The sequence below is a fragment of the Solanum stenotomum genome, chromosome 1 (assembly GCF_019186545.1).
Source record: "Solanum stenotomum isolate F172 chromosome 1, ASM1918654v1, whole genome shotgun sequence".
NCBI classification, from domain to species: Eukaryota; Viridiplantae; Streptophyta; class Magnoliopsida; order Solanales; family Solanaceae; genus Solanum; species Solanum stenotomum.
The window spans coordinates 97,756,420-97,881,904 of NC_064282.1; the positions used below are offsets into that span (position 1 = coordinate 97,756,420).

General features: G+C 32.3%; 10 protein-coding genes and 1 long non-coding RNA gene across 19 annotated transcripts; 6 read left to right on the forward strand and 5 right to left on the reverse strand.

The window, feature by feature from the left end:
* Window positions 1–11,822: 11,822 nt before the first annotated feature.
* LOC125860162 (G-type lectin S-receptor-like serine/threonine-protein kinase LECRK2) lies at window positions 11,823–14,243 on the reverse strand. Its single transcript, XM_049540066.1, has one exon. It carries the CDS (start codon window positions 14,241–14,243, stop codon window positions 11,826–11,828), a length of 2,418 nt encoding a protein of 805 aa, XP_049396023.1. The 3' UTR covers window positions 11,823–11,825.
* A 1,573-nt stretch (window positions 14,244–15,816) lies between these two features.
* LOC125872749 (G-type lectin S-receptor-like serine/threonine-protein kinase LECRK3) lies at window positions 15,817–39,321 on the reverse strand. 7 transcript variants are annotated; one of them, XM_049553554.1, is made up of 3 exons: window positions 38,711–39,321; window positions 36,809–37,678; window positions 15,817–16,982 (listed from the first exon to the last, which is right to left on the reverse strand). In XM_049553554.1, exons 1-3 carry the CDS (start codon window positions 39,249–39,251, stop codon window positions 15,955–15,957), a joined length of 2,439 nt encoding a protein of 812 aa, XP_049409511.1. In that variant the 5' UTR covers window positions 39,252–39,321; the 3' UTR covers window positions 15,817–15,954. The 7 variants fall into 7 exon arrangements, with proteins under 7 accessions (XP_049409511.1, XP_049409495.1, XP_049409519.1 ...); XM_049553538.1 differs by having other exon boundaries at window positions 15,817–16,284; window positions 36,111–37,678; window positions 38,711–39,319; XM_049553562.1 differs by having other exon boundaries at window positions 15,817–17,627; window positions 37,454–37,678; window positions 38,711–39,318.
* LOC125872887 (uncharacterized) lies at window positions 16,492–36,630 on the forward strand. The gene is made up of 2 exons (XR_007447174.1): window positions 16,492–16,619; window positions 36,446–36,630. It is a non-coding gene; the product is annotated as an uncharacterized LOC125872887 (long non-coding RNA).
* Window positions 39,322–40,692: 1,371 nt separating the features above from the next.
* On the reverse strand, window positions 40,693–45,885 carry LOC125872848 (sorbitol dehydrogenase). The gene is made up of 6 exons (XM_049553649.1): window positions 45,519–45,885; window positions 43,953–44,020; window positions 43,041–43,277; window positions 42,373–42,663; window positions 41,816–42,003; window positions 40,693–40,920 (listed from the first exon to the last, which is right to left on the reverse strand). The coding sequence occupies exons 1-6, from the start codon at window positions 45,607–45,609 to the stop codon at window positions 40,728–40,730; spliced, it is 1,068 nt and encodes a 355-aa protein (XP_049409606.1). The 5' UTR covers window positions 45,610–45,885; the 3' UTR covers window positions 40,693–40,727.
* Window positions 45,886–48,198: 2,313 nt separating this feature from the next.
* On the forward strand, window positions 48,199–51,984 carry LOC125872792 (pentatricopeptide repeat-containing protein At5g48730, chloroplastic). Its single transcript, XM_049553588.1, has 4 exons — window positions 48,199–48,594; window positions 49,698–50,104; window positions 50,406–51,311; window positions 51,613–51,984. The coding sequence occupies exons 1-3, from the start codon at window positions 48,226–48,228 to the stop codon at window positions 51,094–51,096; spliced, it is 1,467 nt and encodes a 488-aa protein (XP_049409545.1). The 5' UTR covers window positions 48,199–48,225; the 3' UTR covers window positions 51,097–51,311; window positions 51,613–51,984.
* A 2,339-nt stretch (window positions 51,985–54,323) lies between these two features.
* LOC125872802 (uncharacterized) lies at window positions 54,324–60,568 on the forward strand. The gene is made up of 8 exons (XM_049553596.1): window positions 54,324–54,644; window positions 56,182–56,291; window positions 56,373–56,429; window positions 56,510–56,809; window positions 57,030–57,277; window positions 58,392–58,698; window positions 58,797–59,070; window positions 60,062–60,568. Exons 1-8 carry the CDS (start codon window positions 54,471–54,473, stop codon window positions 60,314–60,316), a joined length of 1,725 nt encoding a protein of 574 aa, XP_049409553.1. The 5' UTR covers window positions 54,324–54,470; the 3' UTR covers window positions 60,317–60,568.
* Window positions 60,569–67,129: 6,561 nt separating this feature from the next.
* LOC125872867 (uncharacterized) lies at window positions 67,130–71,327 on the reverse strand. The gene is made up of 2 exons (XM_049553666.1): window positions 70,894–71,327; window positions 67,130–67,905 (listed from the first exon to the last, which is right to left on the reverse strand). Exons 1-2 carry the CDS (start codon window positions 71,285–71,287, stop codon window positions 67,583–67,585), a joined length of 717 nt encoding a protein of 238 aa, XP_049409623.1. The 5' UTR covers window positions 71,288–71,327; the 3' UTR covers window positions 67,130–67,582.
* Window positions 71,328–81,706: 10,379 nt separating this feature from the next.
* LOC125872838 (non-structural maintenance of chromosomes element 4 homolog A-like) lies at window positions 81,707–85,200 on the forward strand. The gene is made up of 7 exons (XM_049553640.1): window positions 81,707–81,833; window positions 82,063–82,143; window positions 82,821–83,070; window positions 83,151–83,238; window positions 84,028–84,241; window positions 84,414–84,505; window positions 84,716–85,200. Exons 1-7 carry the CDS (start codon window positions 81,737–81,739, stop codon window positions 85,001–85,003), a joined length of 1,110 nt encoding a protein of 369 aa, XP_049409597.1. The 5' UTR covers window positions 81,707–81,736; the 3' UTR covers window positions 85,004–85,200.
* A 1,144-nt stretch (window positions 85,201–86,344) lies between these two features.
* On the reverse strand, window positions 86,345–91,811 carry LOC125872811 (enoyl-[acyl-carrier-protein] reductase [NADH], chloroplastic-like). Of its 2 annotated transcripts, none has more exons than XM_049553615.1 (13): window positions 91,685–91,811; window positions 90,318–90,626; window positions 89,627–89,736; window positions 89,482–89,537; window positions 89,314–89,398; window positions 89,182–89,229; window positions 88,185–88,259; window positions 87,999–88,110; window positions 87,843–87,894; window positions 87,686–87,737; window positions 87,492–87,549; window positions 86,773–86,871; window positions 86,345–86,661 (listed from the first exon to the last, which is right to left on the reverse strand). In XM_049553615.1, exons 2-13 carry the CDS (start codon window positions 90,592–90,594, stop codon window positions 86,507–86,509), a joined length of 1,179 nt encoding a protein of 392 aa, XP_049409572.1. In that variant the 5' UTR covers window positions 90,595–90,626; window positions 91,685–91,811; the 3' UTR covers window positions 86,345–86,506. The 2 variants fall into 2 exon arrangements, with proteins under 2 accessions (XP_049409572.1, XP_049409566.1); XM_049553609.1 differs by having other exon boundaries at window positions 90,318–90,596; window positions 91,685–91,790.
* Window positions 91,812–98,702: 6,891 nt separating this feature from the next.
* On the forward strand, window positions 98,703–102,734 carry LOC125860173 (protein NRT1/ PTR FAMILY 7.1; the record flags this gene model as incomplete). The annotated part of the gene is made up of 5 exons (XM_049540074.1): window positions 98,703–98,832; window positions 99,185–99,402; window positions 100,152–100,711; window positions 101,413–101,700; window positions 102,025–102,734. Coding segments are annotated over 5 exons (1,761 nt in total), but the record flags the coding sequence as incomplete, so codon positions are not given.
* Window positions 102,735–114,118: 11,384 nt separating this feature from the next.
* Window positions 114,119–119,124, forward strand: LOC125872824 (delta(12)-acyl-lipid-desaturase-like). 2 transcript variants are annotated; one of them, XM_049553625.1, is made up of 2 exons: window positions 114,119–114,244; window positions 117,671–119,124. In XM_049553625.1, the coding sequence occupies exon 2, from the start codon at window positions 117,701–117,703 to the stop codon at window positions 118,850–118,852; it is 1,152 nt and encodes a 383-aa protein (XP_049409582.1). In that variant the 5' UTR covers window positions 114,119–114,244; window positions 117,671–117,700; the 3' UTR covers window positions 118,853–119,124. The 2 variants fall into 2 exon arrangements, with proteins under 2 accessions (XP_049409582.1, XP_049409587.1); XM_049553630.1 differs by lacking the exon at window positions 114,119–114,244 and adding an exon at window positions 117,512–117,548.
* The last annotated feature ends 6,361 nt before the right edge of the window (window positions 119,125–125,485 follow it).

Below are 125,485 nucleotides of genomic sequence, written 5' to 3' on the forward strand. Positions count from 1 at the left end.
CTTGACTTTGTTGGTAAGTTGGACCCTTGTACTTATGACTTTACCAAATGAACCCTTAAACTCATTCAAACACAATACTTTAAACCCCTTTCTCATCTAATGTGTGTGTGCGTGTAATACACTCTTTTTACACATGAAATACCACATCATTTTTTAATTACACGTCATTATTATTATTATTTTTGCAACGACACATCAGAAATCAAATTTTAAAAAGATATAATATTAAGAAATAAAAAGTGCAATATTCTCTCTCTTTCCCCTTCCTACTTCATCTTCTTCATTTCCATCCACTCTTATGCCTCACTCCAGAAATAAAAAAATCATCATTTTCATCTTTTTTCACATTTCACACTCAAAAAATTTCTTAATCATAAAATATGATAGATTGTAATTAACTCTTGCACATGCTTTAGGTTCTATTTATTTTGATTTGATAAAAAAAAAATCAAGAAAACTTCAAGTTGGAAAAAATATATTTATGAATAAATTCAAGCAATAGATCTTAAATTTATGAAAATGGTGAATGATATGTTTCTTGCAAAAGTTTTTTTAATTTTATGTTTGATGATTATGGTGATGGGTGTATCTCAAAGAAAAAGAATAGGAAAGGGGTAAGGCGGGGGTGGGGGGTGTCTGGGGCTGAAGAAGAAGAGAAAAAAGGTGGGGTTGGGGCTGAAGAAGAAGATAAAAAGGATGGGGTGGGGCTGAAGAAGAAGAGAGAAGGGGTACGGTGGGGTGGGCTAAAGAAGAAATTAAAGATTTTGAGATTTTTATTATTATTATTATTATTATTATTATTATTATTTTGTCTTATAATTTTAATAATTTTTAAATAAAAATATTGCATTCATTTGCTTTAAAACGTGTGTGGTCTCACATTTGTCCAACTCATCCATTTTAATGCCACATAAGTTCGATCAATGGTCAAAGGGGTTTAGAAATAGAGTTTCATCAAGTTTAAGGGTTCATTTGGCAAAGTGATGAGTAAAAGGATTCAATTGATAAACTGAGCCAAGTACAGGAGTCTCCAAGGTCATTCCGCCTTTTTAACTATGAATTCATACATTTTGCCAACCAATTAATTGATTATTAAACGTTGAATTTGAGAAGGAATAGTCATTTTTGTAGTCATTTATTTAATTGTTTGAAAGTGATAACAAATTGTCGTTTATTTATATAAAAAATATATTTTTAGAAATGTGATATAGACTATAATAAGAGGTGGATAAAGAATTTAATTTTTTAAACATTTTTTATGATGACCTCAAATTAAATATTTGGTAAATTTATTTTCTTCATTTCAAAATAAATGTTGTATTATTAGATAATTTTTTAAAATTAAGCACTATAAAAAAATCTTAATTAATATAAGGGAATAACTAAAAATAATTACTAATTATTTTCTTAAATTTTCAAAGTAATAACTATTTTAGGATAAATTAATTTTGCTAAAACGACATTTTATATAACATAGAGGGAATAATATGCATGAGATATGCACTAAAATTATTAAATTTACGTAAATTCATAATCAACCGTACCCTCTAAATATTTTGTGGCTTCTATGGACTTGTTTTGCGCAAGCTATTTATGACAACTTTATTATTATTATTATTATTATTATTATTATTATTATTATTATTATTATTATAGCTTCATTATTATTTTTTTCGCCTCATTTTATGTGTCATCCCTTTCTATAAATAGCTGGACCATTATACTTGTCATTTTATAAAACTTATACATAAATTACCATATTTTGTCTATTATACCCTTGATAGAATAGTTAATTAATCTTATCTAAAGTTACATCATTTCTTAATGCAAGTGCAAAGTAAAAATGTGACATATAAAATGGGACGAAGGGAGTATTATTATAGCTTCATTACTCTAAAGGGGCGCTAGTGCTTAACTAATAAGATCTCAAAGGAGCTTGAAAAAACGTAAGAGACTGCTAGTCTAGGTTTGCTTCACTTCTTCAAGCTCCGCCCCTTTTTTCAAAAATCAACAAACAACATTAATGAAATCTAAAAAAGTTGTTTAATCTCATTCTTTAGAATTGTCTTTCTTGTATTGTGTAAACGAACTTCAATTCTGAATTGTGTACTATACTCAACAAGAAGCGTCACAACCACACTCAATATAGATCAGTATTAGTTTGTGATCGTTATTATCATTATAGCTTCATTATTATTATTATTATTGAGAATTATTATTACTATTACTTTGAGTCATGTTTCAACTATATGACGATATTTTCTTTCAACAATACTATTTTGTTTATGCCCATAATTTAAAAGATTTTTTAGCACTAATGCCCATACATCAGAATAAATCACAATAAATAGTATTGTCAATAGTAAATTATGAAACACTTAAATAAGTTCTTGGTTAATTAGTCTTAAGTATAAAATGTCACTATTGTTTTGTAACATGTAATGAGCAGTAGGTAAAATGGAATCACCAATGATGGGACAAATAGCTTAGGTTTATATTAACGGAATTCGTATATCGATCGAGAAATTAAATTATTTAGCAACTTTTTCTGTTGTTTCTCTTTGTCCACTATTTTTTTTTTCAAATTAATCTTATGCGAAAAACCTTAACCTCAACGATTTAAAATAAAATTCACGAGGAAAGAAAATATAAGTCATAATTTTATTCAACAGAGGATAAAATGAAGCATATTATTGCTACTAATGACTTGAATATGCTAAATTTTATTCTAAAAAGAAAAAAATTAAAATTATTACTCATTAAATCCAATGTTTGTACTCGAACGACTTCATTGAACGAAATTTGTTTAATTTTTCAGAAATTGAAATTTATAAAATGGTAGATCAATTTTATTATTCTATTCATTTTATTTTACGTAAAGAAATTTGAGTAAATTAAATAAAATCCGCGCTGATTAGCATATTCAAGTGCGGATTCAACTCATCAACAACAATTATATGCTTAATTTTATCCTCCATTGAATAAAATTAGGACTTATATCTTCTTTCCTCATTAAATTTACTTTGAATCGTTGACGTTATTGTTCTTTTCAAAAGAATAGTTTGAAGAAAAAAGGTCGGGGATAGAGAAACAACTTTAAAATGGGTTAAAGATTTAATTTTACGAAGATATCGGTTAATATATAAACCTAAGCTATTTGTATTTTAAAAATGGACAAAGACCAAACATGATAAGTTTTTGAATACCTAAAGGACTAAAATCGGTAAGTTTATAGTTAATGGACTAAAATCAATAATTGTATAGTTAAGGGACCAAAACTGATAAGTTTTTTAATAGTTAAAAGACTAAATTCATTAAGTATATAGTTAAGAGACCATTTTAAGGGACTATTTATGTCATTTTCTCTACAACTCTTGAGAAAATATTAATTAAAAAAGTAATTTGATTAAATTATCTTTATTTATTATCTGGTCTCAATTTGATGCTGCATTCTTTTTCATCATATTAATTGTCTTCATGTTTTAATGAGTAAAGAAGAAAGTGAACAGCAATAATCAATTATATTTTAATTTTAAAAAGTTATAATTATTTTGAACCACTTATTTTTTTTAAGCACTGTTGACACCCAATTTTGACCCTCCTTTCTTCTGATTTATTGTTTTCGAGCTTTAATTTGATAACGTATAAAACTATCCTTTTCACAACTACTTTTACTACTACAACTATTTATCTTCTAAATTATATGTTTTATTATCGAAATTACTATTATCTTTTATTATAGCTTCTTTTTATTAATCGATTGTTTTCACCTTATTTCAAGTTTTGCATTTTATTAAATCAATTATAAGTTCTTGTTTAGTATTCATATCTTATATTAGTATAAAGTCATAATATATTTTTATTTCATAAACTAGTAATTGTCATCTTATAATATTGGTTATTAATTTAGAAGCCCAAAAACTTTAAAAGAAGAAAAGAAAAGACCCAAACAAAATTCAGCCCAAGCTAGAATGTAACCCAACTTTGGCCCAAGAAGAAGCCCATTCTTACACTCCTCCTTCCACGTAAGCGCCACACGAACATCCACGTAAGCGCCACATAAGGCGCCAACGTTCCAAAACACATGCTTGCCATACGCCCTCACATGCCTCTCATTGATCAGCACACTCTTGCCACTTGTCTCCTCCTCATTGGTCAGTCAATTCAAAATTAAAGTCCTAGAATCTCAAATATCCTAAACTACCTATTCTACCCTCCTTTAATCCACCTAAAGTGACCTAAATACCCTTGGATTTCCCAAAAAACAATCTATTATTTTTCCTTTGGTGTCATCAGACGCTTCCCTCTCTTTCTTTAGCAAGGGAACTCTCTTTTGGCTTCATCTCCATTTTTGACAAAGCTTGAGCTCCACTCCTCAAAATTTCAGATTTGGCTTGGCCATTTTCCAGCAAGTTTCCTTCTTCCCATGGCGTGTGGCAGAAGATCGCCTACTTTTACGTTCAAAAATGCGTCAGATCCTTACGCTTCAGTCAAGACTCACTATTTTGGTCATAAGAAATAAATCGCTTCTGAAAAATTTTCTGCCATGGTATGATGTTCGAAGTTCTAAGGAGTTTTGTGACTCGATTTTGAAATAAATCTTCCCGCCTAAAGAACCCTCGGAACCTTAGCTTTTACTCTATAAATGCGAGCCTTAAGCATCCGTTTTGAGGGGGGCTTTTTTGGAGATAATTTTTAGTCAAATATTGTATAACCAAACTGCTGCAAAACATCTCTGTTACTCTGGGAAATATCCAGCTTCTTATTGTTTCGTTGTCTCCGGAGTCTTGCGCATGATCGAGTGTGAAGTAGTTCGAGTTCTAGTGTAGATCTTTGATCAAGGACTCTAGTTTGCTGCTCTGAAACAGGTGAAAAACTGACCCAAATCTATTTATTTTTATCATTAGAAACCATGCTTTTAGGACCTTCGTTTTGTTCATGTTGTTAGCTTCCTCCTATGTCGTGAGCTTTGGATTGTAACAATCTATAATTTTTATTTCCTGTCCTTTTAACTCAAATGTGTTATATATCTTTGCTCATGCTGCTAATGTGATATGTTTCATTTAAATAGAAATCATGGTTTAGAAAACTCTATGACTTATCATTTTTAACTATATACATGTGTAGCTATGATTTGGAAATACATCTTGAGTATTTATGTTAAGGAAAATTGTCTAAAATTTTACAGTAGAACAATTTGTTTAAGACTTTTGTATAGTTTGTCTTATTGAGTATTCTATTGACTCATTTGAGAACTTTGTATTCTTACTTCTCCTCTAATATTGTTTTATTTAAAAGTGCACTGCCGAAGTATTTTATTCGATATTGTATTTTATGTTCGGTTTGGTGTGAAGTTGTTACTTATTTAGAAGTTTAAATGAAAAGATAAAAGACTTTATTCCCAAACAATATCACTTTATCCTAACAAATTGAAGCATGAATTATATTTATGTATGTCTGTGTAAAATGAGGCATGAACTTTGATCTAGCATGACCTTATGTATATTTTTTATAGTAATCTGTTCTTTTTTCCTTTCTTTCTTTTTATGTTCGTTTAAGTTAAATATCCTTTTTCTAATGTTGCTTTTTCTTATTTCGCATGGTTCGCCGGAGTTTGCAAGGAGTCTTAACAAGACTCCATCCCGCTATAAAACGGCACTTGCATTTCGCCCTTCAAGCACGTCCCTTGTCATCCTCTTACTCCTATATATCCGAATAGGGAATGAGGGAAAGAGGAAGATTTGTCCATTATCGATTTCTTCTACTCTCTCCCATCCGAAAAAAATGAAGCGAGAGTGGATGAGATATTTCTGTATCTTGTTTCGATCTTTATTACTTTATTTTGTTTGCCATAATTATGTTATGAAGTTTGCTATACTTATCTGTTTTTATTATATTCTTATTTTAATTTCTTTTGATTTCATCGATAAAGAATCAGGCCTAGAACACTTGAACCTTAGAAAGGGGAGTTTGTGATGTGTAGTTTCCTCTCTTGAGTAGATATGCATATGTGGTTGCTAACCAATCGTTTTGTCTTTGTTTCTTTATTTTTATCTATTCTATAAAGAGTAAAGTCAAAAAGTGGATTTGTTTAGCAAAAAAAAAATAAATATAATTTTCAGAAAGTTCAAAGTGCAGATTTTTATGTGCAAAGAAAGACAGATTTTCCAAATGGCAAAAATGCAGATTTTAGTGAAAATATACAGCTTTCAAAAAGTCTAAAAAAACAGTTTCGAAGGCCAAAAATGTACATATTTTGAACCCTTAAAAAATGCAGATTTTCGAGAATTAAAATATAGTTTTATTAGTTTTATGTGCAGATTTTTTTTTTCTGTCCTCAAATGCACCCCCTTTTATCATTTTTGTGGTTTAAATCTATTTGAAAAATGTAGCATCTTTTGAGACTTAAACATAGTCTTTTGTGAACTTTAGAGTGCAGATTTTCATGGTAAAAATACAACTTTTCAAGAACTTGAGAGTGTATTCCCACCCCCTTAATAACCTTTTTTTCTTTCTCAAGTAAAATAACGTGTTTATTTATTTTAACCTAAACATGCTTTCTTTATTTTCTATTAGTCTTTTATTTTTATATGCAACATTCTTGTGCATTCTCATACCACATTTTAATCATAATACTTCATCTCATAAGCATATACTAACTTTTTATATATATACAACGCACATATGCATTTGTCACACATTATAATTCTAAAATGCTTTTCTTATCATTTTTCCCAAAAAGTAATTTTTTTTTTTTTTTTACACCCTTAGAAATCACTTAAAATCGAAATAGATAATCTTTTGTTATAAACCTAAGTTTGGCCGGTTAATAGTTTTAAAACTAATCTTAAAGGATGCCTTATCCCTTCCCTTTAGGATAAACTAGAACTCTTACCTAGAATCTTTTCAAGTTAGTAGACCTTAATTGAAGTCAATTTTAGTATTACTTAGTTAAATATTTAGGTGTCCTAATTCACCGTAATAATTAGGTGGCGACTTCTTAAGCTAGTTAATAAATTGGAAATCACCAATATATTGTACACGTTTTGACCTCGAGTTAAAATGGGGTATAACAAGCACGATAATATTTCGAGCATCAATTATTGAGCAAAAAAAAATCTTTGCATAGATTTAGATCCACATGTTGTGTTTAGGTAGATACAGTTACAGATCATAAAGATATTTTTTTCTTGTAATATTTTACATGTGACATATTTTAATTTGAATTTATGAAAAAGAATTTTTTGGCTATGTTCATAAAGGCCAAGAATAAATTTGGTGGATTTCTAGAGGGTGATTTTTGGAATTGGACTAGTTATAAAAATGACATAGTTAGTATTAAACGTTTATATCATTCTATGGTTGATAGTTGGATCAAAAGTTTATTTCTTAACTGAGTCAATCAAACAAGTTTCATGCATGTTCAATTAGTATTTCGATATGGAAGATTTAAGCCCCTCGAGGGCCTTATCATATACCTATGATATTGGGGTTACCCAACAAATATGTGGTGGAGTCTGGTCTACCAAAGCTCTAACCAATCGAGTTAACTCTTTTTTTTTATATAACAATTATGGATTTAAGATTTAAATTTTTTTATTATAAAATATAATTTAATTATTTTAATGTTGTAAATAAAAAATAAATGGTCCAGTATTTCTATATATCCAGGCATGATGAAAGTGAAACCGACACAAAAAGCAAAGCCTAAGATTTTGGGGCACCAACTATATGTAGATGTAACTAGACTTTGTAGACTCTAATCAAATCATTTTTGGTTTCAATTTTAAAAAAATAAAAATAAATCCATATATTGACAAATTATTAAGCTGTCAATTTTAAAAGGTACTAGAAGTGGATGGCACATGCCAGCAGCATGGCCCAACATAGCAAGTTCGACAAATATATAAAGATTGTATAGTAAGTACATTGCAAGTGTGACACATACATAGATATCAAAATTATATATTAGTTGCTGGAGCCAAGTTTTATAAGATAGGTATGTATATTTTATTTACATAAGCGAAAGGAAAATAGTGATATATGAGTAGTAACGGAGAGAATATTTTAGGATTATAATAAGCATTGATGTTTTTGCAACCTTATAGTTAATTCTCTCGAGAGTAAGGGTCAAACCTCTCATTGAAGAAATCATAATTTTTTTTAAAATTTTTTTTGTATGATTATTTTTTCAATTTTTTTAAAAACATTATTATGTTTAAAAATAGTTTGAACTTTAAAGATTTTAATTTATCAAAATCTTGTACATTAGAACCTATAATTATGGACCCCAAATATGTTGATATAGAGTTTTTTATTCCAAAGTAAAATTCCCTAATATTTCAAAGAGTAAAAAAAAAGTATATCAATATTTAGTTAAATTACTTCACAAAAATCAAATAAAGGAAGTAAATTTGTGGTTAAATTATACCACATAATTTAAAAGAAAGAATGTGTTTTTTTGCCCTTTCTTTCCATAACGTCATTTTTTTAATAATAAAAGCAATTCAATATTTTTCAAAAAGAAAAAAATTCTTATTGATCTTGCAAAAGTATTGAAAGTTCATTAAAAAAAAACTTACTTGCAAAGAAAAACATGCTATGATTTCTTATTTTTTTACGTTGATAAATTGTGTGTAGAATATAAACGCTAATAATTAAATATTGGTGAATTGTATTTACACCTCACAAAGGTGAAATATTATTTGAATACTTACGTCGAGTTAATAAATATATTCTTGATTTAAATTATTTATTAGGAGTTTATTTTAAATTTTTTTTTATTAAATTATACTTTAAAAATATAAATATGACTATTAATAATCTTATATAGTTATTTAATGATATATATATAATATTAAAATATAAATTATTTTGAATATAAAAGCTAAATAATAAAATTTTATTAAATTATGTAACTGTATTAAATTTAAACAATTTAATATGTAGAGAATAAAAATGGAAATATATAGAAACTCAATAAAGTAATCATTGTGTACGTGTCAATGATAAAATTAAATGGACCCCACTATACTCAATGATAGAAGGCATAATCTGTAATTTAGTAGAAAAGTATAGGCTTTTTTCTAAGGAAGTTAAGAAGGCCCAAATAATTAGTTCAAACAACTCCGAGTTTAATGTTTAATCTTATAATATCGATTTCAATAATTTTCAGTTGTTAAATTCAATTCAAGTATACAAAAATCAATAAACTGATCATCACTCTATCGTTTTTCAAGAATCAAGTTAATCAACAAAATCGAACAATATATAGTATTCTCTAATTTTCCATCCTCTTCTTGTTTCTAATTTTTTTTAATTAATCATTCGATATTTAAAATTTATTGTTTCAATTAATTTAAGTTTACGTCTGATAAAATTAAAAAAGTAAAGTGCATTCTATAAAAAAAGGTTCAAAATTTGTACACTAAAAATAGTTCGAGGTGTCCTTTAATTATAGCGTGGTGGTATCATTTTTATCTTCGTTTTTTTACATGTTGCAAAAATTGGCATGTATGATATACCCTTATAATAAAAGTCGATATATTACAAGTTATGGCTCGAGTCAACATAGAAAGCATGATATAAATCAGAAATGATTTGTGTTAACTAAATAAGACATAAAATAGAGTTAACTCAGATGTTAATTTTTTTTTCTTTTGTAGCTTTGAATCAAGAGATGTCACTAGTGAAACCCAATAAATAAAGAGAGAAAGCTATTACGAGTGAAATAAAATAAATAAAGAAAAGGTACATAAAAAAAATGAGGTATCGTTATCATATGACAATATAGTATAAAATTATATCGATTTGTTATGACTTGTATGACACCGTTTTGATTATTATTATTATTATTATTATTATTATTATTATTATTATTATTATTATTTTGCTTTTATAGCTTTAGAATTTTAAAAGAGGGGTATCATGAATAAAATAAAATAATAAAAAAGAGTTAGAAAGAAAATAGGTATTTTAAACTTAAAAGGGTCATTTTCCCACATATATCAAGAAACTAGACACAATGTTTAAATAGTAGCACAAAATATCCTTTTTACAAATAACCATTCCGCGCTTATACATTAGGCCCATTTAAAAAATAATTCTAATATTTATCTTCTACAAAATCTGGCCATAATTTATGAATAAGCAGTGTATATATAGTAGACATTGATTATATATGGAATTCTATATACATTGTTATAACTAAGTTCTTATGATTTAGGCATAATACATAAATATGAATCTTAATTTGGCTTCAGCTGATAACTATGGCCTTTAACTTTGGATGTACACAAGTAGACACTTAAACTTGTATAAGATTGAACAAGTAAACACACATGTCATATGTGGCATAATACACGTAGGACGCAAAATTTTCATGTAGGACGAATGTGTCTATTTGTTCAATTTTATACAAGTTTAAGTGTCTACTTGTCACCTAAAGTTAAAGGTCATAGTTGCCAGCTGGAGTCAAGTTTAAGTGTTTATGTTTCTTAACTTTTTGGGTGTGCATAAGTAGACATTTAAACTTGTATAAAATCGAATAAGTAGACACATGTGTTCTACATGGTATAACACGTGTAGGACGCCATATAAGATGTTGCATAAGATGTGAAATTGACACATAGGATGTCAAGTAGGACGCATGTGTCTACTTGTTCAATTCTATACAAGTTTAAGTGTCTACTTGTGCACACCCAAAATTGGAGGGTATAGATGTCAAATGAAGTCAAGTTAAATGACACATTTATGTATTCTGCCTATATTTTAAGTAGTTAACTTATTTAACACGTTTTTCCAAACTTTGAACTGAAAGTATATAATAGAAATATTTTAGGTCAATGCTTTATCATGTGTTTAAATTCTCAATCGGAATAGAATTATAATCTAAATATCTAAATGAAATTTACTATTAAGTTAATTAAACCATAATACTTTACCCCATATATTCGATCATAGCATCTTTTCTTTTTCTTAATAAGTATATATATATATATATATATATGGCATCTCTTTTTATTTCAAGAATAAAATATAATTAAATTCATTTCAAAAATAGAATATAATTAAAAAATGTGACATATTTTATTTTATTTTTTGCAATTGATTAGTCTCGAAACTCATAGATGAGAGCAATGGCAGTAGGAGGCTTGTCGATATGTATTTCAACTATCTCATCGAATTTATTTCCAAATGAATTTGTTACATCGACTTGTGGGAGAGATTATGCGTAATAGAATAATAATAAATATCGCGATTGAACTTTTATTTTTACAAGTATTACAAAACCACAATATCACTATGAACAAAAACATGAATTAGCAACTTATAACTTTTGTCGCTAAATAGTAAAAAAAAAATTATCGCTAATTTTATTTAACGACGAATTACTGTCCAAACATCATGCATGATTTTTGAGCTAGTTTTGTACATGTCATAGATAAATTTGATTTCAATAAGTGTAATCATCAAATGATCAATAAAATTTTTAAATGATTTTTTTATATAGTAAAATATACATGTATACAACAAATGATCAACAAAGTATACTAATTATTATCCCTAGAGCAATACAAACAAGAAGAAAAAAAAAGAGCTAATTAATTTGTTGTTCTAAAAGCTATAGTTCTTGATGGAATTTTTCCAAGAGAGACTTGAAACAACAGTAAAGTTGGTAGTTTTTGTATGACCTATATAGGCCACGGATTCTCGAGTCATTGATGCTTGCATCAACATAACACCCCCTTAGGGTGCGGCATTTCCTCCGCGCCAGACTAGCGTGAATGCCGGATGCTTTGTGCACTGGACTGATGAATCTTCTATTATACCGCGTCTACAAGAGAATGTTCACTCCTATAAGGATTTGGGCATGGAGGATTAGGAACTTCAACAATTTCTTCAAGCATTAAGACAACTTTTTTCATTGTAGGTCTCAATGAAGGATCTTCTTGAATACACCAAATAGCAACCATTATAAATTTTTCTAATTTTTTTCTATCACTCATTGCATCTAAATCATTTTCAATAAGCTCATAAATTGTGCCTTCTTGGTAACAATCATAAGCCCAATAAGTCAAAATTGCCTTGTCTTCACCAACTTCATAGTCCACATTTCTCCTACAACAAATGATTTCAAGGAGTAAAACACCAAAGCTATACACATCTACTTTCAATGTGATTGGCATGTTTCGAAACCATTCAGGAGCAACGTATCCTTTTGTCCCTCTTATCGCTGTTTGAGTCTCGGATTGATCCATCCTCAACAACTTTGCTAGTCCAAAATCCGATATCCTTGGCTCAAATTGATCATCAAGAAGTATGTTCTGAGGTTTGATGTCACAATGAATGATTTGTGTGATACACTCATCGTGCAAATACAATAGCCCTCTTGCTATCCCAAGTGCCACTTGAGTCCTTTGGTTCCATGTCAATTTTAGATCACCAAAAAGGAAACTTGCTAATGAACCATTGTTCAAGAACTCATAGACAAGCAATCTATGAGGACCTTCATCACAAAATCCGATTAAACGGACTAAATTCTTGTGATGAGTTTGTCCTATCACATTAACTTCAGTCTTGAATTCCTTATCCCCGTCTTGTACTATCCGATCCAATTTCTTGACAGCCACCGCGATAGGATTACCAATATCAACTACACCTTTGTAGACAATCCCAAATGCCCCTCGTCCACGTTCTTCCTTGAACCCCTCCGTGGCTTTTGATAGATCTTTGTAAGAAAAGTACCTCAATGTTTGATCCATATAACTTCCATTTCGATCAAACGTTTGTCTTTTGTTACGATAAACTAGTAAAAACCCGAGTGAAAGTACTCCAAGAAGTAAACAGTTAACAAAAACAGAACTTCCTAAGAACACAGATACAACAAGTATGATAGTTTCTTGATTCTTGTTTTTTGGCTTTAAAGAATTAGTATTTTCTCGAAAATTACCTTTCTTTCGTTTGATAAATGCTTTCGAATTCACTCTGTTATCTACTCTGCCATTTGAAAGTGGTAGTTTTTTCTTCCAACAACTATTCTCACGAATAATCGAAACAGCACACATACAATCATTCAAACAAGCATTCTTACATTCCTCTTCATCTAAAGGCTGAAGAAGTTCATAATCACTCGTAGGCCAATCGATGTTTGTTATAGTTTCCATCTCAACCTGACTTCCCGCATCTTCTTGATTGTCACCACAATCCTTCACATAGTCCGGTATGCAACCTCTGTAGTCATCCTCTGGATCAACTAGTGAAAACGCTCGCGGGCATTGACAATCTGGTCTTTTATCTATACATAGTCTACAAATTCTGTTATATCCACAAACACCACTACCTTTCTCTGAAGGCAAACTATAACATATATTATCAGGAACTGACCAAACAGTAGACCATACATCATTTTTCGAGTCTTTTAGACGTTGATACAGAGCAAATACGCCATCAAAATTGAGCGTAGCACGATGATAAAACCGTGCTGATGATCCAATTTCACCTTGTGAAAGAACAAACTCTTGGCTGTTATTCACTAACAGGAAAATATGCCCTGATTCATTGAACTTTAACTTATAATTCAATGCATTCAACTGATCGATGCTTCGAATCAAGAAAAAATTCTCATTTATATACTCACTTGGTAAGTTCATACTAGCAATTCCAATATTCCCATTTTGAAACATCCTTAACAAGAATCTCCCCTTCGAAAAATTTGACTTAGATCGACGAGATGAAATCTTGAATCCTTCTCTAAATTCTTGAGTTGGCATGATTGTGTCTTTACTTTGATTGAAACTTTGCCATAAACTATCAGAATCTTTGTTTGCAAGCACGAAATTACCGGTATCTTTCATAGTACCATAAGCAACTATACCAATCAAAGGATCAGTAATCGATGCCTCGTCTTGCTGTGGACTAGTAAGGACTAGTCCGCGATCAGCAAGAAGCTCGATTCTTGATCCTTTAGGACATGGATTGTCACCATTTGCATACCATATTATTGTTTTTTCGGGTATTTTGTTGTACCATATTGATACTAGGAATTGATTTTCATTCCCTAGTTGTTGGAATCCAAATGCAAAATCTCCGTTTGGAGAAATCCAATGAGATGTTTGATCATCACCAGCAATGAGTGATGATCCAATTTTCACATCATTTTTGGTTTGGGGCAATGAAAATTTTGGACTAAAAATCAACAAGTTTAGTAAGAAATGAATAGGTAATAAACTCACTTTGGCCATTTTGTTGTGTTTTGAGATTGCACAAGTAACTACTTTAAATAGAGTTCGTTTGGATTAGCTGATCGTAAATAGTTCATAAGCTTTAAGTGTTGTCAAATAGACACATTCGTTATACATGACATCCCACATGGCAATTTTATATCCTGCATGTATTATGTCACATGGGACACATATGTCTACTTGTTCAACTTTATACAAGTTTAAGTGTATACTTGTGCATATCTAAAGTTGGAGGGTGTAGATGTCAAGTTAAAGGGGATATTTATGTATTATGCCTAATTTTTTTATGAAACGTGTAACTGTTTAATATCAGTTTCAACACTTCTATCCCGCACACCTTAAAGTGTTTTGATGGTTTAATCAGCTAATTCAAACAAACTCTAAATGTGTAGATATGATAAAAATAATGTTTATAAGCTTATTGACCGGGGTATAAGCTTAGTCAAACACATTTTATAGTCTTCTAATGGAATTTTGGTTTGTTATTGAAGTCACAAGTGGAATTCAATAATTGGAAGTCAATACTTTTACACTATTATTAAATGATTAGTAGTTTTGAATTTTAATTAAGAACCAAAATCTTGAATGACAACCTAGGAATTTCCAATCTAGAAGGAACTTAATTAACAGAAAAATATCATGGCCATCCACTTGTTTTATTAAGACAATTGTTTAGTAAACGATTTTCTTTTTATTTCTCTAGCAACTTGTGAACTTTTAGATCATGGTTTAAAGATTATGAGCAAATTGATAATTTTACGTGAGATAAACGTTAATCGATAATATAATATTTTATTTATAAAATTAGAAAATATATGAACAAAAACTAAACTCGAGAAATTCGACTTTTATTGACATTTCGAAAGAGTTTGGCAATTGCCTTGAAAAGACATATTATTCAAACTTTTTAGTCAAAAAATTCAGATAGTAGGAAAGACTAGTCAACAGATTTTTTACTGTGGATAGAAACATATAAATTAAAATAATTTGGATTTCCAAGCTACTTCTAGAACCATCAAATAAAGTTAATTAATTTCACATTTTTTTAAAAGAAAAAACTAGCTAATAAGCAATAGCCATCTATGGCTTTATGTATCTAAATTTTATTGGTTTAACTATTTGGTTTCTTAGACATGTTGATCCGACTAATTTGGATTTGCACTACATATAGGACATACTTGAAGGAGAAGCGCTCTATATTAAGAGTTTCTGCCCGAACTCGAGATCTCTAGTAAAGATTGAAGTTGTCTTACTGNCCCCCCCCCCCCCCCCCCCCCAAAAAAAAATAAAAATAAATAAAACTTGTTGGCCCACTAGGGTTGAGACAACTAACCAATGAGAGATTTCTCGGTTACAACAACAACAACAAAAATATACCCCGTGTACCCCACAAGTGGGGTTCGGAAAAAGTGATGTGTATGCAGGCTTAACCCTACCTTGTGATGGTAGAGAGATTGTTCCCAGGAGATTTCTCCGTTATTTAAAACAAATGCCCCCAAAACCATTTGTTAATGTCTCAATTACAATTTCTTCACTAGTAAATGCATATGGAAATGTGAAGAGCCGCACTTGGTGACGTTTTTGAAGAGTCTGAGCAATACAGATCATTAGTACTATCAAAGAGAATTCAACATAAAAGAAAGTAATACAACTAGACCACTCGAAAGTACTATACATAGGAGGAAATCGCGCGTAAATGAGGCTTATGATGTTAAATAGTTATGCTAAAATTACATGAACATGGTGGCATTGCCACTTCAACAGATCCTTCAAGCATTTGACAGACCTTCCTCATAGTAGGCCTCATTAACGGATCCTCCTGAACGCACCAAATACCAACCATCACGAACCTCTCGAGTTGCTTCTTGTCATTCAATGCCTCGATATCACTTCTCACCAAAGCTTCCAAGTTTCCTTCTTGAAAACAATCAACAACCCAATCCACAAGAATCGCCTCCGGTCCAAAGCTTTCCTCATTCTCCAAACATTTCCGGCATGTGATGATCTCTAGTAGCAGTATACCAAAGCTGTAAACGTCCACCTTAACCGTGACAGGACTATGTCTGAACCACTCCGGAGCAACATAACCTCTTGTTCCTCTAATATTAGTATCTGTTCGACTCTGGTTGATCATCAACAGTTTAGACAATCCAAAATCTGATATTCGAGCAACATGATAGTCATCAAGGAGAATGTTTTGAGGCTTTATATCACAATGGATAATCTGTGTACTACATTCTTCGTGGAGGTATGCAAGTCCCCTTGCAATCCCCATCGCGATACTTGTCCTCTGACTCCAAGTAGGTTTCAGATCACCAAAAATGAAACTTGCAAGAGTGCCATTACTCATATACTCGTAAACCAACAAACGATGAGGTCCCTCGTTACAGTATCCAATCAGGCGAACCAAATTCTTGTGATGAGTCTGACTAATCACATTTACTTCTGTCATGAAATCTTTCTCTGCCTCATGAGCAACTCTATCCAGCTTCTTTATAGCGACTACGTTTCTTGAACCGATAGACATTACCCCTTTATAAACAATCCCAAATGCACCCCTGCCTAGCTCTTCCTTGAACTCTTTCGTGGCTACTACAAGATCTTTATACGTAAAACTATGACAGAGAGAGTCCGTCACGTGACTTGTAGGGCGAAATGTGTTCATTTTCTTTTTATAAATGTGGAAGAATCCCCAACAGAATACACCAATCAGCAGAACATTCACCAAAATAGAGCTACCTAAGAGCGAGGACGCCAAAATTGCCCAAATCCGCCAACTCTGCTTTTGATGAGATTCCGGAATTGGAAAGCCAGGACTTGGAGGACTTAGAGGCCTTAGAACACCATCTTTTCTCAATTTGATAAAAGCTTTCGCATTCAAACTGGTATCTATTCTCCCGTTCGACAAGGGCAGTTTCTTTTTCCAGCAACTATTGCTTCTATAAATGGCAACAGCACAAAAACAATCATTCAAACAAGCATTTTGGCAGTCCTGTTCAGTTGAAGGGCTAATTTTCTGAAAGTCAGATAGCGGCCAATCAGTATCACGAATCGTGATTAAACTGTATAAATCATCAGGTGAACCCCTCCCAACTTCATCACAACTTATCGAAAAATTTGGTTTGCAGTCACCATAAGCATCGTTTGGATCAACCAACGAATATCCTTTCGGACAGTTACAAACTGGTCTATTGTTTGTACCAAGACTGCATACATTGTTGTAACCACAAGAACCAGGTCCGTTGCCTCCTGTAATTTCGGTGCATATATTATCCGGTTGAGACCACAGAATATTCCAGCCACTGCTATTCAAAATCCTTGAATGATAATAATGACTAAGAACTCCATCAAAGTTAAGTGTCACACGATGATAATTGTCCGAAGCTGAAGGATTGGATCGCGGAGTAAGAACTTGTGTTTCATTGTTTCGCTTCAATACATACAGCACGCCATTCTCTCCAAACACCAACTTATCCCCAGAATTGATTGCATTTGTTTGATCAGAAGTTTGAGTGTTATAATACTCATCATCATAATCCTTATTGGAAGGCACACTTTGTGTAACAAGCACCAAATTTCCATTATCAAGCATCCGAAGATAAAATCTACCTGTTGAGACATAATATAATTAAATCATACTCTCAGCCGTAACAGTTGCAATCTATGTGTTAAGACATAACAATAACAACTACGCTTCAATTCCAAACAATTTGGAGTCAGCTGTATGAATCCTCACTAACCATGTTTCTCCATATATATAGGCATAACACATAAACATATCATTTAACTTGGCTTCAACTGACATCTATGCTCTTTAACTTTGATTGTGCACAAGTAGACACATAAAACTTATATAAAACTAAACAAACAGACACATTCGTCCTATCTGACATCCTACATGACAATTGTGTGTCCTACGTAACATCCTAGAAAGCTTAGGACCTAAAGAAAAATGCACTACCATGACTAGAACTAGTCAAGTATTGATGAAACCTCATAATCTACTACTCTTATTTCTTACTCAACCATTAACTTCTTCTTCTTTTAAAAAAAGGATTCCAACGACAAAACGGCTTCCACAACTCCAAAAAAGAAAAAGAGTTTACATATATCATGTTAGAGACATATAACATAATCAAACAATCAAATGAGTTGGTTACACAATTCAACGCATACCTTGAGTGAAACATAAACTAATCAAACAATCAAATGAGTTGGTCACACAACTCAACGCGTACGTACCTTGAGTGAACTTAGTTTGTTTCTCCATATATAGGCATAACACATAAGCATGTCATTTAACTCGACTTCAATGGACATCTATAGCCTCTAACTTTGACTGTGCACAAGTCGGCACTAAAACTCGTATCAAATTAAACAAACAGATACATTCGTCCTACATGACAATTGTGTGTCCTATGCGGCGTCCTAGAAAGCATAGGACCTAAAAAAAAAATGCACTACCATGACTAGAACTAATCAATTATTGATGAATCCTCATTATCTACATTTAAAAAAATGATTCCAACAACAAAGCGGCTTCCACAATCTCAAAAAAAGAAAGAAAGAGAATGCATATATATCATGTTAAAAACATAACATAATAAAACAATCAGATGAGTTGGTCACACAGTTGAACGCGTACGTACCTTGAGTGAACTTATTTTGTGACTTTTGAGAAACAAGGAAGCTTCCTCTTTCCAATGTTTGATTTGGCAACAATGTATTAGTTGGATTTCTGAAACTTTCCCACAATGGATCATTAGAATTTCTTCCCATTACAACAAAATTTCCATTATCATTCATCAATCCATAATCAATATTACCAAAAGCCAAATCACTTATCCAAAGGGTATCCCCTTGTGGATCACTAAGTATTAAACCTCTTTGAGAATCAAGATTCAATCTTGATCCTTGTGGCACTAAATCACTTATATTATTAGCATACCAAACTATAGTTTTTTCTTGAATTTTTGCATACCATATACAAAGCAAGAACTCATTTTTATTTTCTTCTATTTTTTTGAAACCAAATGCAAAATCACCAGATGGTGAAAGCCATGGAGTACTTTCATTTGTTGCACTAATAGAACTACTAGTAGCTATTCTACCATTATTTTGAGCTAAGTTGTGTGATGGAAAGAAAAAAAGAAGAAATATTACAAGAAAAAAAGAAATATAATTAGACATTGCAAGAGAAAATATGATTTGTTTGAACAAATCAAGAACATAAAATTAATTTGTGTTTTGTTAATATGTGGTGTGAATTTTATGATGAACTATATGAAGACTTCAGAGTCAACTTCTATTAAATAACAAAAATAGTCCCTTATATTTAGCTGTAGGTTTAAAGTAGACCCTTAGCTATATTTTTTATTAGTTTAGTCCTTTAAGTTTGACAAAAATGAGCATTTTTAGTCTTTGTTGAATATTTAAAGAGATTCTTTTCGTTAGGTTTTGATGGGAAGAGGAAAAAAAAGGAAAGTTTCATGGCTGCTCTACTCCTCTGTGATGCGGTTTCAGAAAAGACTTTTTGTATAGTCCTTCTTTCATGTCAAGCGTTCCACACTGTCAAGGAAGCATCGATTTTTAATCTGATCATTATGACTTGATCGTTCGGAAGTTAGTGTGACAATTAGCTAGAGTCAGCAAATGAAGAATGTAAATGAATAGTGTGTAGGCGTTTACCATGTTCCATTATAAAGTAAGAAAAAAAATTATTCAAATGGACATGCTAAGTCCTTTTTTTCTCCTTTTATCAGAACGTAACAGGAAAAATTTCTATAAATATTCTATGAAGACTAAAAGTGCTCATTTTTACCAAATTTAAAGGACCAAACTAGTACAAGGGACCATTTATGATATTTTCTCCCCCTTAATACACTCCAACTAATAATGGACACAAACATCAATCTTAAATGTTAAAAGTAGATGTTGACTTCGATTTTGAAATTTCTATTTTCACTCCGAAAACAAAAATAAATTTAATACATATGCCATTTAATTTGGTCTCATTTCACATTTATGTCATTTAACTTTTGGTGTGCACAAACAGACACTTAAACTTGTATAAAGTTGAACAAGTGGATACATGAGCCTTATGTGGCATAATACACTTAGGACACCATGTAAGACGTCTATTTGTTAAACTTTATACGAGTTTAAGTGTCTACTTGTGCACCCCTAAAGTTGAAAGACATAAATGTTTTTCCATATTCATAATGAAACATGGACAAATGCCTAATTGTGTTTGATCATGAAATAAATAAGAGTTGTTTTTTAAATTTTTATGAGTAATTTGGAGTGAAAATAACTTTTTGTCATTTTTGGAATTTTCAAAAAAAAAAAAAGTGAAAACAATTTTCTGTTGTTTTTGAAATTCTGGAAAAAAAAAATTATAAAGTGAAAGAAGAATTTTTCATAAGTTTATGCCCAAATATATTCGAAGTTGAACTCCAAAAAAAAAAGATAAAAGAATTCCATGACTAAAAGCTAATTTGTAAGGAGTGCTTCCCCTCCTCAATGAAGCCCTACGAGGCACAACTAATAAATAATCGAACTCTAATACAAATATCAAATATAGAATGAAAAATATAAAAAACAGCTAATTTGTAGCGTGGATTTTAGATTAACTATGAAAGACTTCTCAATCAACTTTTACTCTCTTTTTCCAGTTAAGTTGAGGTTTGTGTCCTTTATTAGTTGAAGTGTATTAAGTGGGAGAAAATAACAAAAATGGTCCCTTATATTTAGGATAGGTTAAAAAAGTAGGGAAGCAGTCAAGATCATACGCTAAGGTCCCTAAGCAATCACTTAGTGAAAAAAAAAGTGATCGAGCGATGACAACTAGGAAGTGGGCTTGGAAGCAGTCATCCTTTGAAAAAAAGCGTAATATCTCACTGGTCCAGATCCATTTCACCAAAAATGTATTAGGCTCAAGTGATTTACCGAAGCAACGAGACCTTTAGTTATATTTATCTGAACAGATTGATCCTTTTGAGTTTGACAAATGTTTAAAGAAATTCTTTATGTTATATATATTTATATTCTATTTGGGGAAAATGCATAAGTACCCCCCAACCTATGCCCGAAATCCCACACACACACTTACACTATACTAAGGTCCTATTACCCCCACCCTCACCCGAACTTATTTTATAAATAATTTTCTACCCTTTTTCGGTCTACGTGACACTATCAACCAGATAGTTTGAAAAATTTGTCAACACTATGAGTCATTATGACTTGATCGTTCGGAAGTTAGTGTGTCAATTAGCTAGAGTCAACAAATGAAGAATGTAAATGAATGGTGTGTAGGCGTTTCACCATGTTCCATTATAAAGTAAGAAAAAAAATTATTCAAATGAACATGCTAAGTCCTTTTTTTCTCCTTTTATCAAAACGTAACAGGGAAAATGTCTATAAATATTCTATGAAGACTAAAAGTGCTCATTTTTACCAAATTTAAAGGACCAAACTAGTACAAGGGACCATTTATGATATTTTCTCCCCCTTAATACACTCCAACTAATAATGGACACAAACATCAAACTTAAATGTTAAAAGTAGATGTTGACTTTGATTTTGAAATTTCTATTTTCACTTCGAAAACAAAAATAAATTTAATACATATGCCATTTAATTTGGTCTCATTTCACATTTATGTCATTTAACTTTTGGTGTGCACAAACATACACTTAAACTTGTATAAAGTTGAACAAGTGGATACATGAGCCTTATGTGGCATAATACACTTAGGACACCATGTAAGACGTGTGTGTCTATTTGTTAAACTTTATACGAGTTTAAGTGTCTACTTGTGCACCCCTAAAGTTGAAGGATATAAATGTGAAATAGAACCAAGTTAAAGGACATATCTATATATTATTCTGTTTTTCCATATCCATAATGAAACATGGACAAATGCCTAATTGTGTTAGATCATGAAATAAATAAGAGTTGTTTTTTAAATTTTTATGAGTAATTTGAACTTTTGGAGTGAAAATAACTTTTTGTCATTTTTGGAATTTTCAAAAAGAAAAAGTGAAAACAATTTTCTGTTGTTTTTGAAATTCTGGAAAAAAAATAATAAAGTGAAAGAAGAATTTTTCATAAGTTTATGCCCAAATATATTCGAAGTTGAACTCCAAAAAAAAAGATAAAAGAATTCCATGACCAAAAGCTAATTTGTAGGGAGTGGTTCCCCTCCTGAATGAAGCCCTACGAGGCACAAATAATAAATAATCTAACTCTAATACAAATATCAAATATAGAATGAGAAATATAAAAAACAGCTAATTTGTAGCGTGGATTTTAGATTAACTATGAAAAACTTCTCAGTCAACTTTTACTCTCTTTTTTTTTCCAGTTAAGTTGAGGTTTATGTCCTTTATTAGTTAAAGTGTATTAAGTGGGAGAAAATAACAAAAATGGTCCCTTATATTTAGGATAGGTTAAAAAAGTAGGGAAGCAGTCAAGATCGTACACTAAGGTCCCTAAGCAATCACTTAGTGGAAAAAAAAGTGATCGAGCGATGACAACTAGGAAGTGGGCTTGGAAGCAGTCATCCTTTGAAAAAAAGCGTAATATCTCACTGGTCTAGATCCATTTCACCAAAAATGTATTAGGCTCAAGTGATTTACCGAAGCAACGAGACCTTTAGTTATATTTATCTGAACAGATTGATCCTTTTGAGTTTGACAAATGTTTAAAGAAATTCTTTATGTTATATATATTTATATTCTATTTGGGGAAAATGCATAAGTACCCCCAACCTATGCCCGAAATCCCACACACACACTTACACTATACTAAGGTCCTATTACCCCCCACCCCCACCCGAACTTATTTTATAAATAATTTTCTACCCTTTTTCGGCCTACGTGACACTATCAACCAGATAGTTTGAAAAATTTGTCAACACTATGAGTCATTATGACTTGATCGTTCGGAAGTTAGTGTCAATTAGCCAGAGTCAACAAATGAAGAATGTAAATGAATGGTGTGTAGGCGTTTCACCATGTTCCATTATAAAGTAAGAAAAAAAATTATTCAAATGGACATGCTAAGTCCTTTTTTTCTCCTTTTATCAGAACGTAACAGGAAAAATGTCTATAAATATTCTATGAAGACTAAAAGTACTCATTTTTACCAAATTTAAAGGACCAAACTAGTACAAGGGACCATTTATGATATTTTCTCCCCCTTAATACACTCCAACTAATAATGGACACAAACATCAAACTTAAATGGAAAAAGTAGATGTTGACTGTCACGCCCCGAGCATACACCCTGGGTAGGACCGGCACCCGGAGACCATTTTTGGCCCCAAACGAACCCTTGGTCTGGCTTTCTTAACTCAGCGGAAACCTAACCCAACAGAAAAGCTCAATGCAAACGCAAGGTTACAAAACAACTTAACTTATAACATCTGGCCACAAAGGCAACTTAAATCTCAAAATAGGATATTTACATATATACATAGAAGAGAGACTCAAAACTAACTGACTGACTGTCTATGAAGCCTCTAAAGTACTGAGATGGATGTTGGGACAGACCCCACAACATCCTAATAAAACAAAACTTAAGAATGCAAAACAACCGAGTCCTCCGGAAAGCAAGGAGGCTCACCACTGACTCTGAACTGCTCAGCTGGATCAACGACGTGCTGGATGTTGATCCTGGGTACCTGAATCTACATCGTCATAAGATGCAGGCCAACTGGCATCAGTACATGGAATGTATGAGTATGCGAGTTGGAAAACTAAGCAACAAAAGCTAGAAGGAAATCTGGAAGAAACTGAATAGCTTACCTGGCTCAACTCAACTCAATCTGACTGACTTCTTTCAATATAAGGCAATTTAAAACAAGTGCGATATAAAGAAAAACTGCTTTAAATATGCTATAACTCTGTGTGTATACAAAGATACAATAAGCCTGAGATGTATATAGAAATACAAATGAACTGATGTATAAAAAAAACAATAATTTCTGTGTATGAAAATACAATAACTGCTGTGGGAGTTTCTCTAACCGACAACCATCACATAAGAGCTATAATGATGATACAGCGATCGACCTCACGCTGCCAGAGCATCTTATACCCAGCCAAAGGTATAAGACCTGAACTGCCTAATGGATCCACTTGTCTATCTGGAAAAGGATTCATCTAAAAAGTATGATCATTTTCTACCCATGGTGGCTAACATGGTTCTATGGGGGCTATGGGTTCTTTGAATGCTCCCCCAATTCGGTGCTAGATACTACTTCCAAAAACGTACTGGCTCTTATGTTTTTAAAACATATTTCTTCTTGCTGATCTAAGATAATTACTCAAAAACTAGCCCGAAGGCTCTTTGGAAATCTCAGTTTCCAACCTTGCTTAAATGTAAAAACATTTCTTTAAAACTTCTTTGGGAATACATAGTTCCATAATAACTTTGAGAAATGAACTCAACTTTATGTTCTTGACTTAACTTGAAACTCTATACTCTTTATTTGAATTGAAACTTGAGCCTTAGAATGAAGTTAAAACGTTCAATAAAGACTCTTGAACAACTTTAAAGACTTGATTGGACTTACTTCTTAACTTGCTTAACTTGACTCTAACTTCACTTGACTTTGATCCAAACTCGCCTCGAATTGAATTATGGATTCAAGGTATATGATCACATGTTTATGGATGAGTTCAGGATGTCTAAGTGTACCTTAAAGTGTTGGAAACAACTAGGAAACATATGTACAATACCTAGGAACATGCATGAGAAAGTGTGAAAAGAATGGGGGAACATGGCGTCCTTGGCGCTCTGCCAGGCGCGAAGCGCCAGCCCTTGAAGCTCAGAGGGGACCTGCTGGTGCTCTGCTAGGCGCGGCGCCCCAAGGGAGAAATCTCAGAAGCTCTTTTGGGGCGCGCTGGCAAGCACGACGCGCCACCCCTTTCCCCAGAAAACTCAACCTTTCTCCCTCTTTTCCCAACTCTAAACTACCCTAACTTCAATGGACTCAACCCCAAACACTAAGGGCCATAAAATCCCTCAAAATACAAGAGATTCAACTCAAACACACAACCAAATCATGTTCCACAACCAACAAGAACTTCAACAACATGATCAATAACATCAGCAACACAACCCAACAACTTCAACAACATATCCAAGCTTTTCTCAATAATGAAAATGAGTTTGGTGTGTGAGGGAAAGGATCACCCAACACTAAGAACTCACATACCTAGTAGGGATCAACCCCGACGATATCCATGACAGAAACTTGCTTGATCTCCTCTTGCTCCTCTTCCTCCTCTTCTTCTCCTCTTCTTCTCTTCTTCTTCTCTTCTTCACTCTCAAGCCCTAGCTTTCACTCTTTTAAAATGGGACCAAATGATCCAAAAAACCAGCCTAACACACAACAATATAACCCCAAAAGAAATGGCTAGGGAAAAGACCAAAATGCCCTTAAAATTTTCTGGACGGATTCCCTGCCAACTGCCCAACTTTCAAAGGGCATAACTCGCTCATACTAACTCGGAATCAAGTAAACTCGGCGGCGTTGGAAAGATCATTCCAAGGTCTTTCCAAACATAACTGGAACTACTCCTAAATCATCCTGATCTAGGAGTTATGACTGCTCAAAGTTGGCCAAAATTCACTGATTTCCCACAACCAAATTTCCAGATTTTAAATTTTTCCAAAAAAAAGAAAGACTATTTCCAATTTCAAGCTTTTTCATAGTTATTTCAAATTGCCGGATGTTACATTGACTTTGATTTTGAAATTTCTATTTTCACTTCGAAAACAAAAATAATTTTAATACATAAATATGTTATTTAATTTGATCTCATTTCATATTTATGTTGTTTAACTTTTGGTGTGCACAAACAAACACTTAAACTTGTATAAAATTGAACAAATAGATACATGAGTCTTATATGACATAATACACTTAGGACACCATGTAGGACACAAATTACCATGTATGATGTCATGCAAGATGTGTGTGTCTATTTGTTCAACTTTATACGAGTTTAAGTGTCTACTTGTGCACCCCTAAAGTTGAAGGGCATAAATGTGAAATGAAACCTAGTTAAAGAACATACTTATATATTATTCTGTTTTTCCATATTCATAATGAAACATGGACAAATGCCTAATCGTGTTTGATCATGAAATAAATAAGAGTTGTTTTTTAAATTTTTATGAGTAATTTGGAATGAAAATAATTTTTTGTCATTTTTGGAATTTTCAAAAAGAAAAAGTGAAAACAATTTTCTGTTGTTTATGAAATTCTGGAAAAAAAAATTATAAAGTGAAAGAAGAATTTTTCTCAAGTTTATGCCCAAATATATTCGAAGTTGAACTCCACAAAAAGAAAGATAAAAGAATTCCATGACCAAAACCTAATTTGTAGGGAGTGCTTCGCCTCCTGAATGAAGCCCTACGAGGCACAAATAATAAATAATTGAACTCTAATACAAATATCAAATACAAAATGAGAAATATAAAAAACAGCAAATTTGTAGCGTGGATTTTAGATTAACTATGGAAAAGGAAGTGATCGAGCTATGACAACTAGGAGGTATGCTTGGAAGCAGTCATCCTTTGAAGAAAGCTAGCGTAATAGCTCACTAGTCTAGAGCTCCATGGCATCGAAAATGTATCAGGCTCAAGTGATTTACCGAAGCAACGAGACCTTTAGTTATATTTATATGAATAGATTGATCCTTTTGAGTTTGACAAATGTTTAAAGAAATTCTTTATGTTATATTTATAGTCTATTTGCACGATAAAGGTGTGATTAGATGATTGAAATTTGTTTAACCTGAAAAAAAATATGAAATCTGAAAAATGGAGAATTTTGTCGGGAGCATTTTACCTCTAAGTAGATTGTTAATCTAGATTAGTCGAGCAAATGAGATATGAGAATGGAGAATTTCCTATCTAAACTATCACCCAGTGGCTAGCGAAACACACCCACACAATAACTAAATCAAATGTTTATATACAAACGCTTCTAGGCGTGTGAGGCCATAAAATTTTCGTTCACACACATATATATGATCATAAACTCTCCCTTTCCTAGTCAGAAATATCGACATCATGGTTGAGACAAAATCACGATTAAAAAGATGAAGAAGATGTTGAATGTTGTGGTGAGAAATAAATTAATTTATACGATGGTAATTTCAACCTTTAATCTTAACTTTTAAACTAATATTAATTTATTTCTATTATGTTGCGGTAATTTATACAACGATAATTTCAACCTTTAATCTTAACTATTAAACTAATTTTAATTTATTTAGTTTTGTCACAGTGAAATTATTTTTGAACATCACAAAAAAAATTAAATAAAAAAAGAGAGTTTAGTACACACTCCATTAGAAATTAATCAAGATGTGTCTAACTAACTATGGAATGATAATTCACGTAGAAAACTCACTCTTAATTCAGGTGGGAAACTCATACTCTCAAGTCTCAATAGTTCAACTATGAAACTCACAAGATTATGATAATTTAAGGGAAAATGCATAGGTACCCCTCTAGCCTATACCCAAAATCCCAGAGACACACCTAACCTTTACTAAGGTCCTATTACCCCCCCCCCCCCCGAACTTAATTTATCTATAATATTCAGCCCCTTTTCGGCCTACGTGGCACTATCCTTGAAAATTTTGTGAAGATGCGCTAGGCCCACAAGATAGTGCCACGTAGGCCAAAAAGGGGTAGAATATTACATATAAAATAAGTCTGGGGGGTAATAGGACCTTAGTAAAGGTTAGGTGTGTCTCTGGGATTTCGGGCAAAGGCTGGGGGGTGTACTTATATTTTTGATCCTTTCCTAAAAAAAATCACTACTAAAAATTAACTATTTTTCCATTTGAAAATGTTCAGCTATTCTCACGAATATTTTGATTGAAACGATAAAAAGAAAAAATATTCAATAACTATTTTCAATATTTCAATAAAACCTGCTTCCACTATGTGTTTTCCCTGTAAGCTGATTCAGTGAAAATGACGCATGAAAAGCATATTTTATATGCAACATTTCCCATTAAAATTCGTGGTAGAAAAAGAAATTGCACATGTTCTCAAATGCTCATTACGTAAATAAGTTAACCATCTACTTTATTTCACCATTTTCAACTAATACATAGTAGTTTTCTGTAACATCCGACAATTTGAAATAGCTATGAAGAGGCTTAGAATTGGAATTAGTCATTTTTGGGAGGAATTTAAAAATCTGGAAATTTGGTTGTGTGGGAAAAAAATGAGTTTTTGGCCAACTTTGAACAGTCATAACTCCTAGCTCAAGATGAGATAGGAGTAGTTCCAGTTATGATTGCGAAGCTTGTGGAATGATCTTTCCAAAGCCACCAAGTTTGCTTGATTTCGAGTTCGTATGAGCAAGTTGTTCCCTTTGAAAGTTGGGCAGTTGGCAGGGAATCCGTCCGGAAATTTTAAGAATTTTGGTCTTTTCCCTAGCTATTTCTTTTGGTTATATATTAGTGTTAGGCTGATTTTTGGATCATTTTTGTCCCATTTTAAAAGACTGAGAGTGAGGGTTTTGAGTGAAGAAGAGAAGAAGAGGAGGAGAAGAGGAGAAAGAGAAGATTAAGCAAAGATTCCGTCTAGATCGTTGTGCATATCGTTGGGGGTGATCCCTATTAAGGTATGTGAGTTCTTACTGATGGGTTGATCCTTTACCCCACACACCAAACTCGTTTTATTTTTGAGAAAAGATTGGTCATGTTATTGAAGTTGTTGGGTTGTGTTGTGGTGTTGTTGGTTTGTGTTGTTGAAGTTGTTGGTTGTGTTGTTGGAAGTTCTTGTTGGTTTAGTACATGATTTGATTGAGTTTTTGAGTTGAATCTCTTGTTTGTTGAGGGATTTTATGATCCTTGGTGTTGGAGTTGAAACCTTTGAAGTTAGGGTGGTTTAGAGATGGAGAAAAACAAGAGAGGAAAGTCGAATTTCGGGGAAAAAGGGGCTGGGGCGTCGGGCCAGCCAGCGCGCCCCAGCAGGGGCTCTGAAGTTTCCCCTATGGGGCACCGCGCCTAGCAGTGCGCCCCAGCAGATCCTCTGAGCTCCAAGGGCTGGCGCCCCACGCCTTGCAGAGCGCCAAGGACGCCAAGTTTTTCCCATTCCTTCCCCACTTTCTCATGCATGTTCCTAGGTATTATACCTATGTTTCATAGTTGTTTCCGACACTCCAAAGTACGTCTAAACATCAAGAATCCCTCCATAACATGTGATCAAACACCTTGAATTCATAATTTCAATTCAAGTGAAGTTAGTACAGATTAAACATGACTTTAATAGCATCACCACCACGAGCACTTGTTTCAAAAGTTTCTTCAACTTCTTTTTGAGAGAATCCAAACCTGTGTGTGATCAAAGGTTTCACATCAATCTTTCCACTTCTTAAGAACTCAAGACACAATGGCCATGTATTCTTGTAGCGAAATATCGACCTCCCTGAATACATTTTGCCCAGAAAATTAGTGTGAGAGTAACAAAAGTTTAATCGGGAAAACAATCAACAACAACAACATATTCGGTATACTCCCATAAGTGGAGTCTGGAGAGGGTAGGGTGTACGCTGGGCTTGCCACTACCTTTGTAGAGTAGAAGGGTTGTTTCCGATATATCCCCAACTCCGTCTCAAAAAACGATCAATAAGAGCAATACCAACTAGAAATTATGGAGAATTCCTAGTGCTTTCTGTTATTATTATTTTTGCTATTCTGTATAATTTCGGTCTACGACGAACTAAAATAGAGACATGATCAATGAGGATTCAGATAGTCGACTCGTTTCGTATCTAACTTTCCACTTCTCAAGAACTCGAGATATACAAGGCCATGCATTCTAGGTAAAGATATAAGCCAGTGACATCGGCCTCCGCCTCCCTGAGCACAATTTGCCCGAAAATTAATATAATGGCAAAAAGGATACAGAAACATGCGAACCGTAAGCTTATTGTCAGTGAAGAGTAACAAAAGATTTAGTCAGGAAAAGATCTTTATAAGCCTTTGTTACTCAGACTCTCAAAATAGTCGCATTCGTGCCGGATCCTTAAAAATGCACTATTATTATGGAGGATCTGATACACACTTGATGACATTTTTGAAGAGTTCGAGTATCATAAAGTTAGGTATAAGCAATGACAGTAAGTTGGGAATAGATTTTAATCATGCAAGTAAGTTTACTTTGGATCCTATGTTTTCTAGTAGTCTATTAGTCTTGTTTGAGATTTATATGCCAGCCAAAAACATAAAGGACTTCTAGTACTACTTATTTTTTATTTTGTATAACATTGGTATACGACGAACTTAAACAAAGCTACTTGTCATTTTATAAAATTTATACATAAATTACCATATTTTGTCTATTATACCCTTGATAGAATAGTTAATTAATCTTGGAGTCAATTCCCTAAATGGTCACCCAAGTTTATTGAATTGCCTTAAAATATCATTTATGTTTCATTTAGGACCAAAATATCACTTAACTATCACTATTTTCCTCCAAATATACTTACCACTTCAAAAAACCCTTCTCTCTAAGTTGGCATGCCATGTCATTGAAGCCTTTTTAAAAAAAAATAATAGACTTATTAACTAATCAAACTCAATTAACTAAAATAACGATCTTGTTGTTTTTTAATTTTATATATATAAATTTATTGAGAAGAAATTTCCATACTTAAAAATCTTTTATCATAATTAACTTTTTATTTTTTTATGCTATGAAGAATAGTTTTTTTAAAAAAACTTATTATAATGTCATCAATTTTGAATACTTATAAACACATATATTCAAAAAATATTGACATATAAATCACTGATCATAATTAAATTAAAAACAAAAGTTAAATAATAAATTTCTCCTTTTTACCAACTATTTTGTCAACCTTACAACTTTATTTGAATACTTTTATAAAAAAAATTACTTAAAATTTTCAAATAATTTACTTAGAGATTTCAAAAATTCTCAGGTAACAATTGCACACAAAAAAAATTCATTGAATTTTGTTTGGTAGAAAAATATGAAGGAATTAGATATTTTAAACGTATTTTTTTTATAATCTTCATAAATTCTCACGTAATTTATATATTTGTTTTGTAGAGGCATAAGTTTAATGAATTAAATAGGTCTATTATTCTTTTTTTTAAAATGATGATTTAATGACATGACATATCAACTAGAATAGAAGGAGACTTTTGAGGTATTAGTATATTTTTTTGGGGGGGAAATAAATTAGTAATAATATTAGTCACTTCCTATTTTTTTAAAAAAAAAAAATATTGTAAGCATGAATTTCAAAGTACACAATTAATTATATTGTAATAGTTAATTGACATTTAATATTATTGATTCATTATACAATTTATGATTAATTGATGTAAGTTAACATTCATGAGTGATTTGTCTATCAATTTATTTATTTTTTGAATATATGTGTTTATAAGTATTTAAAATTGATGACAGTATAGTATATTTTAAAACCCTATTTTTTCATAGCATAAAAAAATAAAAAAGTTTAATTATGATAAAAGATTCTTTAGTATGAAGTTTTCTTCTTAATAAACAAATATATATATAAATATATATTAAAAATAATAAGATTATTATTTTAGTTAAATGAGTTTGATGAATTGAATAAGTCTATTATTTTAAAAAAGACTTTAATAACATGGCATACCAACTAGGAGAGAGTAAAGTTTTTAAAGTTTTAAGTATATTTGGAGGAAAATAGTGATAGTTGGGTGATATTTTGGTCCTAAGTGAAACATAAATGATATTTCAAGACAATTCCCCAAACTTGGGTGACCATTTAGGGAATTGACTCATTAATCTTGTCTAAAGTTACATCATTTTTTAATGCAAGTGCAAAGTAAAAATGTGACATATAAAATGGGACGAAGGGAGTATTATTATAGCTTCATTACTCTAAAGGGGCGCTAGTGCTTAACTAATAAGATCTCAAAGGAGCTTGAAAAAACGTAAGAGACTGCTATTCTAGGTTTGCTTCGCTTCTTCAAGCTCCGCCCCTTTTTTCAAAAATCAACAAACAATATTAATGAAATCTAAAAAAGTTGTTTAATCTCATTCTTTAGAATTGTCTTTCTTATATTGTGTAAACGAATTTCAATTCTGAATTGTGTACTATACTCAACAGGAAGCGTCACAACCACCCTCAATATCGATCAGTATTAGTTTGTGATCGTTAGTATCATTATATATTCTTATTGAGAGTTATTATTACTATTACTATTACTTTGAGTCATGTTTCAACTATATGACGTTATTTTCTTTCAACAATACTATTTTGTTTATGCCCATAATTTTAAAGATTTTTTAGCACTAATGCCCATACATCAGAATAAATCACAATAAATAGTATTGTCAATAGTAAATTATGAAACACTTAAATAAGTTCTTGGTTAATTAGTCTTAGGTATAAAATGTCACTATTGTTTTGTAACATGTAATGAGAAGTAGGTAAAATGGAATCACCAATGATGGGACAAATAGCTTAGGTTTATATTAACGGAATTCATATCTCGATCGAGAAATTAAATTATTTAGCAACTTTTTCTGTTGTTTCTCTTTGTCCACTATTTTTTTTTCAAATTATTCTTATGCAAAAAACCTTAACCTCAACGATTTAAAATAAAATTTACGAGGAAAGAAAATATAAGTCATAATTTTATTCAACAGAGGATAAAACGAAGAATATTATTGCTACTAATGACTTGAATATGCTAAATTTTATTCTAAAAAGAAAAAAATTAAAATTATTACTCATTAAATCCAATGTTTGTACTCGAACGACTTCATTGAACGAAATTTGTTTAATTTTTCAGAAATTGAAATTTATAAAATGGTAGATCAATTTTATTATTTTATTCATTTTATTTTAGGTAAAGAAATTTGAATAAATTAAATAAAATCCGCACTGATTAGCATATTCAAGTGCGGATTCAAGTCATCAACAACAATTATATGCTTAACTTTATCCTCCATTGAATATAATTAGGACTTATATCTTCTTTTCTCATTAATTTTACTTTGAATCGTTGACGTTATTGTTCTTTTCAAAAGAATAGTTTGAAGAAAAAAGGCCGGGGATAGAGAAACAACTTTAAAATGGGTTAAAGATTTAATTTTACGAAGATATCGGTTAATATATAAACCTAAGCTATTTGTATTTAAAAAATGGACAAAGACCAAACCTGATAAGTTTTTGAATACTTAAATGACTAAAATCGGTAAGTTTATAGTTAATGGGCTAAAACCGGTAATTGTATAGTTAAGGGACCAAAACTGATAAGTTTTTTAATAGTTAAAAGACTAAATTCATTAAGTATATAGTTAAGAGACCATTTTAGACCTACTCCTATAATTAAGGGACTATTTATGTCATTTTCTCTACAACTCTTGAGAAAATATTAACTAAAAAAGTAATTTGATTAAATTATCTTTATTTATTATCTGGTCTCAATTTGATGCTACATTCTTTTTCACCATATTAATTGTCTTCGTGTTTTATTGAGTAAATAAGAAAGTGAAAAGCAATAATCAATTATATTTTAATTTTAAAAAGTTATAATTATTTTGAACCACTTATATTTTTTAAGCACGATAATATTTCGAGCATCAATTATTGAGCCAAAAAAATCTTTGCATAGATTTAGATCCACATGTTGTGTTTAGGTAGATATAGTTACAGATCATAAAGATATTTTTTTTTCTTGTAATATTTTGCATGTGACATATTTTAATTTGAATTTATGAAAAAAAATTTTTGGCTATGTTCTTAAAGGCCAAGAATAAATTTGGTGGATTTCTAGAGGATGATTTTTGGAATTGGGACCAGTTAGAAAAATGACATAGTTAGTATTAAACGTTTATTTCATTCTATGGTTGGTAGCATCGAAAATTCTATGATATTAATGTATTATGCCTAATCTTTTTATGAAACACGTAACTATTTAATATCAGTTTCAACACTTCTATCTCGCACATCTAGGAGTATTTGTCAACATATGATGTTTTAATCAGCTAATTCAAACAGACTTTAAATGTGTAGATGAGCTACAAAGAATGTTTATAAGCTTATTTGACCGATTTATAACATTTTATAGTCTTTTAATAGAAGAAATTTTGGTTTGTTATTGAAGTCACAAGTGGAATTCAATAATTGGAGAGTCAATACTTTTACACTTATTATATGATTGATGGTTTTGAATTTAAGACCCAAAATCTTGAATGACAACCTAGGAATTTTCAATCTACAAGGAGCTTAATCAATAGAAAAATATCATGGCCATCCACTTGTTTTATTAAGACAATTGTTTAGTAAACGATTCTCTTTTTATTTCTCTGGCAACTTCTGAACTTTTAGGTCATGATTTAAAGATTTTTTATGAGTAAATTGTTAATTTTATGTGAGATAAACGTTAGACGATAATATAATATTTTATCTACAATATTAAAAATATATATAAGCAAAAATTAAACTCGAGAAATTTGACTTTTATTGACATTTCAACTGAGTTTGGCAATAGCCTTGAAAAGACATATTATTCGAACTTTGTAGTAAAAAAATTCAGATAATGGGAAAGAATAGTCTGCAGATTTTTTTTACTGTGGATATAGAAACATATAAATTAAAATAATTTGGATTTCCAAGTTACATCTAGAACCATCAAATAAAGTTAATTAATGTCACATTTTTTAAAAAAAGAAAAAAAAAATTGACTTGGTCCATTGAAACTAGTTAATAAGCAATAGCCATCTATGGCTTTTATGTATCTATTTTTATTGGTCTAACTATCTGACTGAGATACATACATTGGTCTAAGTAATTTGGATTTGTACCACATAGGATGTATTTGAAGGAGAAACATTCTATATTAAGAGTTTTTCCCCTGAACTCGAGATCTCTAGTAAAAGATGGAGAGGTCTTACTAAAATGCCTAAAAATTATTGCCTCCAGACTTTGGTTCAACAAGAGATATGTGGTTCAAACTATGTCACCGACATGACAAATGGTATTTAAGTGGGAGCAGGATAGAGAAACGGACCATATTCCCCCTCCCCTCCCGCAAAAAAAATAATAATTCAAACTTGTGGGCCCACTGGGGTTGAGGCAATTAACCAATGGGAGATTTCTCGGTTACAACAACAACAACAAAAATATACCCCACGTACCCCACTGGGGTTCGGAAAAAGTGATGTGTATGCAGGCTTATTCCAACCTTGTGATGGTAGAGAGACTGTTCCCAGGAGATTTCTTTGTTATTTAAAACAAAATGCCCCAAAAACTGTTTGTTAATGTCTCAATTACAATTTCATCACTAGTAAATGCAGATGGAAATGTGAAGAGCTGCACCTGGTGATATTTTTGAAGAGTCAGCAATACAGATCATTAGTACTATTAAAGAGAACTCAACAATAAAGAAAGTAATACAACTAGACCACTCAAAAGTACTATACAGAGGAGGAAATCGCGCGTAAATGAGGCTTATGATGTTAAATAGTTGTGCTAAAATTACATGAACATGGTGGAATTGTCACTTCAACAGATCCTTCAAGCATTTGACAGACCTTCCTCATAGTAGGCCTCGTTAACGGATCCTCCTGAACGCACCAAATACCAACCATCACGAACCTCTCGAGCTGCTTCTTGTCATTCAAGGCCTCGATATCACTTCTCACCAAAGCTTCCAAGTTTCCTTGTTGAAAACAATCAACAACCCAATCCACAAGAATTGCCTCCAGTCCATAGCTTTCCTCATTCTCCAAACATTTCCGGCATGTGATGATCCCTAGTAGCAGTATACCAAAGCTGTAAACGTCCACCTTAACCGTGACTGGACTATGTCTGAACCACTCCGGAGCAACATAACCTCTTGTTCCTCTAATATTAGTATCCGTTCGACTCTGGTTGATCATCAACAGTTTAGACACTCCAAAATCTGATATTCGAGCAACGTGATAGTCATCAAGGAGAATGTTCTGAGGCTTTATGTCACAATGGATAATCTGTGTACTGCACTCTTCGTGGAGGTATGCAAGTCCCCTTGCAATCCCCATCGCGATACTTGTCCTCTGACTCCAAGTAGGTTTCAGATCACCAAAAATGAAACTTGCAAGAGTGCCATTACTCATATACTCGTAGACCAACAAACGATGAGGTCCCTCATTACAATATCCAATCAGGCGGACCAAGTTCTTGTGATGAGTCTGACTAATCACATTTACTTCAGTCATGAAATCTTTCTCTGCCTCATGAGCAACTCTATCCAGCTTCTTTATTGCGACTACGTTTCTTGAACCGATAGACATTACCCCTTTGTAAACAATCCCAAATGCACCCCTGCCTAGCTCTTCGTTGAACTCTTTCGTGGCTACTACAAGATCTGTATACGTAAAACTATGACAGACAGTGTCCGTCACGTGACTTGTAGGGCGAAATACGTTCACTTTCTTTTTATAAATGTGGAAGAATCCCCAACATAATACACCAATGAGAAGAACATTTACCATAATGGAGCTACCTAAGAGCGAGGACGTCAAAATTGCCAAAATCCGCCAACTCTGCTTTTGATGAGATTCCGGAATTGGAAAGCCAGGACTTGGACGACTTAGAGGCCTTCGAACACCATCTTTCCTTATTTTCATAAAAGCTTTTGAATTCAGATTGGTGTCGTTTCTCCCATTCGATAACGGAAACTTCTTTTTCCAGCAACTATTGCTTCTATAAATGGCAACAGCACAAAAACAATCATTCAAACAAGCATTTTGGCAGTCTTGTTCAGTAGAAGGGCTAATTTTCTGAAAATCTGATTTCGGCCAATCAGTATTACGAATCGTGATAAAACTGTATAAATCATCAGGTGAACCCCTCCCAACTTCATCACAACTTATAGAAAAATCTGGTTTGCAGTCACCATAAGCATCGTTCAGATCAACCAACGAATATCCTTTAGGACAGTTACAAACTGGTCTGTTGTTTGTATCAAGACTGCATACATTGTTGTAACCACAAGAACCAGGTCCGTTGTCTCCATCAATTTTGATGCATATATTATCCGGTTGAGACCACAGAATATTCCAGCCACTGCTATTCAAAATCCTTGAATGATAATAATGACTAAGAACTCCATCAAAGTTAAGTGTCACACGATGATAATTGTCCGAACCTGAATGATTGGATCGCGGAGTAAGAATTTGTGTTTCATTGTTTCGCTTCAATACATACAGCATGCCATTCTCTTCGAACACCAACTTATCCCCAGAATTGATTGCATTTGTTGGATCAAAAGTTTGAGTGTTATAGTACTCATCATCATAATCCATATTCGAAGGCACACTTTGTGTAACAAGCACCAAATTTCCATTATCAAGCATCCGAAGATAAAATCTACCTGTCGAGACATAATATAATTAAATCATAATCTCAGCTCTAACAGTTGACATCTATGTGTCAAGACATAACAATAACAACTACGCTTCAATTCCAAACAATTCGGAGTCAGCTGTATGAATCTTAACTAACCATGTTTCTCCATATATAGGCTTAACACATAAACTTGTCATTTAACTCAACTTCAACTGACATCTATTCCCTCTAACTTTGAGTGTGCACAAGTCAACACTTAAACTCGTATAAAATTGAACAAATAGACACATTTGTCCTACCTGGTGTCCTACATGGCAATTGTGTGTCCTACATGACATCCTAGAAAGCATAGGACCTAAAGAAAAATGCACTTCCATGACTAGAGCTAGTCAATTATTGATAAATCCTCATAATCTACTATTATTTCTTCCTCAACCATTAACTTCTTCTTCTTCTTTAAAAAAAGGATTCCAACAACAAAACGGCTTCCACAACTCCAAAAAAAGAAAAAAGAATTCATATATCATGTTAGAGACATAACATGATCAAACAATCATATGAGTTGGTTACGCAATTCAACGCATACCTTGAGTGAAACATAACCTAATCAAACAATCAAATGAGTTGGTCACACAACTCAACGCGTACGTACCTTGATTGAACTTAGTTTGTTTCTCCATATATAGGCATAACACATAAACATGTCATTTAACTCGACTTCAACGGACATCTATAGCCTCTAACTTTGACTGTGCACAAGTCGACACTAAAACTCGTATCAAATTAAACAAATAGACACACCCATCATACGTGGCGTCCTAAATGGCAATTGTGTGTCCGTCCTAGAAATCTAGGACCTAAAGAAAAAATGCACTACCATGACTAGAACTAGTCAATTATTCATGAATCCTCATAATCTACTTCAAAAAAATGATTCCAACAACAAAACGGCTTCCACAACTCAAAAAAAAAAGAAGAGAATACATATATCATGTTAGAAACATAACATAATCAAACAATCAGATGAGTTGGTCACACAATTCAAACGCGTACATACCTTGAGTGAAATTAGCTTGTGACTTTTGAGAAACAAGGAAGCTTCCTCTTTCCAATGTTTGATTTGGCAACAAAGTATTAGTTGGATTTCTAAAACTTTCCCATAATGGATTACTAGAATCACTTCCCATTACAACAAAATTCCCATTATCATTCATCAATCCATAATCAATATTACCAATGAAAACCAAATCACTTCTCCAAAGAAAATTCCCTTGAGGATCACTAAGTATTAAACCACTTTGAGAATCAAGATTCAATCTTGATCCTTGTGGCACTAAATCACTTATATTAGCATGCCAAACTATAGTTTTTTCTTGAATTTTTGCATACCATATACAAAGCAAGAACTCATTTTTATTTTCTTGAATTTTTTTGAAACCAAATGCAAAATCACCAGATGGTGAAAGCCATGGGGTACTTTCATTTGTTGCACTAATAGAACTCCTAGTAGCTATTCTACCATTATTTTGAGCTAAATTTTGTGATGGAAAGGAAAAAAGAAGAAATATTACAAGAAAATAATAAAAAGAATTAGACATTGCAAGAGAAAATATGATTTGTTTGAACAAATCAAGAACATAAAATTAATTTGTGTTTTGTTAATTTGTGGTGTGAGTTTTAGGATGAACTATATATGAAGAATTCAGAGTCAACTTCTATTAAATAAAAAAAATGGTCCCTTATATTTAGGTGTTGGTTTAAAGTAGACCCTTAATTAGCTATATTTTTTATTAGTTTAGTCCTTTAAGTTTGACAAAAATGAGCATTCTTAGTTAAAGAGATTCTTTTTTTAGGTTCCGATGGAGGAGAAAAAAAAGAGGAAAGTCAAATCTAGTAAGGAAGTGTCGCGGCTGCTCTACTCCTCTGTGATGCGGTCTCAGAAAAAAAAAACTTTTTGAATAGCTCTCCTTTCATGTCAAGCGTTTCACACGGCCAAAAAAGCATCAATTTTTAATATGAACATTATGACTCGATCATTCGGAAGTTAGTGTGTCAATTAGCTAGAGTCAACAAATCAATAATGTAAAATTGAATGGTATGTAGGCGTTTTGACCATGCTCCTTTGTAAAGTGGAAAAAAATTATTTTTGTTTTCAAAGTGAGAAAGGAGATTAACTAAAAGTGTTTATTTTTATTAAATTTAAATTACTTATTAACTTAAGTCGAAAACGTAGATGTTGACTTTGATTTTGAAATTACTATTTTTACTTTGAAAACAAAAATAATTTTAATACATAAATATGTCCTTTAATTTGATCTCATTTCACATTTATGCCCTTCAACTTTTAATGTGCACAAGCATACACTTAAACTTGTATAAGGTTAAATAAGTAGACACATGAGTCTTATGTGGTATAATACACTTAGGATACCATGTAGGACACAAATTACCATGTATGATGTCACGTAAGACGTGTGTGCCTATTTGTTCAACTTTATACGAGTTTAAGTGTGTACTTGTGTATCCTAAAGTTGAAGGGCATAAATGTGAAACAAAACCAAGTTAAAAGACATATTTATATATTATGTTTTTTTCTATTTTCCTAATGAAACATGGACAAATGCCTAATTGTGTTTGGTCATGAAATAAATTAGAGTTGTTTTTAAATTTTTATGAGTAATTTGGATTGAAAACAACTTTTTGTCATTTTGAATTTTCAAAAAAAAAAATGAAACAATTTTCTGTTGCTTTAGAAATACTGGGAAAAAAAATATAAAAGTGAAAGAAGAAATTTTCGTAAGTTTATGCCCAAATATATTAGAAGTTGAACCCCAAAAAAAGAAAAAAAATGTTTAAACACTAATAACTTGATATTTCCATGGTAGAAAAAAAAACACACATGTTCTCAAATGTTCATTACGTAAATAAGTTGACCATCTACTTTATTTGACCATTCTCAACATTTTCCACTAATACATACTAGTAGTTTTCAAAAGCATAAAACATCTTTTTATGATGTACATTTTTTAGACATTTGGTAAAAACTTATTTTCTCAAATTTAAAAAGTTTATTTTTACAGATTAAACATGACTTTAATAGCATCACCACCACGAGCACTTGTTTCAAAAGCTTCTTCAACTTCTTTTTGAGAGAATCCAAACCTGTGTGTGATCAAAGGTTTCACATCAATCTTTCCACTTCTTAAGAACTCAAGACACAATGGCCATGTATTCTTGTAGCGAAATATGCCGATGACGTCGACTTCCCTGAACACATTTCGCCCGGAAAATTAGTGAGAGTAACAAAAGTTTAATCGGGAAAACAAACAACAACAACAACAACAACGTACTCAGTATACTCCCATAAGTGGGGTCTGGAGAGGGTAGGGTGTACGCTGGGCTTACCACTACCTTTGTAGAGTAGAAGGGTTGTTTCCGATAGAGCCCCGACTCCGTCTCGGAATACGATCAATATGAGCAATACCAACTAGAAATATAGAGAATTTCTAGTGCTTTCTTTTATTATTATTTTTGCTATTCTGTATAATTTCGGTCTACGACGAACTAAAATAGAGAGACATGATCAATGAGGATTCAGATAGTCGACTCTAACTTAGAAGGTTTCGTATCTAACTTTCCACTTCTCAAGAACTCGAGATATACAAGGCCATGCATTCTAAGTAAATGGCAAAAAGGATACAGAAACATGTGAACCGTAAGCTTATTGTTAGTGAAGAGTACCAAAGATTTAGTCGAGAAAAGATCTATATAAGCCTTTGTTACTCGGACTCTCAACAAAATAGTCACATTCGTGCCGGATCCGTAAAAATGTACTATTTTGGAGGATCTGATACACACTTGGTGACATTTTTGGTGACATTTTTGAAGAGTCCGAGTATCATAGGTATAAGCAATACCAATTAGTTGGGAATATATTTTATAATCATGCTAGTATGTTAACTTTAGATCCTATGATTTTTAGTAGTCTATTAGTCTTGTTTGAGATTTATATGCCAGTAAAAAAACATAAAAGGACTTCTAGTACTACTTATTTTTTATTTCGTATACTATTTGGTATACGACGAACTCAAACAAAGCGAGATGATCTGTGAGGATTCATATAGCCAAATCTAACTCAAGTAAGATTGATGCATAGTTGTACCTTGCAGCAGCTGGAGTGAGAGGAACGGTCATCTCATGATGTCCCATTCCCACCAAGCAAACTTTGCCACCTGGACGAGTTGCACCAAGGGCGGTCGACATAGTTTTGTTAAAGCCAGCACAGTCAAAACTCACATCGATTCCACCTCCCATCGCTTTCTGAATGTTTTCTATATCTGTAGCTACATCCTGTTCAAAAGTATCAGTCAGGGAAATGGAAAGAAACCGGCAACATCTTCAACTTTGATGTTTTTATATTCACGGGCGAATTTCACGTAATGGTCACTGAACTTTACTCACTATAATATTAAAGTCACGATACTATCTTGTCACAGAACTTTACCGCTATAATGGTTAAGTCACTAATTATATTAGTGTTATAGTCGGTAAAGTTCGGTTGATTAAGTTATTTTAATGAGACAAAATAGTTTTGTGACTTTATTGTTACAACGGACAAAGTTAGTGATCATACATGAAAGCAACTCGTGTATTCAGTCTCAAGAGTGCACATGAAGCATGGGAGATTAACAGCGATAACTTTGAAATTTGGATCCGCACCTGAAGATTGATTGAAACCTTGACGATGTCATCTGCTCCTAACTTCTTTGCAACAGAAAGACGATAGTCATCTACGTCCACAATTACAATTCTTGGGGCACCAAAAGCACGAGCAGCGAGCAGTGTGACAAGCCCGATTGGTCCAGCTCCCAGCACTAAAATGTTTGTCTCGGGACCAACATTTGCACGCCGACAAGCATGAACACCAACACTAAGTGGCTCACACATTGCTCCCTCCTCTAAACTTATATTATCCGGGAGCTTGAAACATAGATCTGCAGGATGGACTACCTGTTGGTGATCGAAAAGAAACCAGTGTTTTAGCTTTTAGCAAGGTCAAAAATTATTATCACTCGATAATCCCTGCATGCTGCACAATGCCTTTGTACGTAATTTTGTGTGACCTTGTACAATAAGCCTATGGAAAATTCGAGTACACTAACGAGTATATTCGGAGGGACAAACCAGCTCAATATCAATTCTATCATTTATGTAATCGACAAAAGTCCAAAAGGTACAAGATTTTAAAACTACTGACATATATTCCATCTTAATTAACCAGCGAAGGATGCATGTCGCATGACATATGCCACGAGTGACTACATGAAATCAATGTAGACAAAATGTCAAATCGTGAGAAAATTGATAGAAGTGGGTAAGCTTTTTACCTGATTTGCGAGAGAACCATGAACAGGGGGAGTAGCGAAGAACTTCATCTCGGGGCAGAGATTATATCGCCCTTCTTTGCAAAGATCACATCTCCAGCAACTAATTCCTGGCTCTAGCGCTACACGATCTCCAGGAACCAATGTCTTGACTTCACCGCCAACTTCCTCTATGATCCCAGCACATTCATGCCCAATCACCATTGGCTCTTTAACCACAAAATCCGCACACCTCATGGTCTGAAGTTCAAAATAGACTCTAGTTCATTATGTACTCCAAATTACACCAAAAACTCAATAAATGAACACACATCAAATTTCAGACACAAATTTGTGGTTGCTTTGCTCTCAAAACATCTGTAGTTTCTCTCTAACCAAACCACCCAGAGTATGAACATTGGCATTGTCCTCAACAACGCTTCAAGGCTCCAAGATACATTTTTGTTTGACTAGAATCAATGTACGATGTAGCCCAAGAAAATGTAACAGAACTTCACCATGTTACAATACACTTCATTTTGCTTTGCAAACAGCTAAGTTACTGGGACTACTCATAAATGTGGTTGGATTCATATCGTATCCCCCAAAAAAAACAACACGAGTGCGACAACATTTTTGGAGAGTCCGAGCAACATAGCAAACATGTATATGATGATATAGGTATGGACATTTCACATTAACCTTTCAAAGCCCAATAAAAACATTCTAAAAAAGATTGATGGTGATCATACCAATACCAGAAGCAAATTACACGTTTTGCTAGGTATACACCACAATCATATGCCATCATTGTAGAGTCAATGGAAACATAACCATAATATAGACCACACCACACCCACCAACCCTAAATCCCAACAAGAATTATTGACCATGAAGACAAGCTATCAAAATAGAGAATCAGTAGAAAGCTTTTACCTTGAGGTAATGAACATCACTTCCACAAATACCGACAGCCTTCATCCTAACTCTAACATCATGGGGTCCTATGAAGTAACAAATGTTAGTCCCTGTGTTCTTATCCAGAATAATTAAAACCAGAATCCATATGTAAACAGTAATGCTTAAACAGAAACAAAACCAGTAACATTTAAACCAAAGTTTATTCTGATCCCGCAGAATTCACTAGGTGTCTTTAAAGAATTTAATCCCCTCACATTACCCGAGGTATAGATTAATTCCTCACAGGATAGAATGGAATACCTTTGCCGGAATAGCAGTACCTCAAACTCTAGCAACGTTCGGACACAAAGACCAAAGCAAATCAGACGACAATGTTTTAATTTAAAAACAATGCAGAGGAAAGAGAAGAAGATACACTGGTTTACTCCCATTTAGATATCAGGGAATCCCACTGATTGATAAGCTAGTGGCAACAATATCATCATCAGGCAGAATTCAACTTGTAATATTGTCAAAATGCAGGCAGAATTCGGCACGTAAAATAAGTAATCTTTGTGTTCAAGCTTACTGGGCTCAATTCAGCACGTAAAACATGTCAAAATGCACGCAGAATTCAGCACGTAAAACATGTTGAGCACTTCAGTATCGTCATCAAGATTGTAAGACATACCTTTTGTTTTCAAGAGACTCTACTAAAGTGGCCCAGTGGTTTGAGCTTGGGACTTCCATGTTGGAGGTCTCAAGTTCGAAACCCCTTGCCAGCGAAAGCAAGGGGTTTGCCTTCTGGGTCGAGCTCGTCGCACCGGGCTTGCCTAGTGCGGGTTACCTCTCCTATGTGGTTTGCGAGCTATTGCATAGGAGCGGGGGTTTTACCCTGTGCGCACCCAAAGGGTAGCGGCTGCGGGTTTCCCTTGTCATCAAAAAAAAAAAAAGAGTCGAAGGTACATAATTGATATTTTACTTTATCATAAAGTTTATTCAATTTCTTTGTTCGTATATTTGTCATTCATGCTTATAATTATTAGCCTTGGACTAAATATATATATTTGCATTTTTTTTCTCCCTTTGTGCCTTTTTCATTAAAGCTCACACTTTATTTGCGCTTTGCACTTAAAGCCCCCAACAAACCTTGTTTTTCTATGCTTTTTGCTTTTGATAACACTACTATAAAAGCATACTATAGGAGCTATATTTGGTCAAATTATCAAACAAGACAGCTATACTAAAGACATTGAAACTCAATATTCGACTAGGAACCAGTTATTACTATATATTAACTTGAGATCGTTATAGAAACTTACAAACTTCATCTCATCAAAATGGGGTTTGACCCATTAAATAATACGGGTCATAACTCAACTCGCCCAACCTGACCAAAACATCTAATCAAAGTGAACTAAAAGTCAACCCCAAACTCCCAAAGTCAAATCTTTCAAACAAAATTCATAATTACAACAACAAACATACTCAATATAATTACACACAATGGAGTCTAAAAAGGATAGAGTATACATAGACCTTGCGACAAAATAACGATTACAATAAATATAAGTTCAAGAAAGAGTAGATTAAAAAAAATACCCAAAGCAGGGAGATTGAAAGGCTGAATCTTGAGGGTGTTAACACCAAGAAGCCAAGCAGCCATGTTTTCATCACTTCCCCCTTTACCCATTAGAACAAAAAGGGGTTTTCAAGATTTGATTTTTTTTCTCTTCTATCTAAACAACAACACAAAAAGGGGCAAATCAAGATTTGATTTTGCTCTTCTATCTAAAGACGGTTTTCAAAAATTGATTTTTTTTTTGTTGATTTCAATTTTTGGGTGAATTTGTGTAGTTTTTTTGTGAATATTATTGAATGTGGATAAGAAGAAAATACTCAGATTGTAAAAATCAATATTGTGGGCATTACTAAAATGGTTTCTTGTTTAGATAAAGATTGGCTTTTTGTCTTGAGTTAGTGCCATTTTTTTTTCAATAGATGCCACTCAAGTTCTATTTGAAAGTAACCGACATGGATAGTGATGTAGTAATGAGACTATTTTACTTTGAGTGAGAAGGTTTGAATTTGAGTTTTGTTATAGAGAAAATTTTGTTAGGAACGTCACAATGAACATTATAGTGTGTGATTTAGATTTAACGGAAAAGGATCAAAATTGCCTCTAAACTATGCGAAATAGACCACTTATACCCTCCATTACATTTTGGGATCAAAAATATCCCCGCAGTTATCCCAAGAGACCACAAATACCCTCAAGAGTTAACATCTCAATTTTTTAGTGACGTGGCAAGCCACATGGGACTAATCCCTCCACCTAAGCATTACCAACTAAGATTCACTACAAAAGAACTTGACTTTTGGTGGCGACAAAGTCGCCACAAAACCCCAAAATATTGCCATTAAAGGTTATAAGTGATTTTTAGTGGCGACTAAGGCTCCAACAATCATTCGCTAGTAAAACCTATTTTTTCAACAAAAAAATAATTAATTTTCGATTGCGACCTAATTTTCTAAAATAAATAACTTGCAATATCCATATTAAAAACATCTAATATTATTACGAAAAATAATCAAAATTACTTCTCGATTCAAATCTCCTACTATATATATATAATACATCATTGTACATTTTATACATTTACATATGACATAAAAATTAAACATATAGTGTCTTCAAACTCCTATTTAATCGATATCATATTTGGTTTTTTAAAAACAATGAAGAAAAAAACACAAAATTAGAATTTAATGTTAAAAACTTTTAGTGACGATTTTCTGGGCTTTTGTGGCGACTGTTGTTGCCGCTAAAGGTCTAGTTCTTAAGTAGTGAATCCTAGTTGACAACGCTTAGGTGGAAAGATTAGTCCCACGTGGCTTGCCACGTCAACAAAAATTTGAGGTGTTAACTCTTGAGGGTATTTGTGGTCTCTTAGGATAACAGCAGGGGCATTTTTTATCCCAAAATGTAACGAAGAGTATAAATAGTCTATTTCATATAGTTTTGGGGCAATTTTGATCCTTTTCCGTAGATTTAATTACTTTTTTAATGTGAATTTGAAATACTGAGTGAAAAAACAAAAAAAATGACTTTAAGTATGAAAAAACTATAGGCTTGATACATGACATGACATGACATGTCCAACAAATTTTATTTAGACATTTATTGTAATTGAGTGACTCAATATATAATAAAAAATTTATATTCTATAGTTTTTGTTCGAATTTTGAAAAAAAAAGTGTAGTTTAAGTGTGTCAGATAAATTAACCACATTAACTATATCATCTTTTTTAATTATACATCATCTTCAATTGAAATTAGATCCTGAGTTACTAAAGGCTTATTAAGACTAACTCGTACAGTTAAAAAATATGGGTTATTTTAAATAATTGATTTATCTACATGATGAATATTTGAAAATACACGCTAAAAGAAAATTCAAAATTTGAACTAAAGATGCTTAATATATATATTTGGGAAAAGACACAAGTGCCCCCTACGCTATGATCGAAATTTCAAAGACACACATTAACTAAACTAATGTCATGTTACCCCTGAACTCATTTGTTTTTTAATTTTATACACCTTTTGGCTAACGTGACGCATTCTGTGACTCCACACAGTTGAGGTGCGTGGAGATGTTTGAAAGCCACATAAACTAAAAAGGTGTATAAAATTGCAAAAAAAAAAAATGGATTTAGGGGTAATAGGACCTTAGTTTAGTTAAGGTGTGTCTGTGAGATTTCGGTCATAGTGTAGGGGATGCTTGTGCCTTATACCTATATATTTTACTATGTCTTCTGTTGAAATATGTTATAGTAATTTGAATGTCCAAATAAAATTTATTTGTAAATTTAAGAAACTGTCAATGTATACCTCATCATTATGAGGATTTGAGGGAAGTCTGTAATTGTTTTTGTCAGTTTTTTAACAGTAGTTAACAGAAAGAATGTTTATGCAAGTTTTGAAATAATTAAAAAATGTTTTTCGTTCACAATTATACTATAATGATGTACCTAAGTTTAAGTTATATTTGAGGGATGAATTTAGCCTAAAATTCGGCAATTAATATTAAGGAATGATACGATTGCGGAACAAATTCACATAAATCCGTAAAAACTCTAACTCATTCTAACCGCGTAAACAAAATAAAAGTCTCATTTTCAACTCGTCCCATCTCATCTCATCCCATCCAAATTTGACCCGACCCGACCCGACCCACGTAATTATAATATCTTTTTAGTGACTAATGATATGAAGAAAAAAAAAACCGGCCTCATATTTTCAGCCATGGCTTCCTTCTTCGGACCCTCTAATCCAATTCCTCCATCATCATTCGGACCCCCAAGAACCGACCCGTTAACCCGCCGGAATGACCCGTTAACCCACCGGAAAGTTAGCGTACCCGGATCCAAACCGGATTCTTCTTCAATGGAGGTTGAGAAGCTGAAGGTGAAGGAAGCAAAGGAAAGGAAAGAGGAAACGAACAAAAAGATAGCTTCACAGAAAGCTGTATCGATTATTCTTCGAAGAGAAGCTGCAAAAGCAGTGATTGAGTATAAGAAGAAGAAAGGGAATTCGAAGAAATTATTGCCTCGTACTGTTCTTGAAGCTCTTCATGAACGTATTACTGCTTTGCGTTGGGAATCTGCTCTTAAGGTGCGTGTTTTTCATTGTTAATTTTGGAACCCCAAATGGGAATTTTGAGTTTTTTCACTCTTTTTGGTTGTTAATTTTGGAACCCAAATGGGGATTTTGAGTTTGTTTCACTCTTTTTGGTTCTTAATTTTGGAACTTGGAATGAGGTAGGTACTATTGTAACTGCATATTGTACATCACATTTGAAGCACATGTTCAGTTTTTGTGCTCTTTGTTTCTTAATTTTGGAATCCAAGTTGGAATTTTTCTGGGAATTGATAGTCATAGTGCATTTTTTTGTCTGCACCATTGTAACTGCATATTGTACGCCATATTGAGCTTTCATATTTTTGTTACTAACTTTTTTTTTGTGGGGAAGGGGAAATGGGGGAAGGGAATCGAACTCTCATGAAAGTTAAGGTAGCTAACCAACTACGCCACGTATTGTTTGGATGGTTATTACCTATTGTTTCATAATGTATTGTGTTGAGTACAATGTTTGGATAGATTGTATTGTTTTCCGTCATTACGTAATGTCACACTTCAACAATTTAAATGATAAATCTACGAGAAAAGTAAAGTACGAGGTAGAACTAGGTCGAAAATGTACGATAAAGGATGAAATAAGATAATTAAATAATAAGAAAAGATAAAATGAGAAGAATATATTAAGGTAACGGCGCAATCACACCAAATCAGTTGTTACATAAAATGGAACTTTCCGTTGTTACCTAACTATGGATTTTAAACGATACGATACAACACAATTTAAGTAACAATCAAAACAAACATAGTATTTGAACTAATAATACAATACAATACAATAGGTAACAACGATTCAAACAAGGTGTAACAAATTCCCCTTTGTTTCATAACTTTGGAATCCAAGTTGGAGTTGGTGTGGTTTTTTTATCTGAACTGAGAAAGGTACAATAATAACTGCATATTGCACAACAAATTTGAAGCACAGACTATATTTTTGTGCTCGTTGTTTCTTTACTTTGGAATTCAAGATGGAGTTTTGATAGTTCAGAAACATTTGCTTATGGTTGCCAGTGTTGCTAAATTCTGTAGAGACGCGCAAGAACCTATCCATTATTATCGTGAATTTTTTTTTCCATCAGGTCTTTGAACTCCTCCAGGAGCAGTTGTGGTACAGGCCCAATCCGGGCATTTATATCAAATTAATTGTCATGCTTGGAAAATGTAAGGAACCTGAGAAAGCTCAATCTTTATTCGAGATGATGGTGGAGGAAGGCTGTGTCGTGAATCAAGAAGCTTACACTGCTCTTTTGTCCGCCTATAGCCGTAGTGGTCGCTTTCACGAAGCTTTTTCTATCCTGGAAGAGATGAAGAACATTCCGAACTGCCTCCCCGATGTCTTCACATATAGCATCCTGATAAAATCCTGCCTGCAGGTTTATGACTTCGACAAAGTGCAAATCCTGCTTTCCGACATGGAATGCATGGGGATCAAGGCCAATACAGTAACATATAATACTCTTATTGATTCCTATGGCAAAGCGAAAAGGTTTGATTGCTATTCGTTGTTATGGTTCTATTCATTGGAAGTTCTAATTATAACACAACTAGAAATGAGTTTCTATCAACTTACGAAATCCGAAATGAGAGATGAAACAACTGAAACACATTATGTAGATTATCAGATCGAAAACCTTAAGCTGCACAATCATATCTAACTTGGGTTTTGTCATTTGTGACATCTTTGCTGTGAAAATGTTTTTGTATACTTGATTATCATTTTCTCGAGGCAGGTGCCTGGCATTAGTTTCTATGATAGCGAAATTGATTCTTTTCTTTGATTGCCAAAGGTTCAAAGAGATGGAATCCACACTTGTTGAAATGCTGCGGCGAAGAGACTGTAAGCCAGATGTGTGGACCATGAACTCAACATTGAGAGCATTTGGTGGCAGCGGGCAAATAGAAATGATGGAAAAATGCTATGAGAAGTTTCAGAGTGCTGGAATTGAACCTAGTATCAAGACATTCAACATACTCTTAGATTCATACGGGAAAACAGAAAATTACGAGAAAATGGGTGCTGTGATGGAGTTTATGCAGAAATATCATTTTTCATGGACCATAGTTACTTACAATATCGTAATAGATGCATTTGGAAGGGCTGGAGATTTAAAGCAAATGGAATTTCTTTTTAGGCTGATGCAGTCTGAGAGGATAAAACCAAACTGTGTTACTCTTTGTTCTCTTGTAAGAGCTTATGGGAAAGCTGGTAAAGCTGAAAAACTTGGAGCTGTTTTGCGGTTTATTGAGAATTCTGACGTGGCACTTGACACCGTGTTTTTTAACTGCCTAGTGGATGCATATGGGATGATGGGATGCTTCACAGAGTTGAAAGGGGTGCTCGAGATGATGGAACAAAGTGGATGTAAGCCAGATAAGATAACATACAGAAGTATGATTAAAGCATATTCAATAAATGGAATGACTAACAAAGCATCAGAACTCCGAAACCTACTTGCCTCGTTGGAGAAGGCACGATAGCTTCATAGTTCAAAGACTAGCAATAGCAATGAGCCAAAATGTGATTCTGTGCATCACGAGTTCTTTGGTCAGATAACTTCTGAGCCACTGTTGTAAGTGGCTTCAGAAATGGTTGAAAGACATTGTTCTTGGTGGCCTTAACATTGAACTGAATGCTGTCAGCAAAGGAAAAGGATTGTCGTTTATCAGCTAACATCACCAATGAAAACGATCAGGTAAATTGTTAACGTGCCTTGATATGCAAACAGTTTTGCTGTACATCATCTAACGAGAACTTTCCTTATCAACTTATTATCTCTAAATGCATACCGATGAATTTCCACAAGCTCTTTTTAACAAGATATTTGCAAAATATCCTTGGTATTTCACTATATTGAGATAATAGTTCATTGTGCACCTGCTGATTTATTTGTCTTCGTTTTCATGTAAACTACTCGTTTTCTTCTTCTCCGAGATAGAGTTTAACGTTTGACTGTGTTTTGATATCTCTGAAACGGAATTTCTTGCTCTTGTTAGTTGGAACTGGACCGCAGTGGAGACGAGCAGTCAATGATTTCACAAGCTCTGGCTTCACAGAATCTTGAAGCTCAATTGAAGTAGCAGGTCTTGGACAGCAATCAAAGGATTATCTTTCTCAAATGTGTTTTTAGGAACTGTTTGTTAAGGTCCTCTGTAGATATGTAGATATGTTGTTCAGACTCTCCAAAAATGTTGTCACACCCGTGTCGGACTACTTTTAAAGGATCCAACACACATCAGATGACATTTCTTTGAAGAGTCCAAACAACATAGCTCTAAAGTTGTATATTGTTCAACATCATATGGATCAATATATTCAGACAAATAAAACATTGCAGTTACTAAGATTCCATTCTTGATTTTAGGGAAGCGCAAAAACACTAAGTGATTTCTTCTCGTTAGTCTATCACAGTCCTTTCTTTCATTCGAATTTGAGATCAGCAATATGAGCATGTTGATGACATTCTTGAAAAATTCGAACAACATAGCTCTAAAGTTGTATATTGCTCAACATCATATGGATCAATATATTCAGACAAATAAAACATTGCAGTTACTAAGATTCCATTCTTGATTTTAGGGAAGCACGAAAACACCAAGTGATTTCTTCTCGTTAGTCTATTACAGTCATTTTTTCATTCAAATTCGAGATCAACAATATGAGCATGTTGATGACATTCTTGAAAAGTCCGAAGAACATAGCTCTAAAGTTGTATATTGCTCAACATCATATGGATCAAAATATTCAGACAAATAAAGTTCTATATTGCTCAACATCATATGTATCAATATATTCAGACAAATAAAACATTGGAGTTATTAAGATTCCATTCTTGACTTTAGGGAAGCGCGAAAAGACCAAGAGATTTCTTCTTGTTAGTATAATCACAGTCCTTTCTTTCATTCGAATTTGAGATCAACAATATGAGCAAGTTCACATAAGAGTAGTAATATCTAGATCATTTTACAACATATCAAAATTCTAATCTTATTAGAGGAGCCTCATAAACTCTACTTTGTTTATTTACCAACATTGAATAATAGGACAACTATGCTAGATGGTAAATACTTTGAGTATTTCAAATATCTATCATTCATTGATTTGACATAAAGATAAGATATCAATACATATTTATCCATACTAGATAATGATTTGGAGATTGACAATAAATTGCTCTTGCATGTATTGTGTTAATTTTCTTTGTATAGTTATAATTTTACCAAGAAGTCAAACAAGACAATGAAATGAGAGAAAAAGAAAGAAAGATACTAAGCAACAAATTGAACACATAATCCCAAAATTAGTTTTTCAAATTCCAAAAGTTAGTATTTTTATTGCCAAGAAATTAGGCAGGACAATGACAAACAATGAAAAGTCAAAAGTCTCAAACACAAAAAGAAAATTATATAAAAATAAATAAATGCTATGACCCTAAAAAAACTAGTAAATTTCAAGAAAACATAAAAGAGAATTGCAATTTTGGCTCCTCACACATAGATAAATCTCTAATTTTGGTCCTCAACTTATAGATTGAACACAATGACACAATACCTTTGCTTCTTGTAGTAGTTGTTTTTTGTGATTCAAGCTTCAATATCGAATTAGTTGGGATCGGCTATAAAAAATTTCATTGGTCATATTTTTCTAATCAAATCAATGTAATGATAAAAATGTTAATGTGTTCAAAAGAGACAAAGGAAGTCCTTAATTGGACAACCTAATAATGCAGAGGTAACAATATAATTGATTTAGATTTTATGATGATTATGATGACATAGGTGGTTTGTGATGAAGATTGTGATGGTGGAGTTGGTTGACATTAATAGTTGACGATATTGATGGTGGTGACTGAAAAATGTGTGGTGGATTATAAGGTGTTGGTGGTAGTTAGCAGTGGTGAAGATGATTTGTAGTAAAGATTAACCATAGTAGTGATAGTGGTTGATGGTGATGACGGAGGTGGCAACAACGACGATGACAATATATTTAATCATAATAATAGAGGTGTGTGATTGGTAGTGATGGTAATTGTCAATGATGACTGTGATAACAAAGGTGGTTGATTGTTGGTGAGGTTGATGTTGGTAGTTATAATGATAGATGTGGTTTATAACAATGGAGTTGGTTGATGTTAGCAGTTGACAGTGTTGATGGTGATCAAAGAATGTCTGATTAACGATGCTATTTGTGGTAGTTGACAATGGTGTTAATTGTGATTGTGGAGATAGTTGCTAGTAGGAGTTGACCGTAATAGCGCTAATGATTGATAATGATGGTGGTGATGATCGCGACAATGAATATAATTATAATGATGGAGGAGGTAAATATGATAGCGACTGACAATAGTTGTTGCCATCTATGGTAATTGTGATGACATAAATGATTGGTATGGTGGCGGATAGTTGACGATGGTGGTCATGGTTGACAACGACTGTGATTACAAATGTGGTTAGTAGTGATAGTTTGCAGTTATGCACAAAGTGTCAACGAAAAGTCGAAAATTATTCAAAAAATTTAAACTCTATTCAGAACAAATAAATACTTCAATTTAAAACTTAAATAGGGACAAAGTGTATTTTTAACATAGTTGAGAGACCAAAGTTTCAATTTTCTCAAAATAATAAAACATACTTTAGTACTATTTCATTTCAGTCCCCATTAAATTTAAAACATACAAACAAGTATGCAAATACTTTCCAGAATATCAGTTTCACTCTCTCATACTTCTTCTTCATCTACCGCTCTTCTCTTCTCCAAATCTCTTCGACCCAATTTTTTTCATCACCCAAAGAACTCCTTTACATACCCAATTCATCCCAATCGCCGCCGTGCGTTGTTTTCTTCTTCACCGTCAATGGAATCAGCTGCTGTGACGGTTGATTCAGTTGCTGACAAATTGAAGAAGCAGAGTTTGGGAAATGATGGAAGTAACAGTAAACGTATGTTGAAACTTGAAGAGCTCAATTGGGATCATTCTTTTGTTCGTGAACTGCCTGCTGATCCAAGAACAGATACCATTCCAAGAGAGGTTTTTTTTTTATTCCCCTTTTCTGTTTCTTGTTAGTATTTGTATTTTTTTGTGTTGTAATGAGATTGAGTTTTGGTTGAATTTATGATCTTTATTGGATTGCTGTTGTAAATTGAATAGTTGGAATTTCATGAATTGTTCACTGATTTCGAGGAGTGTGATTTCAAGTTGGGGTGAGGTAGGAGTGGCCTCTGTGGTGGGCAAGATGAGGGATGCGAGGGTGAGATGCTTTGGGCGTATGAGGAGAAGATGCAAAAATGTCTGAGGTGTGAGAGGTTGGCTAGAGTGGGTATAAGGAGAGGTAGAGGTAGGCTAGAGAAGTCTTGGGAAGAGTTGATTAGACATGAATGATACTCGTGTAGCTTACCGAGAACTAGATATGGAGATCGAGGTTTATGGTAGAAGGTCAAGCGTTGTCTAGTTCCCTTATCAGTATTATTATTCATACTTTCCTACCATCATACTTTTGTTTGTGATCTGCCTACTGATCGAAGAACAGATGTATTTTTTCTGTTGAATTAAAATTGGGTTTTTATTAAATTTGTGATCTTTATCGAATTGGTTGTTTTGAATTGAATAGTTGGAATTTCATGAATTCTTCACTGATTTTGAGTCTGTGTTATGATCCTATTGTAAGGTATAGTACTTGAGTCTCACATGGGTTAAATGGGGGCTGATGTGGATCTTATATAGCCTTAGCCTCTCCCACCTTAATAGCTAGCTTTTGGGGTGTGGTTCTCCCTGGGTAGTATCAATGGTATCAAAGCCACCCACCACCCTTCGTGCCTGCCGGAGTTGTGGTAGAGTGAAAGCTACCTAGTGTGGAGTTGTCGAGGATGATGGATGCGGAGCGTGGTGGTTTGTTATGATCCTATTGCAAGGTATGGGACTTGAGTCCCATATCAGTTAGATGGGGAGCTGATGTGTAGCTTATACAGCTTTGGGCTCTCCCACCTTAACAGCTAGATTTTGGGTGTGGGTATCCCTGGTTTGTATCAAATCAAGTTGGGACTTCTAATGCTCTTACTTGTGGAAAGGGTTCATCACTTTATCTTCTGATAGTTTATGAGACAATTTCTTTGGTCGCAAAGCAAAAAAGTCGAAATGTTGATGTTGTATTTGTAATAAGTGCTGCAGTCCCTTTCAGTTTTAATGTGTAGAAGTTGTGTTCCCACCAATTGTCTTGATAGATTAAAATTAGTTTTAGTTGAGGTTCCCTTTCTTCAATTCCACGTTTGTAGGTACAAGGTAAGTTCGGTGAATCAATTCCCATTTGGAAATATTGGAATGGTTTACAACCTTTCTAGAAAAGAAAAAAAATAGACTTGTTTCATGGCTCCTAGCTAAATGAGAAAGGTGAATCTTCTGCTAGTAGTGTCTGCATAGCAAGAAAATTGAAATCCTGGTTTTACATATTTAGTAAGGGCTGCAGTTCCCTTTGACTTTGAAGATGATGAGATGACGTTGATATTGTTGCCTTGAGGTGTAGAATTATGTTGCAAGTTATTTATTGGAGTCAATTATTGTACTTATGTAGGTAATGCATGCGTGCTATACGAAAATGTTGCCTTCTGTTGAGGTAGAGAATCCTCAGCTCGTTGTGTGGTCAGAATCAGTAGCTGAGTTACTTGAGTTGGATCCTAAAGAGTGAGGTTTTAATGCTTGCTGAAGATTGTCCTTTCTAATGTATTGTGATGGAAGTGACGCTGAGTTCTTTTAACCTTTCAGATTTGAGAGGCCTGATTTTCCACTTCTGTTCTCAGGGGCATCACCTTTAGTCGGGGCGTAAGTGTTACTTCTCTAGTTTGGATCTGCTTAAACTTTTAGTAGTCTGACAGCATGTTAAGTTGAATTTGCTTCTGCAGTGTGCCTTATGCCCAGAACTATGGAGGTCATCAGTTTGGGATGTGGGCTGGTCAGCTAGGTGATGGTCGAGCAATAACTCTTGGAGAGGTTTTGAATTCAAAGTCTGAAAGATGGGAGCTGCAGCTAAAGGGTGCGGGGAAGACCCCATATAGCCGTTTTGCTGATGGTCTTGCAGTTCTTCGGAGTAGTATCCGGGAGTTCCTCTGCAGCGAAGCAATGCATAGTCTTGGAATCCCAACTACAAGAGCACTCTGTCTTGTAATGACGGGAAAAGATGTCAGCAGGGACATGTTTTATGAGTATGTTACTCTTTTATAGTTTTTGTGACATTTAATCAGCAAGGTTACTTGCAATCTATTCGCTAAAATTGGTGGAAAACCACCTATCCACCTATAAAGTATCTTCACTGTATACTTGGAGTATGTATAGGGAGCCATGTTATAGGATTAAGCTGTTTTTTTATCCATTCAAGTCTGTTTTTTGTTCTTTCTATGCATGACTATATTCATATTCATGCAGCGGGAATCCAAAGGATGAGCCTGGTGCCATTGTCTGCAGAGTTGCTGAATCCTTTCTTCGCTTTGGCTCTTACCAACTACATGCCTTTAGGGGTAAAGAGGACCTTGAGATTGTGCGTACTTTAGCAGATTACACAATTAGACATCACTTCCCCCATCTAGAGAACATGAGTAAGAGCGAAAGCATATCATTCAGCACAGGTGAGGAAGATGATTCGGTTGTGGATTTAACTTCAAACAAATATGCAGGTAATATATTGGTTGAAGTGGATAATAGTGGTGGATTGTTTATGCCTGTGCGGAATCTGTTCTCCTTTTTTATGCTGAATTGGGTGTGGCCAAAGAGAGTGATGGTATTGCCTCTTGATGAGTAGTCCTTGTCTCAACATTCCAGTTGTCAGCATGACTCTTAATGTTTTTATATGCCTCTGCTAGTGGTCCTTTTTGTCCTCCCATGTCTAAGTGGAAGGTATATAATATAATGTGTTTTACCAGCCATTTGTACTGGCTTGGTAGTGATCTGTCAGGCTTCTAACATCCATCTGGTGGTTAGTTTGAGGAAAACTTCTACTTTCAGAATTTAAAACACTTAGTGTCGAGAAAAGGAAGGACTTTATTGTCATTAAAAGATTCTACTTTTTGGTCTCCATACAATGCGGTAATATTGATTATCTTGAAGTGGATGTACGGATGGATTGTTTATGTGCTAAATGTCAGTGATAGTAATTGCCTCTTCTGGATAGTACTTGTCTCAGTATTTCCTTTGTCAGCAAAGTCTTAATGACCTCCTCATTTTTACCTGTTTCTGCCAGTGGACTTCTTGATCCTTCCATATCTACGTGAAGGAGGATAATACAATTTTTTGCTGGTCATTTGTGTGGTCTTTGTGATGATCTACTAGAGCTCCACCGTCCAGATTAATACATAGACTCCAGAAATTTAACATTGGGGTCTGAGGAGGGGTAGAATGTCCTTTGAAATGCTTTTCCTTGAGCTGAGGGTCTATTGGAAACAGTACACTCTAACCTCCCCAGTCCTCGCTTGTGGGACTACACTGGGTATGTTGTTGTTGTAGGAAAGGAAGTGCCTATTGTCGTAATAAGATGCTACCTTTAGTCTTAGAAGAGAAAAGAATCATATGTTCTAATTTCTGTTTGTAAGTATTTTTAGTTCATCTGACACCGGGAAAAATGGACTTGGAGTTTACTTGTATTCTTGTAACATAGTTCTAACTTCATTTTCATTACATTCTGTGCTATTTATTGTGCATTTTTGTTATAGAACTGAAGAAAAAATATTTTTATTTGTATATTTTGACAATTACTTTTCTCACATTCGTTAATGTATGGGTTCATTTTTTCAGCATGGGCAGTGGAAGTTGCCGAGCGGACTGCTTCCACGATTGCGAGGTGGCAAGGTGTTGGTTTCACACACGGAGTGATGAATACTGATAACATGAGTGTGTTAGGCCTCACCATTGATTATGGCCCTTTCGGATTTTTAGACGCATTTGATCCCAGTTTCACACCAAATACCACTGATCTACCTGGCAGAAGATATTGCTTTGCGAATCAGCCGGATATAGGTTTATGGAATGTTGCTCAGTTTGCTACTACTCTATCTACTGCACAGTTGCTAAATGATAAGGAGGCAAATTATGCCATGGAGAGGTGATGAAAAATACTACCATTTGCTGGAGTGTATTCTTTCCGTTGCTGGTCTTCATCTTTATACTGTTGAGTGACGTTTCATCTATCCACTTTTTTAGGTATGGCATCAAATTTATGGATGACTATCAAGCTATCATGACCAAAAAGCTTGGTTTGGTCAAGTACAATAAACACATGATTGGTGAACTACTTAAGAATATGGCTGTCGATAAAGTTGATTACACAAACTTCTTCCGATTACTATCAAACATCAAAGCCGATCCTACAATTCCAGATAGCCAGTTACTGATTCCTCTGAAAGCTGCTCTATTGGATATTGGTCAGGAGCGCAAGGAAGCTTGGACAAGCTGGGTGAAATCCTACATACAGGAGGTATGTACAATTATCTTTTTTTCTTTGAATTAGGAGTCATCTTCTTCTTGAGCTCAGTCGTGGACTCGTAGTGCATCGTAAAGTCATATCATCTTTGCAAGTTAAATCCCATTTCATAACTTGTTCACTAATAACTAAGGGTCAAGCGATGCTATGAAGGCCCTTGCTTTTAGACTATTTTCATGGTGCTCTCATAACTTGTGTGGAAGATATTTGCTCACCTGCAGTGGCGGAGTCGGGAAATCAAGGGGATTAAAAAAAAGGTTCTAGATTAGTGTAATTTTTCAACGAAGGGGATTCAATGGATCCCCCTTGCACCCCTCTGGCTCTACCCCTGCTCACCTGCACTGTTCCCCTTAGACATGAGCTGCTGTTGGTGGAAAGGTCAAATAATTTCTCTCCCAGAAGATAATTCACTTCATCTGCAAATCTATGTATTTTCAGGGCTTCAGTATCTCTGCACCACCACCACCCCACGTCCTTGCCCTTCCCGACCTCAGAGGCTTACATGAGCTAAAATCGGCGGATCTGGAATAAGTTTGATCTTATACGTATACATTTAGTTCAAGCCAAATAGGTATAGGTGAACTTTTTTTTGAAACTGGTAACTACCGAACCCATCCTAGATCCACCCGGCCTCTCCATAGTGTAAAAACATAAAAATAAAAAACAAGGAAAAAGAAAAAGAGAAAAAAGGGAAAGAAGTGGGATGTAAGTACTAGCTCAAAGTACATACATAACTTCATTTTGTTGCAACTGTGATTGTATTTTTAATTGCTGTGTTGACGATGATAATTCTGGCGTTAAACCATCTCTGTTGTTTACAATTTGTTATTTTGTTCGAATGACAAATTGTAACCACGTATAAACAATATAATTTTCTTCCGAAGGGGGATTGGATGAAACCTTGGCCCTATCTGACTCCGCCCCTTCTCCTTCTCTGTAATTTTTTCTTGCAAGATGCTTAACTAGTCACTATTCTACTCTACAGCTCTCTACTAGTGGTGTATCAGACAATGAGAGGAAGGTCTCGATGAATTCTGTAAATCCAAAGTACATTCTTAGAAACTATTTATGCCAAAGTGCAATAGATGCAGCTGAACAAGAAGATTTTGGGGAGGTCCGACGACTACTGAAAGTTATGCAACGTCCATTTGACGAACAACCTGGCATGGAGAAGTACGCACGCCTGCCTCCAGCTTGGGCTTATCGTCCCGGTGTAGGCATGCTTTCTTGTTCCTCATAAATTCTTTCTACTATATAATACAAGATATTAACTTGTATATGCATTAGAAACTTTAGCTTAAAGTTCTTGTAGTAATGTGTAAAAGGTACAGCTATTCTGTTTTTATATCGCCTTTTTTCGGAGGGTGGGGTGCGGGTAAGGATGGGGGTGGGTTTGTAGCATTTCCACACGTATTTTGTGTTGGAGAAATGCATTTTTTCGCGAGTTCCATACCAATATAAATTCAATTAGCTTGTTTGCTTTGAGCATTGATCAACCATTTCCTCTTGAAAGGCATCGCGTAAGAAATTGTGTGTCGATCGAAAGATAGAGAGATAGAGTCACAAGCTCGATGATCTACTTATAGGTCTTTTATTTCTTATTCGTGAAGGTAGATTTGAACTCATTGAAAAGTACTAGAAGTGAAGATCAACAGGTCGCGATTGTGACATTACAAACCTAGAAAGGAGTAGAGATGGTCTCGATTCTCATGTCTTAGAAGTGAAGATCAATAGGTCGCGACTGTGACATTACAAACCTAGAAAGGAGTAGAGATGGTCTCGATTCTCATGTGTCTTTGAAGTGAAGATCAATAGGTCGCGATTGTGACATTACAAACCTAGAAAGGAGTAGAGATGGTCTTGATTCTCGTGTCTTAGATGTGAAGATCAATAGGTCGCGATTGTGACATTACAAACCTAGAAAGGCCGGAGTAGAGATGGTCTTGATTCTCGTGTCTTAGAAGTGAAGATCAATAGGTCGCGATTGTGACATTACAAACCTAAAAAGGAGTAGAGATGGTCTCGATTCTCGTGTGTCTTAGAAATGAAGATCAATAGGTCGGGATTGTGACATTACAAACCTAAAAAGGAGTAGAGATTTTCTCGATTCTCGTGTGTCTTAGAGGTGAAGATCAATAGGTCGCAGTTGTGACATTACAAACCTAGAAAGGAGTAGAGATGGTCTTGATTCTCATGTGTTTTAGAAGTGAAGATCAATAGGTCGCGATTGTGACATTACAAACCTAGAAAGGAGTAGAGAAGGTCTCGATTCTCGTGTGTCTTAGAAGTGAAGATCAATAGGTCGCGATTGTGACATTACAAACCTAGAAAGGAGTAGAGATGATCTCGATTCTTGTGTCTTATTCAAGTTGCGGATCTCCTTCAAATGAGATTGGAAGAGCTCCGTTATACCTACATGCACTTTATGCATTAAGTGTAGAGATGGATTCATGATTTGAACTGATTGGTTATCGTACTTAAAAAATTGTTCTCTCTCTGGTAAAATCTTTCTATAACAACAGCATTTCGAACTTCTTTTTGTGCCTATTTTAGTGTGAGTGGTTGTTACAAACCTATATCAATATTTGACGTTTAGATTTTATTTAGTTGTTATATGCAAACATGTCATTTCACAAAATGTGTATGCTATAATAATATAATTTGGATACATTCCAGTATTTAAACGTTTCACAATTAGGAAACTAAATTTATTGTTGTAACCTAAATTTTCCAACAAATTGAGACTTTTTCTTTCGATCATATTTCGATTGTTAATACCGCTACTACAAACAACAAAGCTTTACATGTTATAGTATAAGCTTATAGCAGCAACATATTTAGTGTAGTTTTATAAGTGGAATTTAAAGAGGGTAGGATGTACGCAAACTAGAAAAATCAAAGCATAATTTATTTAGTGAAAATTTTATAATTGACATATATTGCATGGAAAGGAAAATCATAGTTACAGTTTTATCAAAACAAATAGATAAGATAATAATTTTACATAACTAATTTTTTTTTAATAATCGTGCATCGCACAGGTACGAATACTAGTTAATTAACAATACAATGATACTGTATGAGTAATAATGATATAATGATTTATAGGTATTTTTTGCATATAAGACTAAACTGACTCATCCTAGTTATATTTGAAGTATTTTTTTTAAATAAATGTTTTTTAAAGAATATTTAAAAGTTAAATTGATCGATTTGCCCTTCTATTTCAGTTTCCTCTATTTACCTCAAGCATTTTCTCCGTTTCTATATATTTGTCTTACTTATGATGGATTGCAATATTTTTTTGTCGTTGTCCAAGTAGGAAGAAATTGACTAAGAAATACAACATAAAACAATATATCAATTCATTCAACAAGATCTGATCGAATCAAATTCAGATGAATGAAATTATAATGATAACAAAATAGCAAGATGAATAATGCAAAAGAAGCAACAAGTAGTAGTAAAAATACAAGAAAAAGATACTATGTGAATACTAACTAAAACTAATAAATAAGGACAAGATGAACCGAGGAGACTAGAAACATGTTTTTCCCACGTAAAAGTACAATAACACTTGACTATCTATTACATTTCTAAGTTCTATATACACTAATCTTCGATTTGTATATCTTTGTATCTAAGATTTTGTCCTTAGAAGGCTAAAAATATGTCATGTATTGTCTACTTACCTCCTCCATTCTTCTTCGACCTACATTTACCTCTCTAAAAACCTGATATAGTCAACCTCTCACACATTCTTAATCGTACATCCATGCACGTCCTCTTAACATGTCCTAATTATCTCAATCTTGCTTCACTCATGTTGTTCGACACAAAGACCATTTCCACCTAATTATCTTGTATAACTTCGTTCTTATTCCTATCTTTTCTGATATATTCATACATCCATCTGAGCATCCTCATCTTGTTTGTCTTTATTTGTTATAGTCAAAGGTTGTTACATAAATCGATTGTTGATCAAGTCTGTATATTTAAGTTGCTTAGACTTTGCAAAAATGTTGTTGCACTCATGTCAAATTCTTCAAATAAATACACTATTTTTAGGAGGATCCAACACACACACACGTCGATATTTTTGAAAAATCCTAACAACATAGTTTCATATTATATTATTATTGTTTAAAAGCATGCATCCTTATTTCTTTCCCAACTAACCTTAGCTGTGCTTGTTTGATCCTGAAAAACCTTAGATTCAAATGCTCAAAATATAATACAAGAAAAAGTACACATAAGAAAGTGGACTAATATGGTATCTTGTGAAAGGTCACATGAACATGTTCTTTTATATAATATATAGTCTTAAAAATTAGAAAAAAATTATTTGAATCAAAGAGATCTACTTAATATTAGTCAAATCAGGTCTCACATGTTTTGTTGCTTTCATGGGGTCATTTACATTTTTACCCCTATATTCATGTGCTAGTCTTGAAGTTTTGTTCTTTTGTAAGGGACATAAATTTATATTTTCGTATCATATATTTCAAGTTATATCTGGACATAATTTCAGTTTTTAACAAACTTATGCCCCTCTAGGCATAAGTTCAATTGTAAAGAGTAAAAATTAAAAGGTAGTTCATTTGAAAGGCAAATTATGCAATAGTTATTTTTTAAAGACAGAATCAAAAAGTGATCAATGCATGCACGTCATTTTTACAAACTTCAACATTCACTTTTAGATAATTGTGGTAACGGGGTTATTGTATCTCGAAGTATGCTATTCCTAGAGTTCAACGATAATTTATCTGTTAAGATAACGATTCACACACTTCAACCCTCTTTGAATTTTTAGTATTCTTCTTTTTTTCTTCTTTCCGTTAATCTTCTAATGATATTTCTTGTTTTCAAAGTGAGACTTTTCGACGTGAATCTTAAAAACTATAGACTATATCCTTTAAATATTACTGTCATTTTTTTCTTATATTTTATCCATTTACACATGTTTTGTCAGATTAATCACAAGCCATAACTTACCTATATATCAAGAATGGATTCCTCTTTCTTTTTTATAGAAAACTAAATATACTTCTCCATTTTACATTTGAAATTAAAGTTCTCCACACTATGGAAAATAGTCATAGAACATTATTTCTTCTTACTTTAATTTTATTTTTCTCTCATTTATTCATCATGGTTTTTTCATTTGAAGACACATTAATTCTTGAAGAAACAAAATCCCAATATTCAAGAAGATTAATGGTTTCTTTCAATTCAATTTCTACAAATATTGGCAATGTGAATGAGAAAAAAGCTTTGGAAAATGATTTAAGAAGAAAACCTAGAAGTTCTTCAAATCCAATTCAAAATAAAATACACCATTGATATTTTTATTTATTTTTTATCCTTTTTTTTTGTTCTTGGTTTCCGTTATTTTCATTCTTAACAATTTAGGATACAATGAAAAAAGAGAATTTAACATTTTTTTTTCTCTTTCTAAATATTTTTTTTGTAAATTAGTCTTTTCATGTATTTTATTTTTTATAACGCTCATGGAGAAGGACTTGAAGACTTCTAGTTTAGCTGGAAAGCGCTTTCGAATAAGGATATATCATATATGCACATGACATTTTAGGAGAATTCCATTTCAGAATGGAAGAGAAAGGTGAAAGATTTTACAAGGCATAACAGAAGTTCATACGGTATGAGCGTTTTTGGACGAGTTGTATGATCACGTAATCCAATGAACAAATTCGAAAGATTTATTGGGCCAAAGCAAACAATACGTATCATAGGCTTGGACGGTAACTTTTTCAATCACAAGTTGATATGATTGTATCATATGTGAGTGTTATATTCATCTATTCTATTCTTATTAGTTTTATGAAAATTTAAATTGTGAATCAGTTGATTAAGGTAGGAATGACATTTTTTTTTTAGTAAAGTATAACTTTGATGAATATGCAAATATATACTTATATTGTTAATGGAATTCCTTTCCTTATTTTCTTTTTTTTTTCTTTCTAATTTTGATGAAGTGAAAAGATATATTGATGTATTTTTTACAATGTAGGATGAGATCCGTCTAGTACAATTTTGCTGAAAAAGTAAAATATTATTATAAAAAGCATATAATATAAGTAATAATAACTATAAAAAAGGTACGGTGAGATAGCTAGAATCAAAATTTTCTCATTCTTAATCAGAGATCTTAAGTTTGAGTTTTGTGAATGAAGAAACTTCTGATAAGGAGTGTTTATCCCATAAATGAGCCTATGCGATGCAATTCCAAATTAATCAAATCAATTAAAATTTTGAAAGTAAAATAATTATATCAAACCAAAAAAAAAAAATACACCTTTTTTGCCTTACTTGATTTAATATTTAAGCCTTAATATTCAGTATCAATTTGAAAAATAAATGCTATATGACTAAAAGAAGAGCAATCACATATAGCAAACATAAAAATCATATTTGTATGTTATAGCTATAGTTTGCATAATTGCGCTCCATAGCAAATTTTATGTTTGCTATGGAGCTTTTGATTTGTATAATTCGCTAGATACATCCAATTTTATACAAGTTGTTTAGTTTTGTATAAATTCATTTATACATTGTAATTTGTATAATAAGATTTGTATTTGTATAATTATAAGTGTATAGGACGAAAATATATGTATTCATATTTATATATATACTTTTCTCTCACTTTATACAAACACAAATGCATTTTATACATTTGTATACCGAATGGATAATTGTATATCAAAAATGGCTAATTGTATACCGAACCAGATGGCGAAAAAATGTGATGTTTGCTGCGAATTACAAATAAAATAAGCTATGGCTATAACATTTAATTTGAATTAATAGTTTGTTATTTCATATAATTTTCCCTTAAAAGAAACATTACTCCATTTTTTTTGTATATTACTTTTTGAAATTGAAAGGAGGGATGCAATACGAGGACTTTGCGGAAGGTCACCTATTTTAGTACTACTCTCACCTAAACATGCTTGAGTTCGCTATTTTAATAGAATATGATGTGTTAGTGTTAGTATAATCGTATTACAATTTTGCATAATATGATTTCAATTTCCCTTTTGTGAGTTCTATGTGGCCCGAATTTGACTAAGTTGAATTGTTAAATATTGTTTTTACTCTTTTCTAGGAGCTCCCACCTTTTAATTTTTTTGGTGACTCAAACTCACAACCTTAGGGTTGGAAGTGAAGAGTGTTTACTATCCGAACAACTCCCCCTTGTCTCAAATTAGTGAATTCCAAACATCGAATGATTGTTATGTCAAGGGTTAGCTTGGCATAACAAGGGTTCTTTATAACGACGTCATTCGTCTTAACACTAAGACTTATTAAGCATATGTTTCTACTTTCGCATTAGTTTCATATGATATGCTCTGATATGTTATGTCGAAGATTAGCTTCAAGTCAATCGTGATTCTGAGTACAGTATCTCAGCTGGGGTATAGACTCGAATTGTGACACTCAAAAAGGAAAAAAACAAGAAAAGAATAAAAGGAGTAGGCACATGAGCATGAGACAAATTCAAAAAATAGCACTGAAAATGCACATGTTATCTCTTTCAAAGTCTCAATTATAATTAGTATAAAAATAAAATATTAGGTGTTTATAAAGAATATTTTATAATTTATTAGTTTAAATTCAAAACTTTAATTAATTAAAATATATAATTATTGGTGGTATCCCAACACCAATATCCATATTCGAATTCATATTCCCGAATTTTAAAATTTATGTGCTAAAGAATCCGACTTTTAAATTTGTACTCGTATCAAATACCTCTCATTTATGAAAATTAGCATGTATTAACACACAAAAAAGGGCTATAAATATGAAATTCATGTTTTAAGACTTTGAAGCGCCGGAAAAAATTAACATATACTAATACACACGAAAAAAACGTCTATTATTATGAATTCATGTTTTGTGACCCCGAAAGTCTAAACAACATAGGCCATACTTTCTAACATGTCAAACAAAAAGGATGAATGCTAGTATGCCAATAATGGTGACGGATCCAAGATTTTCATTGAGACAGTAAAATTATGCACCCAAGTACAAGTCAACTATAAACACTCGATGCGAGTAAGTATTTACGGTGTTGCACATACACTATCATTGCTCACACACAACAGCCAAGTGACAATTCAGTTAAAATATAAAATTTAGAATCATAAAAAGCACCAACACCCTCTGAGGCATCCGCCAAGATTTGAAATTTATAGGTTCTGACGATCCCTCGCTTGTCACTAGTTTCAAAGCTATTGAGTTCTATCGAATCCCTACCATATATCTATCCGCCCCTGGCCACCCTCCACGGTGAACTCATCCCCCCCTCCCACACACACACACAAAATCAACCCCAACTCCATCTTTCTCATTTTTCATTTGGAGACCAGCTAGAAAACACCAGATTATGATACTGCACCGCGTGTAGAAGATTGGATGTCGTTCATAGGGAATCACATTATGTCGTAAATTCTTCCCGTGCAACGCCAGATCTTGAGGACTACAAAGAGTTGATGAATTCTGCAATAAAAATTACCATCTGGGAATCATAGGCAGCGCTTTCCAACTCAAAGTGGCCAATACCTTCAATTAGATGAGTCTCGACACGTCCTGCTGCAGATTTAAGCTTATTGTTCAGCTGTTTAACGGTGGTGAATCCGTCTTGTGTCCCCATGATGAAGAGCTTTGGTTTAGGCGACTTTAATATGTTTTTGTGATGTCGCCCGAAGAGGACCGATGCCAATAAACCTAAAGGGTAACCAATACTTACATAGCCCACAATCTGTTCAACCTGATCTACAGCAGAGCCTGCTATTGGTGCACCTGTTATAAATGTATATCGATAATGAGATAACAACAACAACATATCCAGTATGGCCCCACAACGTGGGGTCAGGGACAGTAGAGTGTACGCAAACCTTATCCCTACCTTAAGTATGAAAAGCAACTACAATAGCAAGAAGCCGTGTTGAAAACAATTAAGAAAGGAACAAGTAGCAACAACAAATAATACGATAATTGTTAACCAGTCCATGTTAGTTGTATTTATCAACACGGCAAGTTCCAGAAAAGAATCAACTGCATATGTTACTACAGAATCTTTGGAACATCTTCTCTCATTGATTTAGAAGTAGCTTGTGTTGTGAAGAAGCAAAAGTACTAGTAATCTGCTCAAACGGCATTTGACATGGTATATTGGAGAATATGATAGAGAGACGTGATTTTATTGCTTACCAAAGCAATGCAACGAGCACTTAGATGAGTCACACAACTCATTGAGAAAGTGAAAGAGGGAGTAAACTAACGACAAAGGGGATATATATCGGAGAATTTATAAATAGAGCTGAATGAATTATCATTTTAAATGCTCAACTGGATTTTCAAGAAGTGAAAATGATAGGTAGCGTCTAACTTCTAACACTTTAACCTATTTATTCCTCCCTCTCTTCAAGTTCTCTTCCTACTTCTAGCACTTAAACTAAAGAATTGATCAGGTTTAACCGGAAAAAATGGTCTTATTTCTCCTACATTCTTCTTTCCCTCTTCCGTTACTTAAAAAGACAACTACAATCTCATGCTATATATACTTGTGTTGTCATACATCACGACAGGCTTGAAAAGACCATAAAGGACCAAAGTTTTTGTTCTAGACATGTTTAAACTTAGGCGGCAACCAACCTTGATTTTACTATTCAGAGAATGCAATGGAGACAGTTCAAAGTAAGGAGATCAGCGAGACAGGCAAATATGACAGGATGGGAAAGCAGTGATCTTCAGAAACTTCCCTTCTTCCAAAAGGAAAATGAAAAGACATGCATCATCACATAGCAAATAACAGTTTTATCTAATTATTGCCATTGTGTGCATTTTTTGTGGCAAAGCTTTCTATTCTATAAATAATTCATGGTCATTAATGATTGCCAACAGAAGAAAATTATGAGTCAATTCCGCCAGGGACGTGATTTTAGACTCCTAACGTTCTTGAGAATCGCTTGCTGCTGCATACGGATACCACAGAAATATTAGAAGGCAAACTAGTTTGAAGCTCACTATTCATAATTCATCAATCTGATTGTTTTATGGTGGCATTTCCCTTTTTTAATACAACATGATTAAATGTGTACTACTTTAGCACCTCCTCAATTTTCATGGACAAGAAAGAGAAAGAATGAAACATCCAACACCTATGCTATTAAAAGTAGCAGCAAAAGAAAATAACAAATATGGAACTTGAGTAGAAACAAATCACGTTTGCATAAAGGATGGATGTTAAAGACACCAAGTATTTGCAAAATAGAGCTCTCACCCTTGCAATAACAAAAACAACAACATCCCTAGTGTAATCCTACAAGTAGGGTTTGGAGAGGATAGAGTGTACGCAGACCTTACCCCTACCTTGGGAGGTAGAGAGACCGTTTCCAATAGACACTCAGCTCAAGGAAGAGAATATCAAAGAAGATCAAAAAAGAAATAATGGGAATGAAGAAATCATGGAAAAATACTATAGAAAGCATGACAAAACATTCTAAAAAAAAAGAACAGTCCACTTACTTAACCTGATAGTGTAATAAGAGCCTATACTAACAAAAAGTCCTTAAGAAAAATCAAAACTTTAGAAGTGCAAGAAACTTCTGAAAGATATTCCTCTCAATAGACCTCGACAACCACAAGTTACCAGCTTTAAGAAAAGGCCTCGACAACCACCTAATATTGAATATGGATGAACCAAAACCACAAACCACGAGTTCTCCTTGCTTCCTTATTCTCCTACTGAAACCATGCAGCAGTTTCCTAACAAATGCGACTCAAGAACTAGCTTATTTGATAGGAATCAACTTATATATCCTTGTAATCCAACAAACTCAACGCATCTAGCTGTCTACTACACTAAACTAGAGCATTTAGCTAACAATTAAAGCTAACAGAAAACAGTGAGTCATTCTCTTAAAATTAACTGAACTGATGACACAAATCACTCTTTATTTGGAAAACACAAGAATGATACAAAAAAAATTGGAAAATCCTTCTAAATTGTGGCAATACTATATCAGGGTCATTGAATTAAACATCAAACACATTCATCAAACAGGATAGAGAAAACCCCATCATTCCGAAGAACCAAATAACCATCTATAGACGCTAAAATCTATATTGCTCAAACTCTTCAACAATGCCAGCGGGTGCATGTCAAATTCTCCAAAAGTAGTGTATTTTTGGAGAATCCAACACGAGTGAGGCATTAAAAGTGAAGAGTCCATGCAACTCAGCTAAAAATACAAAAATATCTACACTATCAGCGTAATTTAACCGTTAAATGAACTGACACAATGCAGTCCTTGTTTGGAATGACACAACGATACAACAGCATACTCAATGTAATCCCACAAAGTACTAAGTGAAACCTTACCCCAACCCTGGAGGAAGAAAAAGCTATTTCCAATAGACCCTCAGCTAGATGAAAAGCAAATCAAAGCAGTTCGGAAAAGGAAATAACATAAATGAAGACGCCATGGCACAACATTATAGAAACCATAACTACAATAAAACAAAACAAAAAATATGATAATCAAAGTATAAGAAACAGCAAACAAGAAGCTACACAAGTAATACTACGACTACTAGTATGTAAGTATCCACACTCTACTACCTCCTAACCTACTACCCTAACTTCTAAATAGTGGAATACTATACAAGCTCCATTGAATCAAACATCAAAACAGTCTTAATTTAGAGACAACCCCATAAACTTAAAACCCCAAAATAAAATACATCTATACACTAAAAAGGAAACAAATTTAAAAGTCTATATACCTGCAGAAGAACCCACCAACAAAATCTTGTTGACAGATAGATTTTCACAACCCCATTTACAAACAGCCACCACATCCTTAATTTCCTTAAACCCAGTAATAGAAGGCTTACCAGTTGATCTTCCAACACCTCTCATATCAAAGGTCAAAACTTTATACCCTTTTCTTGATAACCCACTTGCTATTCCTCTCAATAGACTCTGACAACCACCTAATATTGAATATGGATGAACTAAAACCACAACCCATGAGCTATTTTTGCTTATTTCTTCACCTAATGCTTCTTCTTCTTCTTCTTCATCTTCATATGGGTTTGGTTTGAAAATTGTGGTATGGAGCTTGACCCCATCACTGGTTTCCACTGTACAAGAATCTATAGTAGGAGTTCTTGACATTTTTGATGATTTGGGGAAGAATGGGACAGGTCAATTGCCTGTTAGGTTTTATGGGGGTCAAAATGACAAATTGGAAAAGTTAAGGATCAATCTTTACTACTTTTATAAGTTACTTTTTAACTTGGTTTCATCTGATATATATGCCCTTTCGTAGAGAAAATTTTAGAAATAGCAAACATAATAGTCATAATAACGTTCTATAGCTATAGTTTCGATAATTGTGCTTCGTAGTTATAGTTTTGTTTGCTATGGAGGATGCGGGTTGTATATTTTTGATCGTTTGTATATTTCGTTTGTGAATATACGTTTGTGAATATACAAATAGGGTAAGTATACATAAATTTTGTATTTATACATTCAGAAATTTTTCAGAACTCCTTTTGTATATTTTACTTGCCAATATACAAACATGGTAATTTAATATGATTTTTTTATAAATCGTATACAAATAGCTCGAGTAAGCATATACGAAATTCTGGATTTATATAATCAGTAACTTAATTATACAAATTCTGGATTTATATAAAGCAGACAAATTATACAATAATACAAATCAAAAGAATAGCAAAAATTGGGGAAACTATAGCCGCGAATTACAATTTTCTTAAACTATATTTATAGTATCTAATATAGGCTAAATGTTTGTTGTTCTGCATAATTTTCCCTTAATTTTATATATACAAGTGGACACTTAGATTTACACAAAGTTAAACAATTAGACACATATGTCTTATGTGGCATAATATATGTAGTATGTCATATAGGACCATAATATGCCACGTAAAATAGATACATTTGTCCTACGTGACGTCTTACATGATAATTTTGTAACACTCATACTAAAAATGAAGTAAAGATGGCAAAGAATTTTAAGAATATTAGGTTTAAATTAGAAAAATTATGGTTATTATATAATTAAGTGAGTTCAATGTACATATGATTTAAACTAAAAGTTATTCAGGTACTTGAATTAGAAGACAACTACGAATTCAATCAAATTTCTGTATACAATAGTTTTAGTTCAAACTCTAAGCTAAGAATAAACTACTCTCTAATTATTATCTTTTAAAAATAATTTAATCAAGTAACTGAAAATCATTAAAACTGATTATTAACCAAAAGAAAATGAGAATCATAAATGAATTCCCCCAACAAAACCATGTTTTTTTCCCATGTTTTTTTTTGTTTTCATGAAAATCTATAAAAGAAAAAATGGCTATAAATATGGAAAAAAATAAGAAGTTAAAAGAAGGTTCATTCACATATAGTTGTCTTATACCACTAATTAATTAATTGGTTGTCTTATATATAATAATATGGAAGTCTTGGCGTAACCAGTAAAATTATAGCCGTGATCATGAGGTCATAGATTCAAATTGTAGAATGATTTCTTGAAAAAGTATACATGATAAGACTACCTGTAATAGACTCCTGTGGTTAAATTCTTCTATAATTTCCGCGCCTAGCGAAAATTAAGTACACCAAATTATATGTGAATGCACTTTCAACTTGATGAATTTAACTTTTAAAGTTTTTAATATTATACTTGTTGCATATGCTTTTAAAATCATAAATTCAAACTTGGTATTAATTAATATTTAATATATTTTCACATATGTATTTATGCTTTAAATTAAAATACTTAAAAAGGCGTTTGATCATAAATATTAAATATTTTTTAAAAAAATGAGCAAATCTTTCAAACTTGATTAATTTACATAAAATAAACAATCAAATTTGATCCAAAAATATAATTTCATATAATGAATAGATGGCAAAAAAAACAAAAAATATATTTATTTCTTTTTGCCACATTTACATTAGCTGACTTTATTTCATTCTAATCCATAAATGAACAACATTTTATTCACAAAATCTAATAACTTTTCCTTAAAAGCTAAGTATGACCATTTTAAAAAGAAGAAGAAATTGAATCATTATTTATCAGGTGATTTAATTTCTCTAAAAAAAACTCAAAAAAATCTTTAGAAAATGGAGAAACTTCAAGTCCAAGATGATCTTTTGCTTGCATGTTCAGTGAGAAGGCATGGATTAGACAAGTGGGAAATGGTGGCTGCTGAATTCTCCAAAGCCATTTTTCATTTTCGTCCATGTGTTCTTAATATATCGTCCGTAGAATGTCAGATCAAGTACGAAAGTCTTAAAAAGCGTTTTAAGAATTTGTACTAGATGAATTTTAATGAAGAAGATGATGATGAAAGTGCACTCGTAAAGTTGATGGCAGATGCACTTAGAGAGACTTATAAAAATATTTTGAGAAAGGAATTGAAACTATTTGATCCTTCGATTGAGTAAGATCTATCTTTTTATTTTTAAAAATAGCAACAACCAAAAAACCCTTTTTTTTTTCCTTTTTGATTTAGTTTTTGTTTATGATGCTTGGAGAATTGTGGCTTTTCATGATAAATTTTTTGTGTGATCCTCAATTGTATGATGGATTTTTTTAAAAATAAATTGATTAATAGGGGACATAAATATAAGGTATATATCTTCTCTAGATCTTAGGAGTTATAGAGCACAAATAAAATATCATTAATTGGTACAATCTACCACTAAAAAATTATTTTTTCTTTCTTGTTGAGTGTAGAATTAATTATGGATTTTTTGAAGACAAATTTCATTGTTAATTCATAATTTTTTTCTTATAAAAAAACTAAATAATTGTTAGCTTAAAAAATTGGCCCCAAATAATATAATTATGCATTAGTTTTGGCTTCTTTTATTGTCCAAGTTTATATATTCTCCTCTTTTTTTTTACAAGTTTAACAATAAGAAGACAATTTGATATTGATATATATATATATCTTTATTTATTCTATGTTTATATAGGAAAATACTTCACAATCTCTACAGATTAGAAGCAGAAAAAAGAATTGTTGATGAGGAAAAAGGCAATGATACGTCTAAAGACAAAATGCATAATATCGATCAAGATTTTATAGGTGTTCTTGATGTGCTCAGATCTCACAAATACTGCTGTCTTTTTGAATCTCGACTTCCCTGTCAGGTAAATCCATTGTTAACCTATATATCATTAAATTTTATGTTTCTAGTAGAGCAATAAATTCTTAGTGTTATAACAACAAAAGTTATATCATCTCTATTCTTTTAGTGTTTGATTTATAAAAGATGGATACATATATATTTCTTTCACAAAAGTGAATCTTCTTTTAAAAAGGAATGTTTTTTTCTTCTATTTTATGTGACATTCTTTCTGCTTTAATTTTTTATTAAACTTAGAAATGATCTCCGCATCTTTTTACCCCTAAGGACATGCATGTATTAATTAATTTGACTTGACGTGAAGAAAAGAATTCTGAAACTTATAATCTTAAATGCATCACAATATTTGTGTGACTATAAAACTTTTCACTAATTATAAAATGAAAAGTTTAAAGCTTGATTATTATAGACCTATGTCATTTTTTAAACAAATTGACAGTAAAATATGTTACATAAACTGAATGAAAGGAATATCTAACATATTTAAGACCAAAAGTCTTTTTTATTCTTTCTTAAATTCATTGTAAAATGTGAAATTATCAAATGTACAATATTAAGATCATAAAACTTAGGTTATTAGTTCATTATTAGTGCTAATTATTTATTTTATTTTATTTTCAGGAAAGTGATCCAGATTTTCGTTATATCAAACAAATTAAGCAGCATATGGATTTACAAATTATTCAAAACAAACTAGAACAAGGTGTTTATTCAAACATGAAATTTGCCAGCTTCTTTAGAGATCTCTTGTTGATGTTCAATAATGCTATCGTTTATTATCCAAAAGACACTCTTCAATATTCCACCGCGTTTGAGCTCAGAGCCATTGTGAGAGAGATGGGTAAAAAACTCTTATTTCATCGTAAAATTGTGATAGCATTACCTGCAGTGCGTTAAAAATTGGAGAAAAAGACGTGTAACAAAGCTCAAGGAGATGGTAAGAAATATGTCAAGAGGAGTGCAAGTCTTTTTTCTTTTTTATTTTAAATTATGTGTGTTTTGAAAAAAACAAAATATTGTTGCATGATTGAATTTGCATAATTCAGTTGATGATCTATGAAAAATTGTTTTGTGTGTGAGCTCATGAGCTAATATTCTTTTTTCTTTCTTTAATTAGTTCAACATAAAGCGTTTTTTTTTTTTCGAAAAAAAAAATTATCAACTTCTTTTGTTTTTCGAAAAAAATAAAAATAATATAGTCATGAAATAACAAAAAATGAAATAAAAAATACCATACTTTTTGACGATTACATGTAGCTCAAATCTTTAGTAATTAGGCAGAATTAAGCTTGACTACGCCTCTTTCTAATTAGTCAACTTTTAGTTAATATAATATAATTAAATTGGTGGGGAAAAAATAGTAGTATTTTTATACAAAAATATTAGGGAATTTTTTAATATTTCAGTCAATTTCTTTTTAGTGATGAGCTGATTTAATAGAAAATGGGTAAAAACCTATATTTCTAATAAATGAAATAACAAAAGTTACATCTACTGTTTGAAATAGAGTAAAATAACCCAAAATCTCAGGAGCTAATCCAAAATCACCTACTCGATTGACAGGCATAGCTTTTATAGTTGCTTTATCTGCCTGAAATCGTGTAAATCAGAAATGAATTAACAAATATGAAGCAAAACCTACTCCCTCCCATCCCAGGCTGGATAAAAATTATTAGGATTGAGAATATAGTAATTATTTTGTGCTGATGTATATGCTTTTTATTATTAAAATAAAACATATTTTGTTGAATAATTAACATCAAAAAATAACTTCAATTAAGGGATAAAAAAAGAAGAAGCTTTCAAAACTTTCCAACCTACTAAAGGAAAAAAAAAGTTTAGAACTCATAATTTTATTTTTATTATTTTTCTTTTTAGCATCATATTCCCTTTATTCTCTCCGATGGAGCTTAAACAATTAATTCAAAAAAAAAAAGGTTCCAAAGCTTAAATAAGTAATTCAAAAAAAGAAGCTTCCAAAGCTTTTATTAGTGATTAACTAGTGATTAGGAGTAATTAGTAATTCAAAAGGAAAGATAAAATAAAAAGTTACCAAAAACGTCATTTCCATTAACTATATAATTTGGAGTGATTAATCTATAAAATCATTATACTCTAGTAATCAACTTGTTCATCTTCTTAATCATTAGGGTAAGTTTTTCTTTTAGATCTATACTCTATATTCATATTATTTTATCTTCAATTTATCAATCACTAAAATAATGGTTCAAGCTAAGGGAAGACCGTTGGGCCATATAATTTATTCTTTAGAACATGAAATATTTAGTAGGGTTTACGAGAGATGAACCACTTTCAGATCAGAATCAATTTATGCGGGTGGTTAATCTTTATGCGGAGAATGAACCATGACAGATTTTTGAAGGCGCTAACAGCTACACGTACATGTTACTTCATAACGCCCCAAAAGAAAAAGAGTTGCACGAACTGTGGGGAATGGTACGTGGAAGCCACAAGGAAAGGGAAAAGAGGTGGTTGACAACCAGTGGCGGATTCAAAAATTTTGTATCATGGGTACTCAACTATTTTTAGCTCGGAAATTGCTACATATAATAGGTGCTCAGTTAATATATTTCAATGAATTACTAAATTTTGTACATAAATAATAATGTTGTCACAAAAGGCAGTGGGTGCTTAAGCACCCATAAGTCACAACATAGGTCCGCCACTGTTGACAACAAAGGTAGACTTATGGGGTACATGAAAAGTTTGAAGTACACCTACGGTGAAAGTGATAACAAAAATGTTAATGATGAGTAACTAATGACTGAATATTCTTTGTATGATGGTTATTTGGGTGCAAAAGAAATTAAAAACAAGGGTCATGTAATATGTAAGATAAAGAACGGAAAATACACTAGCAGTGAGAATATGAATGACGTTGAAGAACTTATTGATTCATCTTTGCTCTTATGGACAAGGAAGACGATGATGATCCTAATGTAGAATGCTTAGAGGGACATCCATAAGCTGATATTAATCTTGAAAACATAAACTTAATTTGTTGTAGAATTTATCAATTAGTATACTCTCAATTTTTCTTGTAAGCTAATATATATGGTATCTGTATTTTCCATTTGTTTTGTCTATGCAATCAAGTACATGCAAAAATTTTGACTGATTCTTGTCTTCCTAACGTCTAAATAAATCAAATTCTACTTTCTTAAATCGTTGATGGAAAATAAAAATATATACTTGACGATAAATAAGTTACGCACTATAACACATAATAATATTAAATTTTATCACACTAATAAAAATAAAGAATAATCTGGTGTACTAAATTCTCATTACATGTAGCATAAGGATAAATTAGTTACGTACTATAACACATAAACTATAGAATACATGTCCTAATAACATATACTAAAAATGAAGCAAAGATGGCAAAGAATTTTAGGAATATAAGGTTTAAATTAGAAAAATTATGGTTATTATATAATTAAGTGAGTTTAATGTACAAATGATTTAAACTAATAAGTTACTTGGGTGCCTCAAGTAGAAGTCACCTATGATTTCTGTCAAATTTCTGTATACAACAGTTTTAGTTCAAACTCTAAGTTAAGAATAAATTACTTTCTAATTTTTTTAAAAAAATTGATTAAATCAAGTAACTGAAAATCATTAAAATTGACTATTAACAAAAAAGAAAATTAGAATCATAAATGAATTCCCCCAAAAAAAACATGTGTTTTTCCCATGTTCTTTTTGTTTTTATGAAAATATTTAGTGAGATATCCTATAAAAGAAAAAATGGCAATAAATATGGAAAAAATAAAAGTTAAAAGAAGGTTCATTCACATATAGTTAGTTGTCTTATACCACTAATTAATTAATTGGTTGTCTTGTAATATGGGAAGTCTTTGCATAACTAGTAAAATTATAGTCGTGATCATGAGATCATGGATTCAGAAAAATAATTTCTTGAAAAAGTTACATGATAAGAAAGTATACATGATAAGATTGTGTATATAGATTCTTGTGTCCAAATGTTTTTATGATTTTCGCGCCTAGCGAAAATTAAGTGCATCATATTATATCTGAATTCACTTTCAAAATTTAAACTTGATGAATTTAACTTTTAAAAGGTTTTTAATATTGTACTTGTTGCATATGCTTTCAAAATTATATATTCAAACTTGGTATTAATTGATATTTAATAAATTCTCATCTATGCATTTATGCTTCAAATTGAAAGTACTTAATAGGCGTTTGACCATAAATATTAAATATTTTTCTAAAATGAGCAAATCTTTCAAACTTGATTAATTTACCTAAAATAAATAATCAAATATGATCCAATAAAGTAATTTCATATATAATGAATAGATGGCAAAAAGAAATAATTTCTTTTTGCCACATTTACATTAGCTGGCTTTATTTCATTCTAAGCCATAAATGATCAAAATAATATTCACAAAATCTAATAACTATTCCTTAAAAGAAAATTGACCATTTTAAAAAGAAAAAAAAAATTGAATTATTATTTACCAAGTGATTAATTTCTCTAAAAAAAACTCAAAAAAAATCTTCAAAAAATGGAGAAACTTCAAGTCCAAGATGATCTTTTGCTTGCATGTTCAGTGAGAATGCATGGATTAGACAAGTGGGAAATGGTGGCCGCTGAATTCTCCAAAGCCATTTTTCATTTTCGTCGATGTGTTCTTAACATATCGCCAGTAGAATATCAGATCAAGTACGAAAGTCTTAAAGAGCGTTTTAAGAATTTGTGTCAGATGAATTTTAGTGAAGAAGATAACAATGAAAGTGCACTCGTAAAATTGATGGCAAATATACTTACAGAGACTTATATAAATGCTTTGAGAGAGGAATTCAAACTATTTGATGCTTCGATTGAGTAAGATCTATCTATTTATTTTTAAAAATAGCAAAAAGAAGAAGAAAAAAAACCTCTTTTTTCCTTTTTGATTTTATTGTTGTTTTTGATGCTTGGAGAATTGTGGCTTTTCATGATTAATTTTTTGTATGATGGATTTTAAAAAATAAATAAATTGATTACTAGGGGACACAAAAATATAAGGTATGTATATATCTTCTCTAGATCTTAGGAATTATAGGGCACAAATAAAATATGGTACAATCTACCACTATTTTTTTTTTCTTTTTTGTTGAGTGTAGAATTAATTATGGACTTTTTTAAGACAAATTTCATTGTTAATTCATAATTTTTTTCTTATAAAAAAAAACTAAATAATAGTTAGCTTAAAAAATTGGTCCCATATAATATAATTATGCATTAGTTTTGACTTCTTTAATTGTTCAAATTTATGTTTGTAGATCTATTTTTTAGCTACACTAAGAAAAGCTAAAAAGGAAAAATCAAAATTTTGATAAGTTAAATTGTTTAAATAAATCTTTAAGAGTAAAGACTTCATATCTTTGATTGCATATTTTCAAACTATACTCTTTGTTGTGTTTATGATCTTTATTTGTCAAACAGTCTGTACAATTATTTGTTGTCTCTCATCAAATACATATATTATTCTCTTCGATGATTTATAACAAGTATTTCTAATTTTCAATTATAAGCCTAAGAAGGTGAAATTAATTATATATAATCATTCTTTTATAAGTTTAACAAGAAGAAGACGATTTGACGGCTGATATATATCTTATTTATTTTATGTTTATATAGAAAAAAACTTCAAATGTTTTACAAATTAGAAGCAGAAGAGACAATTGCTGATAAGGAAGAAGGAGATGATACATCTAATGACAAAATGGATTATATCGATCAAGATTTTATAGGAGTTCTTGATATACTGAGATCTCACGAATATTGTTGTCTTTTTGAATCTCGACTTTTCAGTCAGGTATATTAATTGCTAATCTATCATTAAATTTTATATATCTAGTTGTGATAAATTCTTAATGTTCAACGACTAAAGTTATATCGTCTCTATTTCTTTTAGTGTTTGATTTACAAAAGATGGATACATATATATTTCTTTCACAAAATAAATCTTCTTTTTTTTCTTCTATTTTATGTAACGTTCTTTCCTCTTTAATTTATATTGAAAAAAGTTTTTTTTTTTTTAAAGAAAACTTAGAAATGATTGAATTTTAATTTGAGCTCCACATCTTTTTACCCCTAAGGACATGTTTAATTATAGCCGCATATTAATTAATTTGACTTGATGTGAAGGAAAGAATTGTGGAACTTATAATCTTAAATATTATAAATGCGTCATAATATTAGTGCTAATTATTTATTGTCTTTTTTTCAGGGAAGTGATTCAGATTTTGGTTATATCAAACAAATTAAGCAGCATATGAATTTACAAGTTATTCAAAACAAGCTAGAACAAGGTGTTTATTCAAACATGAAATTTGTCAGCTTCTTCAGAGATCTCTTATTGATGTTCAACAATGCTATCGTTTACTATCCAAAAGACACTCTTCAATATTTCATAGTTTATTATCGGCATAGATTGAAACTGCTTTTTTTTTTTTTGTCCAAGTTATGTGTGTTTTGAACTTAAAAAAATGTGGCATGATTGAATTTGCATAATTCTTTTTTTTTTTGTCTAAGTTATGTGTGAGATAATGTTCATTTTTCTTTCTCTAATTAGTTCAATATAAAGAGTTCTTTTTAAAAAAAAAAAAAAATTACAATCAACTTCTTTTGTTTTTGTGACCTAGGAAAAAATAAATAAATATCAATATTTGATTTTCTCATATATATCGTAGTCCAATTTTATTTTATTTTTAAAAAAAAAGTTTTAGTTATTTGAAGATAAATAAGTTACGTTATAGAGTACATGACCTAATGATATAAAATTTTATCACACGAACAAAAATAAAGAAACAGCTTGGTGTACTAAACTCCCATTACACGTAGGATAAGGATAATCACCTTCTTTTATTTTTTGACGTAGGAAAAAAATTAAACATCGAATTTACTCAAATTTCCCATATATATATCGTACTCCTTTTTTAAAAAAAATAAATAAAAGCTATATATAACATGAAGATAAAATCAGTTACGTGCTATAACAAATACATACACTATATAATACATGACCTAATAATATAAAATTTTATCACACTAATAAAATAAAGGACAGTCTGGATCACTAAATTCTCATTACACGTAGGATAAGGATAAATAAGCTACGTACTATAATACATACAGTATTTAATACATGTCTTAGTAATATAAATTTTTGATTACACTAACAAAAATAAAGAACAGTGAGATGTACTAAACTCATATTCAGTAGGAAAAGGATTTTTAATAAAAAAGAAGTCCGTAACTTCCGTAACAAGGAATAATGAAACGATAAGTTTATTTATTTATTTTTCCTCTTTTATAAAAGAAGACAAAAAAAATATTCTTGATCATCGTTATTTTACACAAAGTCGAAAAAATTAAAAGAAAAAAGTATGGCAAAAATTGAGTTTGATGATTTAATTGATGAACCAAAATCTCAAGCAAGAAGTGTTCGTTGCAAATATTCTGCAATTCAAAATAGTATTTCTGGTAATTTTTTTGTATTTTTTTTGTTGTGTTATTTTTCTCGATATTTTGTAAAAAAAAAAAAGATGAATTGAAGTTGTATGCAGCTTAGCGTGTGACTTGTATGTTATGAGTTTGAGTTGTGAAAACAATCATTAATGATTATGTAAAAATAAGCTAATTAGGTCCCTTTTTTTATTAATATTATTATTCTGTAAATAAGATTTTTTATTTTTTTTTATGTGTTATACAGAGGGAAAAGATGATATTGGAAGTGTTAATTCTGAGAAGTTTAAGAAAATTATGAAAGAAATTGAAAGCTCTCATAATGAAGGTATTTTTTCTGGTTTTTTTTTTCTCTATTTCTTTTGTTTTGTGATATGATTCTCTCTCTATATATAAACAAGTTATTTAACTTGATCTCAGCTGGCAAATTTAGTTGTGAACAAGGACACACGCGTAAACGAGTTATTTAACTTGATCTCAACTAGTAAATTTAGTTGTGAACAAGTACACACGCGTCTTACATGACATATTGATGTTATTGTCTCACTTTTGGTATAAAATCGATTTTGGCCGTTTTATAATTAAAATTGTTTTACCAACATGGGTTGTGATGCAGTGGTGGGACTTTTTCACCCTTAACCAGAGGTATCGAGTTCGAGTCTTGGATTTCATGTTGGGAGCGTCACCCCCGAATGGGCCCTGTAGTGTGTGATCCGGATTTAGTCGGGGCTCCAATGTGGGCTCCAGACATTGAGTGGGAAACCAAAAAAAAAGTTTAAAACTGTTTACTGTTTCAATTTGTTTGTCTTACTTTCCTATCTGTTAGCAACTCTTTAATTTCAACGGGTTTAAGAATACAAAATTAAAGAACATTTCGATAAATATCTTTAGTTTAAGGTCATAAGATTAAAAAGTATTTTTATTTTCTTGAAATCCGTGTGAAGTCAAAACCAAACAGACGAACCAGAGAGTATTAACTTATTCATTGTTGTGTTTGATTGTTAGTTAGAAAGCCAAGAGAACAAGTTGCAGATGCAGAGACATTGTTAGATCTTGCCAAAACTTTGGTGTCTTCTGTTAGATCACATTCTGCTGATGGAATTACACTGAATATGTTCATCTCCTCGTTGCTCGGAGTCTTTGGGACGCGAAGTCCCAAAAAACTCTCTCGGAGTGCAACTACGTTACGTTGGAAGAAAATTGGGCGTTCTGTTTCGCCAATTTTTAGCAATGGCATCAGAGGTTTTCACACCATGTAAGTTTTTGTTTTGACAACTTTTCTTTTGCTTCACTTGTGATCTTGCATTTTTATGTTTTGTTGCTTTGTTCTTGAAGGATTGGACCTATGGATCGTGAAGTTAAGCAACGTAAGTATACACGTAAACCACGTTCAAAGTTGTACTTGCGCGCTCAACCAAAGGAGGTATGTTGTTTCTCATGTTTTTGTTGTTGTAAAAGTGTGTTTTGTAGTACTCATGTATGAGTTAATGAGTGCATTTAGTAAATTCCCTTACTTGGTGTCCATTTTTGGATTTGTTATCGTCTTGATGGTTTCATTGTTCTGTTTACATACCTAAACTATCATTTTTTCGCGAGTTTCATACCTTAACTATCACCTCTTTTGTACTAAAACACATCTCGATGTTGAGTTGGCCTACATGTGCCTGTTGTCAATTGATGTATGAGTGCATTTAGCAAACTCCCTTACTTGGTGTCCAATTTGGATTCTAGTTATTGTCTTGATGGTTTCATTGTTTTGTTTACCTATCTAAACTATCACCTTTTCGCGAGTTTCATACCTTAACTATCACCTTTTTTGTACTAAAACACATCTCGATGTTGAGTTGGCCTATATGTGCCTGTTGTCAATTGATGTATGAGTGCATTTAGCAAATTCCCTTACTTGGTGTCCAATTTGGATTCTAAGTATCGTCTTGATGGTTTCATTGTTCTGTTTACCTACCTAAATTATCACCTTTTCGCAAGTTGCATACCTCAACCATCACTTTTTTTGTACTAAAACACATCTCGATGCTGAGTTGGCCTATATGTGCCTGTTGTCAATTGATGTATGAGTGCATTTAGCAAATTCCCTTACTTAGCGTCCAATTTGGATTCTAACTATCGTCTTGATGGTTTCATTGTTTTGTTTACCTATCTAAACTATCACAGCTTAGTATGATGTAATTTACGTGTTCTGCCTCTATCGCAGCTTGATGTTAACGCGGAGGAGATAACAGACACGGACAAGAACATATCAGCCATGTTTCAGATCTTAAGGAAGAAGAAGAGAGTTAAGCTTGAGAATATCATACTGAACAGAACATCCTTCGCGCAAAGCATAGAGAATTTATTCACGTTATCTTTTCTAGTGAAAGATGGACGAGTTGTCATAGACGTGGATGAAAATGGAGCTCACTTTCTCAGTAAGATACCTCTCCGAATCTTTTGTTGACTGTGTTCGAGTTGTGGAAACAACCTCTTGCAGAAATGCAGGGTAAGGCTGCGTACAATAGACTCTTGTAGTCCGACCCTTCCCTGAACTCCACGCCTAGCGTTGTTTTTTTTTCACCCTTTCTTATGTTCTGCTCTTTTCAGCTCCAAGGAATGGTCCTGATGCCAATTTAGTTAAGTCTGGTGAAGTAAAATACAGCCACTTTGTCTTCAGATTGGATTTTGCTGATTGGGAGGTAAGGAATCTCTACATCTGTGTCGTGTTTCTCTTTTACACGTACCTTAAGAACTCGTATTTTCAAGTTTCAATCAAATCTATGTCCAAACGCTAGCCTAGTTTAACAGGATCCTAGTGTGTTTTATGACATACATTCACGATATTCTGGATTTGATTTCTTTGTTAAACGAGCACTCGATGAACTTACCATATGGCATTGTTCATACAGTTGATGAAGAAAGCAGTAGCAGAAGGAGAAGAGTTGATGCCAAACAGGGAAATAAAGGCGAGTCCAGTCTTTACTGAAGCTAATAAACCAGACAAGGACATGTCGACGAATCCAGTCTATACTGAAGCTTATAAACTAGCTCCAGTTGATGGTTCTAGACTCAGATTACGTATCACTCGAGTCAAAATATTGTCAAGGAACCATGGTGAGGTTTTACGCGAAGGTTCAGATGTCGATAACTCACCTGAAATTGGCAATGGGAGTAGCCTGAAGAGGAAGTTGCTATGAACATATAGTTTTAGTTGTCCTTTAAACTGTCTATATATAGGCTATTTTGGTGTAAATAAGAAATTGTATACATTCTAACTGTCTTAGGATCAATTTTTTGTCGGTTAGGTTAGTAGATAGTCGAGCGTTGTCCATTTGTCTTTGTTAGTAGTGTTATTATAGTTTTCTTTGTTTCAATTATCGTAGTATTTATTGTTGTTACTATTCTCTTCTTTCATTGTTTACAAAACATGACTTTTTCACTCCTATACGTGTTTTTCATACCGGATTTTGATATGCTATCTATCTATAATTTTGAAAATGGCACGCTCATCTCACTTTACGTTCATTTTCGTGATGAAAAAGCATAGCCAACATAATAAGTAGGCAAAGTAGCTAGATGCCTACTCGCTCCACGCCCTTGAATTAGTACTCATGAATGAACTGAGAAAGCCAACAACAGAAAGACTCGATTCTAACTTCATAGAGCCGGTGCTAGTGTTGCCACCTCACTCTTGTCCAAGGCGCTAAAGGGGTTTTTCAAACAAACAGCTAGAAGTACTTGCTTCACACCTCGAGTTATTACTCATATATGAACTGAGAAAGCTAACAAAAAAACTCGACTCTTAACTTCATAGAACCGGTGTTGTTGTTATCTATGCATAGGGCCATCTACCATTCTCATCTCAGCTTCCAATGGGCTGCTAAGGGGTTTTTCAAACTAAACAGCTAGAAGTACTTGCTTCACGCCTCGATTTATTTCTCATAGATGAACTAAGAAAGCTAACAAAAAAACTCGACTCTGAACCTCATAAGCACCGGTGTTGTTGTTATCTGTGCATAGGGTCATCCCCCATTCTCGCCTTAGCCTCCAACGGGCTGCTAGGGGGTTTTCAAACAAAACAGCTAGAAGTACTTGCTTCACACCTCGAGTTATAACACAGATCATCTCAGCCTCAAATAGGCTGCTAGGGATTTTCAAACAAAACAGCTAGAAGTACTTGCTTCACACCTCGAGTTATAACACAGATCATCTCGGCCTCAAACGGGCTGCTAGGGGTTTTCAAACAAAACAGCTAGAAGTACTTGTTTTACACCTCGAGATATAACACAGAGATGAATTGAGAAAGCCAACAAAAAACCTCGACACATAACTTCATTCAGCCCATGGTGTTGTTGTCTGTGCATAGGGCCATCCCCCATTCTCGTCTCAGCCTCCAACAGGCTGCTAAGGGGTTTTCGCTCTTTAAATAGATGACAGTGTTTTGCTGACGCCTTGTCAAACTTATCAACACAAGAGAAGTAGAGTTAAGGTTTCTATTTCAGCAAATATGGGTAGGGACACTATAGTGAAAGATGATTATAACTGGAAACTCATTACTTCTATTTACTCTAAAAAAGTGTCAATCATACAGCAGTAGATAATTTCACGAAAGCCGATGGCCGAGAACTCTTGGCTCTGACCATAAGAATGTTGTGAAAAAAAAAAACACAAATACAAACTCATCTAACACGAGATATTTTCTATTCCGTGCTCTTGGGAATGTTGAGGTCTTTAAATATAGGACTGTCGACTCCCACGCCCATTGCATTCAAACCATTGTCAACATATATAACAGCACCAGTAATTGCTGAAGCGAGTGGTGATGCTAGGAATGCAGCTGTATTCCCTACTTCATCTACGATAAGTTTTTTCCCCGAAAGATATATTAACAACAGCCAAGTAGGATAAGGTAAGAGACAGTAAAGAAAACATTTTTAGTGAGAAATAACTTGTGGATGATTTTTACCTGCTGATAATTCTTTCTGGAGAGGCGCGTTGGCTATGGAGTAGTCAATCATCATATCTATGAAACCAATTGCTTTTGCAGCTCGACTTCGTAAAGGGCCTGGACAGTGATATGTTTCTCTTGTCAATAAAAGATTATGCACGAAAAGATGAGTTGGAACTATATACTGGAGTATGATTCCTTCGATTCTTGGTGGGATTCCGAGATTATTGTATAGTCCCTCCGTTTTTACTTTCCTTCTTAGTCTGTTCCAAATACAATACCTCTTTCTATATTTGGTAACTCTCAAATTTAAACATTCTACAAGGCATGTTAAGACCATAAGATTTCAAGGGGTATTTTGGTACATTACACACATCTTTAGTTTAAGACCACAAGACTTAAAATTCTTCTTAAACTCTGTTGGTTAAGGTGTTTTCATGTAGAAACTAGAATCCGGACATCTCGACATACGAAACACAATCAAGTTTTAATTGTATTAAGACCTCACACACAACGGTGACAAACGTCAACAAGAAAACGTTCCGTTTGACTAGATAAACAACTATTGACAGGAAGATAGGTGTATGAGATGATAATGAATGGGGTTTATACTGTTATACAACGGAAAATAACCATCATATATGTAACCATCCCTACATAATAAAATACCTTAATACGATTGATAGTTAACAGTAGTAACTATGGATAATCTAACAGACAATGAACAGACAACATACCGGCAGATATTGTGTTCACCCTAACTTTCTGTTTTCTTCCAGCCTCGAAAGCAAGTACCTACATCATTAGAATGAACCCTTTCAATGATTAGATGCAATAAAATGAGGGCTATTAGAGATTCAAGGGGCGAAAACCGTTAGGCTTTTCGTCTGATTTTCTTTTTTCGACTGGTAGAGAATATAGAACAACTCACTCTGGTGTCACTCTCAAGTGCTGCTTTGGCAGAACTCATTCCCCCTCCATATCTGTACATGACACATTTCAACCGATGATTCCTCATAGGGGGACACATTTAAAATTTGAAGTCTTAATGAACAACAAAACAAGAAAAGGGAAAGAATAATGTGTACCCAGGAATGATCCTCTCAGACGCAATATAGGTCAGAGAAATCGAAGAACCACCTGTTATAAAACCATTATTGATTTCAAAGGGAACATTTTGGGAAATTACATAATTGTAAAAATCGGCAAACAAGGGGCAATAAGATGGGAAACTAAATACATGCCTGGGTTCATAATTGGAAGGAAATGCTTTAGCAAAGATACGTAGGAATAACTTGATGCTGATATTGCTGCAAGATATCCTTTCCTTGATGTCTCCAAAAGATGTTTAGTCACCTAATGGTTGAATGATTTCATGAAAAAGGATCACCGATAAAGAAGCACTGTTTTACAATTTCGAAAGATGATACCTCTGGCCCATTAGCAAGTGAATGGACAAGAATGTCAATGCTGCCAAAATCCTCCTTCACAGATTCTGCAACTTCCTATAAACAAGAGAAATCAGGTGTGAAGAAAATGCAACACTGACACAAACATCGGAGGTCGAAAAATTAATATCAGGAAGAGAAGACGTCCTGATACAAGCCTAATATGATAGCCACCACAAACAAAAGAATAACTGCAGCAGAGATAAGCAAAGTGGATAACTGAAATTTGTTTTATGCATGTATAATACTCCCTCCGATTCAATTTGTTTGTCTAGTTTTGACTTGACACGGAGTTAGAGAAAGTAAAGAAGACTTTTGAATCTTGTGGTCTTAAGCTAAACATATGTAGAATATACCAAATGCTCTTTAATCATGTGGTCTTAAACATGACATGTAGAAAGTTAGAATTAAAGAGTTGTCAAAAAACGAAAGAGACATTCTTTTTTAAATGGACCAAAAAGGAATGTAAGACAAACAAATTGAAATGAAGGGAGTAATAACTTATAACCATGGCGCTGCAGAAGCTGGGAGGGGCAGCACAACCATTAGTAGAAGTTCGGTGTATACTTGAGAAAAAAGCAATAGGAAGACGAACTTGGAACACTTAAATTGAGGTAAATTGATATTATTGGTCGTCTATCACTCTATCAGTTCACTCGACAGTCATGTACAACATGTTGTGCATATCTCCATCATGAATGTCTATAGATTCTTAAAAACGGTGGGAAAAAAAAGAACGCCTACAGTTTTAAGCACAAGCAGAGTTTGAAGATCACAACCACAAGGAAAATGTGATAGATACTGCTGATACATGGGACTTTTAAGAAATGTTGATTCAATTGCTTTCAGTATGCAGAATCAAACCCTGAAAAGGTACCTCGAGAACAATCACGATGCATGTTTTACTTATTTTACTTTCTGGCAATTACTCATTTTGTTCAGCATGCACAAAGAAATGTGAATGGGGAGAACTACATACCGAAACTGTCCACTTAGAAGAACCAGCATAACGCTTATTTGTTTTTATCTGCATGGCGAGAAAAAAATAGTATTAGGAAAATGCAAATGAAACACAATAAAAATTTCACACAACCATAGGATTGGAAATTACATCTTCAGGTACATCCTCAAGACTATCAAAAACAGCATCGAGGGGGTATACTTTTGTAATCTCCATCAATGAGCCATCTGGCAAACTAACAAAGATGTATTTAGTGAGAGGTTAGTCATAAAGCCTTTTTTGCAGCGGTACAAAAGAAACACAAGTTTAGACTCTAACACGCGTGATTCATCAAACTTCCCACGTCGGAGACTTGTTTCAAAAATGTTTAAGGCCTGTAAAGAAAAGTAAAAGCATCAAAAGGTTTGAAGATATACAGAGAGTTCAAGCTGAGATACCACAACGAGCTGTAAATTTCACTTACTGGCACCCAGGTTCCAACTAGAATTTCGGCACCTGCAGCAGCCAGGGACTTAGCAATAGCCCACCCATACCCATTATCATCAGCTATACCAGCTATAAAAGCCCTTTTACCTGCAAACAGCATTTACAGTTGTCTCAAAAGGCAGAGGGCCACACGAACAGAAATACCAAATTAAAACATATTAACAAATAGATGAAAGAAAGTTATATATCATAAACATATATGTCATGAATGATATTGCAAATCTCTGTCGGTTACATTACACACTCCATCTATCGTCCGAGTTCCAGCAGCACAATAATGTGCTATCACAGTGTTTGCTGTCAAAAACTCCACTTTGGCAGATAATGTTTCTAATGCGAGTCAAGATGACAAACATCCTCTCTAATGTTACTTTCGGTTCACAAACACACAAGTAGTTTATCATGCATTATAGTAAATCGTAACCCAAAGAAGATAGGAATTCTAAAAGGATATTATGCACTGTAAATGTTTCCAACTTTGTTTCTCTATTTGCGATTACATATTCGCTTTCCTTGACTCGTGCAGCCAATGAGGGGAAATCAACAAGTTTAAAAGGGGGTGGAAGAAGATCTGTTGACAACATCCACCATCTCTTCTTCTCATTCCTCAGATCTTAAAGTGCACAAGAGAAAAGCTTAAGAAAACTAAAAATTCAGAAGAACCTAACCTCTCAAATCAATTGGCAACACAGAGGCAGGCTTGCTATCATCAGCTTCTGATTTTGCCTTGGTGACAACTTTCTGCAACTTTTGAGTCGTAGATGTGAAACTGCGCCAAAAATGTTGAATGGATGAAACTTGACAACTACTGGCAAGTCTGTTACAGGACAGTTTTCGAGTTTCACCACCAAACTTTGTTGAGCAGAAACTGGAAATTCTTTTAGTAGAGAGTACGGATGGCCTAGCTATTGTTATTTGAAAGCTTGAAGCTGCAGATGCTGCCATTTCTATAGAAAAATTTGCGGAGAAACTGTAACCTGAGAATGATTTCAAATTAAAACAGGAACATTCAGAAATCCAAAAACCTTATTTCAATAAGTACATTCAGGAATATACAAATGGTATGCAGGTTTTTCAAAGAAACTGATCGAAAAAGATGAACATGAAAGCAGATTGCACTTTTCCTCAAAGATCAAAACTTTATACATAACACACAATTTAGGCTGATGTTTATTGCAAATGTAGCAAAAAATAAGCATAATCTCAAGAAACCAATACCTGGAAAAAAGATGAGCAGTAAAAAAGCTGAAACTTTTGAATCACATTTGTATTATTAAAAAGAAAAAACAAGTGTCTCATCCATAGCAAACTCATAACAACTATACAGTTAAACCCTCAAACTCAAAGATGAGAACTTTAAACATATCAGACAATTTAGGCTAAGTTTATTGCAAATATAGCCAAAATAAAGCATAATCTCAAGAAACAGACACCCAGAAAAAGAAAAACCTCAAACTCAGAGATCAAAACTTTAAACATAACACATAATTTAGGCTGATGTTAATAGCAAATGTAGCCAAAAATAAGCATGATTTCAAGAAAAAAAATACCAACAAAAAGATAAACAGCAAAACAATAGTGTCTCATCCAAAACAAACCTATAGAGTAAAACCCTCAAACTCAAAGATGCTAACTTTACACATAACACACAATTTAGGCTAAGTGTTTATTGCAATGTAGCCAAAAATAAGCATAATTTCAAGAATCCAACACCCACAAAAACAAAAACCACATACTCAAAGATCATAACTTTAAACATTACGCACAATTTAGTCTAATATTTCTTGCAAATGTAGCCAAAAATAAGCATAATTTCAAGAATCCAACACCCATAAAAAGAAAAACCTCAAACTCAAAGATCAAAACTTCAAACATAACATACAATTTAAGCTAATGTTTTATAGCAAAATGTAGCCAAAACTAAACACAATTTCAAGAAAACAAACCCCCCACTAAAAACACAAAACAGTAAAAACTGAAACTTGAATCACATTTGAATTACAGTATTAAAAAGAAAAGAGAAAGCTATGAATACCTTGAAGTGACAAAGTAGAATTTTGGGTACAAAGGGGTTTTGGGTTTTTTCCTTTTTTTTGCTATCCTTTTAAAAAAAACAAAATTGGTGTCAGCATTAACAGTAGTAGTAATTGCTAGTAGTTGTCTGTTGGGAGTGTTTAAAGAGGGAAATGAAGAACTGTTATTGGGCCTAATATTTATGGGCCTACAGAATGTTATTGGGCCTTAAAGAGGGAAATGAAGATCTGATGGGCCTGGTACTTTTGGGCCTAAAGAATGTTATTGGGCTTAGCTCCTTTTTTGGGCCCAAGTGTATAGACACCCAAGTTTGGAGTCACCATTTAAGTCATACGTGTAATATATTTAGGAACAACTTCAGACATGCAGTGTCGAAAGTTTCATATGGTTGAAGTTCAGCCAACTTCGCTTGAAGTTTAATCATATGTGGTTTGAATTCAATCATTTTTTTCGGGATTTATGGGCGATAAGAAACTTCTACTGCATGTCTGAAGTTATTCAGAAGTGTGTAGACATGCTAGGATTTATGGGCCTACAAAATGTTATTGGGCTTTAGCTCATTATTAGACCTTTTGTTGATGAAATTGTTGTGCGTAGGTACTTAGGAATCGTTTGGTAGGATGGATGAGGGATACTCAATCTCACGATTAAATTTAAGATGAGTTTATACCATGAATGGTTGGAATAAAATTGCGAGATATGTTATTCTAAGATTGTACTGTTGTTTTTATCCCACATGGAGGATGTGATGCGTTAACAGTCCTGGGATAACTTGTTCATCAACCAAACAAACTCTTTATGGTTCTATTTTCTCATTGGGCTTTAAAGAGGGACATGAAAAGTTGATGAAATTGTTGGGCCTATAGAATGACATTGGGCTTATTTCGTTGTTGTTTTTGGGATGATATGTACAGATACCTGATTTTGGGACTACTATTTATGTCATAACTGAAGTGTGGCGGAAGTTTCATATGGTTGAAATTTAGGTACATATGTCTAAAGTTCAGCCAATTTTGCGTGAATTTCAAGTATATGTAGTTGAATTGAATTCAATTACTTGTACCTCAACTATGACGATAAGAAACTTTCACTGCATGTCTGAAGTGCGTAGACGTGCAAAATTCACGCCAAGAAGTAGTTCATGTGTAAAAACTCATAGAGTTCAAATCTTGAATCTTAGTGTCTCTATCAAAAAATATCATTACAAGGATAAAACACTCTGTATCAAAATTGACTATTACAAAGCTCGAACTCGAAACTTCTAAAAAGCCACTAGGTGACATTAACAATGTCATCTCTCCTTTCATCAAAAAGCCTCAAAATATGCATAGTTGTTACCTACTTTTAGTAGTCCTTTTGTTTATAAGCTATAGTACAATTATAATATTGTGTGGATGGTATAATATTCATAACAATTCTTGAGCATAACTTCTTTAATTTCACTATTTTGTTAGTGGCAAATGATCATAAGGAGTTAAATAGTGTAAAGAAGAAAATGGCGGGAATAATATAATGTCACTAAGACTTTGATCATGACATGTTTCTTGGCACCATTCATTTACACTCATTTTCCACATGAAAACCAATAGATGCTATTTTCATGTTATTATTGTTTGAACAAAGTTTTATAATATTAGAAGTTAATAAAATACATAATACTACATAAATAGATATTCAAATTTGATCTCAGCTGACAAGTAAGTACTCTGACTTTTAGGGTGTATAGTCTTCATTTTATGTCTCTTTATATTATTTACAAGTCATATTGAATTGACACATTTATCTTATTCACAAGTTATGTTGATCGGAGAAGAAGGATTATGAAGAAGGAGAAGCGATCGTGGAAATGAAAATCATGCTAGTTAAGTAATTTTTGTATGACTTTAAAAATATGGACATAATTAAATAGTCGAATAAAATTTTGAATATATTAGATCGAGTAAGGTTTGAAGCCGACATAATTTGTTGCAGAGGAGAGTGGTGCACATTCTATTTAGAGGAGCCTATCAAGTTTCTCTTAGAATAGTTTTCAAACTCTACTCTATCTTTCTCTTTCGTTACAAACCAAAAAATTGGAGTTACACCCCAGTTATATATACACTCCCTTCATTCTATGAATCGAAAATATCAAAAAAAAATAAAAAATTAGCAAATCATAGAGCTAAGCCGTCCTTAAAAAAATATGACTAAATGATTTATTTATTTATTGTCAATAAAGATTGTCCTCATGATAGGTATAATATCTAAGCTTATTTTGTATATACACAACTACTATAATTGTATTCATAAGTATTTAATTTTGTCACTTGACATTTGGCAAGACCCTTAATTATAATGGATGGACTCACCATAAGGACTTTCACTTGGTAATTTATAAAGCAATTTGTTTGTCTCAAAATAACAAAATAGATTTGGTATTATATATATAATCATATATATATAATATGAAAAGAAATGGAAACATGTTGGTGCAATAAGAAACACTAGATATGCCATATGGTTGTTTATTCAAGATTGACAATTACTAGTATAATTTCTTCTTTCTTTTTTTATAAATAATGTATGTATCATTTTGAGGCTTGATTCATCTGAATTTACACCGAAAACCTATTTTGGAGGCTAAACCGTTTTGTCTATCTAACGCGACTGTATATCAAGAAGTTTAATTTGAAATAATGATAAAAAATAATTAGTGGTCTTAAAAGTAACTTAGTTACTTGCCTATTACTCTCTTAATTATGTGTCATAAATCATAATTGAAATTAAAGATTTTTACTAAATATCCGACCATGACCTAATTCTACAAAGATGGTTTAATTGACTTTAGTAATTATCCAATCAATGAATGCCATCGATTTTTTTAATTTTATTTTTGGTTTGATAAGATAACACATACTCTATTAGAAAAGATGTTACAAGCTAGTACATGAATATTTGTAATACATTTTCCCAAAGAATATTCATTTTTTTCTTTCTTTTCCATAGATTACGATGATTGGAACGATAAAAAAATATTTATTTTTGTTTGAAAGTAATTCTAACATACTTGACATATGACTTTCTAGGAAACAAAGATTAGATTAATACATAGATAGCCACGAATTTATCAGTAAATTTCGTTTAGCTAGATATTGGAACTATATATAGTTTGTTTCAATTGAGCACATAAACATCCGATAAAGTGTTCCTATTAAACACACTTGCTTCAAATTTTGAGGGGGAAAATCTGCATGTATTGTTCTTAAGTGCACATTACGTAAATAAATTAACCACTTAAAATATGTCATTTTCTTAGTAAGATGTAAAAGCTCAGACTTATTCCCAATTGAGGTTGATGTGTTTAATCAAGAAACATATTTATTACTATTAACTTAACCATATAAAATTAAAACACTTGAGAATACGCGTAAAAAAGTTTGAATTGAAAATGTTTAAATAGGAACAATTTATCATGTATTTGAGTGTTTAATTGACATAAATCATAGGTTTTTTTTTATGTATGTAAATAAAGTTTACTAACAAATTTAAGCAGTTGTGTATGTGACTTTTCTATAGAACTTGTATATGAGTAAAACATATCGCATATGAGCTATACGACACGTGTCTTCACATGCATCACTAAAAAACGCATGAATTAATTATGAAATTCATTGTTAATTTATCGTTAATAACCCATATAGCTAACATAATATTTTGATAATTTATTAATTATCTATTGTTAATATAAATAACGGCGATTTATTTTTTGTTTAGCGACATGAATTGTTCTCTGTTACTTCATTTTTTTTAATAGTGATGACATAAATTATATACATTCTCACCTCAACATTATCCATCATTAACCTTGATAAATTAATATATTTTGATGTAAACACTTGATGTAATATGTTTATTTTCTTTGGATAAGTAATTAGAGTGTTTATTTTCTTTGGATAGGTAATTAGAGTGTTTATTAGGTAAATTCATTCTTATGAGATAAATTGCACTAGGCAAGTCAAATGGACGACGAGCTCGATTGAGAAGATGTGAATATAGGAAATCAATCTCTGACCTCTCTCATGAGATATCACCTAAAATATCAATTCAAACACGATCGAATTAGATTTTTTAAAACTCATAAAATCACCTAAAATTTAACCAAACATTATTTTTTTTCTTTTTTTTTTCTTTTAGTCAAGAAGTGGAAGACAGTTTTCCCTATAAATAGTGCATAGTAATTTTGTTTGGTAATATATATGAGTGGGGAACAACTTATCAACTTTATCTTAATTTTGGAAATGTCTATTTTTTTTAAAAAAAAGTGATTTGAAAAGTCTTTAAATTTCAACAGTATAATATATGGACTTGTCCTTATCACTTTTTTAAAAATTATTATTTCTATAGATTTTATATTTTTCTAATATAATTAATTAGTTGAATATAAAATTATAAAAAAGTTGACTTATTATAGGTGGGTTAGTTTATCTTGGGCGGTTTAATATGCTCTATTAATTAGCCTCTAAATTAGGCAGTTATTTTGTCCTTTTTATTTATTTATTATATTTTAATCTTTTGGTAGTCAAATAGGATTATGTTTAATTTACATGTAGTACTGAAGGAATTTAATTAAATTATATACGCTGATAATTTTAAATAATTTTTTTACACTATCTACTAGTAAGTAGTAATATTATGTCTAATTTCAAACATCACTTATTCACTTATAATGTCATTATGTACGGATAAGGAGATAAGCTAGGGTTGAGACTGATAATATGAGAAGGGCTTACAGAATAAAAAAATTTACCCATTACTTAAAAAAAAACAAAAAATTAAATACTTTTTTATTAATTTGTTTGACTAATTGTCACTGTTAATTAGAAAAAAACAGAAAAATCTAAATTAACTAATTAATTAATCTACCAAGTATATTTGCGTAGAATTAGATTTAATAGTTATTAGAGTTTAATTAGGAGTTTGTTGCTCAACAGAATTCTATAATTTAACTCCAAATCTTTATAAAAACCTAAACTTAATTAATTATAATTCACTAATCACTTCTTTAATCCTCTTCTTTCATTCATAATCTTCAAAATTAATTTAGGAGTAATTCTTGTTCTTGTCTAATAATTACTTTTTGGTTTTAGAGATTTCTTGATCCATTGATATTATTTTAGAAGAAAAAAAATTATACAAAGTTTTTATAATTTGGAGAAGATTAAGAGTGAAAATTTCAAGTTTTTTTTGTTCTTAATTTTTTTTCACCATAAATGACAAAAAAAATTACTAGCAATTATATTATTGTTCTCATCGATACAAGTTCTTCACCTTCACCAGAATCATATACTATCACAAAGTTTTCGGTTAATTTCTCAGCTACTAAGTTTCGCAAAAGGTAATTCGAATTTCTTTTTAATTTAATGTTGCATTTATCTGTATATATAACTTAAATTCTTTACGTTTTAATTTGTCACGTCGAAAGATGTTATGTGTATATCGTTTATACTAATTTTGCTACCATATGGAAGTTTCTTTGCTTATTCTTGATTGATAATAACACCTATATAAAGTGGAAAAAGATGACATTGTCCATTAACCCTTAATATTCTTGCTAAGTAGGGTAACGAGGCAAATTCAGAATTTAAATTTTATTAATATGAGTTTCAGCTTTTTTGAGTTAGTGAATTTTATATATTTTTGAAATAAAGTGGAATACTTATCCATTTTTTTTATGTAGAGAAATGAAATTAATAGTAATTAATAATTTATATATTGCATCATAATTTTGCCAAAGTTATTCCTTTTATTTTTTATTTTATTTTTCAACTTGCAATTTTAATTCATCATGCTGAATCTTTCATTGTTATGAAAGGACTGTTAGAAACTGTAGATTTTTTATACTGTTAGTGAGTCATGAATTTAAAGAAATTAAATACCATGAAAAGACATAACATAGGAGGGTTGAAGTCCCTCCACTCTAATTCCGAGATCTCGTGTTCAAGTCTGAAATGAAAAAAATCATAATGGGGTGTCGCATCTAGAAATGAATCTTCTTGTAAGACATGAATCCTTATTTAGTCACTCCAATATAAATATCGAACATCGAATTGAATTTTTTTTAAAAAAAAGTCATTTTCAACCTATGTCATCAAATAAAAATCCACTTTTAAAGGTTTACAATGAAACTAGAGAAGTTTTGTGGGACTATTTTTTATTTAATTTATTCTTTATGAAAAATATGCTATATATATATATATATATATATATATATATATTATATTTTCTCCTATTGAAACATAATTTTTGAAAATGACCCGTTATTTATATTTGTCTATATATTGAGCTATTTCTTCAATCAATTTTCATCAACCTTTCTATTATTGCATGCATAAATTTATTCATAATATTCAAGCACTTTAAGTAAGTTTTCTTCTTCCTCAAAGTGCATACAATCTAGTTCTTCATACAAAAAAAAAATGCATTTGTGACAATATATATATATATATATATATATATATATAACAAATTATCATTTTGCATGGACGTCCTATCAGAATTTGGCTCATTAAGGAGTTTTTCGATGATAAAACTATTTGAAATATTATGGACTAGTCAAATTCAAACAAATTCACAAACATTAATACATACTAAAATTAAGAAACCAAACCTAGATATTATGATACTTTTGTTGTGTTTTTTTTTAAAAAAATATTTCTCATATGTTAAAGTTTAAGTTATATACACGATCAGTAAAATAATTTCTTTTGTATTTAAATTTTGCAGAGAATGTCCCAAATGGCTACAATGGACACAACTCAAGTCATGCCAAAGGTTAGCTTATTATTCGATAATTGACGTTTTGTGCACTGACAGTATATAATTTTTTCTTAATGTTATTAAGTCAAAACCACCTATAATTACGTGTAACAACTTAGAAATTATGTAATTAACTTGTTATAACGAATCAAAATACACTGATAATATAAAAAAAAAGATTATTTTTTTATTAATTACTTGTTCATATTTTTTTATATTTTTTTTTTGTACAGATAAATGAAAAGAACCATTCAGATGGAGCAAGCAAAGACATCAAGCAGGGAGTTGTGAACAAACTTAAAGTCTTTAGAAGCAAAAAAATTGGTGGATGGTATTCAGCATTTCTTTGTTTAGGTATTTAATTTTATCATTCCATTTCAGTTTACGTGATACTATTTTTCATATTATTTCTATTAAAAATAAAGCGACATTTTTTATATTTAGAAATGTCTAACTAGAATAAACTTATTGTTTTACTCTAACGAGTAGCTTTTATAACCACACAATTATTTTGTGTTGTGTCAGACTATGTCATAACGTATGTAGTATATTTGATAAACTAGCTTCTGCATGTGTCATATGTGTATCTCATGCATTGTATATGTATTCCATGTCAATTAGTAAAAATATTTTAAAATCACATATATATTGTTATTAAATATGTATATGAAATGATTTTTTTTTAATTTTTTTTTTTTTGATGCAGTAAACCAAGGACTTGTAACACTATCATTTTTTGGTGTTGGAGTGAATTTGGTGTTGTTTTTAACAAGAGTTTTGGGACAAGATAATGCTACTGCTGCTAATAATGTTAGCAAATGGACTGGAACTGTTTATTTGTGTTCACTTTTGGGAGCTTTTATAAGTGATTCTTATTGGGGAAGGTTCATCACATGTGCCATTTTTCAACTTATTCTCATCCTGGTAATTATTACTATATTATACTTCTCGTTTTTTTAGTCTATTTCGAAAAGAATGACATGTGCATCTTTATATATCATGGCATATGGTTATAATCAAGGTGGAGCCAAGGAGGTGTAAGAGGTTCATTCGAATTTCCATAAGACTATGGATCATAGTCGAAAAATTATACCATATATATAAGATCAAAGTTATGTAGATATAGTATATGTTAGAATAATCCTATGACTTTTTCATGTGTTTATTTCTTTATATTTTGAATCTTCTCAGTAAAAATTGTGACTTCACCACTGATTATATTTACAATCGCAACTTGTATGCATACTTTTGGTATGCGGTAAAAGACTTTCTTTCTTTCTTAAATTATATGTTTAGCCAAAAAATGTCATATAAAATGGAACGTGGATAATTACTTGACCTTTAGTTAATGTGAAATTTAGTTTTTTTTTTCTCTTTGAGTAGAGGATATCAATACCATACTAGTTTTGACTATTGTAATGAGTTTTAAGCTTCTTACATTGACAGTATAAAATAATTTTTATGCTATCAAATCTCTCACTAAAATATAAGGGAAATATTGAAATCGCCATTTCCAATAGTATATATGGATCGATGTTGTCAGTAAAGTATAACTACAAGTAGTCGTTCATAACAAGTAGAACATGTTACATTATACCAGTAGTATAATGGTTCTTTACGTTGTCAGTGTATATAAGTTAACTCTCATTTATTTTTTTTGTGAATTTAACTAGGGACTTGTGATCATATCATTGACATCTTGGATATTCTTGATTAAACCAAATGGATGTGGAGATGGTCTACAAAATTGTGTACCCCCATCACCTATTGGCACTTCATTATTTTACTTAGCCATATACTTAGTGGCTTTGGGCTATGGTGGTCATCAACCCACAATTGCAACTTTTGGATCAGACCAATTTGATGAAGCAAATCCTAAAGGAAAAATCTCAAAGGCTGCCTATTTTGGCTATTTTTACTTTGCATTAAATGCTGGATCTTTAATTTCCAATACAATTTTGGTATATTATGAAGATGGTGGTAAATGGACACTTGGTTTTTGGGCCTCTACTGCTGCTGGGCTTTTGGGCCTAATTGTTTTCTTGTTGGGCACTCCTGGATATAGATATGTTAAGTCATTTGGGAACCCGTTGCCACGTGTCGGTCAGGTATTCGTTGCCGCGTTCCGTAAATGGAGAGTGCCTAATGTTGATGAGACAGAGTTATATGAATTGAATGGGTTGGAATCATCCATTAAAGGGACAAGGAAGATACTTCATAGTAATGATTTCAAGTAAGTAGTTTTCGATTCATATTATCTGTCTTTTAAGTGTCTCGGTTAATTAATACTCTACTTAGTTACATATATTTATATATACACGTCATTGAAACAAATTCCCTAGTGGGCCTAGCTTGAGATATTTCAATCCAAATTATGTATACATACAATCAAATCACACTTATTATGAACTTACTAAATCTGGATTCTTGATTCATATTTATTCTGAACCTATTGACACTTGATTATTCTTGATTCGCTTATTTAATGAATTTATTTTCTCCAAATTCTTGATTCGCCTATGATATGACGAACCTACTGAATCTATATTCTTGATTTGTCTATGGTATAATGAACCTGTTGAATAAAGATTCTTGATCTTTATATAATGAATATGTTGACTCTAGATTCTTGATTAACTTATATAATGAACCTACTAATTCTTGATTCTTAATTCGCTTATATAATTATGAACCTATTGACTTTAGATTCTTGATTCGTTATATAATGAACGTATTAACAATAGATCATTTATCACCTATATAATGAACCTACTTACTCTAGATTCTTGATTCACCTATGTAATGAACAAATAGACTTTCGATTTTTGATTCACCTATATAGTGAACCTTCTGACTCTAAATTCTTGATTCGTTTGTCTATGATATGAAGTTTTGTTTTTTAATTTCTAACCACATTATTTTAAAAATGGCCAGGAAACTAGACAAGGCAGCAATAGTGACAGATGAAGATAGACAAAGGCCAGTGATTAACCCATGGAGGCTATGCACAATAACACAAGTTGAAGAAGCAAAGTGCATAATAAGAATGTTTCCAATTTGGCTATGCACCATAATGTACTCTGTCATCTTTACACAAATGGCCTCTTTATTTGTTGAGCAAGGTGAAGTCATGGATGCTACCATTGGGAACTTTCACCTACCTGCAGCTAGCATGTCAGCATTCGACATATGTAGCGTGCTAACGTGCACGTTTCTCTACAGGTAAGGGTATCAAATGAGTGAGTTGAATTGAATTAATGGCATTATAAGTAAATGAGTGTGTTGAACTAAATAACGACTCATATTGAAAAATAGTCACTGTCATAGAGTTTCAAATTCCACATATGAAAAACTATGTGAGAATGTCCTGAAGTTTCACTTGTGAAATTTAAAACTCCAAGACAATGGTTGAAAAGTGGCTATTTGTGAAATTTATCCTTAAAAGGGACAATGGTTGAAAAGTGGCTATTTGTGAAATTTATCCTTAAAAGGGGCTATTTAGACATCATTTTTTTCATGAACTAATTTTACGATCCCTATATGTAGGTTCATGGTGGTTCCATTAGCCGGAAAGATAAGTGGGAATCCGAGAGGATTGTCTGAGCTCCAGAGGATGGGAGTTGGACTAATCATTGGTATGTTATCAATGGTTGCAGCCGGTGTAACAGAAATTTTTAGGCTAAGAAGAGTAATCCCCGGAAATGAAACAAGTTCACTAAGTATATTTTGGCAAATTCCACAATACATACTTGTTGGTGCCTCAGAGGTATTTATGTATGTTGGACAACTTGAATTTTTCAATGGACAAGCACCTGATGGGATAAAAAGCCTAGGAAGTTCACTTTGTATGGCATCAATGTCACTTGGAAATTATGTTAGTAGTATGCTTGTCAACATGGTTATGCATTTCACAGCAAAAGGGACTAGACATGGTTGGATACCTGAAAATTTAAATAATGGCCACATTGATAGATTTTACTTCTTGCTATTTGGTTTGGCATTGGTTGATATGGTTGCATTTGTGTTTTTTGCTAAGTGGTACAAAGGGATTAACATTGAAGATAGCAATCATGGAGAAAAAGAGATTGATCAAGTTCTTGAAAAAGTTTGAATATTTCAAGTGTGGCTATTTTTTAAAGAATTTAGAGTAATGTGGTTTATTTTAGTGAAAAATAAAACTTGAAGCATGACCCTTAAATGTGATGATTTTAAAGGGCATGATTGCTTCTAGTTTTCTATATATAATAATTATTTATGTTAGGGTTTCCCTATGAAGTTATTTGTTTAAGAAAATTGCAATTTCTCATGTATATATGCTAATAAAATATTGAGCTTTTTGAATTACTAAAAGTTCATTTTCTTATTTATCATGTCTTGTTCTAACTTCGATTTGCTCATTCTGAAATTATAGAGAAAATTTTTGTTTCCAACTTCTTTGACATTCTAGCATTGAGCGCGTGTTTTTGTAAATAATTTATTATCTGGACTTTGTCATTATGTACCTCCTTTGTGAAGATGAATCTCCTCCCGAAATTACAAGGCCCTTTTTTTTTTCAAGTTCCTTGAAGAGAGCTTTATCGTGTTTATAGGTATTCTCTATTTATCCATATATTTCGGTTAGATCACATATATCTCTTGCTTAATGTCATTTTGAGCTTCTCATTGTCCTTACAGTATCTAGCTAAGCATATTTTACCTTTTATCAATTGAAATTTGCACTTCTGATTCTCAATTTATAAATTTTCACAAACTTAATCAATTAAAATTCGTTTTGGCATTTGACTAGTGTTATGTAAAATTTGTATTGTTTCTTCAAATTTGTGGATAAATAATTTTAAAATAGTCTAAAATATAACATATTCCTTTTATAAAGGTGTAATACATACTTTTTAATAAATCAAAAGATTAAAAAGGTTACTTTAACATATCATTAATAACCATCCATCATAATAAATAATAATTTTTTTAATGAAAATTCTACCTTGATTATTGCTTGTCACGAAGTGTTGATTGAAGATTTAATAGTACTTGCCTATTTGTTTTAACTGTGAAGCACTTCCCTACTGAGAGTGTAACATAAAACTTCAAAAATAATTTATTTCCACTATGATTAATCTCGTGTAAGTAAATTTTTAATAATTAGCGCCAAAATTATTGCATTCAAATTTTATCTTTAGAGCTTATATGAAAAAATTAAACTAGACCATTCATATATGATGTTTATGTCATATATATTGATGTTATAAGTTATTTAAATAATGAAAAATTGATAATATTTAATAGTAGGAATAAAATATGTATAAATAAGCAATAGTTTCTTCGTCTCCTTTTATTTGTCTAGTTTTTAAAATTAAGAGATAAACTATTAATTTAAACATATTTTACTTTTATTATTAAGTATGGATCATATTTAATTTATTTCTCAATAAACGAGATGACTTATTATAATAATTAAGAATGAAATAGTAAAAATATTGTTTTATATTACTAACTTCATTTCTTATTTTTGAATGGAAGATACACTTAACTCCTGAACTATGAATTTTATTTATTTTTAAAATTATATCAAGTTACACATGAACAAATAAAGATACACTCAACTCTTGAAATAAAGATACCCTCATCGCACTATAGCGCCTGGCACTTGTATATGTTAGCTATTGCGGACACTTCTCGCTATAGAGGACTATGCGAATTTCACAAACTCAGAAATTCCTGAAAATTTCATTTTTCACGACATACTTTCTTTTCCTGACGTCCCAAAGTATTCCTTTCACGCCAAGATCAAATTTTGGAGCTTTACTCACCCGAATTTGATACCGTAAAGCCTTATGGGTTCCTTATGTCTCAGCTACAAGAAAATATCAACCAAGCCTAAACATTACACCACACCATTCTTGAATGGCCCTAGATCTCACCTAACTCGGATTCTGTCTGAGGCTGGCCTAGCCTATAATTAAATAACAACCAAGCCTAAACATTACACCACATCATTCTCGAATGACTCTAGACCTCACCTAGCTCGAATGTTGTCTGAGCCTGACCTAGCCTAAAATTAAATATCAACCAAGCCTAAACATTACATCACACCATTCTCGAATGGTCCTAGACCTCACCGAGCCTCGATTCTGTCTGAGGCTGATCTAGTCTAAAATTTTTAAATGAATATTTTTGTCCCAAATTCCTTCAGACCTATTCATAACCGATCGGGACGGATCATTACAATTACTTTTAAACTTTTTAATATAAATGGTGTGTGGAGATGATAAAACCAAAAGACAAAATACTTTTTTGTGGACAAAAGCAAGTGGGTCGAAGTGTAATAATTGAATATATGTAGGGTTTTTTTTAATGGATAAAAGCACATGGGTCAAAGTGTAATAGTTGAATATGTAGGGTTACAACTTACAAGTACCAAATAAATAAGAATCATATGTTATACTGATATTAGTAAAGTTTTATTAGCTTGATATGTCCATTTATTAGTAATATATTATTATTATTGAGCTGAAAGTGTGTTTGATTGCATAATGTGTGGTCTAACGTGCATAATGTGACCTATTATGTTTACTATCATGTCAAGTCATAAAATTCTGTTTTGGAATTTTATGCAATTTAAATTTGTGCAGAAAATTTTCCAAAATGCAATTCAAGAGACTTTAATTTTACTTTATCTTTGATCCTTCCTAATATTGTTAGAAATAATGAATAATGTTAACAACTATCTAGATTAGGGGTAGAGTTATAAGATGGAAATAAGTACGAGGGCTCTTTGGCACATCATTAATGATCATCCATCATAATCGAGGGGTTGTAACGACAGCTTTCAGTTATTATGGGGAAGCGAATGGTGAAAGAATTGGACTATAAAAATTTTTGGGTAATGGCTTAAAATTTTTAGGCTAGGTTGGTTTCAAACGGAATCTGAGTGAGGGGAGGTCTAGAGCAATCAGGGAACGGATGGGGTGGTATGTCTAAACTTGGATCGTGTTTTCTAGTAACTAAGACATTAAGAAATTCATAGGGCCTTTCGGAATCGAATTCGGGTGAGTAAAACTCCTGATTTCGAACTTGACGTATAGAGGTTAGTTTAGAAAGTCAAGATTCGAAGGTGAGTTGCAAAATTGGAGCTTGGGGAAGGACTTAGAATCTCTGTCTTCGTACATGCCGCTATAGCGGGTGGGCCGCTATGGCAACGCCGCTATAGCGGGGTTAGTCAGGACTTTCTGCAGAAAAGTCTCAAAATTAAAACCTGTTATTTTCTACAACGTTGTTCTTAGAATTGAGAAGAGCGGTTTAGGAAAGTGTCTTTTAGTTTTTCCCTCAATCTCTTCGGTGTAAATTAATTACTTCTCCAACTTGTATTTTGATTTTAAAGCCTTAAAATTTACAGTGTTACTTTTAGAGTAGGGTTTTAACTTGAATTAATCGTGAAAAGGACCATAGTTTTGGTCAAGTCCTTCAGCTAAATAATTAATTGCAAGTTTTCTTAATCAACATTTCATATCATGTCAAGTCATTATTTTTTAATTTGTCATCTAACGTTTGATACCTACTTAGATGTTAATTGACTTAAAATTGTGGAGAAACTTTTCAAAAAAACCCTTCTTGAAAATTTCTCTTACTTTCAAATAGTAAAAATTGTTCTACTGCTAATATGTATGATTAGATATGAAAATTACTTTGTGCGAAGCAGAATTATTAGAGCACACTAATAAAGGGACTTTAGTTTTAATAAGAAAAAGACTTAAATATGTCATCAAAACGTGAGAAGAGACTCATTTATGTTATCTGTTAAATATTTGGCTCATCTATGCCATTCGTTAAATGTTTGGCTCATATATGTCATTTTCGTTTGAGAAAAGGCGCATTCATGTCATTATTTGTTAACGGAAATGGCCTAGATGAGCCAAACTTGTAACAAATGGCGTAGATGAGTTTTTTCTCAAAGTTCAATGCTGTATTTGAACTTTTTTTCTTTTAAAAAATAATTTAATTAATGACGTAGCCGAATCATAATTGACCACGTATGAAAAATGGAAAATCGAAACTATTTTCCATTAACAAATAATGGGATAGATGGGCCTTTTCTCGAACGAAAATGACTTAGATGAGCCATTTTTTTAACGGATGACATAGATGCTTTTTCTCAAAGGTCGATTATATATTTGAGCATTTTCCTAATTTAATATATCTTTGGTTCTTCCGATTATTATTATTCGAAATAATGAAGGTGGGGCTCGAAGACTGGAAAATAATGTTACATAATAGATGATAAAATTCTTAGTAAAAATTCTACGTTACTTATTGCTTGTCATAAAATGTTGGTTGAAGATTTAATAGTTCTTGCATATATTTATTCAAATTATGCATGATTTAGTTTTCGAAAAATTTCTTCCCAACGACTAACAAGTTTTCTTATGTGATGAGACGGATGGAATTTGTCTACCCTTAATTATAACTTTCGAGTTTGTCTTAATGATAAAGAAATTTCAGGTAGCTAAGCTACGGAGCACTTCCTCTTTGAATAAGGGGAAAAGACTTAAATATTCCATCAAATTTTGAGAAAAGGCCTATTTATGTCATTCATAAAAAAAATTGGTTCATCTATGTCATTTTCGTTTGAGAAAAGGTTCATTTATGTCATAACTTATTATCTGAAATAATATAGATGAGTCAAACTTTTAACATATGACATAGATGAACCTTTTTCTCAAAGTTTGATGGCATATTTGAACCTTTTTCCTTTTAAAAAATGATTTAATTAATGATGTGACCTAATCATAAATGACCACAGGTAAAATATGGTTTTCCAAAATGGAAAATATTTTAGTTTAGAAATAATGACATAAATGAGCCTTATCTCAAACGAAAATGGCATGGATGAGCCAATTTTTTAACGGATGACATAGATAAGTTTTTTCTTAAAGTTTTTTTTTTTTTTTACCCTCACTAGGAGCTCCCACCCCTTTTGCTCCCTTGGTGACTCGAACTCGCAACCTTCGAGTTGGAGTTTTTTCTTATAGTTTGATGACATATTTAAGTTTTTTCCCTTAAATGAAGTATACTTTTCGATACAATAGTATTATAATTATGAAAATTAAAGTAATAAATTAAGATCTAATATTCCCTTTGTAATGAGTTGGGCTTTGAGGGACAATTGACAATCAAAGCCCAATATGAGAAATCCACCAAAGAAGCCCAATGGATTTCTGTAATTAATCCTATAAAATATCTTCTTTATTTTTTGAGTGAGATAATATATCCCTTTTGATCTCAAATCTAATGGTCAGATGAATTGACAATTTTTTGTATGATAAATTATTGTATTACATATTTTTTAAAATGTCATAAATTTTTATGTATAATTGAAAAAATGTCATATGTTTATTTTACATAAAAGAATGGTGTTAGATTGAAAGGCCTACAACTGTATAACAGGGACTAATATGGGTTGTGGTGTGGTGATAGACTGTTTCATTCTTAATCAGAAGTTTCAGATTTAAATTTTGTGTATGAAGAAAAGTTTGTTGAGAGCGTCACCTCTGAATGAGCTCTGCAATACACGATTCAAATTTAATCGAGACTCTAATACATGTTTTGGAATGAGAAATAAAATAAAAAAGTGAAAAAAAAATGTGCATTATGTGAATGATACGGTAATCTAGAAGAACTATTTTGTTCATTTACTAGGCAATTAATAGCTCATCAAATCCAAATTAAAGTCAACTTTTTGAAATGTGGACCAAATATGTGGAAAGTAGCAATAAATTGGGTAGACATGTCCTAAATGTAAAAAGTTTGTAGGGCCAGAAAATTTGGTCAGAATTTCGTCAGAATGATATTTTATTTATGTTATTTTATTTTTTTTGAATATTTTTATCTTTTTAACTTTAATACCTTTTAATTTAAAAATAGAAAAAAAATCAGTTTATTTTAAAATAAAAAAAATATTATAAATTTTTTAAAATTCTGACTAAATTTTCTGGCCATTTAACATTACCCATATATATATTCTAATTTCTTCAAATTTTGTCTTTAGAGGCTTGTATGGAAAAATTAAGAATGCACCATTCATATATGGTGTTTAAATTTTATATACTAAAATAATACAAATACTTTTATATCATTAATATAATTTTAAGAATAACAAATGTTCATATAAGTTTGTTGATGATACAATGTGATGATCATCTTTCTTTTCTTAATTTGAAGATAATATATAGTTGTTATGGCCGCTGTCATCGTCTTATTCGAAATCCTTAGCTATATGGCTTTGTTTTCTAAAGATAGTTATTATTTGAATTTCAAATTTAAAATTTAAAATTTAAACTTTATGTTAGATTTTAAACTTATTTATATTTGACTTGACACCTTACTTAAATAGAAATAAAAAAAAACTATCATATAAATAATAATAATAATAATAACAAATTCAGTATAACTCTACAAGTAGTGTTTGAGGAGAATAGGATGTACACATACTTATACCTTTGTGAGATAAAAGGATTGTTTTTACGAGATGCTCTACTAAAAAACAAAAAGTCATCGACAGCAAGGTATCAAGAAAAGTAATTTTAATTTTTGCCTTATCGACCATTATTATTATAAGTCATCAAAATTGTTTTAAAATAAATAATATTTAATAATAAAGATATAATAATAAACATAAATGAGTAGTACTCCCTTAGACTATTTTTATCTGTTCACTATCTTAAAAAATAAATTTAGAAATTTAAGAAATAATTTATCTAACTTATATCTATTACATCCTGAATCCTTTATTCAATATCCATTATTATCAATTTATTTCTAAATAAGTGAGATGACTTATAATATTAAAGATGAGATAGTAAAATTATAATTTTATATTAATAGCTCAATTTTTTTTTTATTTTTGAGCAAAAGATGCACTCAACTTCTGATATATTGCTATTTCTTAATCCTTTTGATCAGGAATAGCTTCTTTTAGAGTTAGGTATGATAGCAGGCGAACTAAGGATTATATTTTAATAAAAATAATTATTTCAAATTACATACGAACAAATAAATATTGACGGAAAGAGTATTTTATAAATATGCCCTCCATTATATCAGCATAATATAATTTTTCTCCATTTTCAACATGTAAGAAAAAGACAAATATCTACTAAAATAAAACATAAAATAAATAAATAAATTTTCAATTATTTTAAAAATAATAAATTGTGTGTGGAGGCGATCAAACCAAAGAGAAAATATTTGTTGTGGACAAAAATATTCTAAATAACATTCAAACTATTTTCTAGTGCTTCACAACTTACAAAGACACTCAAGTGAAACACTTCTTTTGCCACTTTGTCATTTTCACCACATCAAGATTTGGTTTTTTCTTTAGTCACATGCAAACTTCAAATCATACACTACCTACTTTTGTCTACATTAACATTACAATTTGTTTCTTTGGTATTTGGCGGTCATTTGGTAGCTGGATAAAAAAATTTTATTAATATATTTTTATGTAAGTTATATAATGTTTGATAGATAAATAAGAAATAAGTTATTTATATATATAATTAATATGAAATTTGATTGGTATTTTTTTTTGTGAGATCATTTTATATTAGTTGATCACTTTTCATTTTGTATTGTGTTTAAGAAATTATAAATAATAAGATAATTTTACCAATTTATTCCCTTAAAAAATTTCTTGAAAACTTTACAACAAATGTGAATACTTTCAATAAGAATGAATTGCAAGGTAATATAGAAAAAAAATGATGCTTTATTCTTTAAATAAGGTGGACAACTAATATGAGACAATTATTTTTAGTATAATGATCAACTAAGGACATGTACGGTGGTGCCAAGACTCGGGTTAGAACGGTTGGAGGAGACTCGAAGCATTTCCCAGTTGAGATGGGGCTGCATCAGGGGTCAGTCCTTAGCCCTTTTCTATTTGCTTTGGTGATGGATGAGTTGACGCGGTCTATTCAGGAGAAGGTCCCATGGTGTATGTTATTTACGGATGACATAGTACTGATCGATGAGACGCAGGACAGAGTTAATGCGAGGCTGAAGGTGTGGAGACAAACGCTGGAGTCCAAAGGGTTCAGGTTGAGTAGGACCAAAACGGAATATTTGGGGTGCAAATTCAGTGATGCGATGGATGAGGCAGATGGGGAAGTGAGACTTGACTCACAGATCATTCCTAAGAAAGAAAGTTTCAAGTATCTTGGGGCTGTAATCCAAGGAAGTGGTGACATTGACGATGATGTCACACATCGCATAGGGGCTGCTTGGATGAAATGGAGGCTTGCTTCTGGAGTCTTGTGTGATAAGAAAGTTCCACCTAAACTTAAAGGTAAGTTCTACAGAGTGGTAGTTAGACCGGCCTTGTTGTATGGAGTGGAGTGTTGGCCAGTCAAGAACTCACATGTTCAAAAAATGCATGTTGCGGAGATGAGGATGTTGACATGGATGTGTGGGCATACTAGGAGTGATAAGATTAGGAATGAGGTTATTCGGGAGAAGATGGGAGTGGCCCCTGTGGTGGACAAGCTGAGGGAAGCGAGACTGAGATAGTTTGGGCATGTGAAGAGGTGGTGCGCAGACGCTCCAGTGAGGAGGTGCGAGGGGCTGGTGGTAGAGGGTACGCGGAGGGGTAGAGGTAGGCCTAGGAAGTATTGGGGAGAGGTGATTAGACAGGACTTGGCTCAGCTTCACATCACCGAGGACATGACTCTAGATAGGAAGGAGTAGAGGTCGCGTATTAAGGTTGAAGGTTAGTAGGGTTAGCGTGCTGTCTTTCCTTGCGAGAGTATGGGTTGGTAGTGTTTGTAGTAGTCCTAGCCTGGCACTTGTAGTTCTTGTCTGTGATCCTATAGTCATGTGTTGTTTACTGCGCTTCGCCTCTCTCAGTATTTTTTTGATGTTACTGTCTCCGTTGTCGATTATGCCTTTTTTTCGTATTGGATGTTATGTTTTATATAATGTTTCCTCTTCTCTTACTTGGTTTGGATGTACTTGAGCCGAGGGTCCACCGGAAACAGTCTCTCTACCTCCACGAGGTAGTGGTAAGGTCTGCGTACACTTTACCCTCCCCAGACCCCACTGTGTGGGATTTCACTGGGTATGTTGTTGTTGTTGTTTTGTTGATCAACTAATATGGGATGGAGGCCGCAATAATTTAAAAATTCGCATAATTAATACATGTATAAGTTATGAGGGGATCTATGCATTATTTTATGTAGAATAAAATGCGGAATAACTAATACCTGCATACAATAATACTCCTACATAAATTCACTCATAACTAATCTCTACAAATCATTAGCACATGCATAACTATAATCAGCTACCAAACAACCCCTTAACTCTTACAAGTTATTTTTTACTCCATCCGTTCACTTTTACTTGTCACTTATTCCTAAAATAGATTTTCATTTTTATTTGTCACTTTTGACATATCAAGAAGAGACGGTTATTTTTTCCATGTTTTACCCTTAACCTTAAATAATATTCTCCAAATCATTTTCCAAGAGCTAATAGTAAACATCAATTAATAGGGGTAGTATGGTAAACTAACTATATCAACAATTGTTTTCTTAATGGGCGTGCCAAGTAAAAATGAACGATGGAGTATTACATTACATTATCAGAAATAAGTCAATTTTCGATGAATGTTCCGTTAGTAAATAACTTGTTGGAGATATTTATGACAAACTTTTTATTGAAATGTATTTTTTTGATGGATTTTCGACGAGTCCAACAGAGTTCTCTCTTTCACAGTTGTAGTAAGATCTTGCTTTCCGGATCGTCATTAGTCATTATTTAAAGTCTTTAACTTTCTTTTCAAAAACCTACAATGTATTCCAGATTCTAGAAATGTATTAGATGTTCTTTATACTTATGCTACCAGGTTTGAGATATAATTCTTTGTTACTCCTTTCTTTCTATCGTTTGTGGCATGACTTCCCTTCGAAAGTCTTGTATGTGTGATTCTTTCGGCTTACACACCATTTTAAAATTCTCAAAATGTGTGTCATGCATCATGACCTCGACTTTTGAATCATGATAGTAAGAGAGACGCATACGTATCACTTTCAACGAATTCCATCCTTCCCAACCTAACTTACAACACCCATTTAAATACTCCCTCTGTCCAACAATAGTTGTCCACTATACTGAAAATAGTTGTCTAACTATACTTGTCCAATTTAGAAAATCAAGGGATGATTTACCTTTTGTGTCTATTTCATCCTTGTTATTAAATATTATTTATCATCTAACACATTTTTTAAAAACATTAAATTTAATAAAGTCAAAGAATAATATGGTAATATTATCCCTATTATTTATTGTTTCTTAAGAGGTGTGCTAAGTCAATAGTGTACAACTATTATTGGACAAAGAAAATAACAAATAAAGTAATAACAACTAAAAATATCATTAATAAGATCAATTTAATAAAATTCATCTCTAATTAAAATCTTATTAAATGATATGTCCGGTTAATAGAAGCCAATTAAAACATATCATACAATTTTATTATTTTTTCTCTACCATCCTTGAGACTAGTTTGGTACGAGAGATAACATATAACTAATCTCGAAACTAGTTTGGCATAAGAGATAACATATAACTAATCTCAAAATTAATTTTAAAAGAGCAACTTTCACATATAACAAATATAAAAATCATATTTGTATGCTATAGTTATAGTTTGCAGAATTACGCTCCATAACAAACTTTATGTTTGCTATGACTATTAATATGTATATTTCGCTATACATATACAAAAGAAAGCAATTGTATAATCTGTTTCGGTATACATATACAAAAGAATCAATTGTATAATATGTGTTTGTATAAAGCGAGAAAGAGAGAAATGACAAAATAAAATTGGGCAGGGAAAGATCGTATTTGTATAATCATAAGTGTATAAGACGAAAATATATGCATTTATATTTGTATATACAATTTTCTCTCGCTTTATACAAGAACAAACGCAATGTATATATTTGTGTTTGTATAAAGTGAGAGTGGCGAGCGAGATCTGGGAGAGTGGTGAGCGAGATTTGGGAGAGGGGAGAGAGGGGAACAAAAATATATGTATACATACAATTTTCTCTCGCTTTATACAAACACAAATACATTTTATACATTTATGTTTGTATAAAAGAGAGAAAGGCGAGGGAGCCTGCCCAGCGAGAACGAGAGAGGCGAGTGAGATTCACCAAGGAGAGAGGTGAAATAGCAACAGTTTGCTATGAGATACAATTAAATCAAACTATGGTTATAACATTTAATTTGAATTAATAATTTGCTATTATATACAATTTTATTATTTTAAAATAAATTTATTTCATAATTAAATTAAATTTATTTTATAATTTATTTCGAGATAATTAATTTTTAAATACATGTTGTCACATTATTTTTGGGAAGGGGGTGAGGGGAAGATATTTTTATTCTTTTAATTTGAAAAACCAAGATTTATGAATGACGTGTTCAACAACCAATAAAATAATGACACGTAAACTTCTTAAGAGCTTGTTACGTTTAAAGCATGCATGTGATTTGTATAAATAATTTTTTAAAAAAACAAGTGCCGTAGCCTCCTTATATAACACCAAACATTATACTTTTTTTCTATCAAAAAATCTATTTTCTTTCACAATAAAAAAGAAAATAAAATTAAAATATTCTCTCTCTTTTTTTTCATAGAGAGAGAGAGGGTGTGTGTGGGGTGAAGGAGGAAGAGAGTGCTTTTGCTTTTCTCGAGGTATTTTTTTTTAAAATTTTGATTTATGGTGCTTGATTTGATGTGGGTTTTTTTTATTTATTGATTTTATATGTGTTTATGGTGGAAAAATCACATTTTTTTTTTCAAGATTTGTTTATCTGTATTTAGAAATTATTGATTTGATAAGGCTAGAGGGTGTTTAATTTGATGTGGGTTCTTTCTGGGGTGAGTTTTTTTTTTTTGGAAAAATCATTTTTGTTTACAAAATCCGCAACCGCTAGCCTTTGGGTAGTGTTTAAGGTGGAAAAATCAGATTTTTTTTGCTCTAAGAATGATTGATTTGAAGTGGGTTTCTTATGGATGTGTTTTTTTGATTGATTTTTGTATGTTTATGGTGGAAAAATCAGTTTTTTTTTTTGCTTCTTTATTGATTTATTATTATGAAATCAAGCTAGATTCAAAGTGGGGTTCTTATGGGATGAATTTTTTTGATTGATTTTTGTGTGTTTATGGTGGAAAGAATAGATTTTTAGGTCTAAGGATTGGTATTTATTTACATGCATTAATGTTGGTGTGTTTTATTAGATTTTTTTAAAAATTGATTTTGGTGGAATGATAAGTTGCATTCACAGGGCTGAGCTAGCAAGAATGAATCCGACGAAAAATTACACTGTTAATACATGGTTAAAAAACTTCTTTATGTGTTTTACCTTTTATATTTTGAACTTTTTTAGTGAAAATTCTAGTTCCGTTACGAGTTGGATGTAAGGATTGTTGTTTATATCGTCCAGATCTGTAATTGGTTGCAAAAAAAGAGGATGGCATCTTTAAATTTTTTATTTATTGTCCTTTTGTTTGATTCTTTGCATGCATGAGCCACTTGTGGTTTTCATTTTTGGGTGTTTAGTATTTTTGTCTGATTGAGAAAGTACAATTTTTTTCTCTGATTTTGGGTATTTTTTTCTCAATTTGAAAAGTTTTAGGGGTAGAAAGATAAAAGTTGAATTCTTTTGTGGCTGCTGGTATAGTCCAAATCTACATTATTTTATAATGAAATAAATGTAAAAAGTGATGTGTTTGCTTAGATAAAGAAAGAATTTCATTTTCTTTAAATCATTTAGTTTGGATTTGATTTGCTTTTTTTAAATCTTGTTGGTGGTTGTGATTTTGACACATTTTTTTAAAATCTAAAATGGAAAAAATGTGATATATAATAGTTCACACGGAAACATATTCCGTGTTGGCAGGGTTCGAAAAAGGGGTATGATGTAGACAACTTACTCTAACGTAAGCATTAGTAGTTGTTTCTTTGGCTCGAACTCGTGATATATAGTTCACATGGAAAGACAACTTAATTGTTGGTCATATTTGATTAATTTCAATGTACCCCTTTTTATGAAATTATTTGTTATAAGTACAGCCACTTTGAGTTTTTCCATAAGTTCTTTGTTTCTTATTTACCTTAGGATGGGGACATATGAATTGTTAAAGTACATAGAAATAATTAGTGTGTTACTCCTTTGAGTGGCCAAAATTTACTATAGTGGTCCTGTAGTTTGAATGGTTCCTTCAATGGAGTTGAATTAGCTTTCGTATATCTCGACTATTTTATGATTACCTTTTACCAACACAGACCGGGTAATTTCGCCCCACGGCCCACCAAGCCTTGGCTATATAGGAAAAAAAACTCCTCTAGCACCAACACATAACGGGTAATTCTTTTCACCAAAACTTAAGTGTATGGGATGAAATCATGTATTCCCACCGTCCCAATTTATGTGATACTCTTACCTTATTTTTATATTTAGTAATAATTCAACTTTAAAGGGTTCATTGGTGACTTATTTTAAACAAGTTTCAAATATGTTTCTTTCTAATACTTCGGGCTCAGTCAAACAACCATCAACGGAGGGAGTAGCAATTTAACTTAAAAAGGGCTATTTTATCCTTAATGGGATGATTTCTATCTACACAAATAGTTAGGACTTATTTTAGATCAAAAGTTTCGAAAAGTCTTATGTTCTTTCTTAAACTCCGGTGAGAGCAAGTATTTTCTCTTAGCTAGGATTTGTGATGTATAATTTATCTTCTTTCTTTAAAAAGAATGAATTTTGGGCTATGTTATTTTTGCACTTTGTGAAATCTTGTTTGAATAATTCTTTTCTACTTACCACCACAAAAGATTTTTTATTCTCTCTCTTCTTCTATGTAAATGTCCAAGTGGACCCCTCTAAGATTTTATTACTGTAGTAGTGGTGGAAATTTAATTTAATTTTGCTGTCTAATTGGTTGTTTGGTGAATGGTGATGTTATTCAAACTAGTTTACCTTATATAATGAATCAATTAAATATGAGGGTCTAATGGTCATAGCATATAGCTAATTGAAGTAACCTTCATAGTTGTTGAGTTGAATTATATCTTTTTTTATTAGTTGCATAAATGTTGTACTTTGTTGAATTTGAAGGATCTAGAAATAGTACAATAACGTGTCGAAATGAAAGTTACATATATATACAAACACTAGGCGATTTCTTTTCATCTGTCCTGTCCTATTCTAAGTCAACTCTAATATTAATTATTGTAACTTGATCAAAATGTTAATTGTGTAAAAATTGTTATTTGACTAATTACATGTTTACAGCTACTGATAAAAGCATTATTTTTTGGCATAATTGATCAGTGAGAAGATTTTATTTTGTAGGGGCCTAATAGTTTGGTGAGATGTCTATTGAGTTATTTATTTATGCATTTGAGAAATGTTTTTGTGAAGGAACTCTTATTATGTAATAGACTTCATGTTCAATTATTTAGCTGTGAAAACTGGCCTAATATACTTTAGGCGTTAGGTACAATCTACTTCCTTCTGTCCTAGCCTATGTTGCTGATGGGAGGTGACAAGTATTTCATGGAATTTAGTCGAGGAGTGTGAAAATTGACTTGAACACCACGGTTATAGAATAAGAATCATAGGTTGTACCGTCAAACAATGGCAGGGAGTTGTTGGGGAGAAACAGTGAAAACAACAACTAATGTTGAAGGAATATATTGCAAGTTTTGGAATTGAGTTATCATGATAGTGACTTGATATATGTTCATTTATTAGTATTATTATTAGCTGTAATGAGCTGAAAGTGTTTGTTGCTTGCTTACTGTGTGGTCCAATGTGCATGATGTGGCCTATCATGTTTCTTGCATTTCTGGCCTCAACTTTTTTGTTTTGGAATTTTATGTGGTCTGCGTCACTATGGTCCTCATGTTTCTGTCAGTAGATTGAATTGTTGATTTGGTGTAATTTCCCTGCCAATGATGGTTTGATCTCTAAATCAAGACCTTACATGAAAGGTAGATTAGGGGGACCACACCTCGTTCGGTCAGCGATATTCCAGGCTAGATTAGAAAACAGTAACTCAATTCTTTGATGCATTCATTTATTAGGAATCGAGCCTAACGTACACAGTTTGCAGGTTTGGGATTGAAGAGGCAGCGTAGCGAAAATGGGAGCTGGTGGTCGTATGTCTGCTCCAAATGGCGAGACTGAAGTAAAGAAGAATCCTCTTCAAAAGGTACCAACCTCGAAGCCCCCTTTTACTGTTGGTGATATCAAGAAGGCTATCCCACCTCACTGCTTTCAAAGGTCTCTCATCCGCTCATTCTCCTATGTTGTGTATGACCTCATACTCGTCTCCATCATGTACTACGTTGCAAACACTTACTTCCACCTCCTTCCATCCCCATATTGCTACATTGCGTGGCCTATTTACTGGATTTGCCAGGGTTGTGTTTGCACTGGTATTTGGGTTAATGCCCACGAATGTGGCCATCATGCTTTCAGTGATTACCAATGGGTTGATGACACCGTTGGACTTATCCTTCACTCTGCTCTGTTGGTGCCGTACTTCTCTTGGAAATATAGTCATCGTCGCCACCACTCCAACACTGGCTCCCTCGAGCGTGATGAGGTCTTTGTGCCCAAGCCAAAATCCCAGCTTGGATGGTATTCCAAGTACTTGAACAATCCACCAGGCAGGGTCCTCTCACTTACAATCACCCTCACTCTTGGCTGGCCGTTGTACTTGGCCTTCAATGTATCTGGCAGACCATACGACCGATTTGCATGTCACTATGACCCTTATGGCCCAATCTACAACAACCGTGAGAGGCTACAGATCTTCGTTTCTGATGCTGGAGTTCTCGGAGTTTGTTATCTGCTATACCGTATTGCCTTAGTGAAAGGTCTAGCTTGGCTAGTGTGCATCTACGGTGTACCCCTCCTCGTTGTGAACGGCTTCCTTGTCCTGATCACCTACTTGCAGCACACTCACCCATCATTGCCTCACTACGATTCAACCGAGTGGGATTGGCTTAGGGGAGCTTTGGCAACCTGTGACAGAGACTATGGGGTTCTAAACAAGGTCTTCCACAACATCACCGACACTCACGTGGTGCACCATCTGTTCTCAACCATGCCACACTACAACGCGATGGAGGCAACCAAAGCAGTCAAGCCACTACTCGGAGACTACTACCAATTCGATGGAACCCCGATTTTCAAGGCAATGTGGAGGGAAGCTAAAGAGTGTCTCTACGTTGAGAAAGACGAATCATCTCAAGGCAAAGGTGTCTTCTGGTACAAAAACAAGCTCTGAAACACTAGAACAGAAACTCAGCTTGCTTTGAATTTTGTGGTCTTTGGGTAATGTTTGGTCTGTGTCTTAAGTAAGTAATTTTGGATTTAAGTTACTTTAGCTAATGTGTTGTCTTTGTTAGTAAGGGGAGGTTTATGTTTGATGAAATTTTTGATAAATAAAAGGGAAAATTTTTAGAAAAATATAAAGAGGATTAAAGTGCGTTCTCCACCTCCTCTTAGTTTGTAATGAACTACCAGTTTTAATATAAGTGGTTGTGTTTGTGTCTACAATTGGATTAGAAGCATTTGTTCCTTTTTCCTTTTTCAAAGCAGTCTGATACACAAAATATTTTGCCTTCACGTTGAGGAAGGATTGCATTCATTAGTGATTGTTTTTACAACTCAAACCTGTAACATATAAGTTACGTGGAAACAAAGTATTTTACGTTCACATAGGGTATGAGGCAGGATTTCAATAGCTCAAACTTCTGACCTATAAGTTATGTGGATATAATTTTATCGTTGCTCTAAGTCCATATGAATTATATATGATTCAATTTGTCTAAAGTTTGCTTAGTGTAAGATGAGTTGGATTAATTTTGGAGTTAATTTGTTGGAGGATCATCAAGTTATAGAAATTACTTGGATACATTTTTTTGTGCCAACAAAATTCCTATTATGCCCATATTTTCTAAAATAAATGACTCGAGTTAGAGCTCCATCGATTGGTCACTTATTAATACATCACTATTTATTTAATTTTTTGTATCATAAAAATTATGAAACTTTGGAAGTCATGACAAATGGACTTGCTTTGAGTTCGTTTCTTATTTGATTTGACTTTTCTTTTTTTTCTATGAATGCTCCTATAACTGGGACTTGAAGCTTCTATTAGCGCTGATGTGAGATATGTAAAATCAACCCATTGACAATGAAAGTTTCAATTTTTTTGCCTAGTGCAAGTTCAACAATGTTATGAGTACCACTATTTTCCTTTGCAAAATCTACTCTTCATAGTTTTTATTTTATCCACTATTCTACTTTGTAAAATTATATTATTTTAAAAAAATCCGACACGTAGCATTTGAAAATACGACATAGCATTTAAAAAACACGACACGTGCATTTGAAACAATACACGACATGTTTTCTGTATTGAAAAAGCAAACTCACTCTCATTCTAGGAATAAGATGAAGATATTTTGCGTGGTAATTAAGCTAGAAGTTTTCAATGATGATAGTTCCTTAAATAGCATTTGAAACAAAACGGACGCAAGATACTTTCTCTATAGAACTCGGTAAAATAACCACGTAACTTTGGGAGGAATGAACCCTCACAAAGTGGGGTCATAGTATTGACTAAATCACTTTTCTTGAAGAGCTTGTTTAGTACTTCATTCGTCTCAAAATATTTGTCGCCCTTACTAAAATATTTGTCATTTTAAAACTTTAAGATAAAATTAATTATTTTTTCTCCATTTTACCCTTAGTAATAGTTGTTCCCATAATCACCTCAATTATGGCTCATAAATGTGTAGAGGTTTTTTTCACCCCTGCCCCAGAAGCTCACCTTTTTTGTGCCTTGGTGATTCGAACTCATAACCTTAAGATTGGAACAGAAATGTGCTTACCATCCGAGCAACTCGATATTATCGTAAGACATAAATAAGGCTAAAACAATCAGATATCCCTCCTCGTTAATGTTTTCTTAAAGGACGTGTAATGATAAACACGATAATTATTTTGAGACGGAGGGAATATTAATGACTATGGAGAACGAGGACATTTTGGTCTTTGTATTAAAGTAGGGGTATTTATGTCTTTGCACAAAATATAAATTTCTAGAAATTAATCCTCTTCAAATGTCTGATGGGCCTTTGGGCTTGGGCTCAGAGTTGATTGGGTTTACTCTTTTGGGCTTTTATTTCATGCTTTGGGTTTTATACAAACTAAATAGATTACACAATTTTGGGATTATTTTGTCACAACCAAAAACGAGTCATGAATGACACTCACACTTAACCTCCTAGGTGGGCGAACCAATGAATTCAACCCTAACTTATACTATTCATCCAACTTACGAAATACAACCACAATGCGGAAGCTCAAAATTTACTAATGTGAGAAACAAAATCCACTAGAGTCTATTGTATATTATACTCAAAACTTGAAAGTCATCACATCAAGGACATATAAAATCCAAATACTAAGTCTACGAGTATCAAAGACACCAAAATAAATAAATAAAATAGTATGCGTCCAAAAACTAAGGACATCATTACATGACCGAGAAAATTCAACACGAGCTCGAATGAATAGCTCATCTAAAGCCATAACTATAGTGTATCTAGTTTGCAAATTTAGCTACTTCGGAACCTACTTCATGTATACACGATAAAGCTACAAAAAATCATGTTTGATGTTTTGTATCAAAGTTTCGGTATTCTTATCAGAATACATTTTTGCCTATTATGAAATTTTACTTTTATAAGACCCGACTTTTTTTTATATCGTAATGTTTGTTTAAAGTCTAACTCTCCAAAATACTATCCTTATTGTACATGTTTGGAGTTTGAACTTATAAATATTATTTTGATGTACCTTAAGTGAAATAGCCTTTATTCAACTCATATTACATATTTCATTTTTTGCATCTAAGAAAATAATTATTTAACATTATTTCACTTATATCTAGAAAAGAAACATTATTATTTCATTCTAATATTACAAATTAAAGTCAACAAATTATGGAGTTTGATGTGACATTGTTGAATAAAAATATGATAATTATAGATCCAAATCATGTGGGGGAATATATGCTACTAATTAAATATTAATGAATGATGATTCTAAAGAAATATTACATTATTTTTATTTCTTTTTGATATAGTAAGGCACCGGAATGTCATAAAGTTATTGAGCCATGTGATAAAAAGTTTCTTATTCTTACATTCAAACTCACTTTTTACCTTTTTTTTTTCTTTTGGCTTGATGTTTGATGTTCGATATTTATAGTGGAGCTTGATAAAATTTAAATTCATATTAGGAAGTTTTATATTGGAGGAAAGTGTTTTCTAAAAGAGATGACTCTGTACCATTAAAGATGAAGGATTACTTACCACTCAATCACAATCTTTGTTGGTCACTTTTTACCTATTTATTTAATTTGTCTTGACATGTTTCAATTTCGTTTTTCGTATTTAATTTTAGAATTTTTTGAAATATTCTTTTTAGTTTGTTATTTGGTGTTCAATACTGTATTGAAACTTGATTAATTCAGATTCACATATTGCATGACTTAGTTTCTAAATATATTTTTTTCATCTGAACTTAAATTTTGGACATTTAAATTCAAAATTTAAATTTTGAACATTTAAATTGACTTTTCTTTCTTTTGATGATTGCTCCTGTAACTAGGACTTGAAACTTCTATTAGCGCTGATATGAGATATGTAAAATCAACCCATTGACAAATGGAAGTTCATTGTTATAAAGTTTAAAAAATTTTGCCTAGTGCAAGTTCAACAATATTATAAGTACCACTATTTTCTAGTTTTTATTTTATCCACTATTTTACTTTGTAAAATTACATTATTTTGAAAAAATTCGATACGTAGCATTTGAAAGTACGACACGTAGCATTTAAAAAACATGACACGTGCATTTGAAACAATACACGACATGTTATCTGTATTGAAAAGCAAACTTACTCTCATTTTAGAAATAAGATGAAGATATTTTGTGTAGTAATACAGTTAGAAGTTTTCAAGGATGATAGTTCCTTAAATAGTATTTGAAACAAAAAAGACAACAAGATACTTTCTCTATAAAACTCGGCAAAATAACCACGTAACTTTAGGAGGAATGCACTCCTCACAAAGTGAGGTCGTAGTACTGACTAAATCACTTTTTTAAATTTGAAATGCATCTTAAAGAGCTTGTTTAGTACTTCATTCGTCTCAAAATGCTAATCATTTTTACTAAAATATATGTCATTTTAAAATTTTCAGATAAAATTAATTATTTTTTTCTCCATTTTACCCTTAGTAATAGTTGTTCTTGAAGACCATTATCACCTCAATTATGGCACATAAAGGTGTAGAGTTTTTTTACCCTTTCCCCCGGAAGCTCACCTTTTTGGTCCCTTGATGACTCGAACTCACAACCTTAAGATTGGAACAGAAATGTGCTTATTGTTGACACCCAATTTTGGACCTCCACAATATATATTAATCATCGAGTTTCTTAAATTGCAAACGATTTGAAATAATTGACTTTGTAAAGTTCAAAATATTTTTCAAGTTACTTTTAATCAATTTTATCATTTTTATAATTTTTATGTAATATATATGTTTTATATAATTTTGTATATAATTAGTATATTTTATAAACATTTCAAAAATCATCTCAAAAAGATTTTAAACTTTTAGTAAGTATTTTATTAAATTAGTTTAGTATAAATTATAGTTATAATTTTGAGTTTTTGAAATATTTTAGTTTATAAGTAAGTTAATTATTTTATTTCGTTAAGATTAAGAAGCTCGTTAATTGATTAATATTAATTTGTTTTATATATTTTCTAGTCAAATTAACTAAATCAATTCAATGTTGGTTAGATCTTTAATTTTGAATGGCTATGATCGAAATCTTTTGGCTCTTTCCTCAATTCCAAATTTAGCCATTTTAGCTTTTCCTAAACCCCTTTATTTCAGTCAAGCTTTAAACCAATTTTGTAGGCCTCCTTCTTACAATTCTCGAAGGCCCATTCCATTCTCATTTCTCAAATTCCCAGCCCAAAACAGACCCATACATCAGCAACAATATGCAAATCCAAAAACCCAATTCTCCAAATACAACAAAACAATACAACATCAACACCATATGACCCCCCACCCCCTGCACGTTTTCTTCTCCATCTTTGCTTGCAAAACCCAGCAAATAGTAACCGACCCCATCCCTGTACGGCCAACGTCTTCTTCCCCATAAATCCAGCAACAAATCGCGCCAACAGTACTCTCCCATACGCAAGAATCAGCCTTTTCCCTGATTTTGAGCAAGAATTTGAGGATCTTGGTACAAATTTTGAATTTCAAATTCATTAAAAAATCTGCCCGTTTTCCCCCCTAATCGATTCCATTCTTTTCCTATATATACTCTCCTTTCATTAACGTTTGGGAGGGGATTTTTGGGGGGATAAAAAATAAAGGATTTTTGAAACACTAATTTACTGCCCTAAATCAGAGGGAATTTCATCAAAAGAAAGAGTTGCATTATTTTTCGGAGTTCATCGAAATCGGCTCATAGTGGTGGGAGTTCTTCACGGTCAAGCTTGTCGTCCTAGTATCGCTGCCCCCGAAAAGGTAACATCCCTTCTCCGATTTTAGTTTTCTGTGTTGTGAGTCAAGAATCACTTAGTTTATGGTTTGATGTTGTGATCTTACTGCTCAACTGATTTGACGACTGTTCATTTCTTGATCATTGTAAATCATTCAGATGTTAGAATTTTGAGAGTGTTGACGGCAAGTCGGTGGTATGATTTGTTTGATATTCATGTTGTTGGCTCGGTCTTTGTTTCCTTGAAATCTTAATTATTCCGTTTGATTCTTCTTGGTCAAAGTCTCCTTTGTTCGGTCCCTATGACTCGCTATGTAGCAAATTTGTGACGCCTAGCTCGATATCAACACTTCATATATCTATCGTTTCATGTCTAATTTAGATTTTCATGTCTATTATGGTGTAAGAAAGGTTCTGTTTATAGATGCTTATTATAATACGTTTGTTGCTCATAGTTGCCATAGTTTATATAGTAGTAATATTTCTTTGGCTTTCGCATATCCGGTAATAATTTATAGATAATATTATGCCTGCTCCATTCCTTGTTGGTAAGTCACTAAGGTCAATGTTCATTTCTAAATTAACATTATTGGTTAGATTCTTGTTTAAATGTTGGTGCTTGAGTCAAGATTTAAAACCATGTGTAGTTTTATTTGATGAATGTTTTTCTTTAAAAAAATGGAATCATGAATACTCTTGCTGATATGATGCTCCAGTAGATTATAGCTCTTTTTTAAAAAAAAAATAAAAAAAAAATAATAATAATAATATGTAGGTAAATAAATAAAAATGGATAGATTTGAGCTACTATTTGGTTAAAGTTGAGTGGACCTAGGCGTTATTTCACACAGTTTTCTTCATGTTGCTTTTGGATTGATTTTCTCCATTCATGTGTTTATGATTCGTACTTTGTCCTCTAAAAATTAAATACCCTTTTTTATGCAATTTTGAGCTGCTATTAATTCATTCCTCCTTCCTTTGTATGCATGATACTTGAGTCCATTCATGGACTCTTCTCCTTGCATTACGTTGGGCCAAACAACCCAACATCCTACTTGAGTCGGCCTTCATCCTTGTTCGGATTTTGGAAGTTGATATACAGGGCAAGTGCAACAAACACAAAGTCTCAAAAGCTGAAAAACGAGCTGTATATACTACTATACCAACTTTATACACCGGTATACAACAATCATATACATGATATACAAGGCCAGAAACTGATATGCAGGCCAAAAATATATAAATTACAGAGATGAGTCAAACTACAGGGCTTCAGAAGAAAGAGATACATGAAAAGAGTTGATACATGCACTCATAT

Coding starts and splice junctions, on each gene's coding strand:
- LOC125860162 (XM_049540066.1), bottom strand. CDS start 14,243: ATGGCCAAAGTGAGTTTATTACCTATTCATTTCTTACTAAACTTGTTG.
- LOC125872749 (XM_049553554.1), bottom strand. CDS start 39,251: ATGTCTAATTCTTTTTATTATTTTCTTGTAATATTTCTTCTTTTTTCC. Junction 37,679..38,710: donor ACAAGCTAATTTCACTCAAG/GTATGTACGCGT, acceptor ATGTCTCGACAG/GTAGATTTTATCTTCGGATG. Junction 16,983..36,808: donor TTTGACGTCCTCGCTCTTAG/GTAGCTCCATTA, acceptor CCTCGCTCTTAG/GTAGCTCTATTTTGGTGAAT.
- LOC125872848 (XM_049553649.1), bottom strand. CDS start 45,609: ATGGGTAAAGGGGGAAGTGATGAAAACATGGCTGCTTGGCTTCTTGGT. Junction 44,021..45,518: donor TTTCAATCTCCCTGCTTTGG/GTATTTTTTTTA, acceptor GTTACTTCATAG/GACCCCATGATGTTAGAGTT. Junction 40,921..41,815: donor CTCACTCCAGCTGCTGCAAG/GTACAACTATGC, acceptor AAATGTGTTCAG/GGAAGTCGACGTCATCGGCA.
- LOC125872792 (XM_049553588.1), top strand. CDS start 48,226: ATGGCTTCCTTCTTCGGACCCTCTAATCCAATTCCTCCATCATCATTC. Junction 48,595..49,697: donor GTTGGGAATCTGCTCTTAAG/GTGCGTGTTTTT, acceptor TTTTTCCATCAG/GTCTTTGAACTCCTCCAGGA. Junction 50,105..50,405: donor TCCTATGGCAAAGCGAAAAG/GTTTGATTGCTA, acceptor TGATTGCCAAAG/GTTCAAAGAGATGGAATCCA.
- LOC125872802 (XM_049553596.1), top strand. CDS start 54,471: ATGGAATCAGCTGCTGTGACGGTTGATTCAGTTGCTGACAAATTGAAG. Junction 54,645..56,181: donor CAGATACCATTCCAAGAGAG/GTTTTTTTTTTA, acceptor GTACTTATGTAG/GTAATGCATGCGTGCTATAC. Junction 56,292..56,372: donor CTTGAGTTGGATCCTAAAGA/GTGAGGTTTTAA, acceptor TTAACCTTTCAG/ATTTGAGAGGCCTGATTTTC.
- LOC125872867 (XM_049553666.1), bottom strand. CDS start 71,287: ATGTCAAGAACTCCTACTATAGATTCTTGTACAGTGGAAACCAGTGAT. Junction 67,906..70,893: donor GTTGGTGGGTTCTTCTGCAG/GTATATAGACTT, acceptor CATTTATAACAG/GTGCACCAATAGCAGGCTCT.
- LOC125872838 (XM_049553640.1), top strand. CDS start 81,737: ATGGCAAAAATTGAGTTTGATGATTTAATTGATGAACCAAAATCTCAA. Junction 83,239..84,027: donor TGCGCGCTCAACCAAAGGAG/GTATGTTGTTTC, acceptor CCTCTATCGCAG/CTTGATGTTAACGCGGAGGA. Junction 84,506..84,715: donor TGGATTTTGCTGATTGGGAG/GTAAGGAATCTC, acceptor TTGTTCATACAG/TTGATGAAGAAAGCAGTAGC.
- LOC125872811 (XM_049553615.1), bottom strand. CDS start 90,594: ATGGCAGCATCTGCAGCTTCAAGCTTTCAAATAACAATAGCTAGGCCA. Junction 89,737..90,317: donor GTTGCCAATTGATTTGAGAG/GTTAGGTTCTTC, acceptor TGCTGTTTGCAG/GTAAAAGGGCTTTTATAGCT. Junction 88,111..88,184: donor CACTTGCTAATGGGCCAGAG/GTATCATCTTTC, acceptor TTCAACCATTAG/GTGACTAAACATCTTTTGGA.
- LOC125872824 (XM_049553625.1), top strand. CDS start 117,701: ATGGGAGCTGGTGGTCGTATGTCTGCTCCAAATGGCGAGACTGAAGTA.